This window comes from Cetorhinus maximus, chromosome 3 (genome assembly GCF_964194155.1).
Source record: "Cetorhinus maximus chromosome 3, sCetMax3.hap1.1, whole genome shotgun sequence".
NCBI classification, from domain to species: domain Eukaryota; kingdom Metazoa; phylum Chordata; class Chondrichthyes; order Lamniformes; family Cetorhinidae; genus Cetorhinus; species Cetorhinus maximus.
The window spans coordinates 133213997-133357722 of NC_135881.1; the positions used below are offsets into that span (position 1 = coordinate 133213997).

The 143726-nt window shown below is 39.2% G+C and overlaps 11 protein-coding genes and 4 long non-coding RNA genes across 24 annotated transcripts; 4 read left to right on the forward strand and 11 right to left on the reverse strand.

Moving 5' to 3' along the window:
- Positions 1 to 7898: 7898 nt before the first annotated feature.
- On the reverse strand, positions 7899 to 10197 carry hoxa1a (homeobox A1a). The gene is made up of 2 exons (XM_078535194.1): positions 9468 to 10197; positions 7899 to 9001 (listed from the first exon to the last, which is right to left on the reverse strand). Exons 1-2 carry the CDS (start codon positions 10090 to 10092, stop codon positions 8649 to 8651), a joined length of 978 nt encoding a protein of 325 aa, XP_078391320.1. The 5' UTR covers positions 10093 to 10197; the 3' UTR covers positions 7899 to 8648.
- A 49-nt stretch (positions 10198 to 10246) lies between these two features.
- On the forward strand, positions 10247 to 13868 carry LOC144678910 (uncharacterized). The gene is made up of 2 exons (XR_013576209.1): positions 10247 to 10512; positions 13686 to 13868. It is a non-coding gene; the product is annotated as an uncharacterized LOC144678910 (long non-coding RNA).
- A 110-nt stretch (positions 13869 to 13978) lies between these two features.
- hoxa2b (homeobox A2b) lies at positions 13979 to 16482 on the reverse strand. The gene is made up of 2 exons (XM_078539000.1): positions 15697 to 16482; positions 13979 to 15184 (listed from the first exon to the last, which is right to left on the reverse strand). The coding sequence occupies exons 1-2, from the start codon at positions 16046 to 16048 to the stop codon at positions 14445 to 14447; spliced, it is 1092 nt and encodes a 363-aa protein (XP_078395126.1). The 5' UTR covers positions 16049 to 16482; the 3' UTR covers positions 13979 to 14444.
- Positions 16396 to 19524, forward strand: LOC144678911 (uncharacterized). 2 transcript variants are annotated; one of them, XR_013576211.1, is made up of 4 exons: positions 16396 to 16861; positions 17527 to 17562; positions 17887 to 18011; positions 18522 to 19524. It is a non-coding gene; the product is annotated as an uncharacterized LOC144678911 (long non-coding RNA). The 2 variants fall into 2 exon arrangements; XR_013576210.1 differs by lacking the exon at positions 18522 to 19524 and having other exon boundaries at positions 16402 to 16861; positions 17887 to 18511.
- Positions 19525 to 19813: 289 nt separating this feature from the next.
- Positions 19814 to 52719, reverse strand: LOC144678912 (homeobox protein Hox-A3). 6 transcript variants are annotated; one of them, XM_078539005.1, is made up of 5 exons: positions 36100 to 36187; positions 31163 to 31288; positions 29164 to 29225; positions 23420 to 24001; positions 19814 to 21463 (listed from the first exon to the last, which is right to left on the reverse strand). In XM_078539005.1, exons 4-5 carry the CDS (start codon positions 23883 to 23885, stop codon positions 20691 to 20693), a joined length of 1239 nt encoding a protein of 412 aa, XP_078395131.1. In that variant the 5' UTR covers positions 23886 to 24001; positions 29164 to 29225; positions 31163 to 31288; positions 36100 to 36187; the 3' UTR covers positions 19814 to 20690. The 6 variants fall into 6 exon arrangements, with proteins under 6 accessions (XP_078395131.1, XP_078395129.1, XP_078395128.1 ...); XM_078539003.1 differs by lacking the exon at positions 36100 to 36187 and adding an exon at positions 31878 to 32016; XM_078539002.1 differs by lacking the exon at positions 36100 to 36187 and having other exon boundaries at positions 31163 to 31766.
- Positions 27455 to 36745, forward strand: LOC144678915 (uncharacterized). Of its 2 annotated transcripts, XR_013576214.1 has the most exons (3): positions 27455 to 27582; positions 28040 to 28359; positions 36280 to 36745. It is a non-coding gene; the product is annotated as an uncharacterized LOC144678915 (long non-coding RNA). The 2 variants fall into 2 exon arrangements; XR_013576213.1 differs by lacking the exon at positions 27455 to 27582 and having other exon boundaries at positions 27888 to 28359.
- LOC144673285 (homeobox protein Hox-A4) lies at positions 40633 to 42607 on the reverse strand. Its single transcript, XM_078535202.1, has 2 exons — positions 42101 to 42607; positions 40633 to 41751 (listed from the first exon to the last, which is right to left on the reverse strand). The coding sequence occupies exons 1-2, from the start codon at positions 42516 to 42518 to the stop codon at positions 41426 to 41428; spliced, it is 744 nt and encodes a 247-aa protein (XP_078391328.1). The 5' UTR covers positions 42519 to 42607; the 3' UTR covers positions 40633 to 41425.
- A 988-nt stretch (positions 52720 to 53707) lies between the features above and the next one.
- Positions 53708 to 57013, reverse strand: LOC144678913 (homeobox protein Hox-A5). Its single transcript, XM_078539008.1, has 2 exons — positions 55151 to 57013; positions 53708 to 54683 (listed from the first exon to the last, which is right to left on the reverse strand). Exons 1-2 carry the CDS (start codon positions 55725 to 55727, stop codon positions 54433 to 54435), a joined length of 828 nt encoding a protein of 275 aa, XP_078395134.1. The 5' UTR covers positions 55728 to 57013; the 3' UTR covers positions 53708 to 54432.
- A 171-nt stretch (positions 57014 to 57184) lies between these two features.
- Positions 57185 to 63902, reverse strand: LOC144678914 (homeobox protein Hox-A6). 3 transcript variants are annotated; one of them, XM_078539009.1, is made up of 3 exons: positions 63679 to 63902; positions 58215 to 58597; positions 57191 to 58018 (listed from the first exon to the last, which is right to left on the reverse strand). In XM_078539009.1, exons 1-3 carry the CDS (start codon positions 63828 to 63830, stop codon positions 57759 to 57761), a joined length of 795 nt encoding a protein of 264 aa, XP_078395135.1. In that variant the 5' UTR covers positions 63831 to 63902; the 3' UTR covers positions 57191 to 57758. The 3 variants fall into 3 exon arrangements, 2 of the variants coding, with proteins under 2 accessions (XP_078395136.1, XP_078395135.1); XM_078539010.1 differs by lacking the exon at positions 63679 to 63902 and having other exon boundaries at positions 57185 to 58018; positions 58215 to 58644; XR_013576212.1 differs by lacking the exon at positions 58215 to 58597 and having other exon boundaries at positions 57914 to 58018; positions 63679 to 63807.
- A 1312-nt stretch (positions 63903 to 65214) lies between these two features.
- LOC144678916 (homeobox protein Hox-A7) lies at positions 65215 to 68552 on the reverse strand. Its single transcript, XM_078539012.1, has 2 exons — positions 68038 to 68552; positions 65215 to 67061 (listed from the first exon to the last, which is right to left on the reverse strand). The coding sequence occupies exons 1-2, from the start codon at positions 68429 to 68431 to the stop codon at positions 66829 to 66831; spliced, it is 627 nt and encodes a 208-aa protein (XP_078395138.1). The 5' UTR covers positions 68432 to 68552; the 3' UTR covers positions 65215 to 66828.
- Positions 68553 to 74793: 6241 nt separating this feature from the next.
- On the reverse strand, positions 74794 to 79515 carry LOC144678918 (homeobox protein Hox-A9). Its single transcript, XM_078539014.1, has 4 exons — positions 78847 to 79515; positions 78145 to 78363; positions 76886 to 77452; positions 74794 to 76207 (listed from the first exon to the last, which is right to left on the reverse strand). Exons 3-4 carry the CDS (start codon positions 77424 to 77426, stop codon positions 75966 to 75968), a joined length of 783 nt encoding a protein of 260 aa, XP_078395140.1. The 5' UTR covers positions 77427 to 77452; positions 78145 to 78363; positions 78847 to 79515; the 3' UTR covers positions 74794 to 75965.
- On the forward strand, positions 77614 to 88379 carry LOC144678919 (uncharacterized). The gene is made up of 2 exons (XR_013576215.1): positions 77614 to 77908; positions 86879 to 88379. It is a non-coding gene; the product is annotated as an uncharacterized LOC144678919 (long non-coding RNA).
- Positions 84776 to 87671, reverse strand: hoxa10b (homeobox A10b). The gene is given in 2 exon segments (XM_078539013.1): positions 84776 to 85287; positions 86861 to 87671. Coding segments are annotated over 2 exon segments (1086 nt in total). The 3' UTR covers positions 84776 to 85012.
- A 10437-nt stretch (positions 88380 to 98816) lies between the features above and the next one.
- Positions 98817 to 100926, reverse strand: hoxa11b (homeobox A11b). Its single transcript, XM_078535212.1, has 2 exons — positions 100270 to 100926; positions 98817 to 99049 (listed from the first exon to the last, which is right to left on the reverse strand). The coding sequence occupies exons 1-2, from the start codon at positions 100916 to 100918 to the stop codon at positions 98817 to 98819; spliced, it is 882 nt and encodes a 293-aa protein (XP_078391338.1). The 5' UTR covers positions 100919 to 100926.
- A 12107-nt stretch (positions 100927 to 113033) lies between these two features.
- Positions 113034 to 114539, reverse strand: LOC144673304 (homeobox protein Hox-A13-like). Its single transcript, XM_078535215.1, has 2 exons — positions 113891 to 114539; positions 113034 to 113460 (listed from the first exon to the last, which is right to left on the reverse strand). Exons 1-2 carry the CDS (start codon positions 114537 to 114539, stop codon positions 113216 to 113218), a joined length of 894 nt encoding a protein of 297 aa, XP_078391341.1. The 3' UTR covers positions 113034 to 113215.
- Positions 114540 to 143726: the final 29187 nt, after the last annotated feature.

Here is a 143726-nt window from a genome sequence, read left to right on the forward strand (position 1 = left end):
TAAGAATGGAACCAGGCGTGTGCAGTCCCACCCAGCTGGATGACTGTGCAGAGGTGTTTGAGGAGGATGGGGTGTGGTCAGACATGTCAAGGGCTACAGATAGGTCAAGAGGATGAGAATGGATAGTTTACCTTTGTCACACTCACACAGGATGTTATTTCTGATTTTGGTAAGAGTTGCTCCAGCACTGTGGCAGAGTCAGAGTTAGGGGATCTATAAACTACTCCCACATTGTTTTCTATCCCTTGTTGTTTCTTAGCAGCACCTAATCTGATTCTAAATCTTGATTTTTTTTTGAGCTAAGATCCTTCTCTCTACAGTCTTTATCCCATCATTTATTATCAGGACTACCCTCTCCTTTTCCATTCCGAGTATCTCTTCTGAATGTCAAGTATCTTGGAATATTTAATTCCAACACTGGTCACTCTGCAACCATATCTGCACAATGGCTTTTAAATCAAGCCCATTTATTTCTAGCTGTGCTATTAAGTCATATATTTTGTTAGAAATGCTTTATGTATTCAAATGTAGTACTATTAACTTTATTTTTTTCAGTTTCCCTCTTATGCCACCCTAGCCACTAAAACCCTATTACCTTTGGTCAGCTCTCTATCCCTTCCTGACATACTCTGCTGATTTTTACCCAAATAGCTACTTTGCTACTCTACTATACATCTTCAGCAATTCTGAAGATGAGTCAAATGGACTCGAAATGTTAAATCTTTATCTCTTTCCACAGATGCTGCCAAATCTGCTGAGCTTTTCCAGCATTTTCTGTTTTTATTTCAGATTTACAGCATCTGCAGCATTTTGGTTTTACTCAACAATTCTCTCATTGTTTTTGAATTACCCTTTCCTGAACCCTCCCATATCTACCCTTTAATAATTTAAAACCCTATCTACTATAACTATTGTACTTCAATGCTAGGCTTTAATTATGCTGAGAAACTAAGTTAGTAATTTTCCTTTTATAGTTTCATGCCATCTGAGCCCCTACAATGATCATGTGCTTCTCCCTGGCCATTGCCTCAAGTATATGCTGTATACCAGCTTGATAGTTCAGTTTCAATACTAGTTGGCACAAAGTACTAAGAAAGGGTATTCATAGTAACCTTGCACTTGGATTAAAATTATGCGCAGGCAAGAGAAAAGATGATCTTTAGAATTTATGGCCTTTTGCAAACAAAATATACATAATAATGAATACTCTGTTCACCAGAACAGTCACCTTATTTTTAAAGGGCACATTTGGAGTCTGATGATGAAGTTTAAGACCTCACTAAGATTCTAATTTATAAAGCTTGTTTTAATTCCCACCCACTTATCATTGAAGGCAATAATGAACCTTTGCATAAATCTTCCATATCGCACAATATGATTTTAAAATCTGCCGCATAAAATTTTTAATGTACGGTAAATATTAGCATATGGTATATACGGAACGTTACACGTGCTATATCTAAATTGCAGTCAAATTACCTCAAAGTAGTTCTGGGTGGTTACCATTGATATTTCCTTCAATGTACAAAACTACTTTGAAGTTGAAGGGTGGATCTGGGTGGAGGATGACTTTTTTTAATATATATAAACGCTTGGAAATGATTATTTTTTCAAAAAGAACAACAGGCCTGAAACGTTTAAAAAGTGAACAATTTGCAGGCAAACTGCAGTACAATTCAACATGCCATTTAAGTTGGTCACCAGTTAGTATCTCTAAACGGCGTGTGTGAAACCGAATGCTCCTTCCATGTAAATACCATCGATTTCCCTAAGAGCTCAATACAGCACCAATACCTTTTTTCTCTCTCCTGATCTTGTAGATGAACACAATTCTGAGACAGACGAAAGAGGATGAAAGTATGCCTGTTTTTAGAACAATGATTTTACAAAAACGGCACAAAAAATGTTGGTGCTGTAGGTTCTAAAGGATTTAAAGAGTCCAAGTGTGCGCAGTAAAGCTGCAGTACAGGCGCCGAACTAAACCGAGACCAGCAGTTCAGATTGTGAAAAATCATAGATTAAAGAGGTGACATCGTGTCCCTTCCTCCTGCGATCTACCGCAACTCCATGCGAAACTTTTATGTCTTCTTTATAACAGCCAAGACGTGGAGCCGAAGACGGCGGTCAAACCGGATGCTAGCTGGACAACTATATAAGAATGGCCAGACTATTAGTCGCTTATAACGAATTCATAATTTTCAATTGCCCTAAGTGTTGAAGGAGATATTTTAAATTAAACCTACATTCATTGCCTGTGGTTTGATTGGGGTGGAGGGGGGCGGGTGGGAGGTTGTCATTTACCATTCTGTCCCTCGAAGCACAGTGCTGAGACAAACAGAATGCGGACATGAATACAGTCATTCACATTTAGTGTTTTTTTTAAACAAGAGATGTTATAAAAACTTGCACTTGTTATATAATTGTTGGCAGTTAATTGCTGACTAGTGTAATTTTCAGGAACGAAGATAGGGGAAAGCTTCATTTTCGTAGATAATTGGCATCCCATCTTTTGAAATAAATATTGCATTTGCACCGAGGTTTGATTTACTTCATTTTTTTTTTAGAATTTTAGGGGAAGGGGCAACATATATGGGGGAATTGGACACGACTTGTCACGGACAGGTAGATTATAAAGTTTGGAAATTGACTGCAGCCAATATGGTAAATTTACAGCATAAGGCCCAATGGCATCCTTCTATGTTGTGACCATTCCATGATAACGTATTCTGAATGGCAGAGATTGTTACAGAAACTTAATCCCGCTCTAAATTTCTAGTACTGCCACATGACAAGGGTATCTCCAGCCTGAAATTTCTAGCAGATCAGATCATCCACTTTTATTTTTTCGTCTAGTGATTGTTTTAACACCAGCTAAGTACACGATTCTTGCTGAAAGGATGCGAAGAATGAGCCTCTGCGCGCAACAAATATGCATAAAACCCTTAGTAAAAAATCTCTTGCAACTTTATTCTATTGTTTCTACCTCAATATTCGCAAAATTACCTTCAAAAGCTTTAAAGATAGACTTACGTTCGTAAAAGAAAGTTTTGATCATGAGATATTGCTACTCTACAGCTTAACTCACGACGCTGTAATGACAAACACAGATTTAGGGCAAATTGATAACGGGACTATCGAAACGGATCCCAGATGCAGAGTAATGTGTTTCCCTCATTTCACAATGAGCAAAGACTTGCATGTTTCTACTAACATCAACGGAACGAAAAATAATCTAAGTTCTTAATAATTCTGTTATAGCTCTGAGCAACTTGTTTTCATTTTGCAGTGATCGCTTTTGAAAATGTGATTTTATGTAAATAAATGGAAGGGCACTTCTGTGAATGTGTGGTTGTGTGAAATATCGCTGAAAACTGTGCATATGATTTACCATTCTGACTAATATCGATTTCCCCTCTCCATACTTCCTGGTATTAACTGCGAAAATTATGTTTAAACTAACGATCAATATTATTGTATTTGGAAGTTCTATATTAATGCTACAAGACGAGAACCATATGCACGAACATTAACGTTTCATGAAAGAAATTGTACATCTTCTATTAGTAAATAAAAGAAGTTCCGCCGCTCTTCAACAATGCCATCTTCATCAGTATCAATATTTGGAAAGGCGTTGGATACAAGCGATTGTAAAGTGTATTTGAATATTTCTACTTTTCATTAGCAATGTCTATATCTTTGTATGTCGACAGAAGAGACAGGATACGATATGAGTGGGTGTTGATTTGTAATGTGCTTTGGCTTTTTTTTATTTCTGTATCGCGATATTTGATTCGCTGATTATTTTGAATGCAATGTTAAACTCGCTTTTTGTTTCCAAATGTAAAATATGAGATATTACTCGAGAGCAGCTATTGCATTTCTAACTCCATGGCATGGCCTCTTAAAATGATGAATCGGCCCTTACAACCTGAAGTACGTTTGTTTAACCTTATGGGCAAAACTATCAAAAGGTCAAAAACTGGGATTGTCCTGTGAATAGAGTCAGTTAATTATTTCGAAACAAATTGCTGTCTTATGGTGTAGATTAATACTGTACTTGCTGCATAGTTCACGCGTGTTTTTATTAAAGTGAATAAGTAAGTGCAAGAAGCGCTCATTGCTTTCTGTTTTTACAAAAAAGTTCTGGGCAACAGCAGCTACCGCCCAACTAAATCAAACAATGTCAGCCTAAGTTAATAAATATTGAAAATGTTTCAAACGAGACCTACAAAAAATCCCGAATTCCTTTTCCTTATTTCTCACAATGCGCAAAAACAGTTAGACGCCTCTTCATGAGAAGCAAAAATAAACGTAGTTAATCTCCTGATGCCAAGAACATGTGAGACCGCACTTTTGGAAGCACATGCGTTTGAAACAGTTTAAATATAAACTTAAATGAATTTGTGAACTTGGAGATTTTGAAAAGAGAGAAACTGATTTCTTTAAATTCTGTAACTATTTAAGCTGTGCTTTGAATAACCCAAATCTTGTTAGTTCGGTACCCTCTGTGTTCAGTTTAAATCTATCCTGCGCGTTTCCTGATGAGACGCTTTTGGCATACATATTTTATCCACAACTATTTGTATTGTTGGTTAATGAAAGTGCACTTGACCGAAATTTATTCCTCCCCCATCCAATGTCATAAATGTTCCCTCAATATTATCTCCGTTGTCTTATGTGTGCATTTCACTTACATTTTTCTTCATCCTGTCAAATTGCCTTAGCTAGACTATTTGTCCAGTGGCGATTGATGATTGAGAGTTGAAGAGCTGATTTGACTATTTTACATAGAGGTCGTTCACTGGTATTTACAGCATGATTGTAATGCGTTCAGGAAACATTGACTAGTTCACTGTAGTTTACTTTTAAATTAGATCGATTCAATATGAGCTGATTTTCGGATCGCATAGCTAATCGAGCTCTGTCTTATTAGCGGCTTCGAATATTGTTTGACTCCTTACATAAACTTATACTGACTCTCATCACTAGTGTGCACATTGCAAATACGGAAAATTCCTACATGTATTTCAGAATTTTAGTTGGACCGACGCTTAACACAAACCTACAGCTTGGGAAAATTGGCCCCAATATATGTAAACGTTCCTGATAACTTTTTTTTAGCAATCTATTAGGATTGCATTGTAGGCTATAGGCTTTATGAATGCTAAATAACCCAGGACTGCATTGTAATTTGTCATCTTTCAACGAAGTAAATCGTTATATTAAAACAATATCAACTGACAAAAGTCTCGTTTAGTCCTGCAATAGTGGCTGACCATTTCTGTCTCCTTTCTGTCATAAAACTAAACCCTGTATCGATTAGGACGTCAATGTTTATAGAGAAGATTACTCAGAACGTGACCTGTCATTAGAATGGGGCAATAAAGTATAATTAAATATTCATTTATTCAGTGATAGAATGAACTTTGACCTGAAACAAGGATAACAATTTGCTTAATACCCTGCATTTTGGTACGGATTCTGAGAGGGTTTTTGCTTGTAATTATGCGCGGTTTGCTTACACGATGTCGCTGGTGTAAGGAATTTGTCTGGAGTTTGTAGTTGGGCTCACCCCGAGCGAAAACGGGAGGACTAATGTGAAAATGACCCAACACTGAATTAATTTCGGCTTGAACTTTCGGTGAACTGGAAATTAAACAAGGCTGAGCAGTCAGAGTAGAGCAGTTTCTTAGCTATGGGGTTTTCAGTCAGCCTTTCACACTGAGTAAATATTGATCAGTTTTAATCTGATTGCCCCGGAGGAAAATGCAGAGTCTCCACATTGGAAAAGGTAAATTCAAGAGGGTGAACGTTCGAAAGGAATGAACGATCTCTCATTTTATGATGAGATACTCCAACTAAATCGCCGAATTGTTTTGTAAAAAATCAGCTTCGAAGAAGACAACCGTACTCATGATAGATCAATTCTGTATAAAAGTGACATAATGTAAAAATAAAGAGTAATGAAAACTGGGGATCGTACAGGGGGAATAGTTAGCACAGGCCCCAAACAAGATAAAACTCATTCAATATTCAGTGTTAGATATTAGATGATTGAACCAAGTTTAACACAGGACATTACGGCGAATTTCGATCGTCACTGCCAATCTTTCTGAATACAATCCCACCTCAAATTGAAAGCTTTGAAAGTGTAGTAAAGATCTGCCATTCGTAACATATCGCTATGGAAAGTGAGCTCATGGCTACTGTTCTCCATAATTTTTCCTTTAAGCTTTCATCTTCCAAGATATGATATAGTTGTTTTGCTGTATAGAAATGTGCGAGCGATCATTTTTAATGCATCAGTATTTAAATGTCATACGTATTAACTGATCGGTGCATGAATTGATAAGAAGTCCTAAAGTGGAGCAAGAATCTGCTTTCCTTTTTACATAGAATGGTACCGAATGTTTATAATAGCCAGGGTTGAGATGTACAGAGCGAGAAAGCAAACGGATTCCACGGCGATTGGATTTACACCCAATCACTAGCAACAGATGGCGAGCCATTATATTCTATGTAATAGCGGGGAGCTTGAAATTCAATAATAACTGACCCAAAGGCTGTGTAACAGTTTGTCTTGGAGCCCCTAATAATTATAATTGAACTTTTAGAAATGAAGCATTATACAAAATCTAAATTGTTCTACTTCGTGACTTGCGTTTCCAGGCTAGTTAGATTCATTTCATTTTCTACATTACAACAGCGACTACACTTCAAACGTACTTAACTGGGGCCGTCTATGGTTGTGAAAGGCGCTATATAAATGCAAGTCTTTTACCTTTTAGTTGTTTTTTGCACTTTTAAAATATTTTTAAACTCTATGTGTTCTTAATATCTTGCAATTAAGAGATGTGGCGCACTAAATAAACATCCGCTCCAACAGTTGTAAAAGAATTAGACGGATGTGCAAAAAAAAGGGATTGCTTAGTTGTTTCCGAGTTTTGACTTTGCCAAAGCAGTTTCCTTTAGCAAACAGAAAGCGATACTGGAAACGCTGAGTATCAAATAAGACAGAAGTTGGAGGTTTCTTTGAAGTTCTTTTGCATCGACTCCAATCTTCCAAAGGCAGACAGCTCTATAGCAGGCGTCTCCCTTGATATGGCCGACGTGCCCTAAAACACCATCGACTTTTGCTATTGACACCAAACTGCATCTAATCATGTTGATTCTGAAGCAAATGCCAGTGACATTCTGGTCACGCGGCGTCAGCGGTTTGCTCAGTCAAAGCGATATGAGGAGATTAGATAGTTCAGAATGTTGTTTTGATAATCCTGTATTTTTTCATTTCTTTACATTTCGCTGAATCGAATATATTTATGTGAAATCAGTAAATTCTATGTTGCAAAATCTGATGCGAAGCTAGCTGATGACAATGACTGTCGTTGGAGAGCGTGCTGTTTACATATATGTAAATAAGCCATTCAAGGTGAAAAGGTCAGTGTTTAGATCTATGTGTAGCATTTAACATTGCTTTAAAAACTTCTTTAAAGACCCGCAACTCTTTCCTAAGTGCAGCAAACTTGTCCCATTTAACTTTAGGTGCAACTTGCTTGAAGCAACAAACCTGATTATTTTCTCCCTGTCTTCGTGTCTTAACTATTAAAAATCTGAAGTAAATTAAATGCGTATGATGTCAAAAGTGCGCTGCTTCTGAAGGAAGAAAAAGTTTTAAACACAGTCAATGAGTGTGCAAGTTAATGGAGAGGGAAGAGAAACGGCCACCTGCTTGATTATCATAGAGAAGCGCAGCATTTTAATAGAATTTATTGTTTGGACCCGTAAATTCTGTTCTGGACTTCAGTCACAGAAAGTCTCAGAACTGATTCAAATCACGTGCTGATTGTACAATACATCTAGTCACACAGTAGAACTGATAAAACTCAGTAATGGGTAGGTACACACTGACAGCATTGCATCATGCAAAATTCCAGACACAAATCACAAGTTAAACAATCGTTTGGCTATAAATTACATTAACAGGTAGCTCATGACACCAAGTCCAACAGATATCGGAGTAAACGTGATCATTTTGAGGTATTTTATCAAGGTACTACTGCTGGTCTTGAGAAAATCCACGTACTTTTGGGAGGGGGACACATATTTAATATCGTTCAAATTTTACATAGCCCAGTGCAATGAAGTATACGGTAATTTCTGTACATATAACCTTCCACAGTTTAAGGAGAGCTCCCCTACCTGCTCAGCTCACCTTTCTGCAAGTACAAGAAATGTTTCACTTACACTTCGATTCATTGATCACATTTTGCTTATAAAAACTCTACATCTACATCATATAATGGTCGCTTGACCCTGGCTTTCAGTATTATTTTTAGAAAATACTCGTAAAAAGATAAAACTCTTGACAAAATATATACAACCAGCGCAGCTTACAATATATATGCAACACATTAAATTAAAATAGGACAATTATATTATACAGTAGTTGGTTCTCATTGTAAACACTTCTATAATAGTGCATCTCTGGCTCGCTTAGAGATTGGCAGATTTTCTTTTCCCCTCAAAAACAAAATAAGTATCTTTTGGTTTGTTTCCCAGAAATTTCTATCGCATTACAGCTTTCGCTTCTAATTTAAAACAACTAGCAAATGAATTGCTTCCCACTATGGGGTTGTTTTCGGAATGTCTCATCCTGAAGTATTAATTGTGTCTGAGGTAGATGATGATGGGGAGGGAGTTGATGAGGTAGAGTTAGATTTGTCTGAGGTGTCTTCTGTGTTTGCTTCACTCCCAGGTGTGGCCGGGGAAGCTGAGGTAAGACCCTCCTTTTCCCGCTTTTTCTGTTTCATCCGCCGATTCTGGAACCAGATTTTTACCTGGGTTTCGTTGAGCTGAAGGGCAGCAGCGATTTCCACCCGCCTGGCTCGGGTCAAGTACTTGTTGAAGTGGAACTCTTTCTCCAGCTCCGTAAGTTGCTTGGTGGTGAAGTTGGTTCTCACTGTATTTGGCTGACCGGCAAAACCAAACTCCCCAGCCTTTCCTAAATCAGAGGGGGGAGGGGGAGGGGGGAGGCGGGGGGGAAAGAAAAATCATCAGAAAGCAGGCAAGTCAAGGGGATTTGAAAGATAGAATGTGACAACTGCTTGGGACTGCTGGGTTAGTTTTACTGCATTGATAATCAATCATTACCGTTTCAGTAGTTTGGAAATGTCTTGTCAGAAAAGCCTAAAAGGATTACTCTACAACTGTTACATGTCATCAGCTAGCTGATGTTTAAATTATGCTTCACATAATGCTGATAAGACTGGAAGAAATAGATCAAAAAAAGACAACACAGACGAAAGGTGCGGTCATCAGATCAGTTTGAACAACATGCAACAGATTAAGGTTTTTTTAACCCGAGTCTGACACGCTTTATAATCACTTCTCCCAGCGCATTTGCTACTATCGGTTTTTCACCTTGCAGTTACCTGTAGAGAGGAATGTACCTGGAAAGTCGAATTTACCTGTTTTAGGAGGATTCCTCTTCACTTTCATCCAGTCAAAGGTCTGTGCTGGGGGAGGGGTCTCAGCAGACGGGGAGCAGCAGGCTTCCTGATGACTGCCATGAACGGGTGACAGAGGGTGACAACCCGCAGCGAGGGCTAAGCTCTGCTGCTCTTGCCCGAAAGGGTGATGGGAATATTGGCCTGGTCCCACCATCCCGCCATAGCCGTGGTGATGAGGGCTGATAGCTGAGGCAATGTTTCCAGGGTAGACAGCAGGAGCACACTGAGGGTACCCTCCGTTGCCATCCGTCTCTTGGTTCAATGAGTAATGATGACTGTAGCCTGTGTTAAAGCTCTGGGCTGGGTATCCTGCCCCACAGTTGGGGTGGGCACTGTAGGAGATGCCCAGGTTGTTGTGATGTGTGTAGCTAGTCTGGTGATGGTGATGAGGAGGAGGAACACCCATTTGGACACTTCTGCTCACGATATAGCGGTCATCAGCGCTGCAGTTATTATTACTAACGGCACAAGACTGATAAGTTGTAATTCCTGGATCTACATGGTAACTTCTGGAAGAACAGGTCCCAGTTTCTCCGTTAATGATGGAATAGTCTAGAAAGGAGTTCATCCTTGCATTGTCCATCTGTCACTGGGTTAACCAGCATATAAAGTGACTGTCCACCAACCTGGATGAACCGTGCCAACTTGCCCACTTCCTCAATGGGGCTGAAAGAAAATGATATCAATATACAGTGAAGTGTCGCCACGTGACCAAATTCGTCCAATCGCGGGCTTCTCTGCGAAGTTTGCATGCTTTTGCTGGTGATCGATCACTGTTTTAGTGGCATTTAAATTACAAACGCTCTTCCATCAAGGTTACGCGCATTATTAGCCCACAAATGCATTATACTTCAAAGCATGCCCGGCAGAATGCAGCAGGAATTTATTCAAGATGCACGTACTGTTCCTTTCGGATCTGCAATGCCATTAGAGTTACGGCGGATCGCGCGTCTACAAGGGGGAGAATACCCCGTCTTCTTCCGCACAGCAGCTTCTCTGTCAGGTAAGAACAACCGCTGGATTAAATGCCTAACAGCCGGATCCTTAAAAGAGTTATAGGAAAGGCGTTACTGCCTGTGTCGCCCCACTGTGAAAAGGGAATCGATGTTCCTCTGTAGTGTCTCTGCTGTAGCATTGTGTGTGTGAGCGGCGTTTTTTTTCAAGCATGATACTTCAAGGGTGATACTTAGACTGGGAAAAGCTATGCGAAGCGAATCTGTTATGTGTCAGACCATTTCGTGCACTTTAATGAAAGACAGGTAACTGTGGCACAGCTATATTTTGTTCAGGGAGAGGATAGCCTGTGCTTGTTATGAGCTGATTATACCCCAATCAGTGCAACATAGCTCTCAAGACGACCCTCAAAACAAAAGCGTAAAATGATTGACTGGGCTAAGGGGTTTATGATGTGAAGATTTGTATTTAAGCAGTATGTGATATGGTGTGCGCTTGTGAAAGGAGGCGCCATGCCTTCACTGTGCAATAATGTCACAAGGAAGCATGCAACAGCCTATCAAGGCCTGGCCTTTGCCTGTCCTCAGGTTTCTCGCTATTGGCATGGAAATGAGCAGCCTCTTCAATCGAACACAGGCTGGCGGGAGCATCCCCTCACTATAGGGCTACAGGCAGCCAAAGAGTCTTCTATATTATATTGGCTGCCTGCCTATTTATTCTGGTTGCAGCGGGAATCAGAGGGGTTTTTTTCCATGCAGATATGAATAATAACTCCCCTTGGCTGAGGCATAATGTAACCAAACGTGGTCGATTGGAAGACGCTGCCGCCCATCTGTCAGCTTCCTGTAGAGCCCTCTCCGAGCAGTTCGGGGTTGGTGGTGATTTAAGATCAATCTTTTGCACATTACAGAGTGACGTGGATCAGAGTTAGATACAGTCATTTACTCGGATTAGTTAATTATGACAAACAGTGGATTCTAGCCCTACTGTAAGAAAGCATTGTGGAATGGCGACCAAAGGTGGAACATAGGGATCATTTCTGTGTAGATTTAGTCTTTAGTGAGATTCGACAACTTATTCATGAAAGTAAATGCCCAATTTAGATTTGTGAAATATTTTTGAGTGCAAATGACCTAACTGTAGCAATCATGAAACTGGCAGCGAAAAAAAAATTGCCTCAAAGAAAATGTCACAGGAATTATTTTCCAACATATGCTGACCGCTGGAAATTCTGTCGCTGTGTAAAATATGAAGATTTTTACTCCCCGAACAACCGACTGAAGTTCAGTAAAGCTCCAGTTTTAACACCAAGTGAGCAATGATCTACTTACCTATTGTCCTTAAGTAGGCAAAGTGAGCACAGAAGGGAACTGCAATGCACTAAGAAAAAAACAGGAAACATTTTGGCAGAGTATAATTAAAAAAATTCTCGTTTCTGTTCACAATGATAATTTTATTGATATACCATGAAAATTGTTTTTTCGCTATATATCAGACGGCAATTGGAAATCACACTTTCTGTATTGCCCCTCTTTCCATATGCTGGTGAGTTAGAACAAATGAACAGCTTTACTGTAACAATCAGTTCCGCCATCTTTATTTACTGGGTCTGAACATTCAATGTAGCGGAAACTGCTGAAGAAATCTGGATTGCATCGTTTTCAATACACAAAAAATGCCTTTTGTGCTTTTCAGTTTTCAGCCTGCAAAGATACCTCTCCCGCTTCCCTAGAGGAAGAATTTTATTGAGGCAGTTTTCCTAAATATTCCCTGAGATGTCCGTACCATCCCCCCACTCCAATCCCGCATCCCGTAAACCAAGGGCTGGCCTCTAGTATTTTAGGGCAATCGCCGCCGCCATGCGCCACCGAGGGCTGCCTGAAAGCTTGTGGTTCTGAGGAACCGGGTGAGCTTTACTCATTGTGCTTTGGGGGTAAGGACACCTCTCCTAGTAAGCTGCCTATTATGTCGTGTAAAGACTTGTTTTAAAGCGACAAGTTATCGACAATGTGTCACCATTTGCCCGTGCGGTTTATTTTTAATAAGGAAATATCGCCTTCTCTATACACAGAATACAGGAGCAGCCTGATAAAGGAAGTAATAAAAACGCCTCCACACAAAGCCAGTGATACAGTGTGCAGTAAAAGTCCTTTCCATTATTTCCTTGCTTAATGATGAAACAATTGGAACTCCAGTCCAGCAGTAACATCGTTGTAAATGCTGATATAGAGAGTCTAAATTCGAAGTGTCGGCAGCTGCAGTAGAAAGCGCTGTGCTCTTTATAAGAAACAGTGAAAATGAATTACGACTCAACGCCTACAAGTTAGAAACTGACAGGGGTTCCCCGGTCCAGGCAAATACGTAAGATGTTTTTTTTTGTATGTACTGCTGCGATTGATCCATTTGATGACATTCTCATTCATAAAAGGGCTTTGATTTATGAGTTTGGAAAGAATTACCTCCAGAGCCGTTCCTGTCACTGCTTACGCAAAAGCCCAACGTGCTTTCAGATGGCAACACAAACACATAGTGCACCGCGGCTAATATTGAAAGTTTCTGTCGAACCGATATAAGTGTTACAACAAGTTGTTCGGGGAAAGAGCAGAGACGATGTTACAGCAGGATTAAAACAAAAAAAAAGAATTGCCGTCTAAAATGTCTGGTGCACAATAAGGCTGCATTCCTACAGCTGTTATTTCATTTACACAAATGCAAATGCAATTAAAAAAAAAGCAGAATACGCCTTGTATTTATAAAACGTGGGCCAAGATTTAAGATCATGTTTTCTGAAGGCTTTTTCAAAAAAGAAGATTGTAACAAATGAAACATTTGTGCTGAATTGATTTTTATAAGCGCCGCGCCAGGCGCTCGCTCAGGGCTTTTATTCTTTAAATAAACACTTTAAATAATTCACTTGAATCAAATTGGTTTTCGATGTTAAATCTCTAATGTACGATTTATTAGCAAAATAATAAACTATTTGGCAATGCCAGAATTCCTTAAGGCCGGTTGATTTTCTTTTAAAAAACTGGGTTTAACCGTGCTTGATGCAGTGAAATATATGGAAACCTATATTGCTGATGATGACTGGCAGCAAGAGAGATAAGGAATAAAGTTATCAGCTTTAAAGATTAGATACTGGCATCAGGAAATAGAGAGGTTTGTTTAATAACAAGTACACATGGACATGAACACTCCTAAACTTTTCCCCTTCTTTCCTAGATTTTCTGAGTGACGGCAGATGTATCCTTGGGGTGTGAACTTAAGAAGATATTTCGACGAAATATTATTCATTCCTATAAATAGCAATCGTTTTGCCTTTGTTCAGATCTTTCTACGGAATTGTTAATATTAAAATGTAGCGCCATATATTTTGTGCAATTCAATAAAGGCAATATTAGTACATTTTGCTGCTGTCTGGCTCTTTGCCACGAACAGTTTTGATCAAAGTTTTTAAACCCCAGCTTTATTGTTGTTTCTGTGAAGTCATACAATAAAGATCCGGAATGTTATATTCTTCTCCTTCGTCTTCAATAAATACTGTTATGAAAAAAGTAAAGAACGAGACTGACCAGACTGCTCAATTTTATTAATGCATTTATGTCAAAAAATGAAAGGTATTTATTAAGTGAAAATAGTCCTGAGAGAGGAAATGCTTCAGGATGGCTACCTGTAGCGTATAATATTTTGCTCTATCAAATTATTTATGACAGTGTACCTTAAAATAATACAAAAGTAAAAGTAGAGATCGGACGATTCCTATGCAATAATTTTCATGAGGGACCCACATATTTCTGGATGACGGGTTAAGAACACGAGGCATTAGTCCAAAGACAATAACTAACTTTTTGCAATTATAGATGGTCCTCGAACACATTCAAGTTAATTAAAAGAAAACAAAAATACTGACCATTTGAAATGAACTGAAGGAAAGAAAACGAATTTAAAAGAAGGCATATTCTGCTCACACCGACTTTTCAGTTAGTAGTTCAAATGCTGCAAATCGATTGTGGTTAAAGTATCCGTAAAAAAGTCAAAACTGTCAGCAGAAAGATCCACAGGGCTGTCGAGGGACCCTGGCAAACTGGGCGATACTCCATCTGAAAGCTGTAAGCAGGATTCTGTGGAAAATACGTTAAAATCCTGTAAAGAAGGGACATCAAGGGCCTCTGGACTGTTATTGTTCAAGCCAGCTGCACAGTTCTGGGCCATTGTTGACAGGCAGTTTTGAACAGTGGGTGACTGCTGATGAAAATGTTTTAGATTTTTCTCATTGCTGGGCAAAGGCGAAACTGGGAAACTTTGGGATTCTCCATTGTGTAAATTCTGCGCCTGCTGTTGAGTCAGTGCATTCGTTTGATAACTATAGCCGTCCCTGTCCAAGAGAGCGCCTGTAACATTATTGATGCCTTGCTCAAAGAGTGACTTCTCTTCGTCATCTTCAGGCTGCCCACTATCCTCCAAATTCTTAAGTTTGCCATCGCCGTTTTGATTTTCTTTGCACTGAGTCTGTCTTTTGTGCTTCATTCGTCTGTTTTGAAACCATACTTTCACTTGTCTTTCAGTCAAATCAAGCAAAGCTGCAATCTCCACCCGCCTGGGTCGACACAGATACTTGTTGAAGTGAAATTCTTTTTCCAGCTCCAAAAGCTGTGTGTTTGTATAAGCTGTCCTTAACCTCCGCGATCCCCCACCTGTATTATCCGGAATTTCATGAGTTTCTACAAATAAATCGAAGTGAAAAGCAACAATAAAAGAGTTTGTAGTCACTTGAACCAAAATTATATAAAATATAGACCATCCACTGCAACAAAATGGCCGCCTGAATGCAGTAAACCCATTGTTTCAATGTCTGCGGCTGTGGCGCCTGCCACTTGCTAAAATGTTAAAGATATTGTAACATACACATGCACCAAAGCCCGATCTTGCAGTAAAGTTTACAACAGCCTTTCCACATTTGGTGATCTCTGCATCAGCTGCTTTACCATGAAAGTGCACTCATCTATCACTCTTCATTACTGTCAAATATCAAAACTCTAGGATGGGGAGAGCACAGAAGGTCATTTTCTGACTAGCTCGGCAAATAAATCATCCTCCATTAAATAAGTTGGCAAAAGTGCTTCGATCTCTCAATTATTAACTAGCAACCAAAATAAAACTGATTAAACGATTCATGCAAATAAGCGAGACTAAGTTAAGACAATAGTTAGAAGCGAAACGTCTTTGAGCTGACCTTTCTGGGAAAGGCAGGATGCTGCGGGTCCAGAAGAAGCAGGCAGGTGATTCTTCTTGGAGTTTTTTTTCTCTTTCATCCAGGGGTATTCCGGAGGTAGAGTCGCGGCTGGTAAAGGGCTTGTGCCATTTGGGCTCTGTTTTGGCCGGCTTTGGCGAGGGTGACTGCTGGGATTCAGGCTGGGGATGGTTTGCTCAAAAGGAGGAGGAATCACTGTCGAGTGTGAAAGCGTCGAGTTCTTGATTGATGAACTTTGAAATGTATCACCGACAGGGGGAAAAGATGTCAGGCACTCAGCAAGCGACGGCTGACTATTGATAAAACCAATTTCTCGTTCAAATTCGTAATTCATTGCCGTCTCCACAGAACGTAGGGGAGAAAGTTAGGTGTTAGTTATTTTTTGGCCCGTTAAAAAAAATAAATATCGCTGCTGGTTTTTTTTTTCTAATTCACTGATTACAGCCGTATGGGGACCGTGCTACTATTAAACTATTGAATTCATGGAGACAAGGTTGAAATTGGACCGAATTCGCTGTCACATGATTGCGTCTGCCCAATGACAATTTGGGGTTTAATCAAAAGAAGGCACTGTCTATGTGATTGATCCAAAAAGTCGGAGAGAAACGCCTCATTCAAGGCCAGCAGTGTTTTGATTTCCACTTTTTGATCCATCTTCCCATAATAAATGTGAAAAAGATTTTTATTTTGAAGCTCGTGGAAATCAGTTCATTCAGCCTTGCCTCTTTCTTTCTCTCTCCCTCTCTTGTCTCCTGCACACTTGCTGGCTCCTCTTTCTCTGTGTGTTACCGACTGTCACGAAGACGACTTGCACCTCACAAATCATCTTGCACCTAAATCTGACGCCTAGAGTCATTAACAAAGTAATCCATTAATCTTCAAAGTTTTGACACTGGACCCCAGAACCCAGCCACATAAGAAGTTACACAGACGAAGCTACAGCCATTTGCTTCATGTTTTCGTTGGGAGTTCAGTCCCCCTATTATTATATTTGTACAGTACCGGACACTCTTTGATTATTGTGCTGTATGAAGGCAATAATTCAAGCAGGAGGTCGAATATGGCGGTGATTCTGGATACTACATTATATTATTTTTATAGTCGTTTGTTTAAACCAACGAAAAACGTAAAAGGCGTTTCATTGAAGGTATTGTATTCTCTTGTGTTTTGTGAAATTTGTAACATCTAAAGATTAAATGCGGGTAATAATAGATTACTGTGTTAAACACACATGTACGCACATGCATAAACATGTAAATATGCACACATTACATAAACAGTGAACATAAAACGAAACAGTTTTAACAAAACGAGGGTTTGCGTGGCGTGGAATGAGAAATAAGCTGTGCGTTTGCTTTCACAACTTGAATTTCAAATTCATTTTAAAACATTATTAGTACTTCTGTCTAAATGGTGAAGTGGTGGCGGGGTGGGGGGGGGAGGAGGGGTTTTGTATAAAACAAACTTACGGTGCACTTACATTCGTTATGGCCATGCAACATTTACTAAATATAACCGTACTTTGAAAAGAATCCTTCACCATCACGGAATTGTAAAGTGCTGGGATTTTGTTGAACGGCTAAGATGGAAATAGTAGTGGTTTTCTGGGCCTCCGTTTTGCTTATACCGCAAACAAAGCTGTAAGGAAGTATGTGTCCTATCAATCTTGTTCGGCAAAGGGTCTGACAGCTTCTGGCCCCCAAGAACACATTTAAAGCTTCTCTCTGCAATGTTGAATACCATCAGCAAGAGTGTGAGAATTCTGCTTGATACTTTAAATAGTTACCGAAAATATTTTGTTTTTCGTCATAGCATATTTGACGCTACTGAGCTATAACGCAGCATAAGGTGAGTTCATAGAAAATGTTATAGAAACATTTAACCATTTATACCAGCTTTCCCTCTGTTCAGTTTGAACTGTAGGTTTTCACGCTAAGCTACTAATGGAACGACCTTTTGCAATTAAATGGAGCTTTTGTATGTGAAATGTGTGTAGGTGTTGGCGTTCTGCAGATCTTCACAGTCTTTCTGTTGCATGGGCATGTGGGCGAAAGCAAACCGCATTGGATTCAGTTTGTTAGCAACACAGAACGGAATGAGACAGAAAATAATGTATATTAACATATAAAAAATATTGATTTTATTAATGCCTTTGCTGCTTGGAATATTTAGGAAAAAGACACCGACCCCGCTGAGAATGCTTCAGTTCTGCGACATATACGGCTTGAAGAAAACATATAATCGCATTCTGGGATGTATATATACATACAAAACCGTAGTTAGATTGTTACTATTTTGTGAGTAAATTATTCTTGTGTTCTAAGAGTAATTACGTGGATTTATATTGCATTTGAAAACAAAGATTTAAAGCTGATTCGAAATTAAAAACGTCATTCCGATATGTCAGTTAAGGAAAGTAATAAATTATTGAGTAAATATGACACTTCTGTGGGATGTTTCGTTACCAGTTAATCTTTGGAAATATGGTAAACTTGTCAAATAACTTTGTAATATTTTATGATGCATCCTTTCAGATCACAACTAAGCCAGATTATTTAAAACGTTCTGTAGTTAAAAGGGATTCGTTTGTGTGCACTGTACAGAAAGAAAGTTGTCCCGACTGATACCACTCACAAAATAATTTCGTTCAATCTGAATTTGTAAAACTTGTGTTTTATGCTAGTTGATTAGTGTAAGTAGCCCATGTTCTGCTTAGGTAGCATCATTCCGTTCGTCAATATGCACTTTAATTGCATCACTTTTAAAACATTGCTCCCTGAATAAAGTCTCCTATGTATTTTGGATAGGAAGATAAATTAGACAGCATGTCCTTTGGGAAGCACTGACAGCGAGGATGCCGACAACATGGCGTCTCCTTCCTCGGCGCTCAGGCTCTGCCACATTGAAATTAATTTTATTTTTTAAATTGAGCACTAAGTGTAAGTTTTCTTCTTCCTGTTGTTTGAATGGATACTATTTGCCATGTGGTAATGGATTCTCTAAGGCTGTGTACATATTTATATATTTGATATTTTATATGATACATTAATTACCATCCATGCCATCTAGTCTCAAAATATTATTTTTGAAATCAACAACCTGGATAAAGGATATTGTCTTACAAATGGAATGGTACATCATCACCATAAGTTCACTTTGGAGTTTTATTCGTTGATGCGGTAAATATGCATTGGAACTTCATTGAAAAGGATTTGCTCATTGGAATGAAAAGGAATATTTATAAATGCTGAATTGCTGAACGTTTTATATATCGTGTCTTATACTTTCAACAGAACTGTTAATTAGTGAAAGCAAATGTGGAGGTGTACATTTTATATGGAATGGGGCATTTTAAAATAAATAAGGGACACGCTATCAAAAATTTTAAAAATACGTTTCTTTCATACCTTATTTCACATGGTTAACTGTTAAGCGGTAAGTATGCCCAATGATGTTGCATTTTAGAAAATTCAGCCCAAGTAGTCCTTATTTTTTAGAATCATGGTACATTTGGAATTAGTATATTCAACAACTAGAATTTTAAAAATGTTTTCCAGCAGTATTTCTTAATCAGATATTAACCTAAAATTAATAATATCAAGCACTTCTGAATCCTGACGCTTTCTCCTCTTCTCTCTCTGAATGCACAGGATTTTTTGGAAAACGGACCGGGAAACGGCGACAAATAGTAATGTTCCTCGGCTGGCGAAATATTGTTTACCCAATGCAATATCTGTATATTTTATGTGTACCTTATATGCCTCTTGATCAAACAAAGCATTATTAATAATTAAAAAATTAAGCTCGTAATGCCTTCTTGTAAATCCTTTCATTCCTTGCGTGGGGGAGAATCTGAATCCTTTTCTCGTCGGCCTCAACAAATGCAGCATTGGAGACAGATGCAAGCCACATGATAATGGATGATGTTACAGTGTGGGGGTTGAAGCACTTGGTTGTAGCCACACAACACAAAGGAAATCTGATTACTGGGCTGGGTGCTTTACTGTGCATTACTGAACGAGTTTACATTTTCGCACACATTTTAGAAGAAAAACAATGTATATAATTCATCGAAATTAACATTACAAGCAACACAGTATTGCTGACAAAAAAAATTTATTCGTCTGAACTAGCTGTTCAACGGATTTCTCATTTGCAGCATGGAATGCATATCTAAAACAAAACTGTGGCAATTTTGTGTTCCATTTTAAGAATACTACAGTTACAGACTAAGTCCCTTTTCTTGGCGTTATTCCCACGATTGACCAAATTGCGTTTTTCATGAATACATTACTAACAGAAAACTACTTTTCTGTGTATTTTACAGGAATTTAAAAAAAACATATATTTACCATGACTTAAAACACAAGGCTGAACAGAACCAAGTAAATAGTCAATGTACAGTTCTCTTTATAAATATGCGTCGATGGGGATAAATAATATTTAAACACTTAGAATATTCTCCTTTGCAAGAGCAAATAAATAAATTTGAATGTTCACCAGCATACACACATACTGAAAGATGGACAAGAACTCTTATTTGCCCAGGGAGACCCTGTACAAGCGCTTTGATCTTGTTTAACCATTCAATGTAAAGAAGTGCAATATAAACCATTTTACTGTTCCTCGCAAGGAAAAATAAAGCACGAACAAATTCACGTTTAAGTATTTTTTTTTAGAAAATTTGTCCATATACCCTGTTCCATAGAGTAGAAGATTATATATGCAAAGTTCTGTAAGCCTTAGTACTTCACTTCTACTACTGAATGTTAAGGCTGGAGTCCATGAAAAGAACAACCACTAACCAGAGACAGAGCAATGCAAGCAATGATTGGTTGTCAATAGGTACATTACATGTAAACTATAAGGGTTGATAATAAATCAAAAAAGGCAAGGGGGAAAGAGGGAGTGTAATCATAGATAACATGACGTAAAAGCATGAGAAAGTGATAGTCCACCAGGAGCTAACTGGCCCATTACAGATGGGTCAGTTTGGGTGCTTCCTGAATTCTTCCCTGAGACGGATGGTGCGAAGAAAGGTCTGTGTACGTGGGATGTGGGTCGCAAGGTCCATGGTGATGGTTGCTTGTCATTGGCCCTGCGCTGTTGTAGTCCATGTTTCCAGAGGGAGGATGACCGAGGTGGGTTAGGCTGAAAAGGGAAGGCCCAGAGCTCGGCATGGATTCCACAAAGTTTCCTCCAACATAGACTGGGCTACCCTGTAAATGAGGAGTCCCATAGCCGCCATTGCCTTGAAGAGGGTGCGTGTCATACTCAGGCGTCACAGCTGCCGTCCCAGCATACCTTTTCTGTGGAGGTGGGCAACTGTTGAGGGGCCCGGGATAAGACGTAGGGATAGCATAGGCGTTTTGATGAGGTTTGCTGAAGGACGTAGGCGAGTGGGGGTCGTATGGAGCACTGGTTGTCAAGGAATGCATGGAGTTTACATATCCTCCTGCAGCTGATGGTGGAATGGGGCTCCTGCATGGAGACTGTCCGCCAGAGGAAGTTAGCATGCCTTTCGCTTTCTGATCCTTTTTGTATTTCATTCTACGATTTTGGAACCAGATTTTAATCTGTCTTTCAGTGAGGTTTAAGAGGTTGGCCATTTCGACCCTCCGGGGCCTGCAAAGGTAGCGGTTAAAGTGAAACTCCTTCTCCAGTTCCACCAGCTGAGCACTGGTGTATGCTGTGCGTGCCCTCTTGGAGGCTGGGCCCGGCGGACTCTTCTCACCAGCAGAACTTTCAACTGCAAAGAAAGAAAACAATGATTACATCCAGTCATGGGGCATTATGGATGTTGAAAATACGGCAAATATAATATCTCTACATATAAAATGTCACATATTTTAATATATTCTTAGTAAGTTCCGTCAACATCTAACCCCCATATTAAAATCTTAATGGCTCATTCTCGACCTTCAAGAACATGCACAATCTTTACTCATAGTAGAAGTGATATAATCATGCGCAAAACATCACCAATTCCAATCAAGGTGTTATGTTTTGAACAGGTAATGCCAAAACACTGCGCTAATTTGACCCATGATGCAATCAGTAAAGCTCCCTTCTAAAAAGCCCGCTGTGCGCCAAACCCATCGAATTACCAATTTATATACATATCGAATTATAATCTTAGGTAGTACATCGAAATTAAAACAGGCTTTATGTTACCTGACTCACTTTACATGCCAATACAAACAACTACGTAGTGTCCTTCCCCCATTCCAAAGAATACACTTGTTTATGCCACAATATTATCAAACATGATAAGAAAGATCATTTGAAAGCGATGGAGTGATAGCTAAGAAAACATTTGACTAGTGATATTTTATTACATGTTAAATACAAGTAATTATGAATCAAACCCACTCATTGTAAGTCTGAAATAAACATAGAAAATGTTGGAAACATTCATCAAGCATCTGTGGAGAGAAAAACAGGACTAACATTTCAGGTCGATGACCTTTTATCAGAGCTGGGAAACGGTAGAGATGTAAAAGTTTTTCAGCAAGTGAGGGAAGGGGAATGTTGGGGAAATAACTTGTTTAAAGCCAATTCATCGCTAGCTTTTCCAAGTTCTGATGAAAGGTCACCGATCTGACACGTTGACTCTGGTCCTCTCTCCATAGGTGCTGGTAGGCCTGCTGAGCACGTCCAGCATTTTCGCTTTCATTTCAGATTTTCGGCACCCTCAACAATTTGCTTTTACTTCATGATTTTGAGTCACGTCACCATTTGCACTTGTGATCTACATAAAATATATTATTTATATCAAATTTATGGAAATTACTTATATACATATTCTGTCAATACAAGTCCACTTGTATTGTCTAATTACACTTGTAGCCCATAGATGCAAATCTGATATCTAAATATCCAATCATTTAGACTAGTGCAAGCAGTACACTTGTCTGTAAATTTAATTATCACTAGTTAATAATTTATTTATATCAATTTGAGTTTTGTGTATGCATATGTTTCCATATTTGCAGATGAGAAATAGACATTGCAAATCCAATTATGTATGCATCGCTTATTAAAACTGAAAATTTGGTCAAGAATATCAATTCAGTCCAAAACCTGGGCCTTTTAATGTATGTTTAATATCCGTATGTAAATTACATGCACATTGCTGAATATTTAAATATTTATGTTATACGAATATGTATCATCTCTTTAGGTCCCTATAATTATGCACGTATACAAAAACGTTTTGAATATATAGCTGGAATAATTAACGCGAATTTGGAGTTTAGACTGGAGGGAAGTGTGTACGTGTATGGAAGAGTGACGGCAGAAGGAAAGAGCGAGGAAAGGAGAGAGGGGAGAGGTGAGGCAGAGGGGAGGAGAGAGATGGGGAAGCTGGGGTGAGAAGGTGGGGGGTGGTGATGTGGAGAGGAATAGAGAGGCTGAAATGCACTTTCCCAACTGCTTCCAGGTAATATATGCTTTAAATTGTCTAAATTTAATTCAGCAAATAGTAATGCTTTTGTTTATCAACTAATGGCCTCATCACAGTTTAATAATGAGCCATACTTTATTTTTAGGCCCTGGTTCCACAACTATTGAAATTGTTGTTGTTTAAATGTTATGGAGATGAGGGCAATGCCTATGCAACTCCAGTAGCCCCATGAGCAACTTTACCCGCTGTACAAATGACATGTCGATTGATAATCAAAAGGTAAGACAGGACACTTTATACCTGAACTGGAACTGCTGGTTTTTTGCTTGGCGTTTTGGCGCGACTCTTTCATCCAGGGGAATATTTGTTTACTAATGGTGGTTTGTGAGGTAAGTGTAGGATTTTTGTTAGTGCTGGGCTGGGTCGAGTTGCTGCTGGTATTTTGGGGTGGTGAGACAGATGGTGGTGGTGGCGGAGGCGGTGGAGGGGGTGGCTGCTTCTGTTGCTGTTGCTCTGCAATAACTGGGTGATGGCTCGGTTGGCTGGCACTGGTTCGCATGCAACTTTCATTGATATCGTTGGGTTTGTGATGGGGAACAGTGCTAGCCGGTGACTGCAGAGAGCAGGCGGGCCGATGATAGTCGTTTTCCACGTGGGACGAAGGCGGATATTGCTGCTGACTGGCATTGTAGTTAAAACCATTTGCTCCTTGGTATGTGTAACCACCGAAAATTGCAGAGCTGTCGTAGTATGTCGCTTTTTGCATCTCGTTGTTTCCCAATATTTATTTCGCAAACTGACAGGGTCTTGACACCCTTATAGAATAACATTGGCACCCCGTGTCACGTGACTCTCTTCTTCCAATGGCCTCTTCGGGTAGACCTGGGGTTACAAGAAACAAAACCATAATGGCGAAATGGTACAAATCCATCTTACTCTCAATAGCAACTGACATGAAAAGCCTTAAAAAGTGTGCAGCAATATTTGGTCACACAGCTTAGCCCTGGGCAACCTGAGTATAACAGCGTTTTATAACTGATTCTCAGCAGTAAATGCTCAGTGTGGTTGCGCAGCAAACGACCGGTAGCTGCAGATTCCAGCTTTTTTTATTATTTTGTCTCATCGGGGAAATCCAATGCTACATATGGGTTCATGTGAAAGATGGATTTCGGTAGGTTAAACTAGGAGCAACCTTCTTCTTAGGTAGTTGGAAAGAAGGACCACTTTAGTTGTACATAAAGGCATTTTTCAAGTCAATGGTTACGGAACGTTATGGCTTTGCGTTATGTGTATCTGTGTGAACTGGGCTCAATTCTAATTATTTGATTCGTTCCATCTCGGCCAGGTCGAATAAGATGACATTTAAACGATGCAGCTACAGTGATGAGTTAATGATTTGTTAATAAGTGAAACCGAAAGAAACCAACTTTAGCAGCAAAACTTTCCGCAAAGAGGCACAAAAATATATGTAAGCTCTAAGTTGCGTATGGGTTTGTTTTATCTCAAATCACAACTAGCAGGGTAATTGCGGCGCTGTGTGTTTAGGTATCATTTTAAAATATTTGCAGATTTTCCCGCTGGCTGGATCGTGGTGATAGCTGCATTTGTACATTCCTTTCGTGTAATAGACACCACTGGTATTGCAATGAAGCTGTCTCTCTAGAACAAGGTCTCGTTTTAAAATACTGTTCTCGCCATTCTCTAGCCCGGGACGTGGAACAAGCACTACATTAAGTGCACTGTGACTGATATCATTGCATTGAAACTAGTGTTTGTTTTGGCTCCCCAGATTTTTCCACACTGGCGGGCAGAAATGTCTTGTTTTTTTGTTGGTTCCACTTTTAACAGGTCACCATTTGGTCTGGCGGAAATTTCCAAGGGTTCCTTTTACTGTTTGAATTCTACCTGCTAAAAGCATGATGGATCGGGAAAGACCAAAAACCTGAAGAACTGGCGTTCTTCTTCATGACCACGGTGTGAACTTTTCTTCCAACCAAACGATAATAGGCTCTGTCTCTGAAACTACTCTTAATTTGATGTATGGGGGTCACTGGGCCGGGGGAAGAGTTGGGAGCCCAGCCCACAGAAAGCGTCTGCATCATGAGAAACCGGCAGCAAACGTAGCACTACTCTATTCAAGTGGTTCCGTTAATTATCATCTTCTTAAAAATTCTGCAATCCTTATATCTCATTTAAAGAGTCATTTTAATCTGCTTCTCCCGTGGAATAAATGTCAATTAAAACGACAAAATGGAATTGTTTTCGTATCGCATGTACAAAGCTCACTCTGGGCCTGCAGATCTTTGTTTAACACACACAAAAAATAATCCGGTTATTTTGTCACGGTTGTACAATTTCAGTAGGTTAAGGTATCTATAGATCTGTTGTCATGACGAGATTTTTCTTTATTTTGAGTAAGAAACATGGCCCAGGCGGGCAAACCATTGTTTGCTAGGCCTTTCTTTGCTGCAGTCACACTAATACAAAGGAAAATACACTAGTAAAGCGAGCCCATCCATTTTGTGATGCTGCTAGGGAAATAGATCAAGCTCCCGGTGAACAGGGCTTCCCTGCACATTTTAAATCCGAAAATTTAAAAAAAGCTTTCCTCGCGTTTTGTACATTTTTGTTGACCAATCAAATGTCCATTTCTAATCTGGTGCATTCCTCTGCTTCTGCAGAACACATTTCGCAACATCCCATTGAATATGACCTGAACTTGGGAGCTGTCTTCAAAGCTACTGTATTTTTATTAGAGCTGTAAGCGAAAGCGAAGCTGCTCAGATCAGTAAGGGAGGACGGAGTTGTGCTAAGTATAGGTTTCAAATAACATTTCTGTGTGTTTTTGAAACTGAATGCTTGAAGCAATAAAAATGCTTTTGAAAAATAATTGTAACGTCCTGCGCTTTGAATGAATCACCTCCATTGTTGTTATTCGCAGCACTGAATGTTCCCGAAGCATTTTGTAAAGTGGAAACCATTATGTAATGAGTGGTGCGTCGCAAACTGTCCAGTGTTGCGCCTGAAACCACAGGCCTCTGGGTAGGTCTAACGAGCTGATAACCACCATTGGGGACAATAGTATACAAATTATTGAATTATTGGGTTTTGCTGCTAAGGAGTTGTCAATAATTTGTTTTGTTTCGAGATATTCTTGCCATATTATCAGACCTCGCTCTCAAGCATGCAGGTATAAGCTATTAGGAAAAAACTGTGGTTTACTCTTAGTATTGTGAAAAAAACAATTACTGGTAATCCTTAATAAACGGAGCTCACACTTCAATTTTTTCCTTTGGTTTCTCAGACTTGCGTGCTATCCGCCATTTTTCTTTCAACAGCAACCACAAGCTTAACTCACCTGTGTAAACGCTTTGCATCTAATTCTACGCGATTGCACCTCAGTATTTTGTCAACCAATTTCCTCATTGTTCTAATCTTTTAAAAAAACATATTACCCTTGAGTACTATTCTTTCTCATTCTCTTTATATGTTCCAATACAGAAATGGTCTGTGACTGTAAACTGACACCTTGCATTGATAACACACAAGCTCTTCTACTCTCACAGAAATACATTTCCCTCTGCCAATCAGATAACACGTTAGAAGAAAATCTTTCTCTAGTGGAGTAAAATATGGAGTCATGACAAACAAACTTTCCACCACGTTAGATATTTGTTAAATTAATCTAAACCTTTTCCATCTACTTACACAGCTAAACCCAAGCCGAAATATATGTTTGTAAATAAAATTGCCCCCATCCCCCTCCCCAATAAACAGGTTTCCGCATTCTCTACAGCACTACCAAGGGTAAGCAAGGTAAAAGAAAAAGTTGAAAAGGAAGCTCTGGCAGATTCTACCAAGAGCAATAATAAATGCTTTTGAGTTCACGTGTATAGTTGTGCCTCAGGCGGCAGTGTGGGCAGTAATAGATTTGCAAAACTTGGAAAATTTAGAGGAAAATACCAACAGTGCAGGAGAAACAGAAAATAGAAATAAAAGACTTGAATTCGAAGCCTACGGGTATCAGTCACGTTGTGAAAGGAAGCTATAGCATGTGAACTCTTCTTGAACCGAGATTTAAGTCATATGGTCATAAATCACTGGGACATAAACTCCGCCATTCACGAGTGATAGCCTATTTGTGTCCAGCTTACCTTAGCCTCTGACGATAGACGCAGACCACGGCACAATATTTTCAGATTCACCGGGGAAATCGATAAGCAGGAGTTTCAAAACTTCCAAATTAAGTAGAATACAGGCAAACAGTTACCCTTACACGCTGTAAGTCACTCGTTGGCGACAACGGCAAATGGGGAAAGGAAAATGGTAGAGCGGCAAAGAACTGGCGAGAAGGCTTTAGCTTTTGGATGGACAGCCCTGTGATTATGGTAGCGCGCCCTGGTCAGGGAGATAAGACTACTATCAGCTTTACTGGCTGCTCTTATCTAATACCAAAGAAATGGGTATGTTTCTTATGAATATTGAATGCTAAAAGCGCGGATTTTAAGATTGCTGTCAGAGAGTACTGAACAGACAGGCTGGGTAAACTCCCCCGAAACATAGCGTCACAAGTGAAAATTATGCAAATTAACCAACGCGGAGGACACAAGCGCCCTGGTTTGGCAATCATTAAATCTTTACAATCATAACTTGAATCGAACTCGCCCCATTTCAAACAACTCACATGTTAATAATTATATTGTGAAACAATAATAAGAACTAAATATGCGTTTAAACTTCCGCGTTGAAAGTGCTGCATTAACTTTTATTAACACCTTGTTGCAAAGAAAGGCCTTTGTTTGAAGTACAGCATGAGAATAGTGCAGAGGAAATATGACACAAGGGTGAAAATGCAGCCGGTTTCAAACAGGTTCAATTGGTTCTAAAGCAGAGCCAATGTGTTTTTTTTCCCCTATTCAGAGAACTATAGGCGTTAACGATGCCGAAATAAAAGTGTTTCAGACACAGGAGCGAAAAGTTACACTTCAGAAGTAAAACCGAGGCAGAGGAGGCGAGAACTGAAAGACTATACGGTATAGTCACCACTAATGCATACCAATGCTTCTGTCGTTTATGGCTACGTAAGATTTATGACTTCATGCACTAAGGCTGTAAACAGAGCACTAAAGTGAAAACACTTGCTCCTATCGCTTTATTGCGGTGCAACTGCTTGAAAGGGGAAGCCAAACAGCGTAGGAGGGAAGATAGGGACAAAAATTCACTCGTTTGCAACTTTTCAAGTAAGCCGCTCAATGTTCTATCTGTACTGAAGTACTTTATTGTCAATGAACAGTTCTTCCACTTTTCTTAAAGTGCTGACTCCAACTTTTTCTCTTTCTCTTGAGATCGTAGGAAGATGGCAAAAAAAAGTAACGCCACGGATGCTGGATTTTTTTTTTTAAAAACTTTATATAACTTAGTTTGACTCCGTGAGTTTCAGTTAAAAAGCGTCTGGATAGAAATTGAAAGCGCCTGGTTTATGTGAGCGTATCTCCTAAAATCATCGCGAGCTCGTTGGGTGCAGTGAACTAAAATACTGGATAAGAAATGTTTTACGCCATTCATGATTGACGACTCTCCCTGCAGCTAGTTGCTAAGTTCTACAAAGAGAAAGTAAACGGAGAGGGGAGAGACGTTTGGTTTGATCTAAGGTGCCGATAATTTATTACAGCAGTCATAACTTCCATTTCTAAAATATCTTGCTCGAAATTCGAATACCATAACCAAAAGTTTACATTTCCGCCAGCCATCTTTAATACTTAAATATGCTGTCTGCTATGAATTAGCATCCATTTTACGGCCTAGAATGCATGCTGTATGTAATTTCTTCAGTAATTGATACATTTATGTTCATTTATTCAACTATCATAAAAACCCACATGTAAGTTAAATTGTTATAGCATACTGTGGTCCTTTTAGCTGATGTTCAGCATCACCGGCCGCCTGCACTGGGGCTAATAAATATGACATCTTGCAATGTTCGCATTTGGTGTTTTTAACGATCATATGTCTTTTTAAAAATCATAATAGCACACAAAACTCACCGAAAGTTTGTTCAGTCTCACTGAAAAGTCTCTGATTGTAGAATTGTTATTTAATATATAGTCTGGAACGGAAACGAGAAACCATTAATTTCCACGGAATGAAAGAAAAGGCGTCGGAGAACTGAAAAATCTTGGTTTAAGTAAATCGACTAATTCTGCATGGATTATTAACGGGCAAAAAAAAATCTAGCTCCTTAAATCAGTTGTACACACATGATAACATTCCAATAAGTGAGAAAATAATCTCTGAACTATGTTAAGGTTTTTGTGGAATATTGAACGAAATATTTCAAGCCGAGGATGTATCATAAAAAAACCTTATAGATTTTCTGTGCATCTTCGCTAATAAGGCAGTTTATGTATGTATCGTTTTCAAATATATCTGTACGAATCCCATTTGCTCTCAAACACTGTAAAAATTGTATTATTTGTGTGTCGTTTAGCCTTGTCAAATTTACGCCAAGACTGGATAATAAATCAGCAAGAAACAGTGACGTGTAATCCGAACTGCAATTAAATTTTTAATGTGTTTATTAAAAAAAAATCTTTGCCCAGTGTTTGCATTTAACTTTGAGTCGGCCAGATGGGGCGGGGGACAGTAAAAACCGCAGATATATTGCAATAATCTAAATAGAGAAGCCAAATCGAGAGTTCAAAGTCCAATGGGGACAAAAATATCAACTACAACAATGCTTATTCTACGGACATGGTACATTTGAGAAATGATAGTTCGCAAAGTAATGGTATCTTGCAGTAAATGTATTGCATTCATACCCATGTAGCGTAGGACCCAATACATCGCAGAAAATAACTTTGCTATTCACAATGATTTTTATCCCCCCAGCACCCCCTCCCCCCAGCCGATTTAGTTTTAGTTTACGCGATTGGTAGAATTACGGTAGGGTACTGATCTGGCTATCAATAATTGCCAATGTGATTTGTCATATATAAAAAGAAGTAAAGCATTCGTTAAAGCAGATTGCATTGGCACCGCTGTCCCAGCACACCGAAAACATAAATCAAATCGCAACACCCTGACCTTTCCTGAGCAGGACTCACTGGTGGGTGCAATTTTATATAACATTTGCACCCCCAGCATAACATAACGAGTCTTTTTCCAGTCTTTTATTCATCGAGCATGTATTCTTTTTTTTAAATGGCAGCATTGGTTTAGGTTGTATCGCCTTTTAATTCATTTCGTTAAATTCTCCAGGCAATCGGTATTCCAACGCAATGACGGCCTGCTAGTAAATAATCCCCCCACCCCCCACCCCCCACCCCCGATTCAGCCTGCTTTATGCCTTACATTAATCAAATACTACCACTGTGAAGATGAACAAATAGGGGCAATTTTTAAGCAACAATGATTTTTTAAAATTTCAACCTTTGATGGGCTGCCTTTCTCTTCACAAAATCACTGCATGTCTAATATAGGAACATAACATTCAATGCCCATCCATTAAGCAATGTGATTTTCAATGAAATTTCAACAGCCACACACTTAGCAACGCAAAACCTAAATCATCTCATTCTGGAGATACCACAATTCACAAACTAGCTGAGTAGATTTCTAAAATGGACGAAGAGCCATTCATTGGAGCACATTACATAATGAATAAAATGCCAAAATAAGTAAATGTATATTCATCCCCATGTGATACAATAATCGTTCCTATTTACAGCTATTAGAGCCAGAAATATTGGCGCTAAATTTTATGTAATAAAAATACGATGTTTTGTTTGTACATATTCGGACAGAGAGCGGCCATTGACAGGATTTCAATATTCAATTGTTCGTGTTTAAGGACAACACACGCATGTGATCCGAGCAGTATTCTACAAAATAACTTCTTTTGTATTTACCATATGGGGAGAAAATATTATTGAAAATGGATTATGTGCCGAAGCAAACAGAAAAGGGGAATCTAAGCGTGTTCTGGCACAATCTGACACCCGTAAGCCTTTCCACTGACCTTTGCCTTGAACAGCAATAACTCACCATATTAATGAACAATCAACGGAAGCATTTGGAGTACCTCAAAATAAAATCCATTCCGCTAAATGCAGCATCTCCCCTGCTCGCATATATTCCTTCATGTGAAATCCAGTGCCCAGAGTGCAATCCCTTTAGAAGAAAATAGCTGGCTCTTAACAGAAAGTGGAAAAGCGTAATCACAGCCGAAGCCAGCATAGGTCTCCGATCCAAATGCCACAATAATGCGCTGTATTATGTGCTCACGTGGTCATACGTCAACTTAAATCCTTTTATTTGAATTTGGGAGATAATTAAAGGAGCACCTTTTTCAGGCAAAACCTAACTTTTTACCCAACAAAACCTAAGAAGTTTCTTAAGCAGAGTTTTGTTGGTGTTGCAGAAGGTTGCTCCGCGATAATTCTTTGCAGGAAATCCACGATACGGTAAGTTGTGTCGTCTGTATCTCATAGTGTAAAAGACCTCTATCCGGAGCCTGTAGACACAACTACTTGGAACGGAGGAATAGCTGTTTGTAGCGCAAACGGGAGTTTAAATCGACCTATGAAGAAGGGAGCACTTCACATTTTCGACAAAAACAGCCAAATAAGCAGGGAAGTCCCACAGTGGTTAAGCTTCCACGCGAATTTCCCTTTTCAGAACGTGCTATTGTACTGGACTTGCTTAACACCCACACGTTACACCATGCTAGTTATTGAGACTAGAAAAGGTTTATAATTACCTGACAAAGACAAAGCAGTGTCCCAGAAAGCCTAGGTGATTTTAGTGAGGGTAGCACAGAGTGAGGAGTGGACTTGACAGCGATGTGTAATGATTCTGATTTCTTTTCCAGTAGAATCGTAAATCGTGTCTGTAGGGACCTTCATGCAAAATGTGTGCTTACACGTTTTGTGCCAATTGAGTGATACATGGAATTTATTGCGGAAGAAAGTACAAAATAGATTCAAATGCAATATATGTTAATAGTGATGCGGAACCATTGATGAAAAAAATGGCCATTATGTATCTTTATGGGATAGAATTGAAATCTCTGGTTCTTTCTCTATCAGATGTACCTTACTTTAGTGCAACACGTATGGAAAGTTTGGGGGCAAGCAGTAAGTATTTAGGAGAAAATATCAAGGCACCTGCAATTTCCATATGGCTTAAGTTGTTAAAAATCACAGTTCATGTAAGAGATTCATAATTAAAATGTCTCTATTCTAAGCACGTAGGTTCTTCAATTTAAATTTAATTATAAAATGTGCCTTCTCCATGTAAGTTCCGTCTTGAGCAGGGTCCCTTCATTCTGTTGCTTATACTTTATTTTGCCCCTTCCACTTCCCCCTTTGCTTCCTTCTGTTTATTGCCATTTTGAACACCTTGCCCTGAAAGTTGTTCTATAAATATTCACCTCAATCTGTTTTACATGATATAGACACGTTTCCTTTAAGCACTATTCTTACATGTAAACATTGTTTAGTGTCACAAATGATCGAAAGTTGCTTTAAGCGTCCAATTCTACAGTTTTAGGGAAACCTCTATATGTAGAAAAAAGTTTGAGCTGGACAGTTAAGAATAGCTGGCAGTGAATTGAGTTAAATTATAATCATTACAGTAACTTCAAGTGTCAGGGTACAAAAGGAAGGCGTGTTTATTGGTCTCCCAACCTCAGCAAATTTGAGAAAGGTTAAACATTCTTCATTTTCGCTCCGAACAAAATCCGTGCAATCGTCTTACAAAGGCCGCAGTTAAACTTTCAACACCCAGAGTAAAACATTAATGAATAATTGATGAACGCCACGAAGCGAAGTTCGACATTTTAACGCTGAAATCATTTAATGTGCACATATACATACGTAAATATATGCACATATGAATAAACATGTACATATCTAAACATAGATAGATGGATAGATAGATAGATAGATAGATAGATAGATAGATAGACAGACAGACAAACAGACAGACAGAGGCAAAAACTTACGCCAGGTTTTTTTGAAATATACAAGAAATCTGAAAATGAGACATAGACGAGATCGGCTATTCGGAATCTAGAGTTAGAAGATATCTTTAGGAAACTGCTATTGGACAAGTGGAACCCATCAAAGCAAGAAAACAGCTCTCACAGCTCACAGTTGTATCTTGAGGCTAAAATTTCCAAAGTTAAACAATCTTTCTGTTCTAGCAACTGATTGCCATTTTTAATTTAGAGATGTTTCCGCAATGCCAGCACAAACTTTAAAAAGTATAAAGTTGAGCTTCAAAATATTGCAGGACATAACTATAACCGACGTGTGCATTATAAAGATAGGAGAATCCGAAAAAAAGGGTAATCGGGCTTGGCGATAAGCAATAACTTCTCTTAGGGCAAGTTTTGTGTCATTAATTACGGACTGGGCCGGAATTTATCCTGTGTGCAAATAGATAGAGCTGCAAAGAAGTCTTATGGCTTACCTGATAATTCAGCCAAATCCAAACCAGCCTCAAAGGACAAATAAAGCCTGCTGCGAAATTGGTAATGTGCTTTACAGGGGGAAACTTTCAATGCATAATGAAGATTCTACATTTTCCAGGTTATCCGGCTCTTTTAAATATATTGCTGTCTGCTTACTGGGGATAGTCTCTCTTTATGCAGAGTAAGCTTTTCAGACCAAAAAGGCAGGAGAAGGAAATTTCACTGCTTCATACTGATTCGGCGCTCTGTAAATACTGAACTGCTTGCCTTATAGGTTTCTGCAGACGTCTGGGGTACTGGTTTTCTGTGAGACCTATGCATTAAAGAGAGAGAGAGAAAAGCAGCCCGGCAAACAAGCTGGGCCAAATCGAGGGGGAAAAAAAACCTTATGGAATCCGTTCACGTGACTTAAAAATAATTGTTAGCAGAATCTGGATCAAATCTGGTTATTAGGCACATGCAATAAAGTTTCTGTGGTTCATTGTTAGTCTAGTATGCTTGCAAACCAGCATTGCATTTAAGCGGTGTTGATTTAGGAAACAGCTGCTCCAGTCTTGCGGAGAGCTAAGTCCCATTGCATTGCGAAGGTAAGAATGAAGCCGTGCAGCATGGCAGAGCAAATAGGGTTCGCACGTTAAGCACTAACCACTGCTACATGTTTCATTTTACTCTTCATTTTTTTAATGTCTATTTAGACATTAGTATGTAACAAACGTAAAACTAAAGATAAGCGAATAATACGTTTTTTTTCGCTGTTTAAACACGGTCAAATATTATTTCGTTTTCTTTGTTCTTTAGGTCAAATAAACTCTTTAGGTGGAAATATTAGACTCTGGGGCTTGGAAATAAAGTTAAGAAACAGGACCTGGTGCAAGATTTAGGCTGACACTGACCTGAATAAAATTAGAGTGATAGCTCGGAGCATGAGAAAATGTTCCCAACAAACGAATGGCCGCAGTGAAACAATTGCTTTCTTTTAATCTAAATGATATAAACTTATACAGAAACTACCTGAGAAACAAGCCAGCCAAGTATCAGTAAATTTTGTTTGTTTTCATTTTAAGAGTGGCCTTGTAAGAAACTCAGTTTTGTATGCGGGTGCAATTGTCAAACCCATCACAACAAAGCATTAAGACTGAGTAATTTATTGCACTCCTCATTCCATGCAATAAAACTACTCTAGTTATCAACGGCACTTTAAACTAGCCAGAAAATTTGAGCATCCTTACCAATCCGGAACTTCATAAAGTCTAACAACACTATTTACTCGGATTGACTGCGGGCAAAGTGTTACCTTTAACCAACATATGTGCAATATACTGTTTATGGAGTGGTGGGAAGATGAAAGATTTGTTTGCCGTTTTACCCTGCAGGCCTATCGTTAGTCGATTCTTACCCGTGGATTATTTTTCTTTATTAAAATGCTATATTTTTTGGAATATTTAGATGTGATTTCTATTTTCACGTACTATTAACCATATCACACCCAAAACTTGTATTTGCACTAGATTTCTAATGTCGTAACTCGAAAATAAGTATTTATTTTGCAACATTGCTTTTTGCCTTTTAATAAAATTGCAAATCATATCGGAAAGTCCATCCATTTAGACATTTACACCAAGCAAAAAGGTGGAGTAAACGGAACAGGCGAGAAGCTCTTATTTCGATGTTCGTTGTTCGCCTGGCAGTAATAAAACAAAGAAACCTGATATGTATTACGTTCACTTCTAACCAAGGGTTTTCAGATCTCTTCACTGTATTTTATTGATTACAGCTATAGATTCGGGTGTTAGCTTCCTATGTAAACGCAAATAGGATAAAAATTGTATGCTATCGTTATAAATACGGACATTGAAAAATATTGCATTGAGGTGACATTTGGTTCCTATGAAAAATAAATAGGTGGTTGTACAAAGCACACCAGCCTTCAAATATGGTTACAAGCACTTTTATTTTGGCAATATGAATGATAACAAATTAACGTGCCCTACACAATTACAGTAAGTCTTTTTATGATCTTTTCCTCTGTCTATTTTTTTGTTCAAATTCATACAGGAGTTGAAAATGAGTATATATATTATTTGATAGTGTCACAGAAAAAGTTGCATTTCCTTTAAAAATGATAATTATGATATTCTGTTTTAAATAAATCAAGCTTTATGTTTCTAGCTCCAGTGAATTCTTTGAGGTTGCTGTGAACCCGAAACAAAGGAATTACCCTAGGCTTTTGTTCCTTTAAATAACCACCGACCTGACACTCTCAAATGGCTCCATGACTACCTTTTGCAGCCGGGTGATACATTTCAACGTGGAAGGAATCAGCTCTGCGGAGTGCACGCAACCTCTCATCTTATAACAGAGTTGAAAAAATAAATTACGTTTTCATTTAGTGTTCACTGATTCCGATGAACTGCAGCACCAAACCACCTGTTACACTAAAATAAGACGGGTCCACCTGAAATCAGACGTTCGATTTCAGTAATGCAATCAAAGCAAAATATTTTACCTTTTAAATTCGGGCCCTTAAACCATCTCAATGCCCAATTAGACTACCCTGGAACGAGTCTTGATTCTGGATAGAGACAGTCTAGACCTAAAAGGAGTACATTTATTGTCGTTAAAGAAAAACATTGTGAATCAGTTGCCAAATAGTAATCATAATGTATTTGTGCTGTTCTTATTTCAGGAGGTGGATCCAATTACAGACGTGTTTTATTGGAATGCCGGCCCGGAAACTGAAGACATTGTATCAGCCGTTATACTATTGCAATTATCTTGTTTTGATTGATCATAGCCAATAGTAAGAATAATAAAATGTACTTGACTGGAGTGATGAGACATTTAATTAAGCGGTATGTACTTTTACTAATGATCTTTTATTGTAAATATTAGGAGTGCTACTTAATTATGAGTGCAAACAATGCACGTTTCTGGATCTACTTTCGTCAGGTACTAACATCCAATGCATCTATTAAATAAGAGTAAGACCTTTGCGAAGAACAAATATATTCTTTCACGAGGGCAAACTCCGTCCAAATGAGTTCAGAGTTTTTATCTGCAACATGATGGAAATAAATAAACAGGGTATTTTGAAAATAAGCAGGGTCCTTAATTTGTCCTAAAAACACAACAATAAAGACAGGTGTTTCTGTACACTCTTTGGTCTTATATGTTTTGTCCGGTTCGTGGTTGCACATTATTTCCATGCCTAAGACAAACAGTAGACAGCCAGAATAAGTGCTTCACTTTGCTCAGAATTACATATGTTAGTGCATTTGCTGGAGCACCATAACTCTGCCACTTATTGTAAATCGCTCAAATTAATGAATCATAGAGGAATTTAGCTTATGCCTCTTCATTTCCAAACGCTGCTGCCTACAGTTGCCTCTCAGCCCTGCGCATGTAAGAGATGGTGATTTATTAACGACAGGAAAATTGAACAAAGCAGCACAGCTACACCGTGGTATCCAGGCATACATACTGTGAACTAGAACATCATCATATGTGTTTGTATTTGTTGCAATTAATCATGAAAAAAATCTAAAATATTACTGACACGCGAGAGACTGACTAAACACCATCACAGACATGCCGTGATTTAAATCTGAATACTAAAGGGCGCTATTCATCACATTTATGACAGTATTAAGAAATAAAAAAATGTAAAAACATAAACAGAATAAAACACAGGTCACAAAGACACTACTCACCACAATTCTTGCCTGAGTTGTGCCTCTTCCTTTTCTGAGACAGGTCTTCCAATTATAGACTTATTTTTAAGGAAAGTTCATTTTCACATCAGACTGAAACAGATCTAGTGCGAATACTGACGACTACATATCTATTCCGGACCGGCTGCATTAATTATTTAATGAGTCACGTGACTGGGGAGATTAAAATTTCAATACATACACAGAGGAGACGCGTGACCCTTTATCTTGGAGTGTGGATTTTTTTTTCTCTTTGCGCCCCTTCTTAGTTGAATCTTTATTGTTCTGGCTTTCTTTTAGTCTTTGGATGCTTACTGGTAAGTGATAATGCAAAAATGACTGGCCTGTGCTGATCCTAGATTTGACAGGTCTGCCATTTGTGTCACCTATAGTTCGAACTGCCTCAGTCCAATATTCTTGGGCATTTCTTCAAGCTGTCTTTATTGTCCGCCTGACAGTTTGATATTGAAGCTCACTGTTACATTACCCCGCATATATAACAGTCACATGTAAGACTAACTCTTTCATATATGACTTTACATCCCCCCAAGGCTGCTAAATTTGACACCAAATCGACCCTCACTAGCCACAGTCGATATTTTATTATACTTCTCAAATGTGTATTAGTTTTTGCTTTGTGTCTGGTATATGGGAGCCCACAATTACCGTAGTGCATTGACTAGTTGTTTTAAGGGTAGCAACGAACATTGTGGTGTACAGTTGATTTAAAATACACACAATGAATTTTATGATTTGTGACAATCTCGTTCACTGTTTTAGATGCGCTTTAAACTCAAATTGTCGTGTTTTGAGTTTAATTAAATCATACATTTTCACATGCGTGTAGATAATTTTAATGAACAAAAGAAACGTTGCATCATTTTATTAAATCAATTACCTATACATTTCCGAAAATGCTAGCTACAGGGAGCTACCGCCGCAGATATAGTTTCTAGAAAGCAAGCTTGTATTTGATAGAAAACATACTAGTTACTTCTCCATTCAATAATCAGAACAATAGAGGCCCCTTAATAGGAGAATTGCCTCACTGTAACAAGTGAAGGATTGGATCCATCCTTTTAAACCATGACAACAATTAACTACAAAAATGTTATTAACTAAACCATTTAAAATAAGCATTGTTTCTCACCACGCACAAGGGTTGTGTTTTTCAGCTTACGTATAATTTATCGCCAAGTACTCTTTACACAAGCACGTCCCACACAGTAAAATGTACTGCATATGCACACACACATACATATATATGTTATACACACGCACACACACACAAAAACTTTTCTCTTAGTGTCGCCGTATTCTTAAATATGAGTTTCTAAAAGATGTTATTTGGACTCCTTATAAGACCTTTTTTGATAACAAGGTACATTTTTAACCTCTATCTGCAGGCATAGGAAATAGTGGAAAGAGCACTGTCCATCTTTTTAAAGGTCAAGGGTTTGAGGGGTCAGTCTGCACCGCTAAAAGCGGCTAATCGGTCAGAAAATCTGTCCTCTTGGTGAACTCGCTCTGGTTGCCCAGCCGTTGACAAACAATGCAACTTTTTATTACAAAAGACCGTTCGAGTTACAATAAACCAAAAACATCAAAGAGAAAGAAAATAAAGATGCAATCGGGTTTTCATTTGCTAAAGGCGCCCAAAGTTTGGGCATATAAAGGATAAGTTTTAATAAACTTGTCCTTTCCAAAATGGACTTGGAATAAAATAAATTACCTTTTGCCTTTGACAATATGTGCTTATAATTTTCTGTGGTGATAAAAATTGTCCGGCAAGCAACTCCAGGACTGTTCCAAGGGGAAAGAAACATGGTGCTCGTCGAGATGGCCACATTTTATTCAAGAGAATCCAATGTGTCCACACACTTTTCCAAAAGAACGCCCTTCAGACTTGCTGTTGAAGTATACAAAGAAGTATTTATTGAATGAGGTGATTAATGATTCCGAGCAAAATCTGGTATTTTCAATCTGTTTAAAATTCCTTATAAAGATAAGCAAGCACGACTGACTAATGGGAGCGAATTTTCTCATCGCACGATTCTTTGTCTTTCTATATACTTTTGGAGTCGTCTTAAACTATTATACAAAGCATATTTAAGAATGTTTATGCCTGATGATGCTAGCAGTTGTTGTTCGCCATTTATAAAAGCAAAATATTTCTATAGCTGGCAGCAGGGTATATTTCGCTCTACAAATGTGGAAATTGAGTCTATTTTCGTATAATCCCTATCGAAAGTCATGGCTGTATTATTTGTGTGTAATTTTATATAATTATAGGTAATTTCAGTTTTAAACAAGTTTTAGGAGGAAATGCACCCAATAGTATAAGTGTATTTTCCCCACCGCTAACGTGATGCATTCTGTGCATTGATATTGTTTGTGCCTACTATCTGTACAATTTGAAGAGGAAAACAAAAACCATGAACGAATTTTTATGCTGCGAGCTTTAAATTGTTGCTAGGACATACAGATGTATCAAAATCGATAAGATGGTTAAAAAGAAGTGCGTTGTTATACAATTAAACCTCCGATGTACACTATTTTTTCAGGAAGCCTGGTGCTTGTACTGCCTTCAAGCAATCAATAATATAGAACTTATTAGAATTATCATCGTTCATAATGCTAGAAGTTACAAGCTACAATTTTATGTTTACTGAAGTAACTCTTGCTTAATTGTTTAGCGCCCTTTCCCCAAGATCGACAAAATGAAGTCACAGTATATATTCGAATATTTAGTCCTGCAGTTCATGTTTTATTAGCCATATATTACAAGTAATAAAATAAACAATGATTGTATTTTTATATTTGGAATGTCGTTGCCACGTTAAATTATGTAATGTATAAGAAAGCACAACAGGATGCAAAGTCAAATTAAAAGTAATCCCCACATGGTTACACTTTATTCCAGGATCAGAAAAATAGCGTCTAGGGCCATAAAAGGCCATGTTCGCAACCTTAAAGATGACTTATTATTTGATCGCCTCACATTTTACTGCATTATTTACGACTCGGTGACGTAGAACTTGATGTGGAAAGGCTGTAGAAAGATGAATTGTAGATCCATGCAGTAATTTAACCTCTTTCGCCCAGTTATTCTTCAGAACCACGAGATATTTTGCAGTGTGGGAGGTGAGGGGAGGGGCGAGGCGGGAGGTTAAATTATTTTATTTTGAAAATAAGAATGTGAAGAAAAATATATTGAAAACAAATCAGTTAAATGCATAGCCACGTTTTGGTGTCGAAAAAGTAATTCTCTGTGTGTTCGCTAAATCCTGACTGGAAGTAAATTGTACACATAAGAACTGAGATGGTCCACGAATTAACATTTTATTTAAAGCCCGAGGCTTCATTTTTACACTGTAATTTATGTCTTTCGTTTTAGCAACATTTGGCACTGCACATAGCACACTGAAATATCCACAGAAAAATACACAAATCTTACCAATGATTTGTACGGTTTCGTCACAGTTTGGACTGTACCAAAATTGTTAAATATACAACCACTCGTTTGAAATCTCTGGATAAGATCCTTGCACATTCGTTATACTGATATCAGTAACACGACTATATAGAGGATAGAGGTTTAAAATAAAAACACCTTAAATAACGCTGGCGACATAATTTATTTCCTATATATGTAGCATCTGGACAGTTTATTTGCTCTAAAACCATTTCCACATCCACACATATTGCTGCCTTTCTCATTTTCTAAAACAGATTTATTCTTAAATTCTCACAAATATTCCAACAGACTACACTAGTTGTGATTATGACGCTTACAGTTCCTCACAATATCTATTATTCAGTGTCCTTTTATTCTTTTTGCTTTGAATAACATGGAAGAAGCCACTTTGACAGGACCTAGCATCGGTTCATGTGGAGGTAATGAAGGATACAGAATGTACCCAATCAAAAACAGAAAACACTTTGAAAGTCTGCAGAGAATGGGTTAACACAACATAAATGCCTTGTCCCTTTTGGGGTTAACAGCATCTACCCTGGAAAAAAAACTCACTGCAAGAAATCCCTCCACATTCAAGTCAGTTATGTGGCAGACACATTTTGGTCCAAACTATGTTGTGGGAGAGGGGTTGGAGAGTCGAACAGCTATAGGCTTGATGAATTTGGTGCTGAACCATCTGGCTGTGGGCCCTGGGAGGATACTTGTGTTTGCTGGCTTGTAGAAGATGATGAGCTAGCAGAACGCATCTTAGTGTTAGGCAGTTTATGGTCTTTCTTCCATTTCATCCTTCTGTTCTGAAACCAGATCTTCACCTGGCGTTCAGACAGGCAAAGAGTGTGTGCAATCTCAATGCGTCGACGCCTGGTTAGGTAACGGTTAAAATGGAACTCCTTCTCCAGCTCTAAGACTTGTTGTCTCGTGTAAGCAGTTCGAGACCGTTTGGGCTCTCCTCCAGTGTAATTTGGGTTCACTGAACAAAACAAGAAGTAACCAAACATAAATACAGATACAGCCACGAATCTGACAATGGGATTAGATGCACGTGAATGAAGGTTCTAAAAGACAAGACTTTTTTCAAAGTGTTCTGACAACGGCGAACAATCTACTGCAATAAAATGGCTCTGGGTATTTAGGTTAGAAAAGCATCAAAGACACATGGCCAGGAGCAAGATCCAGGGCAATGAAATTTATGGGCGCTGTAATTACCGACCTAACAGTTAGGTGATCGTAAATCTCATGAAAGGGCTAGTTACAGAAAGAGTTCCGCACATCCGATTTCAATTGAATTTTAATTGTTTCAGTTAGCTTTAGTTACTTACCGGTAGTAACGTGAATTTTCTTCATCCACGGGTAAACTATGGGCTCTTTGCTGAGAGTACCTTTCTGGGCAGTGGGATTTTTCGCATTCTGGCTACACAAAGCTGGTGTGGCTACTGGGACCACTTCACAAAGCTGATTCTGTCTCGGTATGTGATTTTGGAGGCTAGCCTGCGACTGCACATGACCCCTTTGCGACATGTCTTGGTTGCCAGTGCCTTGGACATTGTTGAAGCTGTAGGTCGGCTCTGGGTAGTTTGATTGTGGGTATAGTGCCTCATGATGGAATCCAGGGTCCCGCGGCCGCTCGTAGTATTCAGGAGATTGGCTTGGTATGTAGTTATTTTGAGAATATTCCTCACAAGGTGGAAATTTTGGCTCAACGTAGTTGGAGTTTATCAAAAACGAACTCATGGTCATTAATTTCTGAAGTGCAAAATACTAATTTTTCTCGCGTTGTCGTTTTTCTGTTCCATAAAACCCTCCTACTTGCTGTCAAGTGTATAAAGTTAGCTGTTCATGTGATGCAAGCAGCCAATGGGGTGAGTGGCTGTGAGCCCCGGATAAGGAAATACACCAATGATGAATGCATGGACTCCAGTCAAAAATTCCATATTATCATTCAAAATCTCGTTTCCCCTGAAATTATGTTGTCGCATAGAAAGAGAAAATTGGGACAATCAGGAAAACGCTAATTTTAAAATCATCTAAAATGGGTAATGATGTTATGATGTTTTATCGAATGCAAATATTTGCAAATGTATGTTGACGGAGAAAACATGACAAGATAGTATTAAATAGAGATCTGCTATTGTCCGAAATAGTTTACTCTGTTCTAGGAACGCTTCTGTACAACACAACATGGTTCAGCGCTTTCTCGGGGGGTGGGGTGGGGGGGGTGGGGGGGGGGGGGTGGATTAAGACAATTGGGAAAATAATTACCAGAGTTCAACGCACTCGCTTCTCCTTCCGAATGCAGAGATGCTGTCAAAGGCATTCTAAGATTCATCGCTTACAAGGGAAGAATTTCCACAAAATTGCGAAAATACTTGGTTTATTTTAATAAAACACGAGTATTTTCAAGTCCTAGATAAGGCAGAATAGCTTTTCGTAGAACTTAATACACATTCAAAGTACATGCCGAAGTGTTAAATAGCTAAGGCAACAGTGGAGGATTTTGCCCATATACTGCATATGTATATAAACGTTATGTAATCAATTGAGATTCTTGGCGTAATAAATCTTGTTTAAAATATACTAGCATTTAATTGTTCGATTGTAATGTGGCTTAACTAATGAAATACTCTTCTGTTAGTATTTTTTCAGGCCTGCTTTAATTGATCTTCATAAAGTAAAATGATGGAAACGAACATTTTGTTAGTCGAGATACCCAATAAAAGTAGATACTAATTGTATTACTTTTTAAAAATGTACAAATCATAACTATTCAGTAAAACGATTAATTTGCATGGAACTCTATTCTAAAGCATTTAGCAAACGTTTTCATTGTACATTTGAATTTTTGAACAAAACCGCTCCTTTCAACCACCCTGAATAACTAAACGTTAAATGCATCAATTATATTTCAGGTGTTTCTACTGTATCCACACGATTAAGTCTGCATATGGCATGATTTGTTATATCAAGAAATGTAACAAGGAACACAAAACACACCAGCAATAATTGATAAAGCCTTCAAATGTTGTCTTCCTTTTACAATAAGTAAAAATAACCTGCCGTAAAAATTTGCAAGCTAATTAGCTTGTCATAGAATTTAATGTGATTAAAATTGTATAACGTTTTATGTTTGAATTAATATCTACCACAAACGGTGCGCAATATGAAATTGACCAAATAGAAAAGTGACAATTTAGGTGCACTGCACGTTATTTTTTCAAAGTAGCCATATGCAATATGCCTTCTTCCCTGAAATATAATCGATTCACAACATGAGTTCCTGTCAATCAAGAATGCATCATAATGTTTTAATGCTTGGACGATATACTGTATCCGGACACACGAACTAACATTTCAATAAAATGAACCTTCTTCAACCATTACAACAGATCTTTTGTGGGGTACATTTACTAGCCTACCCTGCTTTGCTGCGCAGTATAATCGCCCATTAGAATGCTTTCAACTAAGTATCTAACAGCAAAATTAATTGACTCTCAGTGTAATTAACAGATGCTTATTTTCACTACTCACTATACAAAGGGGTTATGTAGGGAAGATCTGCATGGAATCAGTCTTAATAATTTGTACGATTTTATTGTATTCACCAAGAACACCTTGTATAAATGTTTATATTTAGATCATTCATAATATAGTTTAAAAAGCTACGAAACAGTCTTATAATGTAAACGGATCCAAATGATTTTGCTAAAAACTTTCCTTTCGCTAAAAAAAACTCCCATAACATTTAACTCCCAAAAAATTGCTGTTTTTTCCTCCTTGACAGACATGGTGTGCATCGTTTTCCACTGGCCACGTAACTTCCCTCTAAATAGCGCAGTCCTGTAATTCGCTGGGCCAATGTGTGTATTTAAGCGCTTTGTAGAAAAAAAAATGAAAATAAAGGGCCTAATCGCACAAACATAAGGCATTACTTGGGACCAGCAAATGCAGGTCATTCGCCTCTGCAGTTTTTTTTTCATAATAAACAGCGATGGAGCCAGGACCCCCAAGTGTTACCTCGCCTGCGTGTACATTTGACATTTTTACTGCAAGGGTAGATTTACAGCCATTTTAAAGCGAAAGGCAAAGTTAACGCGTTTTACGACATTTCCAAAACCTGCATGTTTTAAGAGCTTATATCAAATTTATACTTTAGAAAGTGTCGAGATTAGGAAATCGGTTTTACATAAAAAGATTAGCCAAGTTATGAAGCATGGAGGGAAGATTTGTTTCGCGGTTTAATAAATCAGAAATTAGACGTTACCAGTTTAAATTCTCCTCCGAACAGCAAATCAGTAGTTTAGATGATAAGGAGTGTCATAATTTCTTCATTTACCGACTGAACCCATCAGCACTGCTCAGGATTTATCAAATAGATTGTAACATGATGAAAATGTGATTGTTTCCAATTCTATCTGGGGCATATGGTTAAAACAGCCGGTGTCCAACTCACAAACAAAATAAAACAAATAAAATGGCACATTTCGAAGATACATCTTCGAGCAGGCTTGCACCACATCCCACAGAGCTGCACAACTGTGCGTTTATTGGACTTCAACACGGGAAACGAAACAAAAGATTTTATTCAATGAAATGAGATTTCGTAAGGGATACGCTAAGCTAAGTTTGGAAGTGACCGAAAAGTGACACCGTGTGCATTTTATTTCTTATTAATCTTATACATTGACAGTCTTTGTTAAGTAACAAGGCGTGCCATTCGTGAGGCGACATTTTCATATTTGTTAGACGCGGTGACCTGAATTTCACCTCGGCCTTGGACTTAGCCATTTCTAAAAGGCCTATAGTGCTCTTTCAAATACCAGGGTGTTTTGCCCAGGTCATTACCTTTGTGGAGGGGGAAACTAAGCAAAATGCGTGGATGCTATGCAGTCCTGAGTGTTTTAATAACCCACTCGGTGACCGTCTTTAAATGTTTGTAAATAAAATGCTCACGGCTCCTGGTAAAAATCAATAGGTTTGTAACGTTTTGTTTGATAAGTCGCATAAAGCAATTGAAGTGGAGACGTATTGAACAATATTTAACGGCTTCCGTGATTAGACAATTTGCTTTTGGAATTTAAAATTAATTTAACTTGCAAAAAAGTTACACAAAGGGCTGCCTTGTTTTACCAATACATCTGCACTTCATTTCAAATTCTTCTCACTGGTGCCTCCATCCGTGTGCTCAGAGTTTCCAAACTTAAACAGGCTGCTGGTTCCTTTTTTAAAAAAACATCGAATCCGAAAAGAATTGTATTTTAATGGGGAACATAGTTTTAATATGCAATTTTCTGTTTTAAAACTGTGACAACTTTTTAAAAAATCATCAATCTAGCAACCCTAATCAATTATTTTACCGCTTAGGAATACGTTTTAATGCCTTACAAACTATTCTAGTAACAAGTGTCAAATTAATAAAACGAAATTATTCGTTTGGAGTAGGCTTCCCATCTTTCTCAGGAGAAAAAGAAGTCAGGTCATTTGCAATGGATGGATTTTCCCTCTTCATTCTTATCTCCGGTACTACAAATGTCTTTCATCTAAATCCAGGACCTTTCTACCCGTCCGTCTATTTCTCCATCATCTTCTCTCTCCCTCCCTATCTATTCGTACATACACAGATGCTGAAGTCGGTATTTTAAAGCAATATTGTACATTTCAAGTGGAGTGCGATTTTTTGGAAAATGCTGTATGGACTCAGAATAAAGATGGCTTCTTCATCTATTGAATGATGCATTTAATGCCGTCTTAGATATTAAAGAATTTGCCTTTTGTTAACTTTTAGTATATGATGTGTTTTATAAGAGCTCGTAACAAACAACATTTTCGTTCATCTTTGCATATATTTTATTTATTGTTCTATTATCTGTGTGCTAATTATTATGTTTTCGAAGGCACATATTCTCCACTTCTACAAAGTGGAGGAACTATGCTATTGCCCTATGGAATAGATATATAAGAGATTTGTATCTTGTTGCTCGCAATGTGTCTAATAGAGAATAAAGGGATATAACATTTAAACTCCATAGGCTTATATGCTTTTATACTTTTTTGTAGAATCCTTAAGTGGATTCGACGTTTATCTTGATTGCAGCTAAACGGAAAAGGTGCAGCAAAATGATTACGTTTGGCATCAACTGTTACATCTGGGTTGCAAAAATCTGTGAAGAGTTTAATACCACAAACAAGAGCTGTCCTTGTTATTGCATGCTAAAATCCCATAGACCATGCTGCATAGGCTTCAGTCGTTCAGTTTAGACATCAGGGGACGCGGCTAATGTTAAATTGTAACCCTGCATTTGCATTAGGAATGAAGTTATCACCATTGTCATGCTGACGGATTTTTATATTATTGTTGAAGTGTATTTTAGCAGTCAGGAAAAAGAGAGTGAAAGGCGCAATCAGAGTTATTACCATGGATAAGTGGAGGACCTGAAGTAAATGTTATTTCTGCATTTTAAACAAGGAACTTTCTTCTCAAATGCTAACCCCTCTATCGTTGAGTCTCAGAGTATCCTTGTGGCATTTCGACGGAACTGAGAGGAATACAAAATCGCCCCTACATACTGTATTTCAAATTAGATGATTTAAAATAGATGTCAATTCAAACATAAGCACTGCTGAGATGTTCTTTAATTCTAAATTAGTACCAGTGCGTCTATATTGTTAAAACCGATTCAGAATGTGGGGGGATGTCTGTGAATTTAAGTATAACTGATGTCGATCTAGTCCTTGAGTCAGTGTACACTGTTGGGTGATGTACTTCGACAGGCGGGCTGCTGCTGTATTCTAATCTCTTTTTTTTAAAAAAAACGTCATTCGGCGCGAAAAAAGGCAAACCGAAATAAAACAATTCGATTTGTTTTTGTGGGAAAAGCCTCTTAATTTTTTTGTACAGTTGTTGAAAGTTTACCTGCTGCATATACACAACAGATAGAAAAATGACCGTGGTCGATTTTTCAAGATGAAATACAACGTGTCTCGATCATGAAAAGAATATTTTTTTCTTTCCTTTCGTCAGTAATTGAGGTCGTTCAGTCGCTCGGGTTCACCTGGAGTCCATAGTATGATACACGAGTAACTCAAAGCTATTTTATCTTTTGTGCTGATAGTCAAGATCGCGCTATAACATTGACATCAAACTCTGTCTGAGCAGATGATTACAAGTCGTGCAAAACGTAAACTTTTGACCCTCAACTTTTTGACCTACAGTTGTACCGCCCTACCAACCACGGTACAGGGAGCCCTTTTTCAAAGCATTGCTGAGGACTGAAATAATATCCCCTTTCGTTCACTATTTTCATGATGTACTGCTAATTTCAGGTCTGGGAATGCTGAAGGCACTGTCCCCATCCCCCTCCTTGTCCACCTCCACCCCATTCCCGTCCCCCCCATAAATGAAACCTTTCTTTAATCTCAAAAATGGCATGAACCTCAACTGTCTGCAGGCTGTTTATTCAAGTGCTCTTTTATTTAGTTGGATATGCCAAAGTGGGTAAGTTTTTACTGCATCGGCCAGCCGATGTAATTATAGATAATATAGAAAAAAGAAACAAACGGATTAAGCTTTTGAGTCTATTTTAGTATTTCAGTCTTTTTCTGTTGCACTGATAGAACAATGGATGCGTGAGCTCCCAGTCCATGCTCATACAAAATGACTGTGAACTTGGTCTAAAGCGAGCTCTGCTGGTGAGTCGCAGAGTGTGCAGATGCATTTTCTTATAATTCTCTCCCTGTCTCTTTCTCTTTCCTGAATGCATTCCTTCTTAGATTTAAGCAACGAAAAGCCTTACTAGAATAATGAAATAACTCACGATTCAAGCTCTATATTTTGGCAAAAATTGGAAGGGCGCGTGCATATTTAGTTGTATTTTTGTGCGAAAGACAAGCTTTTAATGACGCACCTCTTAGAAAAAAACGTGCAAAATTAATAAGCTTATCTTTTAACTGCAAGTATTAGATGAAGCAATAAAAAAAACAAATGAAGACAGAGGAAATAATACTTTAAATAGAATTACTTTCGTGCATTGATTCTATGTGCACATCCCTCAAAAGATTAGCTTGTCCATCACTTCCTCGAGAGAACTAAATATTGCCATTATTATTGTTATGTAATAATATGTCAATTGGAAAAGTTGTGTGCTGGTGATAATTACTTTTGTTTTTTTTAGGAAACGATTTGTCTCTGGCAATAAAATAAAAAAATAATCAGCTTATTTAGTGGGTTCATGTGTTTTTCTCCCCATGCCATGTATGATGCAGTGATATCAACGCAATCCTTCAACTGTGTATTGCAATATCTTGCATTCAAGTAAATACAGCAGTTATTAATGAATCCATCCCCGGAAAACTTAAGAGTCCTCAATTTCTACAAGGTCATGCTGCAACAAAAGCTTCAGTGCTGAGAAATTCACAGCAGACTATCTAGTAACAATTTGCTTCCTTACATTGTAATGTTAGCCTGCTCACGATCAGTTAATTTTGTAAATGGTGAGTACCAAATGACATTATGCAAAACAAGCGCAAGAAATAAAATGTGAATATGATGCAATCCCTGACACCCATATAAGTATATTCATTTCCATTCTATTACTTTCTATTAAAAGCCTTCATAACAATGTTTAGAATGCAGAGGATTCCATACGAAACTCCATAATAGCTAACTAGATCGCTAAAAGTCAGATACAGTAAACATAACTGAAAAAGAAAACCAGCCTATAAAAGCCATATCCAGCTTGATTATTGGGCAATCTGAAAATATATTAGATTACCACATGCATGACGATATTGCTATGCATGCATTTCTATTTATTTACCCTTATAGTGAATGTACTGTAACATGTTATGTTCATTTACAAATGAAGGAGCATTAGTGCTTCCTCTTTCAAGTTATTTTACTACGCTAATGAACGCCAAAACAATTATCGGTTACTTTGCTCATAAATAGGAAATCACAATGCTGCGGGGCCCCCTAAATTCGCTGAAAGGGGGCCCAAGAAGATTCATCACGTTCCCACATAATATGCAGCTGCACAGGTTTGCAAATGGAAACTGTGTTAAGCCAACAGTACACCCTGCTCTGGATTTCTTGAAGAAACTCATTTGCAAAGCTTAGGCAAAATTCTATTGTGTCCAAAAGACAAACTAGCATAGATTGCTATTGAAAAATGTGCTGTCCTTTCGGTGCCCTTAACACAGACGTAAGCACGTCACATTCCAGATTTTATGGCGACCACCTCTTGATTTTACTACTCGCAACTTTTATTTGTTTTGCCCTTGTATTTTTTCTGCGTTACGCTTCAGAGAATTGTTGGTAAGATTGCACAGTAGCTGTTCTTTATATTTTAAACACTGATTAATGAGATGGAGTGGTAAAGGGTAGGTACAGATATGATATCTGATAGCTCTGGATTAAATACCTCAACCAAAACTTTGGCAATAGCTTCATTTCTAAAGGGCAAAGACCTTAGATTTATATTTAGACGGCCAATAAGATTTATATATTGTAAAAGAGACTGTTGACGGGAAACTGAATCACTGCAATTTCAGATTAAACCCTCTGTTGTGACAGAAATTAAACAAATTGTTGAAAATGTATGTTTCACCTATGGAATAATTGGGTTTTATGTTGCAAGTTTTTCTTTAGTATAGAGGCTACGTACGGAAGCATCTGTAAAATGAACCCTTATAAAACACCATCACTCCCCCCCCCACCCCCCACCCCACCTCAAACTGCATCAGTTGACATACACGTAAGATGGCAGCCCCAACCACAGAAAAACTGTCTTCTGAAAGGCAATTCCACGCAGTTGTCTTCAGAAATAATTCAACTCCTCGGACACACATGCACTGAGTTTACTTAATAAATGTTTACTAAATATAGAAACAAGATAATCTGTACGTTTGGAGAATACATAGCTGCCTCCTCGGTGAAAGAAAGGTCGGCAATTCAATACTTCTAGAGAAGGACATAACCATACTTTATCTTTACATCGGTTGCCACAGAATATCTACACTGTGTAACGTATACGATTACGCAGTGAAGATAAATATTTACATGCTTAATCCTTTGAATATACATTTTGTCCCCCCTCTAGCACCAGCACCAAAATCCACCCACTAACCCAGCACCGCCCCCCCTCCAAACAACAATCTCCCCCACCCTGCAGCCCCCCCCCCCCCCCCCCCACACACACACACACACACACACTTTGGAGTCTCGGTTTTTAGACTGAAAAGTTTTAGAGTCTTCGGCAAGGTAATGAATACATCAAAAGCGCAGACTTGTGTGCAAAGTGAAACGAAATAACGTTATCAGTAATGATTAGGAAAAGAATTACAAGTAAATCAATTTCAAATTTAATAACTGACATATAACGTTAGACTGGATGCCACTGTAGCACTGAGTGAAACTTAAACTTATTTTGGCTTGTTATAAAAAGGATTTAAGTGATTTGGACAGATGACATATTAAACTGTCATATTTAAATGTAAACTAATACAAAGGAAATTACAACAGATTGACGCGATTGACATGGCCGATCCGGAACTACAATACTGATATTGGGGCTGATTTCCTCTATTTACTGTTGGATCTTTATAGCACATCGTAAAACAGGCCTAATTGCAGTGGAATGTTTTGAGTAGAATTTCTGCAGGGTAATTGCTTTCAACCGTATTATCTATGTTAAACGTGTGGCCGCCTGCCATTTGCACTCCTTATGCTATAAGTTGGACTTGTCCATATAGAAAAAAATTGAATAACCAAATCTTCCAAGTGCATCACGTTTTGCATTCTTGTTTTGAAACACCAGATCTCAAGCAGTAAATTATACATGTATGTCTCCATATACACACTAGACTAGCGGAAGCTTCAAAGAATGAAAAGCCGGTCATAAAGTTTATGGTTCGTCAGTCACAACTGTGGGAAAGCTGCAATTCACCAAAAACTATGTTGGTGTTACAACAGTCAGATTTAAAGTTGCAGTAACTCTTCCGCTGGCTATATTTCAAAGGGTTTTTTGTAACCCTCAGAGTGTTTATTTCGCACATATACTTCATTTCAGGCTATTTAGATTAGGATGTTTATGTTCTTCCGCATTAACATATTTATTTATAACACGTGTACTTTCAGATCTCGGGAGAATGATTTTTGTCGCCATAAAAGCTAAATTTAAAATAAGGAGGGGATTGGTTGGATGCATAAATTAGTGCATATAATATATTGCATGGTACCTTAATCAGCTCGTGCGTGACGACAGAGGTTATACTGTAACACTGAGAGTAAGAGTGAGTTGCTAATGCATACACAATACGCACTAAAGTATCAGTGCCCTACAACTTCCCAAAATGCATGACGATTAAGACGACTGAAAATATATACTTCGCAACAGTATCAACTGGAGGCAGGAACATAACACTCCCCTCAAGAAAACACAAATAAACAAAATGACACAACAGAGCCTGCGGGTAAAGAAACCGTGAAAAGGAATAAGAATGTTCTGCCCCACATTTAAAGGCACTGAAGAACAATGCCAGTAACATTTCATGAAAATTAATTGTATAGCCCCCCAAAAACTTTTAACCCATAAAATATTTCAAAATTGGAACCCACTAGTCTCTCCAAAAGTTATTTCTTTCCTAATCATACCCATTCTTTTTTTAACCTGCTTTCTAATATTAAAGCTCCATACGTACACAGAAATAATCTAGCCAGTACTTTGCCCAGACACATTTCTGCCTCAGTGCACTCTGGGTGTTGCTTAAGGCCCATTTTACTGGGCCAAAACTCCTCGTGAAAAGTAATTAACGTTAATATTTCAACAAAATTTACCTTGTCTTGCAAGAAAACACAACTTTCCTGTACACTGGAGCTGTGGAGCTGTGGATAGTCCTCTGAACATGAAAATTAGCCATTTGAGTGGCCTGTCTGCACACGCAATCTGCAAAGGAACCAAATGAAGTCCAGCGTCAGTGAGATTATATGTTATGTAGAATATACTGTTGGTTGTCAACTCCCCAAAACCATAAAACTTACTTTAATGACACCACGTGATTTTTTATAGCCAGTGAGGCTATCAGTCTGTGCTATGGATGATTTTACGATCTAATTCATAGACAAAACCCTATTCATTTGGCACCCAAATGTCATATAGCCGGAACTGAGGTGTATAAAAGTTTATTGATTATAACTTTAAAGGACAAGCACTCACTAAGCAGAAAGGGTAAAAGTGCTGATCCCCCTTGCTGTCAGGAACTGAGAGGCGAATTTTCTGTCCTGTCTTCGCGCGGTAAGTAAACTTAACTCTATAAAGTGAAAAATACCTGTTGGGAAACGTTTACGCTACACTTTGGTCGATGAGTTGAGAGAACGTGACTAACGCCTACCTGCGGAACAAAGTGGTTGAAGTGCTTCAGGGTTCACTTATCCTCAGACCAAGATTACAGAGTTTCAGAGTAACCATGTCTATAAAGTAGGTTGGAGTAAATGCAAGAACAGCAACAACAAAGAAATTGGGCATTAGCGGAAAATGTGTAGTTTAGTAAACGGTGTTGAAGTGTGTAACAGACAGAGCGCATGGAATCATACTGCAAAAGGCGAACACATTTAATACGAATTGCTTAAATATGCCAAATTACAACATAGCAAAACGATTAACTACTGTATTTGCTAATTCTTACTAAATTCCAACATTTGCAATAATCAAGAGTTGAGAAAATCTATTTGTTGAACGCACGGCTTTATAAATTTGCGCAACTTGATTGCTTGTCGTAAACCCAAACTATAAGATTCCCATCTGGAGGAGTGGTGTAAAGTTGTACAGATTAGGACAGACTTAATGCTTTTAGTGAGTGTTTTGCACTCAAAACTCGAAGCAATTTAATTCACAGGACAGCAGACACAACAGAAATACCTATCTGGGAGGCCAATGTCCAGGAAAGTTACTATAGAAACTTTATTTTAACTTCCAGTCAGTTTTAAAAACAAATACAAAAGCTCATCACGAATTTCTTAAACTGCCAGTCTTTTAGGCTTTATATTTATCCTTTGTCACAAAAAAACATACACTGACGCTGCGCTAAGAGCCACTTATTGGAGTTCGTGCAAAGTCATACAAAGGCACAGCATAGACATACAGTTCAAAGTTGCAATATCCTTCACAAAATTCACTGCTCACTAATAACACAGAATAGGTAGCATCTCAGTGATTTAACACTACGATATCAATTACAGAGGACGATGGCCTGAAATTAAATACGTATTGCAAGCTTGGAGCTATTTTGACATTTAGCAACACTAACACTTACATACACTTTTTTTGCAGAGTGCAACACATAATTACATTTTTTACTGGACGATTTTATACAGTTACTTCAAGTAACACCGCTTGTATTAATATAAATAAGTTAAACAGCTATAATTCACAAGGCTATCCTACTCCTACAACATTGTTGTTACTCCTAGACAATATACTGTAAGCAGATTACTTGTACAGGCAACGGTACGACCAGAAAACAGACTAACGATTCAAAGGTTGGGATACGGCAACATGGAAATTATTTTCTTCATAGAAGTAACACGGGAAAAGAGTTTTGGAAGTCAGTACTGTATTGACATTATGCTAATTGGTCAGCTACTGCCCAGTACTTCTATTGATCATGGACGATATCCGCCTCCTGCAGCGGCCATGCTCATGCTTTTTAACTTGTTATCTTTTTTCCATTTCATCCTCCTGTTTTGAAACCAGATCTTAATCTGTCTCTCTGTGAGGCAAAGAGCATGTGCAATTTCTATCCGTCGTCTCCGGGTCAGGTATCTATTGAAGTGGAATTCTTTTTCCAGCTCCAGGGTCTGGTATCGGGTGTAAGCCGTCCTGGCTCTTTTACCTTCTGGTCCTCCCATACTGTCTGTAACCCACAAAAAATGAATCCTTTGTTTAGTGCTATCAGTACATTGTCGAATATGAAATACATTTATAAAATGCAAAAAGACCAACTGAAAGAAGAAGACCGAATTCTAGCCCAGGCATGTCCACGCTAACTACTACGTTCTTTCCATACCTTAATAACAAAATGACTTTAGAAACTTAGCTAGAAGTAAATGTTAAAGTGCCCACTTGGACAAAGCTGTCCCATAATAAACCACACCTTTTTCTATCTATCAATCCCTCTTTACTCTTGCATTACTGATACGTAACTAGACAGCTTATTAATAAATATCCCACCACCCAAAGGGTTCCAAATATAATAGCAACTTTAAAAAAGATGATCCTTACAAAGATATTAAGAAACATTAAAGTGTATATTTAGCGTTTTGATTTGCCAGAATAATTCAGGACTCCACTAATGCAAAGATAAGAGAGGAGGGATTTTACCGTGACTTATGTGCAGTTTTCGCATCCAGGGGTAAATCTGAGGCTGTTGTTGTGCTGTGCTTTGCCCGTTCTGTGAACTTGGAGGGTCGCTGCTTGCCGGGGTGTCATCCTCAGCACCAGGCGACGTGCCAACCCCATCTCTACTGATATGACTGCTGCTGGAATTTGAGGAGGTAGTTGGGCTTGCTATGGAGTTTTTGATTCCGTGGTGATTGTCGCTAGCAGGCGGACTGACCACGGCGGAACAGGGCAGAGGGTCAGGTGAAGGAGACTGAGTGGATGTGGCAGGTTGGTTGTACCTGGTGTCTGCTCCTGCTTCTGGTCCTGCTGCTGCTGTTGCTGCTGTTGCTGCTGCAGAGTAGCTTCGGGATCTTTCACTGGCATTAAAGTGGTTAGATGCTGGACGACTAATGCTGAGATCCATCCCATTGTAGCCGTAGCCGTACCTGCTGGAATGCATCGTTGCAGAATCCCTGTATTGCTCGCTCACCGAGCTATGATCTCCATAATTATGTAACTGGTAGTCCGGGCCATTTGGATAGCGACCGCAGAATGAGTTTACAAAGTAAGAGCTCATTTGATTTTTTTTATTTATTTATTTTTACTTGATTTGTGGCTCTTGGTCGCTTGTGCGTCTAGCACCCTGCACAATTTATGATGAATTATGGAAATGACTGGGACATGTACTTCGTTCCCTCCTACGTAGGCGCCCAAATATGGGGCACGACTTAGAATCACGTGCTTTTGTTGTCCAGTCGTAAATTCTCGCTGATGACCTCTAGAGGTAAATCCGTGCACTGTGGTTACAAACTGGAAGGTTGCGTGGAAGGAAGAGCGTAGGGCACGCGCACGGGGGCGCGCCGCCGGCTCCCAGCAGCAGCTTTGGGTTGTCCTTGCGCGCCACCCTCTGGAGACTGAGGCTAGGGATCCTGTGGTTCTGATGAACGGGGCAATCGGCCTCGGGTCGAATTAAGGCTACCACACATTTCAAACGTGACCGTTACATTTCGTAGAATAAATCACATAAAACAATGTGGAGGGCATCTTTCAAAAAAAAGGTCCACGCCAGACAACGGTACATTTGTTCAATCCCCAACCGCAGATTTTTTTATGTGCTACAGCTGACACTGTTATTAATAGGACTTGATGTTTTCTTATAACTGATTTGGTTTGACTTTTTTTTAAATCAAATTTAATTTTAATTATTATGTGCTTAGTGTTTTTCTACGCCTTGGCTGTCATCGCTGAATTGTTCAGGGGGAATCGGCACCCTACAACATCAAAATGCCCATTCTTTCATATGCTACTCTTTTTAAAAATTATGCTTTGTCCGGATAGCTCATGGTGTTGAAGATTTATTCACGTGTTTGTGGAAATTTCGAAGCCACCGCAAACCTAAACTATTAAACCAATCTTGGCATTCTTAAAAATCATGTCACGTAAATTGAAAATGAGTTTAAATCGTTCCATTTACTTTCGTACACTGCCCATGTAAAACCAGAATCCCCTTTTCATTAGTAAATAAACATTGCCTTGTGCCTAAATTTACGTGGGAACAATTTCTTTATGCACAGCTTTGGTGTTGGTTCGATTAGGATGAAAGGCTATACAGTATCTAACAAAGGAGAGCTCACTTCCCAAATAGTCACTCACCTAATCAAAACAAGAGCTTTTTGTCCGATGCTGTTTCTCGGTTTGCTGGGGTAAACACTATGGAAGATGTTTCATAATTTAACCGCGGGTTCAGCTATGTCTTTAGTTGTGCGTTTAGTGAAAATTGCTGTATTTAATGGACCCAGAAGCTAAATAGTCATTCCTACCACGTATACTGTCTTTTTATCTCTCTGAAACATGGACATCTACCGATCAATTTCACAGTGCTAAGTTTCCTTTCACAGCTTATTTAATACAAAAAGTTTTCGGCAGCTTTAGTTGAAGGCTAATCTCTTAGAAATCGGATAGCTAGCTTATTTATATATATATTACTGTATATATTTAATATATATTTAAGAAAATCTTTTTCGCGAAATTTCAATTTAAGAACGATAGCGTGGCTAGGCTGACTTTATTTATCCTACAACTGTCAAGTCAGAAGCAAATATAAATGTTTCTCTTGGTAGAGAAAACATGGCACAAGCTGACTGAGCACTGCGTCCTCTCAATTAGACAAAAACAAATCAAAAAGAAATATTACGGTTAAAAGTATTGACATATACAATACAATATTTATCAATAGCAAATGGTCATATCTACTAAGCTCATTATTTGAAGACTGTCAAATAATATCTAAAACTAGCCATTGAAACAATTAGAATACTATTTGTGGAGTAAATCATCACATAGTAACGACTCTAGAAGCAGAAACATTCACACTTCGCACTTATAAAACAATTAATCCTAAATACCGTATAATTATAGTATCCTGTGGAATGCGGAGTTATTTGAACACTTCCCCTACCACTTATACATTGACACAAACTCAAAGAGAGGGGCAACGAAAGCAAACAGAAATACGAATATTTTTTTCTGCACTGTTTAGCAGGATGAGCACATAATAACTCACTACCAAACAGAAAGGCCCAGACTAACTTCTTTCAAATTCGCGCTCTTACTCCCCTGTTTTATCCTCTGCATCTTCGCTGTTGGATTCTGTTGTATTTAGAAGTTTGGTTTCCTTTTTCCATTTCATTCTCCTATTCTGAAACCAGATCTTGATCTGACGTTCTGTGAGGCAGAGGGCGTTCGCAATCTCTATCCGGCGGCGTCTAGTTAAATATCTGTTAAAGTGAAATTCTTTCTCCAACTCAAGAGTTTGGAATCGTGTATAGGTCTGTCGTCCTCGACGCCCATGTGGCCCAAATACAGAACCTGTATGGTGGAAGCAAAAATGCAAAATAAATTGAAAGAAACACCTAATAATATCAAATTAAGGGTATTGTTCAATTTTCCGACTCTAGTAAGTGTGCTGCATTTAACATAACAATTAACTTATGCATGCACTCTTTACGTTAAGTTGGAGCTAAGTGTCAAGTTTAATTTATTATTTTTTGCTATAAATACTCACTAGAACTTGAATTCATTCGTTGCATCCAAGGATAAATTGGAGTACTGTACTTCCGGTCGTTTCCTTCTTCACTTAAAATTTTGTTTTGCGCACAATCTGTTTTGTAATGTTGGTCTGAGGAAAAGAATTCATCCTGGGCTCTATGCTTTCCACTACCGGATGGCGAAACACTGGTTATATCCTTTTCAGGATAGAAACACGAAGCTCCATACTCATACGATGCACGATTGCAAGCTATTACTGAGTTGGATTGTTGATAATAACAAGGTGACGAGTAACTCTTGTCCTGGAGCGTCGCTGCCCCATAGGAAGCTGGAAAGTGCCTTAGAGCATCATACCCCGTTGTATAGAGTGGGATCTGTCCGAGGAAGGAGTCCTGGCCACTGGGCAGTGAAACAGGGAAAGTGGGGTTCACAAAATACGAACTCATTTGCTCCACACTCTGTAGTAATATGATTTGTTATGTATTAGTACACAATGTGGTTTAGCTATTAGTAGTCATCGAGGTGGTTTGTTTCAGGATGGCCGAGCGCCAAAGCGACAGCAGCAAATATAACCAGCTGATCAGTCTCTGGCCAATAGAAACCGACTTTGGTTCAAAAAACTCCCTGGAGATCCGGCGACTGAGCTAGCAAAGTTACAAACAACCAAATCAGTTCTGAACTATAATAGAGGTGGTTTTAATGGAATATTAGTGACCCAATAAGAACACTATTAGGTTACAGGATATAGTTGTGCGTACTATTTTATATAACCTCACATATAGAAATATGGCTCTGCATTACGCATCCAACAATAGCTGGATCAACAATGATTAGAAGATAGATGATAGAAAATAGAGAGTGCAAAGAAATAAATCAACAAATCTCGAGTTCTGTAGCTGTGCGTTCTAGGTAGACTCACAGGGTAGTTTAGATAGGTAAGCAACCGTTGTAAGAATCGATTATTCCTATTTACTTCTCTTTCCACTTGTATTTGTTATTTTAGAAGCACAACATTCCCTTTGCTAGCTTGTGAAGACTAGTTGAGAAACATCAGACATCAGCCCCTCCATAATATGTATCTCTGCCCATTTTCAACTCGGTAAAGAACAATAGCGTCTACAACTACTGAGACCCACAACATCAAGTATCCCTAAATGTTGTATTCAGTAAATTCATACTGAAATAAATAGAAATAGCCTGATGGTAAGGGTGTATATTCAGGGAAATGATTTATAGATTTAATTTTGATATTCTTATAAAGAAAATCCCAACAGTGGAGCGCAACGCGGCATCTCAGCTTTAAGAGATCTCACAGTAATTGTGTGTAGGAGTAATTGTTATTGCACAAGCGCTCTTCATTAAAACATGCATATACATGTGCATTTAGCACACAAACGCCACAGTACTTCTACAATAAAAGTGTTTAACCAACGTTCACCGGGTTTGTTTAAACGGCCAAGCGACCTGCAAACACACAGAGGCTCGATTTTATACTTGATAAGCCTGTATATGGCTCCCTTCCATCAAAATGTTGTTTTAATTGCATGCGATTGAAATTCTCTAATACTCCCCAAATCCCAACTTCGATTTTCCATAATTGCACACTGTTACGGTTTTATCGACCATAAAATAGTGGAATGTTTCTTTTGGAATAATTAGGCATTTTTGAACACCTCAATGGAGACATTTGTGTATTGGAATAACAGAGCATTTACTGCGCCCTGAGCGCGGCATCAGATCGCAGTGAAAGGACGGAAGCCCAGGGCTCCTTGCTAAAGATCTCATTATCTCGTTAGGTTTCCTTTCCTGTCAACAATGGTTACATCACATACTGAAATATCAAGGGCACTGCAAACAATACATATATATTTATATATGTGTATATATATGTATATATATATATATATGAGTATGCTTATATTTTGTAGGGAAAATATTTCAGTAATCTAGTAAATATTGCTACAGCACCTATAACCGAACTCGAAACGTGCTAATTATAGGCAATGATTAGAAATTAAGGTGAAATGATGAACGCGGTTATTTTAGAAGTCGGACACGTTTACATTTTCGAACGTTACAAATGCGTCTTTGGGATGGATGCTAACTCATTGATTACAAGTTGTTAAAAGGCCACAAGTAGGTTAATTTTCAGTCCTGAAAGCTTATACCTGTCTTTCTTTCCTGATTGTAGACTGACTAAAAAAACAAACCGAAAGCTGGCCGAGGTCAAAAGCTATGTCTGTTCGAATTGTGAGTATAAATGCAGCACAATTATGGAGGAAAACGTGCAAGAACACGCCAGTTTCCAACCCTCTTATTAAGGCCGACGCTTGCCGCTTTCCTCAGTTTCTACCCTAAAGCCTCTAACCATGTACTGCAATTTGTGCATTTTCTCCCAATTGTATCTTGCATTTTAATAAATTCGAAGTTTTCTCATCAATGTTGAATCTTTTCTGTTTATGGTTTGCTTTACGTATTGTTTTCGGTTTTCGTTTATTCGTCATGTTGAGAACACAAACGCAAAGGTTTGATAATGAAGTCCCCACAATTGCTCCACACTTATAATGGAGAATCTTCGCATAAGTTGGTTTGGTGCAAATGACCGAAATACAGATGAGTAAAAGGTGATATTGAAAGATGAACAATAGGGCAATGTGTAACACACAGCCATTATTTTCCAATTAGGTGGAACAACTAATAACCACTTCACAACTGCTGCTGCATCGTGTCTTGTGAAAACTGGAGAAAATAGGGCAATATAATTAGAGTATGAACACACAGAGTGGGGTAAATGGCTACTAGAGAGCTAATAGAAGGTATTAAACTATAACTCGATCTGTATTTCTCATTGGGACGGAAACCAACGCAAAGCAGTTTGAACCTTTGCATCTCCAACCTACACTTTGAAAATATATTTTGGAATTCATTTTTGAAAATAACGCTTCTGCTTCAGAAAATGCAGTACCAATTAATTTTCCATCCACACTAGGTTACAATTAATTAGGAAATGGACTGCTAAAGATTACAATACAGCCGTTGCCATGTATTCTTTCCAGTGACGTATTTGCATTTCCTTGCAGACAGCAAAAACTTCCGAAGGATAATACGAAATAATATATTGTGAACAGACAGAATCTGAAATTTAATGCATTGAATTTTAGCACCGTTGAACTAAGAGAATGTCAATCATTATTTTAAAAAAAGAAAGTTGGAATATTGTAAAATCCACAAGTGTGTAAATTAGATTTTATTATGTCGTTAATAAGGGAATTTTCTGGCCAAGTCTTACTTGTTCCTGTGATGATCAGGACTGGTGCAGCCTAATTAGTAACAGCATATGTGATTTCCCTTGGTTTAGGAGATATAACTGGGGCCTAGTTTGCAGCGATTAGTGTATTTGACCAATTAAGAAAGATATTACAAAACAGCGGCACTTAAACAAGCACAAAGCCCACTTACCTCATTCTTCTGAAATGAAATAGCATTTCCTCTTTCAAATTGTGAACTGCGAGGCCTTGTTTCAAGTTACCTTGACCCAACTGGCTCGTTATATTACTTATTGCTATGCTCATATCTCGTTAACAAGTTACCGCTATTTAAACCAACTATTGCAAGGAAGCAGTATAAATCTTCCAATTACTTTGTGGTAACTGTAACACCTTCTAGAGTCGCAATTCTTAACGTATTTAAATGATCAATGTTATTTTCAATTTCTGGTTAATCGTAGTTGTATTTTAAGAGATTAAAATAAATTTGCAATAGTTAACCACTACAGAACGGGCCTATCAATTAATCTCTCGATTAATTGACGACAGTGTTTCTTGTTATGCATTCTAAACTCCGGGGTTAATTCAAACACTTCGTTAAATTCGAAATCACGTTTCTTTCGCTCTTACACCAGAAAACAATATCTATAAAAACTCTCCTTGATATCATGACTATGGGCTATTATTACAGTTAAAGCATACCATTAAGGAGGCTTCGTCGATTCACAGCGAACGGATTTAATATTTCTTTCAGTATCTCCAATCATAAACTGACTTTTAAATGTCATTGTCGATTTCTAACCATAAACACGCGTATTTTAGCTTCTAACTTTCTTCGTAAATATTAACTATTTACTGACGATCGATGAAGGCAAAATGACTAATCGCGGGCATGTATTGCAGATATATAAATATTCCACTCAAAGACCTGATATACTCTGGGTGAAATACCAAGCGTACAGGGGGTTATCTTTCGTTTCTAAGCGCAAAGCCCATAGTTACGACATTTTACATCTAAACAATTAACTTCATGTAAAAGCGCTCCAAATGCCACTTTAATCGAATTCAAGACATCCCGATATTATGTAAGCAAATTGTTGACTACTGGACAAGTCCACAAAGCAACACATAGAACGGTTAATTTAAGAATGCAAGTCAACCATTTCATCAGTAACACATGACCAGGAGCGACGCTCTGCAGCAGCAACGCAAGTTTACCCACACTCCAAACACACGGTGGCAGCAATGAGTTCAAAAAGGAAAGCAAACATCAATATCCACGCGAACGCACATTCTCAGTCAGACGGGGCTAAGTGTCTCAGTGTCAGAAAGACAACCTACGCGTTAAGTAAAAACAACAACAGACAAATTTGCATGCTCACATCCGAAATACGATGTCTTTGATCATTTCTCATTCTTCAACAACATCAGCACAGAAGTAAACAACAAATAATTAGGGACGACGACTCCCAGACAACGCTAGTAAATTGTCTTTAACGTATGACATGCATTAGCTTGCTATAATTTTCGTAGAAAGCAATCAAAATATATTATTAAAACACATCGTATCTTAAACGAAATTTACGCCATGCAAGAACGGCGATTCAAAAGAAATAAATCACTTTTTCAGTGAAAGACGGGGCATCGCCATCGCTGGAGCCGGCAGATTATTTAATTTATTTGCAACTGAAATAAGTGTTTTTTTTCACCCCCTTCCCCCACCGCCATACAATCTGCAAAAGCTTGCATTAAAACGAGAACGCATCCTCAGGATTCTCACTCTACGACATTTTAAAACGTGATCAGGGGTTGTGTTTTACTTATGCGATTTTTGTCCTTTATGCAAAGAGCAAGAGGACTGTCGGTCAAATCAACCAGAACGTACCACGTCAGAAACATTATTCACATTCTTTTGAAAACAAATATATACACACACATATATATATATATGAAAAACATTGTGAAAAACACAAACACATTAAAGCTGCCCTAAAACGGTCAGATTACTTTAAATACATGCTCAACCAATGCTACATTTCCAGTTAATAGATTCCGAAGGTGATCGGCACTTTTTGCATCATATCCTTCAACTTTGACAAATTAAAGATCTGTAAAGGGGGCGGGGTGGGGTACTTCTACAATAACTCTGCTAAAGGGCATTTTCAAGATTATTTTTGCAGAACAGGGAAGCTGAGGAGAGCGAGTGGGCCTTACCTTGTTGTCGAGTCTATTCCTGGGCCTGTCAATCCCGGGCTCTGTACAGACCGGGTATCCTCTTTGCTAAGCCCCAGTGTCAGTGTTTGCAGAGCCCGTGCGAGTTTGACAGCTGTCCGTTCAGCTACATCCCAGGCCAATGGCTCTCGCATTCTGCCAGCGGCGTTTGGTGACGATTTGCAGGAAACTGCCCTGCGGATCCGAGCCGGCTCTTTTTAATCCAATGCTCCACCTTCCGTGGAGGAATTCGTAGCTGCCAGCCATGAGATCTGTGCTGAAAGCTTCGATGCATTGAAGCTCCATGGGCAATAATCACTGCGCTAGGAGAGAGGGGGGGTGGGAGGGGGGGAGGTGGGGGGCGGTGGTAAGGAACTAAATATGCGTTGGAGAAAGCCCGCAAGCTCTCACATCCGAACCAACACGCGCTTAGCAAAAGAATGCAGCTCTATAGTCGCAAGGGAAATTATAAAAAGTTCATGTTCACGGTTAGTCTCCACATGACTTTCAGTGGCCAATGGAAAAACCGAACAACTCGTAAAGTTCTATTGCAAAGTTGTAAATTTTCATAAAACAACAAGGGATTTATGACATTTCTCCATGACTATTAGGAGGCAGGTCTTAGACGCCATTTTTAACAAAGAGACAAGTTAAAATTGTGAAATTATTAAAGATTTTTTCCACGCTTTTGAAAAATAATTTTCCCGTTTCGGAAGTCACGTTATCATGATGTTAACACCAGGTTGCAATTTGTGTTTTTTTTAAACAAAGAATCATTACTGTTTCTGCACCCAGGCTCTTGTTGTAACGGATCTATCCTGTTTGAAGTGTAACCGCATCAGATCTATCGATATTTTATCTAGTTTACTCGTTTTTTTTTTTGAAAATGCTACAGTTTAAAAATGGCCATGAGTTCGCCCATATTGTGTGATCTAACTACAAGTTACAGTGCCGCACTGCATGAGCATATAAGATCTGCGCTTACCCGAAGATTCGTTCAAAGCTCGACAAGAGCGACACGGCTCTTTTTCTCTTCATTTCAAATCTATTTTTTTTAATGAAACCAAATATTGCACAGGGCTGTGCTCTCTATGTCCTCATCCTATCCATTTTTCTCAGCCTGCTCTCAAATGGAAATGAGCCCGATCAGGCGTCGGATCCAGATTATTCAGTGGGAACTTTTGCCCATCACCGTCCCAATTGGAATGTTTCGCTTTTGAATATTGCCTTGTTTTTTTTAAAAAAAAAGCTTCTAGCCAATGGTAATCAAAATTGCACAATTTTAACATCGACGTTCTCATGTTCGCTTTTAATCAGTATAAAAATTACCAGTTTCGTGTAGAAAAATTATATATCAATGTGTTTATTGAAATCAAATTAGAAGGCACTGGATGGGCTGCGGTGTATAAATACTTCTGTACCACTTTTGAAATAATTTACATTTAATTGATGTTAGTAATGATGCTACTTCTGTCCTAATAACACATCTTCTAACCACTCATTTGGTGCTAACCGCTCAGGCAAGAAAGCGAGACCGTATTTTCCAAGCACCGTTTAATGTTTCTCATTTTTGTTTGCCTACAGAGACTCCATTCAAAGTATACATGGCTGGAACGAATACATGTATTTTAAATAGATTGCACCTTAAATCTTTAACATTGGTTATTATTTAACAACACATACACAGATTACAAAGCAAAACTTCCGATTGACAGATACCACACCGAATATGGAACCACAATATATCCAGTCGACAATGCAGTTCATAGTTTCTTTATTACTTTTGGTTATTGGATATTTTAATTTTATAATTTAAATAGTACACATGTATAAGACAACTGGTACAACATACTTAAAGAAACACAATTACATCATTCAGTAATACATGGTTTCTTTGAAATCTTTAGCAAGTATATATTTTAATGCCATTGATCGAAGGGAAAGAACGCAAATCCCCCCCTTCCATTTCCACTGTTTCTTTGCTTTTTACAGTATAGCATTTAAGCACAGTACGAAACGATTTCATTCGCGTCAAATGTAAACCGGTATCTAGGTAGTTATCACTATTTTGTGTTATAAAGTGGCTTTATACACGCACCTCATAAAAAAAACATACATCAGAATATATTTCACATTTTTACTCTCATATTATGGGTACTGTTTGAAGAAGTGCGAAAAGTCAAGACTCCCAGAACAACACTATGTGTTCAGAAACGAATGTTAAATTAAAACATTTAGGTAGTTTCCATAGACGTGCAAGGTATCCACAATTGTGGTGTAGGTAGTTACATTCCATTGCTATGTGAAAGAGGAATATTCTTCCTCCTGTTAATTACAATTAAGAAATGATGTAGGAAATAATAAAAACTAAGAATTTAACGGAAATGAACTATTTCACTCGACAAGTTAGCTTTCGGTCAGTTCTTGCTACATGTGGGTAGAATGGCTCAAGTACCTGATCTCTGACTGAATTGAAAATGAGGACCTCCTATTACGGTATTTTTTTTTTTTATTTTGTGGATAGTAAGCAGAAACACTTTAAAATATATGAAGAAGGCATGTTAGCGGAGGAAAAGTAAGTTTGAGAAATAGCTCAGTGCATGAGATATATTTTGTAACAGATAGTGATTGAATTTGACAGTACATTGACTAGAACGATAGTGACATTCTGTTCTATCGGCTAACATTGTCCCATTGGTTGTACTTTTGGAGATTCAGAGCCCGAACCCTATCCCCTTCGTTTTAATGACGAAGAATAAAGGTTTCGAATTTCATTCACTTTCATTTTATTGTTGTGGAGGGGGGTTCTCAATTAAACTTGAGAAAACAAGCATTCCAAATTTTATTGATTTTCTTGTAACATCTGCTCCCGCTTTCCCTTCATTACCGAAAGCACGGATTCTGAACTCAATTCCTATCTTTCTGCCTAACGCCGATAAACATTCTGATTCCCATGATTTTGACTGCAAACAAAACCAGAGAACTTTAAATTGTACAGGCATGATTTCGAAAGAGGTTATTAAAAGATATAGGTAGTATTATGAGTGCTAATGCACAGCATCTCTGAAATAGTCCAATGTTGTGGTTTACTAGTCAAAAGTCATGGCTAGCGGCTAAAGAACAGCTTTATTGGCAGTTCATTCATTGGGAGCTTCACTCCTGTTTTTCCTCGATTGTGGGGTTCGAGCTCCCAGCTTTGGTTTCTTTTTTCCATTTCATCCTCCTGTTCTGGAACCAGATTTTGATCTGCCTTTCCGTGAGACACAGAGCGTGGGCAATTTCGATCCGCCGCCTGCGAGTCAGGTATCGGTTAAAGTGAAATTCTTTCTCCAGTTCCAAGGTTTGGTAACGCGTGTAGGTCTGCCGCCCTCTCTTTCTATCCGGACCTGAGAAAGAGAGAAAGAAAGGACACCGACCATTAAACGTGGTTTCTTTTTAAAATAAGGCTTAAGAATACAAAATGCAAGGAATCCACTCAACCCATTAATGCCCTTTCTAACTCCCCTTCGCCTCTTTCGTAACTCATTAAAATATCTGCGACTGAACAAGACATTCAGATGTCAATGGTCTGGCTTAAGGTGCAAATGAACACTTTGGAATCTCGACGGGATCTTCTGGCAACGCATTTAAAAATTAAGGATATATCCCAAGTTTCAGTGAAAGTCACTATGTACTCTTAACTCTTTACTTGCATCCAAGCGGGTACCCCAAGTGTTATTTTACCCAAGATAAAGAACACCAATGTTAACATTTCAGGCACAGAAATGACAGGTAACTAAAACCTTACGCCTGCATGCGTGTTTTTTTTTAATGTGTTAGATTCTAACGCCAACAATTGCAACCGCCAGGTTCACTCTGATAGTTAGAGCTCGTATATCAGAGCACTAAAGTGGTGCGTTTTAAATACGAACTTACATCTACAAGGGGAAAAGCTTTACGAGGGCCCAAAGATCTTTCAAGAGATGCAAAAAAAATCTTCAATTCCACGGGCCTGCCTAATCTGTAAACATATTTTCAAGCTGGAATATATCATTCGACATTGGCTCATGAATATACGGTTTTCCCGCGTATCAGTTAAAAAATAGTTCTCTTATTTGATGTTGATAAAAGTGGGTAAACAAGCAATATGTGAGTTGCTGTTAACTATAAAGGAGCGGAAGTCGAGTGCTTTTACGAGGATTGTACTGATTAATTGTGCAATAAAAGTTTTATGATTGCTATCTGCATACAATACTACATGCGTTTGAGGAACTGTTCCTCAGATATCATTAAAACTCTTAACTACCTTCAGGATGTAGTGGCGCTCATTTTAACTGGTCATTTGCACGTTTCTCATAGCTATGTTACATTTATGTCCCATACCTGCATTCCTCATCCAGGGGTAAATCCGGAAATTGCTCTCTGCTTGAGGGTGCACGTTAGGCTGATCCAATTTTTCGCAACCCTGTTTGCTCAGATCGCTGCAAAGAACTGGAATGTTCTGGTCTAAGGCAGAGCAGCGCAGGTTGTAGGAATCTGAGTTTAGATTATAACCTGTGTTGTACATGGAAGGGCCGTGATAGATTGCACTGTTAACATTGTACAGCCCGGCCATCGGGGCTGGGAAGGCGCTGGCGCCCGCTCCATAGCTGGATCTTTGTGAGTTGGTAGCAAAAGCGCAAGAAGTTGCTTCTGTAAAGCCATTCGCATTCTGGAAAACGGATGTCCCCGCCGTATATTTGGGAAAAAGAGCATTCACATAATACGACGAACTCATAATTTTGTCTGGTGATTTGTTGGCCAAGACTCTTCAGTGTCGGTTTTACGAGATAGCGTGATATATGGCAGCATTACACCCCCGATTTACACCAAACACCCATTTTCCTTCGGCCCGACTTATTTCTATTCACGTGACCTGACCATGTGATCCCGTCACCCAATAGCATCCCACATCACAGGTGGTAAATAGCATGTTATCCGACTATTTTCAAAAATATATTGTGCAAAAGTCATAGATAATCTTTTGCAGTATTATTAATGTAGATAGATTGTGTAACTTTAAAAGCGCAGTATCTTCTCACCATTACTTTGCAAGCCATTGTCCCACATGCATGTGAAGGTTTTAGCAACGCAGGTATGTATCCAGCATTTTTAAAAATAGGATGATGAATTTGGAAGTGGAATGAAACGTTTGCTTGGACATAATAAACGAAACGTCTTGCTTTGATTTAGAAAAGAGCATATTTCATGAATAGTTACATGGCCACATTGGACTAATATTAAGGATCAGTTTACATTTCGGGAGAAAAGGTTAAACGTTTCATTTAAAAGAAATGAGCTCTTCCCCATTGTCTCTCCCCTTGTCTGTATAGTTGTTTGCTGTCTTGCAGTGGAATGAAACCACTGTACAACACCAGAGAAGCTGGAGCCCTATTGAATTAATGCTCAGTGCACACGTAATCTCTAGATTAGAAAATAATCTGTGCGTTTTTACTGAGGACTGCAGATGCAAGATACACACTGCTGCAGCGCCGCTCAGGGTAGCTGTGAAGCGTCTGTTGTCAACTCCCGTTTTTTCTTTTGCTAACATTCAAACGTGTTTTCGATATTGATTTACTGAAATGCATGATTTCACACTGGAGATTACCACATTTCCTCAGACGGGTTTCAGTGCAACAACTATGCGATGGAAACCTTTTGGAGTTGCTAGGTAATCTGATTAAAACCCCGCAGGGGATTTACCCCGGTATCATTTCCTCCTTCTGTTTTACAACTTTTTCTCTCTCTCTCTCTGCCGGTCCTTTCGTTAGATCACAGAACTTGCCTTCGAAGCTGTTGTCCACAATTTCCTTGCACATTGTCCAGTTGCTCCACTTAGGTTTTTGGTTCCTTCCCAGCGGAAGCGTTGCTTTTAAAGTGCAACATTAATAGGCATATTTGTCGGTGTTAAACGGAGGAATGCAATCCCACTGTTTACAACAGATCCACAGTCTCACCAACCATGCACCTGGTACGTCGAAAGTAAAGGGTTATTGCAATAAAACATGTATGTGCATTTCCGCCCGGGAAATTATTTTCTCTAATATTAGGAAATGTTATTTTCTTTTGATCTCTGTCATGTCATAATCCTTGTGCTAAGCAGGCAGATTTAACACCAGCGGGGATGGTTATCAGGAGGTTATTACACTACACTCGTCCCTGGCTCGTTTAAGAACAGTCCTTGTTAGATACAAAACTGCCAAACTGCCCGCAATATCCATGTTTCCCGCCAGTGCCTTGGACGAACGATACGCTAATGTGAATGTTCCGGGAAGCGCTTAAGTTGAATTCCAAACTTTTCCAACATCAAGTTATATCCGGAAAGCCGAGGTATCAAAGATTTTGCCAGGCCGAACAGACATAAAAATGTTAAGAGCCTAAATAAGTTCAAATCATTACAATCAACAGCGAGTAGCTGTGTCCAGGAGATGGAACGAGTATATACATAATAAATATATCTGAACATGTTTTTAAAACAGATTTTCCAGGTCTGAGGATTCCTCGCTAAAGATGGGTTACCACTCCAGGCTGCTCCTTGATTGCAAAGGAATGAAAACTTGAGCAATAAAAATCGAAGGAAAGGAAGAGTGGATGAAAATACAACATAATTGAACAGGATATCAGTAATGTCAGCATTTCATTCATATATTTCCAATTCAATAATAACAAAAGAACGCTGTTAACAGAAGTCAAATTTCTGTTAAAAACACCAAAGTTGGGCCAAACATGTAAAATCTCATCCCGCAATAATTTGAAATACATGCCTGGGCAAATGGATTTTTTTCCCCACTTTTATTTTGTCCTTTATTTCCCTATTTCTCCGGACCCTGGGATTCCTCGCACAGTTAACCGGCGAACATTCCGCCTGCACGGCCCCACTTACATCTGTTTAGAAGTAAAATAGATATTCTAACCTTCCATTGAACATTTTAATTACTCGTGTGTTCCATTATCACATTAAATATAAATTTACCGACAAAGCACCTACAAGGAACGGGCAAGATTTATTTAGTAACAATCCCAACTGCTTATTTAATTCTATTACATGGATGTCAGGATGTATTGGCCAGGACACAAGTGTTACTAATTCGAGCTGGAGAGAGTGCAAAAACAAAATGAACGGAACACATTTTCGCATTAATTAGTAAATTGCTATGGATGCAACTTCAAATGTAACCGCATATTTTTGGAACAAAATACAATTGAATCATATGGCTGGACAGCACATTACGCTGTCTCTATAAACCGAGCCGTTTCAAACTATGCCTGCGCGTCCACGAGTGGAGACAACGTATAGTACCAAAAGGAAGGAAATTAATCTGGTAAATATGCAATTACAAAAAAATCAATAGATAGATAGATAGATAGATAGATAGATAGATAGATAGATAGATAGATAGATAGATAGATAGATAGATAGATAGATAGATAGATAGATAGATAGATAGATAGATAGATAGATAGATAGATAGATAGATAGATGGATGGATGATAGAAAGCAAAACACACTCAGTTGCCTCGGCGTTATGTTTTGCAGAAATTTAAATCATAACGGCAGTTTCTTTAATCTGAGTCTCTCCTGTATTTCCGGATACGGCTGTATGTCTGATGGTGTTTTTTTTTATGTATCTCGAACTGATTGTTACAATTTTATTTTAAACTGCTTACAAACACATGTGGACCATTAAGATTATGTTGCACGGTAACAGATAATCCTGATTTGCAACCGGCTCACTCACATTTCAATAGACAAAATCGCATAGTGATCACCGAGCGTATATTTGAATTGCTATTACATAACAATGTACATCATTCCTGTCAGCATAGTTTGAAATGCATATATCTCGATTTCGTTACACGCCATTTGCTATGATTTCGAATCTATTATCTGGCTGTTAAAGTCCCCCATTCCTTCTGTGCAGTTTATTAAAGGAAATGGAAGTGTGTGCCTGCTGGAGTTAAATTCCGGTTTGGTACTGTGCTGCGACAGGAAATGTACCCATATTATATATGTATATCTTAATTGAAAATAAAATTGTATACATTGCACTGAAGTTTGGTTAAAAATACTAATGAATCCGAGTATCATTGCTTTGTACCATATATCACGAAATGTATTGGTATCATTCACATGATGGCAAGTGTGTAAATGACCCAAGAATTGTTGACTCCAATTCACCAGGTTTTAATAACGTGAAGAATCTACCTGATTTAATTTCAAAAGGTATAAACTATTATGCCACTTAGAAAAAAACTGCTTCGCGATTTCGAATTCCTGATGTATGTGAAAGCTCAGGTGTCGTTATTGGAGTAAACCAGTCGGCAGATAAACAAGATGAACATCCTTTGGGTTCGCCCGACGCTTCCCATTGAGAAGATCTGTACAGTTCAGTGTATACGCCGTAACTTGAATCAATGAGAAAATATAATGTGGGCATGGTTAAAAAAATTAAACAAGTATCCTCCTAACTGACTTTCTTTGGTGCCATTATAGCACTTAGCCAAGTTATTAACGATTTATTGACATTTCTGAAAGTTACTATTCAGTACTTTACATCAAACGGGCATTTCACAACATGCTATTAATAACGCCACTTACTTCGTCGATAGATGTAGTTTTATAAATTACAACAATATGAAGCCTAGTCATAAAATATTCAGAAAATTTAACTATATTAAGTTATTTTTTTTCGACCCCAAGGATATACCACATTTAACAATTAATTCTTACTGGTCTCCAACGAGAATTTCAGGATAAACAAGAGTGAGTGCATATAGGTATGTGATTGCACACATGTATGCCTGTATATATGTATGTTTGGCTGGATGTGTGTTCACGAATGTGCGTACGCGTTCATGTACTTCGTTGTATGTGTATATTAACGCTGATATATGTACGAATGAACATATAATAGCTCACGTCATTTCTATTTCACATACTCAACTTCTAACCGCCATCCCCTGTTACAAGCAGCTGAGCAGACTGAGGAACGAAGTGGGAGATAATCAATTTAAATCGTGTTATTGTACATTAAAAATAAAACACTGAAGTACAAATGGATTTCTAAACCCCGTGTCAAGCGGAATTAATCTGTCCGCAAATGAGTTGATGGATTCAAAATGAATATACTCCATCGACCTCAGTCCATTTTTACAAGTGTCATTTGTGGTAGATGTTTTCATCCTATTTACAACCTACTGTATAAATAAATCCCAGTTTATAGCAGTTATTGCACTCTTTGGCAGCTTGGCGGCACTCTTTTTAAATTCTTCTGTGGATTAACACTGCCATCTCCTGGCCATGAAAGAAAACTGCAACCAAGAAATCGCTATCAGAAATGCACAGAAACCTTTTTTTAAAACTGTCAAGAAACTAATACCTATGTCCATTTGACAATGATTTTTTTTCTTATAACTATCAAGCTAATTGCAAATCGCGTTAAACCACGTTTCAAAATACCTAAAGATCTGTTATCTTTCCACTAGACGCAATAAATTAGTAAAGAGAAATTTGAGGGGCCCACGTTAAAGACGAGACTAATAAAGGTCGTTATTTCCGCAGACCCTTTTGTCTAGGCAGCCAGACAAAACAAATGGATCGCCTTCTCAGGAAAAATACTGATTGTAGCTGGACAGTTGTAAACTCATTAAAACCCGAATTCCAGACGGCTTGCCAGACCCTTCATTTTATTGCGAGTCTCCCTGTTTAGTCTTTGAAGTTCCATCTGCAACAACAGAGGGCGTCACAACATTATAACCTTTCAGACTGAACACTAAATAATTAAAAATAGAAGTTCAATTATCAACTGCTTAATAAAATAATATTAAAAAATAATGATTGCAATCCTATGCGAGTGTTTGCTGCCAGATACTGAAGAATACTCCAAATAAAGATCGTCAGTGTCGTGTTTATACACTTCGCCCCTTAACCTCCAGCGTTTTACACCCCATAAACGCTTACAGCAGTCATTTTCTTTTATTGCGGTACACCACTCTGGATTTTACTAACGACAGCCACTGCCAAGACTTCTAACTATGTGGGCCTCTCTGCCCAGTTTCCAAATCATTTGAATCCCACTAAATCTATCCAAACTGTCTTCGGGGCCTTAAAAAAAAGTTACTGGGGATCTTACAGTTGGAAAGGAAGTTGCATAAATAGCCAAGCCGTACACAACTTTTTTTTTGTTAGCGCTAAGACGCCTTAGACCAATATACCTTCTTCCTAAGGATCCGTCCTCTTTGTGTTGACTGGTTAAAGAAATGGCGGCAGGGATTTGTGCCATTGCGAATGTTTACAATTATTTACCTCTTTACAATGCGATGAAATCCCAACAATTTTGGAGCTCTTCACACGGACAAGCAACTCAAGATTATTCATTTCCACTTCCAACAGAAGTGCTGCATTACTTGGATAAGTAGCACACAACAAATCATATAAATAACCAGGGGCCTTGGCGCATGGCCAGGCGACAGATAGAAGTTGTTAATACACAGTTTTGCACGTTCTCGGGTTAATTGGTGATAACTGGGCGTTAAGCTCAAACGGATTCGGAATCGTTGTCATCAGATCCGCTTCCAAGCCAACGTTGTTAGATCACATTAATTATTTTCTTCCCTTTTTCAGAAATCCCAATCTCATTCTAATTTTAGTTACCCCTGTAAGTCATGTCATGTCAGCTGCGGTGATAACATTCGTTGCAGCATTTATTAAAGAAAATCTAAACTTTAAATTACGTCTTCAATGTCAGGACTTGGGGTAAAACCCCAAAGAGAATGTTAAGCAAATCGTTAAATGTTGCAAAATTGGAAGGACTGATATTAACGACATACTGTTTAATATGAGTAAAGAAATTGGATTATTTTCCTGAACATGGCCAACTTTATTCCTTTAACTCGCCCGCTGTTCGCCTGAAAGTTTACATTTGAATTCGTGTACAGTATTTAAAATGCTGCATATCTGTGAAAGGAGTTGTTTATATTTAGAGTATGTTTCCGCTCGGTGTGAGGAGCTTGAAAATCTTGCAGTAATGGTGGAATGAGAATGTAACGGCGGAGTTCCATGCGAGACCTTAGCATACATTGAACTTCAGAAGCAGAAAGCATATTTTATATGTAGTCAAACATATATTTTATTCGACAACAAATAAAATGACATTTCATTACAAACAGTATAGTTTGGTCAATATGACACGAGGTAATCATTTCAAACGTGTACACAAGTGTAAATGTGTTAGCTCTACAGGTCTAAAGAAAACCCCCATTTAAAACACATCAGTGGTATATGTTCTTTCTATTGCACCCAGGTTTTTTCCTTGTACACATTACATTTATTGACAATATTGTTTGTTTATTTATTCCATCGCATAAATGCGTCAAAACAATTTTAAGGGTGACATTTACACACAAAACATAGGTAGTTACTAGTTATACATATAGGTAGTTTTAAACCAAATCTCACACTTTTCTTTGCACCACAACACCGATAAATACAAAGTGTCTGAGAACTTTATTCGTGCTTTTATCACAACAGACAAGAGTATCGTGTAGCATTATGCTCAGCGCTGCTCTTTGAAATACAACTTATATTAGCATTCTATGCAAATCAGTTTCATATAATTTCTGAAGAACAACACAATCGTCATGCACCCCGGGCAAGGCCGTTACTCAGTCTCACAAAGACAGCATAAAGCCTGGAGTTTCTACAGGTTCATTCACAGTGAAAATAATACAATATATGTTCCAAGTTCACCACGAAAATAACATTTCATATGCACTACACAGCCTGTTATCTTTATATTAAACATCCTGAGTTAAATTGAGATTTTTCTTTTGTTTGTTTACACGATCTTTACTCGGACACCGCCCAAGCACAAAGGCCCAGTCACAGAGATAATCACGACAATAGACACAAGGATTCAAGTATATAAGCAGCCTCGTTTGCTGCATGTAAAACAAGTAAATATTAAATTAGTACATTATTACTGAATTACTGTCCACACTGAATTGCGGTGGATTAAGAAAAGGTAGTTTTCATGTGAAGTAAGGTAGATTCCGTAGCCACATACTTAACCTTGCCGTAAATGTCTCCCTCTTTGGTTCCCAACTAACAAGTGTATCAGTCGTTTTACCCACCATATGTAGTCCAGAACTGGCAAAGGAATAATTTGTGCTAATGGCATGACAAAATGTACATATAGTCTTTCTGAAGTGGGGCCTATTTCGATTGTAATTGTGAATGAGTTTTTTTTCTCTCAAAAATATTCGAATTCGTGTCACCGGTCGTCTTTGGGTCGTTCCTTGTTGATTTTTTTCATCTTCATCCTCCTGTTCTGAAACCAGATTTTAACTTGCCGTTCGGTAAGGTTAAGGACCCTGGCGACCTCGTATCTGCGGTCTCTTGTGAGATACATATTAAACAAGAATTCCTTCTCCAGCTCCAGGGTCTGATGTTTGGTGTAAGGGCAGCGTTTTTTTCTGGTAGATCTTGCATGCAGCCAATTGGCGGATGGGTTATCTGGAAATGTGAAGGAAACGCATTTAATATATCTTCCCTCTCCAAGTTAGTCAAAATGTTGTACCATTCTCAGAATCAAAACACCGTTACAGATAAAAGAGGATGTGGCAGCACTGGATTAATGGAGCAGGCTGCTACACTTTTACGTGTGTTTTCACTAAAAATTAAACTCTCGTACCAATCCCCTTGTTCAATGAACAAACTCTATGAATAGAGCGATGAAACTGAGTTAGAGAAAAAAATTAATATTGTGGCGACCTGAAAATCGGACACTAATAATCCAAAGCAATGTGTTGTCTGCTTGTGTTGCACACTGTGTGCAATATTTGTATATCCACTAGTCTTTACTGCATCACGTTTATTTGCAACAAATGCACTTGAATTAGAGTCAGCAATTACACAATATCTACCCCTTTCTCTTTTATAATGAGTAGAAATTAGTTCAGTATATACCCGACTGGTATTCAAAGCAGTGCCGAAAATGTACAGCATAAGCCTTAACCGTATATCTCAAAACTATTTGTAGCTATGTAATTTAAAAGTAACGCAAAACTGGACACAGATCTCGGCATTTGTATTTCGCTATGTAATTAAGTAAATAGAAGGAATATAAAATAGTTTCAATTTATAACCCTTGTCTCGAAAAGTAATACAAAAATGTGGGGTTTCCATACTTACTTGGATCCATGTGTAGTTTATCTGCGTTTGACTCAATCTCTCCGTTATTTTCAGAAAAGGAAACCTCGCTCACACGTTTGTCGCCGGGAGAACTTCCACAAGTATATTCTGATAGTGCCAGAGTGTGTGTTTCAAACGTGGTGCAGTCACTCCTGCGGGCAGCTACAGGCTCGGGTTTGATGCCGTAGTGTCTACTGGAAGGCAGCCCGGTGAAAGACAGGGCTCCCGGCATGGGATCTAGCCAGGAGCGCATGTACCTACCATCGGGCGCGGCGGCAATGGGAGCCTGGTGCATGTATGGGTGATAGACAGTGGGCATATTGGCAGAGCTCTGCGCATGGACCGGGCTCCAGGAGGTGCTGAAAACTGTGGCTTTGGACTGGAAGTTGCATGGGGTGAAGTCGGGGTGCTCTGCAAGGGCTGCCTGCCTAGAAGACTGTGCCAGTGGACCCGAGGCATATCTGGACGACAGCAGATCCTCGTTCTCATGCATTATAAGGGAGTCGACATAATAATTGCTGATAGTCCCTGATGTCGACATTCTCGGCAATGACACAGCAAGCGCCTCTGAAAATATGAAAGAGCAGATTTCACTGAAACAACTTACCGCCGCGACAAGTACAGTCTGCTAATATGGTGCAGACGCACTTCCTCGCCATTGGATAAGTTACTCACGTGATTCAAAAAACAACAATAAAATATAAATCAATCCGCAGCTTGTAACAAGGTCAATCTTTTATAGGGATAATTTTATATAGCAACTCCGTATGTTTTTTTTATGCAAAGGGATATAATCACCTCTATATATGGAGGTTGATTTCTTTGTTGCCAGCTGAGATGTAAAAAAGTATTCCGTTCCAGTTCTTTTTCAGGGGGACTATTTTATATCATAATCAATCTTCCCATCAGATGCTCGTTTTTTTTAACGAACACCTTATAATCGTTAACCTTCACATAAAAGATTATGGAAAGAGTGAAACTATAAACTGCGGGGGAAAAACAACGAAGAAAGAGATTGGACAGGTATTTATTATTCGTGCTTAGTAAAATTAAAAACGCATTCTTAACAAATGAAAATCATTAACGAACTTTTCAATGGCACCGCTGAAAAGTGGCGCGTGTACCTGCAGCTGCTAAAGATCTTTCATTTCAAAAATGAGGCCACATAAAACACACGGTGACAATCTCCGTTTTATAACAGTTTCAGCAATAAAACTACATGTTAGCAAACTATAGCCGTTCCAAAAAAGATTCTTTACCTCCAATAAACCATAACAAACTACAACTTCCGCATTCAATGCGCTATTTAAGTTGACAGATGCAGATGTGCGGACAAAATACATTTCTTGGGAAATAAGACATTTCTGCCGTCCTTCTCTTCAGATTCGTGTACTTTGTTGCTTCGGTCACTCACTGGCGCGTTCTGTGGAGAGTAAATGGAAAAGCTTCCCCGCACAGACGGTATTCGGAAACCTAGTCTGTTATATGGTTAAGATACATTCCTTTCAATAGCAAATAAAAGCAAACAGTTAGATACATAAACAGATGTAAAGCATAAGAGTCGTATTTCAATGGAGTTAGAAGGATTCCATATTACAGTGTTATCGGCCTATTAAACATTATATGTGCAACCAATTACTGTGCTTTAAAAACTTAGTAGGCCTCTTTCACACACGCACTCTGGGTATAAATATGTATAGCGATGGATGATTTTACTTAGTTACAATAAAATTAACAAATGGGATGTGAGTTGGAAGTCCAGCATCATGGCTTATCATGATATAGTTTTAAAGTAAATTAATCTCCATTTTTTTTAATAAAATGATTTTTTTAAAATCCTGAAACAATCCATAACATCCGCCAATGATTTATCTTGTTGTCATTTTTCGCTTAGCATAATCTATCAATACTATTTTAATATGTAATGTTTCATTTGACATGTAAGATTTAGACGTTAGTACCTTTGTTTATAGAACTCCAGTACAGGGGTTTCTCGGAGCACCATGACCATGTTATATTGTGTTGTGTTTCATTGGGAACGCTTTCTGAACATTATTTGATGTGCGCAGTAACTCAGAACCTGAAGGAAAATTGACAATCGTCATTCTAATCAAATGCAACTTGCCCCAATTTTTGAAACGCTTGGATCTTTGATGACAACCATTAATGTGATTCGCTATCTGGACAATGTAGGTTTTCAAACGAGGCTTGTTTTAATGTCGATTTTATATTTCTTTGTTGTTATTTTACAATCTACGCATGCATGTACTTTGTTTATTCCTGCTTCAACAGGCTTAATTTAAAAATACCTTCGGCGCATCTCGACGCTAGCAACAGGGTAATATAAAAACGCCTATCTCCAAAATTATCCTGGAGTATAAGCTGTTGCGTGATCAGATAACATAGAAATACCCATTAAACAAAGACAATTATCAGATCCCACATTAAAACAAATTGCTGTCGTCGTCGTGAATCGCTTGCGTTCCCCCCACCCACCACCCGCTGCCTGCATAAACCCTCAGTTTAAAATCTGCACAGCTAGCTGAAATGCAACTTCCCTTTCTCGATGTTCGGGTTCTCTGTATCCCAATCTTTCTTTAGATTCCTGTGCATTCCTTATGGGGAAGGGAAGATTCAGCCTCTCGCCCTGTGAGCCAGCATTGACTATCTGGTCAGCGGAGTATTACAGCGACGCAGACGGAGTGCTGAGGTCTAGAGCAAAATCGAGAACCATTCAAGTCCAGTGTTGAGCCTCAGAAAGAAAACGTTTTGTGTTTCCTGTGCAGATGGCCTGAAATTAGGATTCAAATGTTGATTCTATATTTGCAAAGTGAAGCTAAGGCGCTCTGAAACTGCACCTCGCTTTAAAGAGCGCTTCCTCTAATTGAAATTTAGTTTTATTTATGCTAAGAAAATTTATAAAAACAACCCACCGTTTAAACGCCTGAAATAATTTGCCCACAACCTTGGAATGTGTCGCGCGTCTTGCTGCTGTACCTAAGATTTATAGTTATGTACGAAATGTATGATTTTAAATGATGTGGTTGAATTGGTTACAATTAGCACAGTGAATTCTGCTCTCAAATGGATCACTGTTTCCCACCCAAAAAAAAAATGTAGTTACGAATTATGGTGAGTTGTCCGGTTTAGATGTTCAGTTCACACTTTTGTTTGAGTATTCAGTACAGGAAGCTCGCATGTTTCTTGCAAATTACAGCTCTCGGGTTAGGCAATGTAAAAACAAAACAGAGGAAGAAGATCCTTTACGTGCGTGGATACAACTCACCAAAGGTCGCAAATGAAACGAGTATTATCACACAAAGTCGGTACCGATTATTCGACAATAGACAAAAATACAATAATTCACCCATTCTAATTTGAAGACGCATACTGGGGTAGCAGAATCTATCCTATTTTCACTCCATAGCAAGGCGAGTGGAAGAAGAATAAAGCGAGACGTTTTTTTTTTATCTGTTGTTATGAGTTGGTCCTTTTTCCTTGAGAATTATGCTTGTAACACATAAATATCAAATGTTGTATTAATTCCTGCAACTGATACAGCAGTTAAGAATTCCTTCAAAATATGGTGCTCGCATTCACTCCCAAACTTTGTTTAATACTCAGCGGAATTATCCAGCCATTTACGGTATTCATTGCATACACCTTGTCGTCAGAAAGACTGGGCAAAATATATCAAAGTTTTCAAAATATTACAAGCCTGAGGCAAAACCGGACGATAAAAGTTTCAAAGTGGAAACCACATTCGATGTGTGATTTTCTTTTTGCGATTCTCATTGTATTATTTAAAATAAACCATAAAGGCTGACGCCTTTATTTCCGTTCAGATAACATCAGTGTGAAGTTGCACAGCCAATTTGTGGGCATGCAGTGTGCAATGACGACAACGTGTTCAAAGTGCTTTCATCATTTTCGAGTGTAATTGCCGTATAGCGTATAATTTGGCAAAGATTTACAAGATATATATAAAACATAAAATAAGACTAACCAAATCCTGGAGACATCTGCACGAGAACTATCAAAACTGTTCGAGCCGGTCCCGTGACCACCCTCAAGTGTTTAGTTTCAGGAAAGTCGGGACTGCAGACAATCTCAAATACCAAATGTTATGTTGGGTGTTGATTGTTTACGAGAGATTGAAGCGCTTTTTAGTTCATCCACATCAATTCGAAATTAAATCCTCCATTTAAAACTGTGCAAAAGGACCGCGTGCACCGCCTTTTAGAAGCCAAACTCTAATTTAACATTAAAGAAGGAAAGTGCAAAATTACTGTGGCTGCTGTTTTATTTTAAGCCTACAAACCATATCAGCCTCGATAGGAGTTTGCGAGCAACGAGTAAACAAAAAAAATATTCGAGGTGAAAGCAGAATGATTTTGAAGTTAAAAAAAATTAAGATTTTGCTACTAGATTAGTGAAAACAATGAGGGAATGCATGTACCTCACATAGTTGAAGTACATCTGAATTGAGAAAGATTATTATAAAATAGTGTCTAAATGAAACGCAATATGCAACTACACAGAAATGTAATACTTAAAGAAATATTTCCGATTCCTTGCCAAAATAATCCTATATCAATACTCAGCAAATCAAAAGAAAGAGGTTTAGCTATAATGTTGAGCTGAGCTGCATTTTAAGAGGGTCTGGATGTTACGGGGAGTGATGCTTTGAACAGCACAAACTTGACTGTGCTTTTGATTTGTGAATCTTTAAATCCTACTGGAGATAGTTTTCAGGTGGTGCAATCATATTCGGATAGTATCACGACTCGGGTGTACAAGAGCGCATGTTCTTCAGAAGATATTATTTTGCATTGCACTGAAGAAAAAAATCAAGTTAAATGTTTCTAACTCGCGTATCGTTTCTTTTACAATAGGCCGTACATTGATATAGCTAATAAAGGGGATTATATAATTTAATATTGTAATTGAGATTTCATGCATTTTATTTGAATCAAGTATTTCTTGGTTACTTCATTTTTAAAAACGGTTATATGGGGATGTGGATAATTGTATTTAAATACATTTCCTATTATAAAGTATTTGCATTCTCTTAGTTAATGTTGTGTTCATTTTACCATGGTAAGGTTGTCATGTATATGTATTTATGTCGGGTGAAATGAATTTAATGCTGCATTCATAAGATTGCACTGTATCTATCTTGTGGCAATGACTATGTTGTACAATCATTTGGATTTTTAAGATTTTAAAAGTGTAATTCTAATCGGCCGCGCAACACGAATAAATAGAGCAACAGAATAAAGTGCCATGGTGTTTGTTTACTTGCTTTGCTTAGATTAAAGCTTCTGTTTGTCTCCCCTAAACAGCCAATATAATGGGACAAGTCTGCGTTCTGTGTTTAGTCTAGTTTCCTGCAGAGGCAGGAGCCGCCGACCGAGAAGCGGTTCCACTACATTCCGCCGAGGTCGCTGTTTCGAGGAGCAACACAAATTTACGCGCCCAGGCGCCATGTAATGATCATAACCGAGGCCTTGTGCTTTCAAGTAATTTCTTTGTCTTGCACATGGTAGAATGCATAGGTTTAAAACGCGTATCCTAAATCACTTGGCGCCGGTCCTTTTTATTTTCGATTTTCATCAGGAATTATAAGATCAACTATGCAAAAAATGCACCAAGAAAAATGTTCCGTTTAGACGATGTTAACATAACGATGACATATTTATCACTAACAAAGACGAAATCTGCAATGCATGGATTACGCCGCTGTGCAGATGAAATTGCAGTTATTTTCAGTAGAACTGTGCCGACCTACATCGATGTTTTCAAATAATAATTCAGCAGCACATATATACTGCAAGGAAATCTAAAATTGATCATATTTAATTTAAACGTGAACTTGATCGTTCTTAGAGAAAAAATGAACAAATCTAATGTAAAACATTACATTTATAAAATCCCAGCTGACAACAACGTTAAGGAAGCATGGCCCACCGTTTGCTCGCAAAGTATGGGAGGCACGCTGCCCTTCAAAAATTAATTTACAAAGTTGTATTAATCTTTTTTTTAAAAAAAGTCTTGTCTAATAAACAATTGTTATATCTTTTTATAAAACATTGCTATTCCTGTCACAAAACATGACAATTTACTGTTGGAGATATGAAACCAAAACATTTGACTTATTCGTGGTTATTTAGTAACTGCGGTTTCTTTCCAAACCAGCGACAGAACTCACTGGCGAAGACGATAACTGCAGTAATTCAGGCAGTTTCGTGTTGTAGAGATAGACTTGAGCCCCAACAACATGAAACTACCTAAATCACACATCAGTTCTATCTCAGCTCTTTAGATTCCTATCATTGTACACACATAGGGATGACCTAGATGCACATTCAACAAGCTTACTCAAATAGAAAAAAGTCACATTATGATGCTTCTCCTCACAACCTCGCATGCAGTTCACCAAATACGAAAGACACCCCTCAAACAAGCAATATTGTGAGTCCCTGAAATAATCTCCCAAGAAATTCCGATATTTTTTTTTGTTGCGTTGCAGGCCAGATTTGTGTTTAAATGAATAGATTTAATTGCAAATTCAGCACGAGAATAATTGTTAGTTCCCCACTAAATATGGTGGGTTCCTTATTATCTCTGTGCAGGATTTCACGCGATCTGAATGCATGTCATTCACTCTAGTGATGATAAGCCATAGCAACTTGCCTGTACTGCAATAATCACGGAGTTCAAGGTTTGTCCGAAGAAAAGAACTAGTCAGATGACATAGCCTACAGAGATATATTTTCCTTTTCTCTTCTACCCCGCCACAAGAAAAAGACGAAACAGTAACTTTAACTTTTATTTGTGAACAGCAGTATTGGCATTTTAAAATATACTAGATGCAAGGTTGTTAGAAAGAAAGTCTTACCTATAGGTCTCAAATATAGGATAATAGGCCTTAGCATTCGTTCCTCTTACAGACCTTACCTTCATCGTAAATGTCTCCAAAGGTCTTATCTGCTGCTTTTTTCGATTCCTCACACTCTTCTGATTTTAGCCGATTAAAGGATCTGGAGTGTTTTGTGTTCAAAGAAAATCAATTTCCTACATCCGAGCCGTGCTCTGCTTCCTCTGTCTTCGTGGCTGTTCGCTCAACTGAAACCACTCGTCCAAGACAGCAACAACCCAGATATACTAGCAAGTCATAAAACTCAACAAAAGCCGACAAACGTTACAGCACCATTGCTATATAGCCCAGACAAATTACGACCGTCTAGGTAATATTTAAATAGATTGCAACGGTAATTGCCAGTCTTTAAACCCACCATTCCTGCTGAAAGCTTCCTCAACAGATAAGGTAAGGGGAAAAAAAATGAACACAAAATGAAGTAAAAACAATATACATATACCTATCTCAAAGGACTCCGACCAAATACGTTTTATTCATCTTTCATGAAAACACAAATTTTGTTTACGTACACAGTGCAGCAGCAATAGGATTGAGCATAATTTGAGTCCTCATTCAGAGTATTTCATCTTAACAAACTCAAATGAATCAATTCTATTTGTTTTTCTTTACTTCTAAAAGTGAATCGACGGCAGTGAATAAAAGGTCCGACATTCTACTCTTTCGTCTTTGCAACAGTGTTTCACATATACATGTGTCCTGATGCTTCTGTTCATGGTATGTGATATCTTTATGCAACAACACACTTTACAGCATATTCACATTTAACTTCTATTAACATGTCAGTATACGGTAGTTACTTATTTTGGAAATATTTTAACAGCATGGGTCATCTGTATTTAGACATTACAAAGTTTGATTTACTTAGCTGATAATTGGTAATTAGCACAATTAAAAGATTGTTGTCAGGTTCCCCCTCCCCCCCCCCCCCCCCACAGTTGTTTGAAAAATCATCATACAGGGCGATAACTTGTGTGCATGCCTTGCTTATCAATGGCAACACTTATTATTATAGTTACAGAAACAGACACCCGCCACAAATAAAAACAAAACACGTAAAACGTAAATATCTACAACCAGCACACGGCTGAGAAGTCAGAGGTAAGTGGAGAAGTTTTAGTCTTTTAGCAACACGAGCACAGCTTCTCGAAGTCCCGTTAAAATCCGTAAACCAGTGTTTGTGTTTATCATGAAAAGCTGAAGTTAGCTGTGAGCTCCCGAATCCTGTTCTCACGATTCATTTTCTTGAGTTTCATCCTGCGATTTTGAAACCAGATTTTGACCTGTCTGTCAGTCAGGTGGACACTGCGGCTAATCTCTAGGCGACGCTCTCGAGTCAGGTACATGTTGAAGAGAAACTCCTTCTCCAGCTCCAGGGTCTGATGTTTGGTGTAAGGGCAGCGTTTTTTTCTGCCACTCTTTGCAGTCAGCCAGTTGGCCCCGTTTTCAGCTTTCACCTCCCCTAATAAGCAAAGGGGTGAGAATGAGAGAGAGAGAGAGAGAGGGAGAACGAGAAAGAAAATAGAAAGATAAATAGAGTGAACCAGATAGAAGGTGAAGAGAGAGAAAGAGAAGAAAGTTTATCTTGTTTCGAAGTATAATTTTCAATAGAAGTCTACGTGTGATGGCTATTTACTTTTAACTGTACTCTTCACGCTAAAGTGTCACTAAATCTAAACATATTAAGATGCGCTGTGAAATACTTAAAATGCTGCATCTTCCAATTTTCAATGTTCCGTTTTGACTCTATGGCATTACATTTTAATTAGCATTGTACAATTCACGTTTTGTCAGCACGTTATGTGCATATCCACATGGAACACAAAACATAACATTTTCAATTACTTTATGGCTCAAACGGGCGTGTGAAATGAAGTACTACGTGGGGTAAAAGTGAGTTTTAGGTACATTTACACTGAAGACGAAATTAGTTTGAAAACTCTGTTTTGATGCTGTTAGTTTTTTTAATGATTGCTAAGCTTGTTATATACAGGAGTGATGTTGCCTGGTTTCACTTTATCGTACAAGGATCTCGTTCATTCTCCTTTTTAGAATAGTTGAATACTGGCTTAATAACTAGTTATCCACTGAAAGAGCGGTTTAACTCCAATTATCAGTAAAATTCAACATTTCGCTGAGCACCAGTAGGCGTGTCTTCCCCTGTGGTATAATTTCCAACTTTTTACAGCCCCGTTTCTCGCCATGTTAAAAACGCATGTTTATCTATTGCTTTAGTCTGAGAAAATTAAGCAAAGTTTTTCGTTTACGTAAACAAATCCAATGAGTCAGATTGGAGTGTTTTAATTGGGGCCAACTGGCTTGAATGTTTTAAGCCTTTTTAAGACCTAATTGTTTCACGTTATTTGGAATAACTTTATAAAACGATTCTTTCGGAAGTTCGTTAAAGTTAAGACTAAAATTGCCCACAGAACGTCAACTAATTTGTTGCGATGCCCCCATTTAGTTGACCACTGGATCTCAGACACATTAAAAACTAACTAACGACTAAAATATATTTGTAAGTTCAAATTTGATTTTTTTTTTATATAAGATGAATAATAACTGCACTGGGCAAATGGTGTCAAACATCTTAAAGTAAAAGATGAGAGGATCAGCGTTTCGTACTTTGAAAACTTTTCTATATATTTCACGTTTTTTTCCCCGAAAAGAGCGCTGGAACATGAAACATCACTGGATTCCTTAGAGTATTATTTATTGGCTGTGCTGTGTTTACTTTGGACCCTGTGTGCAAATATGTCCTTCTATGCGGTCCGCTTAAATAACTGCAGAAAGCATTCGTGGTTTGTAACTTATCTGACAAGTTTAGAATGTGGCTACAATTGACTCCGGAGCGTGGGCCCGTGCTATAAACTATAGTAGGCATTAATTTTTACAGCATAGCTCACGCCCAAAAATAAAAAGTTCACAAGGTCAGAATAAAACCCCCTTTGTTACGCTTGTTGGCTGTACCTGCCACGTCTACCCGTTTCTGAGTGCTGGCTGTATAAACTCCCCTCTGCCTCTTATTTACCTACCTTTTGTTTCTTTCTCAGGAGAGTTTTTACTGCTTTCTGAAGGGACTGGAGATGACTCTTCGTTCGCTGAAGAAGCCGGAGCTTCTGCCTCTTCTCTTTCCGAACTGCAGGTTAAATGGCCGGGGGATGTCCCTTCACTTCCTTTTCTCCCCAACTCAGTCGGGGTCGAAGCTGAAGAAGGGGGTGTTCCAAAACGGATCTGGGACTGGGGTACGAATGGAGAGGCCCCAACCTGCCCCGTGTTGTTATAAAGTGTCTGTTTGGATGTCGGATAGGCTTGGGACAGACGGAAATAGCCAGGGACAGGAACCCCGCCGCTAGTAGTCGTGTCACTATTGGAGCACGAATCTGATGTTAGCCTTGGGAACGTGGAAAGATCTGTTGCTGCTGCGCTTTTGGGACATTTCTCCGAATCATATAAACAATATGCATTCTCTTCTTTGATATTCTGGGGGAAGGAACATGCTGCTACTTGCTGGGTTGCAGGTTGTTCCATGCGACAGGACCTTGGGGGATCTGACCAGACCTCCATCCCGCTCATGTAAGGATGAGAAGTCAGGACCATATTCTGAGAGTTGCTCTCGCTGCGTTTGCTCAGAGAAGGGAAAAGTCCACAGTTCTGGGTGCCGTAAGACAGCTCAGAGGCAGGCGGCAGGTACACGCTGCTGTTGGGGTAATAGGTTCCTTCCCCGCCACGGCCCACGCTGATCAGAGAATCTACTAAAAAGGAGTTTGCAGACGGGCTGTCTGAGCATGACATTGTTGTGGGGTAATTTGGCGAAAGCAGAAGATATCCAGTTCAGGCTGACATTTCTTGTGCAAACACGCTGAATATGATTAGAGATACCTCCGCAGCACGACAGGCGGAATGAGCCAATCGAATGGCACAGTTGGACATAAGCCCCTCCTCCACGGAGGGCTGCGTCACGAGAACTGCAATAAGGTCACCATATGTATTCGGTAAACTGCAAAAGCCTCTAAATGCATCTTTATTTACTCGGTTCTACTTTATTGGAATCACGTCCTTCAAATAAAATAAAAGCGGGGCTCCAATGTGTAACGGGGTATCACCAGAAGGTTCAGCAATGCATAACGCGGCGTTACTGAGTCATAGGGGCAATCCGTTTATTATTTTAAATTGTTCACATATGAAGTTGACAAAGGAGAAAGTTTTAGCCCTGTTATTATGCAGTTTTAATCACACGCTAAGATTCCCTGGCGGCTACAGGCGAGAAAACATGAGTAATCTTGACTTTCACGGGTCTGACTGGGATTAACTCGCCGGTTGCTGCTACATTTTCACAGTCCTCACTATAATTCTGATCCACACTGGGGCTCTGCTGATTGTTACTTCCAGTACTATCCTGTGACGCGTGGTCTGAACATACAGCCGCTAGATTGCATTTCTAGTTTGATGTTTGTAGTCTAAAGTTTAGTAGGTTAATGCAACGTGCTGTAGCTCTGTAGGTTAAGTGTAGAAGGTCAGTGACAACAAACTAATAAAGTAACATAACCCATTTATTTCCTTTCCTCTTCTATTTCACCAGTATTACATATTAGAAGTTAATTGAGCCTTGACCATTTCTGATATTTTATACTTACCATCTCAATAAATCGAAACATTTTCAAAATGTTTTAACCATGTGTTCTTCGGCTGTCTGGGCTACAGTAGAGAGCATTTACCACATCTATAAAATCGATCTCATCATTTCGTCTTAAAAAGAGAAAACAAGGCTGTTAAACAGAAATTTACAAGACTCTCAGCTACAAACCGGTCAAGTTTAAGACAAGGCGCTCAACAGAAGCTTCATCCAGAGTTCCTCTCGCCACCCTATCCGAAAGGTAACTGTTGAAAACAAAGTCAGACAGGAAAACTGCAACTACCCTGCCTCTGTTTCAGGAGGGAAGCGGGAGCTTCGGTTTGTGAACTTTTCTTTGGAATTGGGGTGGCGTTCAAGGACAAATATAGACCAAGTGACGATATTATCCTTATTATTAGTGCCAGCAGAAGTTAAGTGATATAGGAATTAAGGAGTAAGCCATCATCCCATTATCCCCGCTCCCCAACCCCCACAAATAAAAACATCTTGGCCAAAGGAAACGTGCGTGTTTACTAATGCGTGCGGACAGTTTCTCTTCGAATTGATGATTTTGTGGCATATCTGTACAATGTGACATGTATCAATGCGGCTCCAAATAGGAGACCTGCTATCTCTACTTTGTTCGGCCACCTCTGTAATCAAGTGCAGCCAACAATGACGCTCTCAAATGTAGTCCTTAGCTTGGGATCGGGAGTAAACAGTGTGATTTCACAGTGACAAAGGACTTAATCTTCAGTCTCTGGCATTGCTGCGTTTTACTGAGAGTTCATTTTAAACCGCCCGCGAACTTGTCCCCACCACCAGCAAACCCCATCTCTGCACTATTATTCCAATTGTTGTTATTTTAACTTCTGGCGCTGGAATAAAGCTCAGAAAATGTTGCTAATCCAAAGCAGGTTATTCAAAATATCGTTTGTGGTAAAAGCCAGCGGGATGTGAGGGTCGGTCTTGCACGCATCGTGTTTGCTAAGGGGCCGTCTCAGAGGATCCCTTATTCTTGCTTGTTTTTTTTAAACACAAACAACTGCTTAGAATTATCACGGTCGTCCAGAATACCTATAAAAACTTAAATGTGCTTTATTAAAAAAAAAGAAAATTTTCCTTTTGCGGTCCCACTGTGCCCATGACACGTATGATCACGGGAGCATACAAAGATTTAATGGGAGGGAAATAACAATTGTCATCTATAACAGAGTCTCATATATAAAGGCTCAAGCTCCTGTACACCAAATGCTAACTAGCAGCGCGTTTATGTGTTGAAGGGAGGGTATTTATCTGGTTCTCGTGGTAAATATATCATTGCTTAATACATTGATTCCATATTTGGATAATTTTATTCGTGCATTTTTGGATGGGTAATGGGCTTAAACGTTTATAATCCAGTATCCCAGTAAAACTGTAACGGGGATAGGAGATTGGCTGCTGCAGTTTCTAAGGCCACTGCAGTCATTTCTGGACTTTATTGGTAGTAACGGGACGAGGGCCGTGTGACTCCCTGTATACATTAAAAACACACGCACCGGGAAGTCATTGAAACATGAAGGACTTGCGGGGGGAAAAAGTTTCTTCCCTAGTTTCTAAGGTGTCGTAACTCCTCATTACGGCATCGTTAACAGTAAAGAAATATGATTAACTCTGCCGAGAAGGAGCTAGGGCAGATGAAATGGCTTCCCCGTGTAACATGACAAAAAAATATAAGAAATAGTTTTAGGAGCCGCCTAAATCCGCCTGTTGTGCACCATTTCTTGTGGCGTTTAACACATCCCCCTTGACATAAGAAAGAATAACGAAGACAATTTTCTCTTCGCCAAGCTGTATCGATCGTGGCTATTGCAAGATTTCTCCATTTCTCCTTCAACGCTCCAGCAATAAACAAACGTCTTGAAACATTGCATCGAATGAGGTAAACGATATGTTGTCCAGCCAGTGGTGAAAGAGCGAACGTAGAAAGCAGTGGAGTCAGTGGTGGTTCCCTGGTAAATAAGTGATTTCAAAGCCTGAACAGAGCAGGCTGACCGCACTCATAGCTCGGACTCGTTCTTAGCCTAGATCGTGAACTTAAGACTGAAAGACAGACAGAACGGGTCTTTCACTGGGTTTTCCTAAATAAAGATTCGAAGAGAAGTCTCATGTATCCACCTCTTGCCGCCCTGAGTGAGATTACTTGCAATTATTTACCTCTGATTTCATGGACAAAATGTATGTAACACTTTGTGAAGTCTTAAAGAAATCGCCTCACTCTTCAAGTGTACGCGCCATTGTATGTGCGCAGTAAATTCTTTTCAGTCTACCAACTAGAGCAAGTACTTGCCATCCGTGAACTCTGTTTTAACGTAAATCCCCTTTTTCTTACAAAAATATAATTCTCTATGATTCGCTAAGGTTGCTGGAGAGGTCAAAGAAAGATAATTGTTTTGTGCCTCAAAAATAAATCTGAAAACAATGGCGTCCTTTAACTTGCTGCGTATTAAAACTGTTTTACAGTCAGACATCTGAGATAACTATAGTTTGCCCATCAGAATATTTTTTGCAAATAGATGTTTTAAAGTAAACTTTATGGAAATGTGTAGGTTATTGTGGATAAAAAAACACTGAAGACTGACAACCCCACGGTATCAGTGTCTCGCTTTTTTACATTTGATGTTTTAAACATAAAGTACATTAAAACAGAAAAACACTATCCTGGAATGATTTTTTAGAAGTTTCCCAACGGGAACTTTATACAGAGTTTTCTCTTAAACCACAAACTAAAGGACTCAGGCCGTAGTCAAAAAAGTTGAAACAAAGAAGTCAAAAACGTGTCCTTGTTGAAATCACTTAAAGCTTGCGTTTCATTAAATCTAGAATTCTAAATAATTTGTTGAATTGCCGCCGAATGCAGGAAAAGCGATGTGTTTTGGGGTAACTTATTGCTCAGAATAAACAAAAGCAAATATTGCTAAAACAGAGAGAAGCAAATCGCTGTTTAAACAATCTTTTTGCCAAATACATTCCAACATAAAGAAACGGGAAATAGAGTCTGAAAACAGAGGGGGGGGGGGGACTTCTATCGTTGCACAGCAAATTTGATTAAAATATAGAATAACAACAGAAATGGGAGCATGACTGTTTAACGCGTCGGTATAATAACAACATTAATCCCAGTAAATAATAAAGCCTATTTGCTCAAATAGATCAGGAAAGATGCCTCGAATAAAATATAAATATAATTCATTTGTTTTATCTTAACCTATTTCAGTTCAGCAATTTTACTTTGTCGTAATTATCTGCTCGGGATCCCCTTAAGAAATGAAAACAAAGGAATAGCGATGGAAATTTGTGATTTGAAATGAATCGTCCGAGTTTGAATATGAGCAATGTATAACATTTCACAAGGTGAACGTTCTAAATGTGAAATGGAAGGCTCATGTTCCTGGTGAAAATTATCATCACTTACGCATCATTTTATATATCAGCAACAGTTTCTGTCAATCAAGGTTGTTCAATTAAAAACTCTTCTAAGAACTCAAAGACAACGTTCCGATGGAAAGAGGGTGGGAGACGGTGTTGTCAGGATTTAAAATCTATTATCTAGATTGAATAGAGTGGATTGTTTCCTGTGCAGCATTATGAATGACACGTTGATGCTGGCTCCATTTTTTAAAAAAAAGAACGAGAAGTCTTACAATGATTCAGATGTTAATTTCTCTTCAAAGATTACAGGTGAAAAACGTTCAAATTTGCAGAAACCACGCATACAAAACACATGAACATAAACATAGAAAAGCGCCGACACGCTCAGATATCCACTCCCATGTCGCTTTATAATTAAAGAGATTTTGATTGGATTTTGTTAAAATGCGGAGCGGCTTTCACTTACTTGAAAACGTAGCTTGATGTTAATTTGTATAATTTACAATCAGATTCAGGAATTCTGATTTTATTTGGCATCATTCTATGTAGATGAGTGCGCAGCTTTTTTTTATTCGCTGACAGAATTGCTCACTGGCTTTATTCCCCCCAAAAAGCGGCGATTCAGTCGCTTAGGCCACGGTGAAGGTGACGCAGCGGGGGTCAGGTCACAAACCAAAAGAATGTCCGTGTTATGTACCACGTCGAAAATAAAGTCGCGGTGTAAAATATACAATTACAACAAATTTCCCACATTAGTCTCCTGTGTAGAACTGCACTGATTGAAACGCTATCATTCAATAGTTTGATACCTCCGAACAAAGAAGGATTTGTGGTATCAACGCTCAATTTAAAGTCGTTCAATAACATAACGGAATGACAAATGTCTTAGAGCAAAATGCAGTGTAACTTCTTCAAATATGAAGTGTGCACACGCTATTTCTGTTTAATATATAGCCTCAATGATCCAGAATAAAGTAAACGTTAGCTTTTCACTATTGCATCTCCCTCTTGCAAACAAAGAACCTACTGTAACCAGTGCTATCATCTTTTGCAATTCATAGCTGTAGAAACAAGGCTGTCCTTCAGCAAAATATTTTTAACGTACATTATTATTTGGCTTGCGGAGTTCAGTAGTTGCACTGCGGAAGTTTGTATGCAAAGTAATGTGTGCGAGGAGTTAACTGGAAAATGCCTTTGAATGTGAATAATTTAAAAATGTAGCTAGCTGCACAAAATGAAGAACTGTTACAGTGCGTTTTCCCTGAAATAACGAAAGAAGTGAGCTAATCTTAAAAAAACCATGAACGTGCAACCAACTTTGGGATGTCTAGACGGTTCTATTTTCCGAACAGTTAAGTTAAAGCTCACAGCGGCAGGTCGGGGCGAATGTTTGTTCTTTAGTTCCTCTTTCTGTTTCTTATTCATCCCTCACTGTTGCAAAGTGTTGGCAATCACACGTGCAAAATCTTCACTGTTTCTATGTCTTATTTGGGGATTTATCCAGTTTTACATTGACGAAACCCTAAACTATTTAACGGACTGTTTAATACTTGCATTGACTTTAAAAGTTGCTATTTTGGCAATTGCAAAACATGAAATGTTTTTTGTAAGGCCAAATCTCATGTTCCTAGCAAAAGTAAAGGGGGATTGCTGAAGGCGTTTCTTTTTAAATATATAGTTTTTTACAAATAGGCTACTACTGACATTGTGCGTCTATTGTGGGAGTAAACGCGAAGATAATAATTGCCCGAAGACACAGAGCCCTATTATTAGTTGTTTTTATTAACTTCTGATCATCAAAATCATTTAGTTCTGTAATACCAAATTGCACTTTTTACAGCGAGGAAAACCAGAATGAATCACTGGCGTGCTGTTGTGCAAGTGCTGATCCTAGACCCAGAGGGCGCTGTGGCCTAAAGTTGCCTCAGCTTCTAACTCGGATGCATTAAATATTGGAGTTGCACTGATTCTTGATGGGAATATGCTGCGTGACATGCATCGAACACTAGATAACGTTTTATTAAAATAACAAGCACGTAAGAATTGGAAGTTGTTTTTGTCCTATCGTCTAAAATAAAGGGATAAACTGAGAGGGAAAAATAGTATTGCAAATATACACTTGAAACATTACCCGGGCTTAGAAACTAAGCAACTTGCAATTTAACCAAAGCAAAAAATTGGATTAAAACCAGACGGCAATTCATGTATAGCTTTTTTTTAACCAAACCTTTTACTAGATAAGTACGCTCACGTAAAATGACACATGTATATACGCAAGCACACAGTGAACAAAAATACATGATATGCACATTTTACTTCCAATGCATATACTACAAGAATTCAACGCATGTAGCTTGTGTAATTTTAGCTAGGCCATTTATTGGAGGGAAGCGTTGCCGAAAGAAATGTTGAACTGGACAAGTTTGATCTGTTTCCCTGCACCTACAATTTAAGACCAACACGCATAATGTTCACAACAAACTTGCTTCAAAATGCCACGCAAATTGTGTTCAGTTAATAATTTCGGAGCTAAAGTTAAGTCTTATTAAATGTTCTGCATCCAATTGCTTTACTGGAAGCTATTTTATTTAATTCTTACTGCCTTTGTTAATTAGTTATTTATACTAAAAACCATAAAATATTCGAATGGAAAAATATGCAGAAAAATACTCTGTAAATATAGATTGCATTCACTTCTGATTTAACCGTTTAACACTGTATGGTGCATGAAATAGAAATAAGCTGTTGTCTTTTCAATTTTAAAAAACCCTAAAATTGCAACAAGTGCAATGTTTCTTTAAATTTAAAAAGTTAACTTTTAACTGAAGAGAAATATCATTGCCCGCCATGGCATATAAACGGCAAAACTCAAATTAGTGCATCAGGCAAGCTTCACGATTCAGTCGGAGATTTAACTTTCAATCAATATTTAAGAAACAGATAAAACCGCCAGAATGGACTATTTCTTTAAATAAACGGTTGAAGTGTTTTTTGTGTAAACGGAGGATGCACAAGAAAAGGTAATACGCAAACTACAGAAATGTGTTGGATATTGAACCCAAAACCTAAGATCGATGGTTAATTTGAATTTTATCTGAGGTTTTAAACAACGCATATGATTATTTAGGGATTCGAATCCTAAAAATACAAATGCCTCGGTCGTTGAGAAAAAAATTAATTTCACATTGCAAATTAAATTGTAAGAACAAATCTGCCGGTGTTTTATGATACCGTTTAGTTGATACTTTCTAAAAGAGAAATTTTGCAACATCATACAAAGACAGAAAATGTAGAATAAAAAAATGTAAAAGCTTAATTCCTGAATCAAACCTTAACCCCGTAACCCGCAAATCTGACAATAAACATTTTATGCCGTTACTGTTATAAAATGGCTCACCGTAGGTGTTTTACTTAAACGATAAGCTTATAGTATTGTCTACCCTACTTGCTAAATTCCATTCCAGTCTGCTGTGAAATGAAACCGCGCAGTTCTCCTTTCCCCGAGCTTTTTCCGATGAAATAAAAGAAATTTCAAAAGGGACTTTCAGCCCTCCAATCCCTAATTGCTACATTAACTGAAACATAAAACCTGTGATATTTATTTCGTTCACACCAGTGTAGTAACACTTATCAAGCGGGTTGAAAAATCTTTAAACTATTATATGGATTTTGGTCGAATAAAACGTCCATGTTGTGTCTACATGGGAGTCTACTCACCTACCTTTGTTAGCAAAAAACGATTATTTTGGAGCTCTTTTGGGACATTCCGACCCTATTGGATTTAATGTGTCTTGCGAAGTTCTTCAGCGTTCAATTCGGATTAAAGAAGCGAACATATGTCTTTTGGAACTCGTGCTTTGGAAAAACGATGGACCAAGTATTTCTGCTTAGAGGTTTTTGCTGCCCAAAGCGGCTTTGACATTGATCTAAATGGCGCCACCATGTGGACCAAGCGTCCTTTGAATTAATTCATTGTCACAGTTCTCTGGTGTGGCAGCACAAAAACCGAGAACGAACGCAAAAAGATATCCAGAATGTCAGAACAGCTAAAACCGAATTATTTGATTACGTTCACTGCATTTGCAATTCTAGATTGCGGCGTTCTTAGAAATATGCAAAGAGCCACATTAAACAGGCTTTATGACTTGTCCTGCTGTTAGTAACCACAGCAACAGAGACGTTTCCTTGTCATTTGCTTTGAATGCCACAGCCCCTTAATCCGGTGCAACGCTGATCTCAACTCCCTCTTCTGTAGAGCTAAAAGCTACACTCAAAGCTTTAATCACAGCCAGTATTGTCCATTATTAAAACAACCTCGCGTGCAATATCAAGCTTCCATGATGCCAGATCATAACTCGCTAGGAAGTCTTGATCAGTCTCTTACAATTTGTGTCGGGTCCCGGCTATCTCCGGCGGGAGTCTAACCACTGTGCAGAAGCTTCAGGCCTGATTATCCCTTCACCCCCCAAGGTTAGAGGTGACGTCCATGGCGCAACAGAAGTTCAAAGCCAGGAAACAAGGAGGAAAAGAGAATGCAAACTGGCTTTAAAAATATTGTAATACAAATGAAAGGTGTTGCAACCATTGCTAAACCAGGACCCTTACAAACCCAGTCAAACGCAGTGGAATGTTTGCCAGTCGGGGAGCTTAAATCCGCGATATTATCCAAATTACAGAGTCAATTCTTTTTTTCAAAATAAACTAAATTTAAATTAACACGAGTTCTGGCAATTCAACCGATTTCTGTCAAGTTGTTTTCAATTATACCACGAAGCAGCGAACGGGAGTTACATTGCCCAAAATCTGATTTGAATGTCTAGGTTTCCAGGAAATAAACCAAAGAAAATCATACCCATGTATGTAGAATGATGTGGAATGTTATCCAGCTTTAATGATTGTTTGTTACGTACATGAAATGCACAATAATACAGCTCTTTGCAGGTGTTTTAGGTTCCGCCTTGAATACCCGGCAAAGTTGAAGAAGCCTACATTGATCGTCCTTAAGAAAAAGCAATTGTTTCCACCTTGTATCCCACTGTGCGCTCGCTGAACGTATACATGCAAATCTTACACCCTTTTAGTCAAACCGATAAATATAAATTATCTACAAATGTTAAGCAAATGTCGGCATCACATTGAATTAAACAGCATTTGATTAAGACTTTCCTTTCAAGGAATTTGCATTTCTTTTCAAAATCTAAATGTTTAATGTAAAAAAAAGCACCGCGATGTGCGGTGCATGTTCCAGCCTCCTTAATAAATTTCAGTGTTTTCCATATTGATCTAAAATTACCCCAAAAAAGGCAAAGGCAGACACTCGGCCACTGTCATCTATCGTTTTTATGTGAGAGTACAAGGAAATCACCTACTTTAATGTAATGACGGAGACCACAATGAAACATTTAAATTAAATTGGTATAATAAACAAAACTATTTTTAAAGGCTGGTATATATTATCAGGTAACGGGTAGGCGATATTTGTACAATGCGGCCTATAGGTATATCGGCCTATAAAAAGATTATACGGTGAAGTACAGGAAGTGTTACCATTGTGCAATAAAACACGTATGTGTTCAAGGAAAATAAGTTTCTGTCTTTGGTTCACACGGATAAAGATGGCTTCAATATTGTAAGTACTGCAGACTTGTCATCTCTTGAAGGAATCCGTGAAAATAATAAATGCATGAGCAGCAGTTTTTAAACCCTATTCCTATTTAAAACTGTCAATACACATTCATATTGTACCAAAAGAGCGATATATTTACAATACTTTGTGCTCAAGTGTGCCATCATGGGTAGCATCTCTTCTCTTTGAAAAGTTAAAAGTAAAAACTGCAGTTGCAAGTTACGACGCACATTATGTCAAGTACAAGTAAACACTCACGGATTGCTTCTACAAGCACAAAATAGCCTGTTTTCAAAAATCGTATTATTCCAAGCTATGTTTTTAACGGTAAAGTGTTTATATAGAGAGTACCACGGCAAAAAGGTACAACTTTACATTCTGAACAGAATTTAATTACACTTGCTTATTTTGGTGGCGATTATGAATTTAACACAAAAACGCCTTTGAGTCCCATCAGCAGCCATCTTATGAGAATGAATTCCAGGTTGGATATTTACATGCATGCTCTCCGTTTGGGATAGTGAAGGATAGGGTGGGAACTATTCATCGGTAATTATGGGGGGAAAACCCGGATTTATTGTAGAGATGTAGGTTTTAATCTGCCTTTCATACAGAGAAGTTTCAGTGTCCTAAGGGCTGATGAGCAGGCATTGTTTAGAGAATTGTCGCGCTAATTTCTCCCACTGACGGAAGGTTCAGTTACAAAAGAACGAGGCTGGTTGCTACTCATTGCAACTGAAGATTAAAAATATATATACCCAATAGTTGTGATTGATAGTGAGCGCCACTGAAAGCTTCCTAATCTAAAGCATGCGCACGTTTTATTACTTTGTTTTTATATTGCAGCTGGTCCACAACAGTCAACTCGTTCTCCTAGGGCTCCCATACACAGGTCCGTTTTCATATAGAAGCTGCGTTCTTCTTCGAATTAAGACAAATCTGTTTCTCTGAACTAAATCCAAGCATTCACCTTGGCATCTCAACAATAATCTCTCGAGACGCCCTTTGTACAAAGCATGTAGATCCCACAAGTGAGAATATAATAGTATGTGTATATGTGTGTATGTGTATATGTGCATGTGTGTATATGTGTGTATGTGTATGTGTGTGTGTGTGAAACAAACGATGAACATTAATTCCAGTTAGTTTTTAAAGTTGAAACTAGACGTCCCAATTAGTTTTGCAAAGTTGTCCGGCCTGTCAAAACTGTACCAAAGTGTCTGCTCCCAAACTCGAACTTGAGTTTTATTTTACCTCTGCATTCTGCCCTGGTCGCTTTCTTCGTTGAAGGCGAAGTTAGGAAGGAGAAATGCCTCTTTGGAATCTAAGTCTAATCTCAAAGCAATGGATTCGTGGTGTAATATTGAAGGCGGTCCCTGTTTAACTTCTTTTCCTTCATCCTCCTGTTTTGAAACCAAATTTTAACTTGCCGGTCGGTTAAGTTGAGCATCCGGGAAAGTTGCAGCCGCTTCTCTTTGTTGATATAAACACTGAAAAAAAATTCTCTCTCCAGCTCCCTGATCTGGTACTTGGTGTAGGGGCACCTCTTTTTGCGTGTACGCTGGCCACCTGTAACAGGTAAACAGTGCGTTAAACTTTGATTGTGAGTGAGAGGAACATAATCTTTTCATGCGTTAATACACGCTTTGCTGTGAACGCATTCACAGGGGTGGGGAGAGGGGTGGTGGGGGGGGTAATTCTCCATAGCTCCTGATTTTCACGCAACAGTTTTTTTCCAGGGGGTGCCCGGAGTACAGAATTGTTCGCTAAAGCATTTTCTTTTCTTTCATATTTTGCCTAGCCTTTGGAATAAAAGATGGCTGCCTCGATCGGGCACTGACTCTAATGTTAAATTGAAGCTGGAGTACTCTCATTTCAACGATATACTTCAAAGTTACAGATGAGCTTCCCGTAGCCAGGGGCTAGCTACATATTTTTTTTTTTAAAAAGAGAAATGATTTTGAAAGGTGAACAGTTCCACCATGTGTGCATTAAAGGCAGAAAATGGATGAAACGAAAGAGGGTTAAAAAATAAGTTTTATTTTACCTGAGGAGTTCAAAGTAAAAAAGGGCTGGGGAATGGGAAACTTGAAGTGTCTTTTTAAAAAATGCTGGGGAGCACAGATCAGTTCCTTAAGGGAGGGGACTTAATTCTATAGTCATTCCGCGTTGCAAAACTCAACATGGAGCAGTCTTCAGAAGTAATATTACAGCATTAAGGCTGCGTCGATCAGACGTCCAGCTATAAAATGTGATTATTAAATAAAATACGGTCACCCGGCCCTGAAATAAGTTTTTATGATGGAAAGCTCTATGCTGGAGGTATTGCAGCATTTATACAGCTGTTAAAAATGTCATTTTGCCACATTATGTTTTAAAGCGGTTACTTATGGAACTGAATACAACCTATAAATAGAGTTTTTGTGTCAACACGTGTGTTTTATAGAAATGTTGAGCTGTATTAATACACGCAAAGATCGCAAGCCGCCAAAAGCCAATTTTCAAAATTTTGCACCTAAGCACATAAGTGATCAGATTTTTAACCCCAATCTCACTTTTTGAGGTGCTGGTGGAAGTATTTTAATGCAGCGATTGGCTGGAGTTATTTCACGGCCAATTTCAGAGCTGAACACGTGATCCTGTCATTTATATAAAAAAGTTTTGTTGGGAAATTACAGGCCATCCATAAACCCCCTTATATGCTTATAAAACAGCACATAAAAATTTTAACAGCAGCGCGCGAGATCGCAAAACTTTCTCTCACAAGAGTGGGCACTGACTCTACCTACTGGAGTTGCTGCTTTTCTCTTCATTGTTGCCGGAAGAGGACTCCGGGCTGCTGCTCCCGGGGCTCGTCTCTTTCTCCGCGGACACCCTGGAAGTCTCCGAACTTGAGGTTGCCGCAGACGGCACTTTATCTGGGCTCTTCTCCCCGCAGTACTCCGACTGCTGATTCTCACTGGAACCGTAGGCAGTCTCGAAAAACTGATCAAATCCTTGCGGCAGGACCCCGTTCCTGCCCACCGGGTTGTAGAAGCTGGAAGACGCGTTGGAGCTGGGGTGGTAAACGCTAGCGCTATTTTTCATTAACATCTCGCCCATGGTGCTGGCAGGCAGGCATTCTCTGTGCATCAGCTCCTCTGCGGAATAGCAGTGGGGCAGATTGCCCCTGTGATGCCACTTATTGGAAGGATCGATGGCATAGTCTCTGAAGGTAACTTCTCGCACAGGTTGAACCTGGGGGATATTGGACGAGTAGGAGTATGTCATGGGGCGAGAAGCCGGTGTTTGGGGTAAAAAAGAAGGCAGGCTGGAGAAATCCGGACCCGAGACATAATAGGTGCAGCTAGGCAAATAAAGATTAGAGCCACAAGAAACCCGCTCATCAAAATCCATCATCGCTTGCTTGGGGTCCCCTAGCGCAAGAATAGCTTGCATTCGCACAGCTAAACATGGTCCTTAGATGCTGCTGCCTCTTTGAAGCTGATCCGCGGAGTAAAAATTTGGAAACGTAAGCTGACGTGGAAATGTATCTCCATACATCGCAGGGACAAGCTAGTCATGTGACCAGATGCCTGGAGAAATTGACATGCATCACTTTGGATTCCCCCCTCGCACCAGGAGCGCAAAGCTCTTTACATCTAAGCTCTGCACATTTCTAAAGAGGGAAATGAAAGCTCGAATAATACTGTGAAGGTGTTCAGCCTTCACACCAGAGACGCATTTGGCACATTTACTTCACGTCGCTCCAATAAGCTGATTAGAAGCGAGGGTGGACGTGGAAAAAACACGTAACGATTTCCGCAGGGGAAATGTAGCAAAAACTGTCTATTTCCCAGAAAGAGCGGTTGTTGACCTATTTCACATATATTGGTTCTGCCGGAATATCGTTCGGCGTTTTTTTAATGTGCAAATAATTCCCTCTTGTTTTCTCGTCCTTGCCATTTTAATGAAAGAAATATCCACAGTTCGCCTGCACAGAATTTGAGAAATCACTCATGAATAAAGACTAAGGCTCTATTAGAAATCTTACCGAAGTGTATAACGGTGAGCGTGCAACCTTTAAATGGCTAAATCATGCTTTATGCAAAATACTCTCCCTATCTTCTGTGAAAGAAGATGAGAGCAGACAATGATCCATAGACCACACAGAGGCATGGGGAAGCAAAGTTTGACCGTCTACAAGTTCGACATCAACCTACGCTTGTGTTTTTGTGAGTGTATCCAAATCAATATTAGATCATTTCCCCTCTGCAAAATTGAAGCCGTGCAAATCTGCCAAAATATTTGAGGTGAGCAGGATTTTTTTCCTCCCTAAGAATGTTATTCTGCTTCTTGCTTGTCACAAGCGGGCATGGTCACGTTCAACTCCACCACATACAAACACTTCGCCCTCAGCCAAATTATATAAACCAGTTATCCGCTTAGGTGGATATCGAGGAATGTTAGCGTTAAAAAATCCAATGCGCAGCCCAATTTCACGTTTCAGACAGAATTGTTGTGAACACGTTGCTCCAAATCGAACACTTGCCCTCATTGAAAACAAGTTTGGGATGAAGCAGCTAGACGTGAACAAAAGCGGATAAAAGGAATGCTGCTTTATTTGACATTGGCCTTTGGTGCAATTTTCCATATTTCTATAAAGTGTCACCATGGACAAATATGCACCAGGCTCAGCTTTAGTGCATGTTGAGATGTTTTTTAATAGTTTTGGTTTAGCGAGTGTTATATTCATTGAAGAACAGCCAATAAATTGCATTTTATTTCGGTATACTATCTCCGTGCAACAATTTTTATGATTTAAATACACGCTACGAGCCTGAAAGCTATGCGATGAATCCTGATGTGTTGAAAAGAATGGGACTGTGGAAGAGAGCTGAAGTTAAACTTTGCCTTAGAATTTGTCACAAATTAGCTTTTTGCTGTTCCAAAAACAACTGCGCAGTGCCAAAACAAACAGGTTTCCTGGGAAAAAGGACCTTTGCCATAAACATTTGCCAGAAAGACCTTCTATTTAAATTAAATTCCATGCAGTAAAAAAAACTCTGCACTTAGGGACCATATCACTAACAAGTTGACAATTTCATTTTGTTTTCCTAACTGTTTCGTTATGATAAATAGAGACCAACGAGATGCAGTCTTCGAAATGCCTGCATCGAATATCTTATCCATTTTTCTAACCTGTTGTAACCGAATTCAAACGCTATAAAATAAGGCCAGCATACAATACAACAATTTTAGATACTGAAATCACTAAGAATATTAATATAATTATATATAAGCACCATATTCGACAGTAAGGCTTTGGAATATCCATTATAAAGGTTATTCATGCAGTTCAACTATTCTTCATTACACTTACCTATAGAATTTACATTACATCACTAAATGGTTATTTAAACTCTCGTTAGAAAACAAATTTATTTGTACTAAACAGACTGGTACAGGAAAGCCATAATATGCGAATCGCTGCAAATTTAAATGTTTAGGAATAAATCAAATAGTCTATTAGATTTTAAAACTCAACAGGATTGACTCGTAATCAGCAATTTCGCAATCTCCGTGTTCAAAATTATTTAAGTGCGATGTGGAATATGTTTAAAGGTTTAGGGTTTTTGAGTAGGAAGAAAATCCGAAAGTCGGTGGCACCATCTGTCGCTGTATGGATGGCCAAATTCCGACACATGTACAGTTGTCTTCATAATATAATGAAATACAGGACGCCTATGAGAACCGAAAGCGGGGGGTTTAGTTTGACCTGCGGTTTGAACAGCAGCTTTGACAAGCCGCTTCAGCAAGAACCCCGGAATAGGCATCATAGCTGACCAGGGGTGAGCTGGAGACGCCACCTACATGGAATCCCTGACATTCCCAGCTAACATGAGCAATCAGGCGTCCTCAAAAAGAGACAAGGACTCGGCTTTGTCTGATAAAATCAGACTCAGTTTTAGAAGAGTAAGTTTTGAACTGTACACTGCGCCTCTTTGCAAGGCGCTGGACAAAATGCTCGTTTCTTGTCTCCTTCCCTCTCTCCGAGAAGGGAGGATTCTCCGTAACTGTATTGCTGTGTGTGTTTTAAAGCAGCTTGCCGATGATGTTTCAAAGGCAATAACAGAAGGGACGTTGCTGCTATTTAATAACCATCCAAACGAAAAGGGAAGCTGGCGATTGCGCTCCCGACTAAATAAAAGCCGATAAATGAGCCAGGGTCTGTCCACTACCTTATTCGCTTCGCCATTTTCCATCCATCTGCATTTCCCAATTATCACCCCTCTATTCAAGGATCGCTTTTTTTTTGTAGTGACTTTCAAATACAGATTCTGGGTCAGATTGACTCATGTCGTCATTTTCAGCCTTTACTCGTATAGTTATTTCCAAGAATGTATTCATGTAAGACTAAAGAGATGGTTCCAGAAATGAAATAGACTTACCTTGTTGATGTAATATCAGGCATGCAGTGCGGGACATTCGGTTGATATTCGATGTGAATGAAATGTAATGTAAATACAGGAGTTTAAGGAGATCAGTGAATTATTGCGGCGCAAGCTATTTTCCTGCAGGAGTCCAACTCAACGGGAGGGCTGAGACCCGGATGAAGCTGAATTTCTGCACACTGATGTGTACTTCGAAGCTTTGCCGCAGTTATTGTCAGAAACGGAATCGGATTTAAAACTCTATTGTTAAAGTTTGAAAATAAAAACAAGCACCAAAATAAGATTGTGGTAAGAGAAAGTCTTCACTTGAGTTATTTGACAGCTTTGCGGTTTAAGGGCGCACAGCCCCTGCTTAACATTGAACTTCAACTCTGAAAAAATGCTGCACAAGTCTAAGAAATTTGCTTTTTAAAGGTGAGAGCTATATCGTGCGAAATGAAATTGAAGTCATAATGAGGATGGCTTAAATCAAATGTTCATCTGGAAAAAAAAGATAAACATTTCGACGAGCCCTGTCGACATTTGCAAAGTCGATCGTGTCATTAATTGTAATGTAATGAAGCAGTGAATTAAAATATAATTCGCCGTGCATGGATTCATTCATTTTAAACTATCACTATCCACCGGCTAAAAGTTAATAACTATATTTGTAGCCAATAGATTTTTACTGTTACCCTAAAGGCAATCAATACGGCATGAAAACGGCCAGCCATATTGTCCTTTACAGATTTTTTGCAGGAAAATGTATTCGCATTAGTTCTTCAGTTCTTCCCACGAATTACATTGCACGTTACTTACCACCGTGCAAGTTAAGTCACATATGTCTTAATTGCCTGCAACCTCAAACGCCCTTAACTATCCTACACCCCAAGCCAATTTTCTAACATGGAACTCATTACTGCACTATCACTTTTGGTAAAACGTTGCAAAGGAGAAAGGTATCTTCATGGACAAGAGAAAGTGGACTTTTCCTGACCAGGCTTCCACATATAACATGAAAAATTCAACTGAAGTTATTGTTAGATAGTAGTTGCTGCCTGTTAACGGAACTCTTCCACATGGTTGTAATACTTCATCACAATTATTATTTCACAACATTCGCTGACTTTGAAATTGGCACAGCCCACTGCGAGCATTGAAACCTTCATGCATTTTCGGGGCAACATCATTCCACATTTGAAGTTAATGGTGTGAAATGGAATAAACTGAAAACTAAAATCCTTTCTTGGCGGCGGTGATTGTGGGGGTGGGGGTGGGGAGGGGAGTGCTGTTGTAGGAGTTCTGCAATGATTTTATTTTTCCCCGATTGCCAAAAAAAAAAGTCATGAATCTCAGGCTCTGCAGATATTGGCCTCAGAAAAGTGCGTTTCTTTTAACGAAAATCCATCTGATTTTCTGTGGGTGGTTGTTTTGTGCCTTGTTCAGTGACAAGGACAAGACAACGGTCCCTGTCGGCCATTTTCATGCCCTAGTGTCTCGGAAATTCCTCAGAAAGTTCATTCAAGAGAAACAACTTCAAGAAATGAGCACTATATTAATTTTTTTTTAAAAAACCGCCTTGAATTGATAAAGAACATTTATGTAAGGTTGAAAGAACATCCCAAGTAATAATAGGTACAGCCTCCAAGTGGGTCACACTTGAAGATAGAAACTGAGGCTGAATTGCATGGTTTTCTTCCATTGTTATTTCAGCTGAAGCACGGCAGATTTATTAAAATGATCCTGAAATAAGAGATTGTGCATAAAACACCGTGACCTACAGCTGGGCAAAATTAATATTTTAAACTTGTTTTTCTAATATTCTTTTTGTGTCCAATCAAAACCAGGATAGCACAGTAATAGTCTCGCAGGGGCACGCGCATTTAGTAAGGATTTGCAATGAAGGTAACACGGTTTGTAAATAATAAGCGAGCATTTTACACCTTTGAGTAATTTGAGAGGATGTATCTGCCTGTATCTATCTATGTACCTATATTTATTTGTGCGTGCATTCATGTGCGATTCGGAATGTATCACGTTTGTTATGGTAAATGTGTACTTCAATTCCGGATTCTTTTAAACTCCTGTATATTTCCCCAATAAAATTGTTGAAACTCTTTCGGGTATTTTATTATAAAGCTTGTTGCAATTATTTAAATCATTTCCGTAACCTGGAGCCCAAAATGTTAAGCTGCCCAATACGTCACGAAGAAAACTCTGAGCCGGCACCTTTTTAACACACTGTATGACAAAATAAATGAGACATTAATTAATACTGAGCCTTCCCCTCTGAATAATTTAGGCACAGTCTTCCGAATATCTGTCCTTTACTTTCAAATACACCCGAACAATGTTTCACTTCCCAGCATTTTTTGAGCCTATGGCGTGAGATTGTATTTTGAGCTAAACGTCCATTATCACTTTAATACGAAATGCTAATTTGAAGATAAATAGGGGGTTCATGTCGTGCTTTTGAACTTGGTGTGCAAGATAATCAGAAAAATGGAGCTGCCGCAGCCACTTTGCAGCTATGAGTTCAGCACTTTAATAGCGGGGTTCAAAACAACAGTTTGAACAAACCCAATCATAGGCCAATGGCAATTTTCAGCAGAATTTCCTTTCATGAAAACAAATAATAAAATAAGATTTTATGTTAGCAGGAGCCTCTCCTCTATTGCAATATGAGAGGCAGGCCAAGCAGTCGTGAACATTGAAATAGCGAGAAGGGAAGCAGAGTTTCACTTGAACTGACCGGTTTTGAACTTGAAAGATCTTTACTTTGAACTTGGCTAGAGGAACTCAGCTTGGAATTTCAGAACTATCTTCGTTAAAAAGCGCTGTACTCACCTCCAAATGTAGCAAAAGCTGAGACACGAGTGTACGAACTATTTTCCTGCACATTTCGAATAGATTCTTCCAGCTTTCTAATCTTTAATCTTTCAAAACTGGTCGGTACTGAAAAATGCACAGGTGCTGGGGTTCCTAAAGCCTTTTTTTATCTTTCCAGTACCCAGTTGCCGTACCCATATGAACACAGAAGCGACAGTCTTCTAATTGCACCTAATCTTTGGCAGCTTAGCATATTCCAAACCGTGGTGTGATGCAGTTGTCTCCCAGATGAACATTCAGGACCCACACACGTAGCATACTAAACTTGCAAAGTGACAAAATGACTGAATCCCTTTCAATTGAAAGAACACATGGAATAACAATGAAATACTGAATTCGTGTTCAATGTCAACACGAAAACTGACCGCGACTGTGTGTACCAGAGGGGACAGGGTGAACCGTGTTTTAATGAAAGCTACAATTAATGAATTGCATACGCCCTCTTTCTGATGCTTTATTAATGAATTATGTAAATGACTTTGGATGACAGTGGTTCAGAATGCAGTTATATATTTTTCTGGTTGTGGGGCTCAACAAATGTTTTGAGGTCAATGGGCAAAGTTCAGATCACGATATGCTGCGTCGTTTTTTAAGAGTGTGTTTTCATACAACTGTGAACGAATTTACCATTGGAACTTGTATTTAATCTGTTTACATCTGCCCAAGTAGAGACGCAGAGCTTAAGTTTTACTGCTAATTCAGTAACTATTTGAAACAAATCACATTAACAAAGAAATGAAAACCATTCTCTGATATTGCATTCTGTATGCAGCTAAATAAATAAGATGTAGTAGTACAAATCTTCGAACGTGATTATACAAAACATTTTGGCCTGTACTATTACGGCAAACCATTAAACAACAACGCTACACCACTGGAAAACTGAGTTATAACCATGCAAAAATATAGTTTAAGGTGATTGAAAATATTACACTTGGTCACAGAAATTAAATGTACTCCATTAAAGAACGAAAATATTTTTTTTTTGCTTTTGCGACATATAATCTTTAGTGCAAACACAGACTTGGAGGTGCAAAACAGTACTGTTAAATGTAATGTTTTATTTTATGTCCAGCATAGAACGTCCGGTGAGTGGAACGGATGGACTTATAATTTTATGAAAATCTCGAGTTGTAGACCGTACACAATATGTTACGTTACATTAAAGGATATTTTTGGATGTGCGATATTATGGTATGTTATTATGCCCACATATTTACACATCTGCATAGTCATCTAGAATATACTTAACAGTGTTTGCAAATGCTCAAACTTTAGTTTTTTTTAAATCATTATCAGCATTAATAAAAGATTTCCACGAATTGAAATATATTTCCCCGCGAAATGCAACAAAATCTATTAGACAATATTTTAATTATCCCTCGTGCTAGTTTGTAAACTTAGCACTAATTACTCAGATAAAAGTGAAACATTACATACCTAAAATGCCCTGCAGCATAACCTGCCCTAAATATTAGTTCAATTGTTATTAGCTTAATACCTTATATATGTGTGTTTATGTGAATATACAGAAATATACGTATATATAGCAATATAAAATAAAACCGCTTATTATATGTAACATATAAACATAGAATTTGCCCGTTTACTTTATATATAAACACATATATTAAATAATATTCATATGCATCTATTAATATACACGTATAATATTAATATTCGTAAATATGCGTTGGCAGGTCGTCTGTGAATTCGATGTTTGAGGCTGCATTAATGGCCTTGCTTGTGTGCTACATATTTTCATGTTTTTTTAAAACAAAGCTCCATATCTGTGCTTTATTTTGGACACGTAAACGGTTCAGTAGGTCATGGATGCTATACGTGTTCCTATATCCCTAATTTCTGAAGGATTCCATTTTTCCGATCTATGTTGCCACCAATGTTTCGTCTAGTATATTCTATTATTGTATTATAGGTATGTTCTATTCTACATGGGAAGAAAGCAAGGGTGCGTCCAAGCAGATTTGATTTAACTAGAATCAGGTATGTTACAAAAATATCACTGCATTTATACAAGCAGGTCCGCCGCGGCGCAGGAGCGTTTGGTTACAAATTTTATAGTAAATTCAACAATTGCATAAGCTGCCTGGCGAAATTTTATTTTAAAAATATAAACAGCCTTTTCAAAAAAGTATATGTACCCTTCTTTGGGGGCGGGGCCGGGGTAGTGGGTATAGTATTAAACATTCTCTTCAAGCTGTCTGTGGTTCATCGTTGAATTCAGGGCAGGCATTTTAGATAAATATTGTTTTGTAATGATTCATACTAATCATTAAATGCGCACTTCTTTGGTACTTATTATTAAGAATATTACGTTTTGGGTACACTTATTGTATAATACGAAGTTAACACAAATACATAAACCGTGCTTTGTGGTGTTTATATACAGTTTCCTACACTGAATGATGTACGACCTCAGAATTGATAGCGTGGCTGCAGCCGCGTGAAAAAAAAGCAAAATAAATCAAATAAACTATTTTTTTTTAAGATGAATGAACCCAACAACTGCAAATTGAACAATCACTCCAACTTAATGTAATAAAAACAAAGGCACATGGATGTGAATATTTGCATATTTTAAAGAAGTGGAGTTAAAACTAGCAAAATGAAATTCAAAACTACATTGAAGACATGTCCAGGTTTTCATCCGCCTTCGATTCTTGACAATGGCTTCTTTGTTTCTTTTTCTAATGTTCGCTAATACATCAACAACTAATAGGCAATGCTATAATTATAGGCGATTCAGCGAATAAAGCCCTTAAAAGTTCGTTTAATAATGTTTTGTTTCATGTATTTCTCTCGCAATGTTATGCCTTGTGTGACATTCTAAAGTGACATGTGTGAGCTTCTCCGTGAGGACTACACAGGAGACCATTACCAAGGCTAATTGCGGCACAAATTCAATGATCCAAATGCATTATTGTTTTTACAATAAACTAGTTTAATCGCTCGTGTTCGCCACTGTACTCATAAAAGGTACATTTATTTACTGTAAATAGAAGTTCACAGTTCAGGATGAATGCATTGGCACAGAACGATCGACAGAATTGAAAGCTAAATGATTATGTTCTAGAGTGTCTGTTCCAATTGATTGCATTTCCTGCTTTGCTATGCTTATAAAGGTAACATTGGCAATATGATTCATTTTACTTGAACGGTTATCTTGCAATAAATTAATAGCAAGAAATGACTCGGATAATGTGAATGTGCCATTGACTGCTCGTTCTCATCTTTTTGCCTCTAGTTTATTTTACTTAAAGCCCAGGAACGGCAAAAGAAAACATGCTGAAAGAAGGCTCAGCACTTGATTAATTTCTTTGGAAAGCACTGATAATTTTCAATTCCATCTATAAAACCAATCAACAATGGATACTCTTAACTAATAAACACTGGCTAACTATTTATTCTTCTACTTCCGTGTAAATAGAAATCTTACGATATACTTCAACTCGGTGCATCTAGAAAACAACGATATTGGATCATTAGACCTGCCTTGATCAGAGAGAATGTGGGTGGTTCTCTGCAAGTACTTTCCAACAAATATTTCAACGGATTTTACAAGAGGGTGGCGTGATTGGTTCGAACACGTCATGTGATGAATGAGAATTTTTTAATCCCACAACATTTTGACAAATCAGCTTTTATTTTTGCCACAGACATCTCTTGGTTTGCGGCTTGGGCTGCGTTAAGAAAGGACACAAGCGAAAATAAATGAATTGTTTTGGTCTGGGCATTACACATTTAACATTGATTAGAAAATAAGTGTGACAAAAACTCATTGTTTACATGAGCGACCCTGCTTAGGTTGGTCACAACTAGTAAGTGCAAGGAATACATTTCTACAATATCCACGTTAAAAACAGTACGATTCGCATGCCTATGAAATTTCTCTGTAATTATGTATTTTTAAATGAACATTTAAATAGCCACAATGTTTGGTTGGTGCAAAGATACAAATGCAGATAGACGTATGTTTCTGCTCTCCGCTGAAAATATATGGAATTTCACTTTCAGTTATTCACAGGTTATATCTGAAATGATGTAGACTGCATACTTTAGAAATATCTAGGTACAATTCTTAAAATCTCGGGCTATTTCTAGCCAAATTCCATAATACCATTGACACGAAAAAAAGCTAAGCGACTGCTTTAGTTTTGTGAAATTCCATGTTAAAATATGCAACTATTTAATCGGGGGCTGTATAGGAGTATGAACGTGAATTGATGAACCTGACCACCAGATTAGCAGAAGCAGATAGACGAGATGCAGATAAAGACAGAGAGATAGAGTGATGCTAGAGCGAATGTGGACAGACACGGCTGATCAAATATATATTTTAAACGCCATTAAAGTAAAACTATGCATTTCACAAATGTGACAGTAATCAACTTTATCCGATCAGTTTGGTTACTCTTTTGTTAGCTGTCTTACTGAGGCTGAGATTTAAACCCATCACGAAAATTAATTTACAAACCACGTTATCACTGCCCTTTATTTATATTGATTGTACACCTTCGCGCTTGTCATCCAATACCAGAAGTTGGTGATTGTTTTTGATGATTTTATTATTTATATTAAGCGAATAATTCCCGACGAACCATTGAAACAGGAACATTTTAAATAATTTCTCTGAGCGTTTCCACAATTTGGATAATGCGTAATTAATTGTAAGTATTACTGACCTACATCTGACGGTCCCAGTTCACCCTTTGCTCTTTTATTGTTGAAACAATTATGTTTGGTTGCTCGCTTGCTCAAAGCCCGTATAAAGGAATATCCGCAGATTTAACAGTAGATGGCGCACTTGCTCTACCAATGCACTTCATGACTATTCATGAGCTGTTAATAGTCAAGGTCAAAGACTATCTGTTTTCGTCAAGGTCAAGGTTTAAGCCCCCCTCCTAACGCCCTGCCTCCATATTAAAACCAAAGGGTTTCCAATATTTCCAATCAGAATATGGAGACTAATCCATTGCCTTTAAACTTTCAGCATATCCTAATACAAACTTAGGGATCCACTTCCAAAAAGCGGTTCTATCATAATTGTCGTGATACGTTTACTGGTTTCGATTAAAAGCAGCAGGGAATATTCTCGGATGCCTTTAGCTCTTAGCAATTTTTTGATTATTTCTAAAACTTTAGTACAAAAGCATGATTTCAAAGTATTTTAAACGTCTAAACCAATGGCCTGGTTAACATTAAGAATAAATCTAGCTGGCCCATACTTATTCCTTTACATTTTGTTTCAAAAACTGTTAGCTGGCGTCATGTTCCTTAACAAAAAATTCGACGCTGTTGTTTATGAACATCTTTTATTCGTGAAATAATTTGTTGTAATGCAAGTAATTCACTAGATGTAAAAAGACAATAGGGTATACAAATTAAACAGCTGCATAATAATAATGCAAGACATTTTAATTTCATGATTATCATTCGTGATTTATTTTGTTAACTATTATTGGTATATATTAACTAAGCAGGAGGTTGCATGCAGATATAATAATGCAGTATTTAAAAAAAAATACAATTGCACGCAGATGTTATCACCTTTAGGAAGAAAGCTGTGCGCCTTAAGTCTGCGTGGAGGCTAATGCTATGTGAAGTGGATAATATAACAAGCAGACAGAAAATACTTAATATTTAGTTCATTTACACGGGAGAGGGTGGTTCCATGTTTGCAGACAGATCTTTCTTCCACTCTGTAGAAAATGGCAATCTACTCTGCTATTTAATTACGAAAGCGTGGATGCTCCTAAATATATACATAAGACGAAATGTAGAATGCTAGAATAGTACGTATTTACTTTCCCATATACATTGCTATTTAGAATATACTCTTCTTTCTACCTGTACATTAATATCTTTAAAGACAGCGCATCCCATCCAAAGAAAATGTAGTGCGTAAACATACATTTTATTATACATTTCACGATATATCCCATAGTTTACCTGAGGAAAAAAATTATCATGCACTCGAGCTTTGTGTTAACCAGAACCTTTTCCAGCAATACACATTTTCTTTAGGTGCTTAGATTACGTTAATGTGAAGGGACTACTTAAATCAAATGGGTACATTTATTCTTTTGGAGTGATCTATTTTGTATGCAGTAAACAATTAACCCCGCATGGTTTCTATTTCAAAACAGCAACCCTTTAGATTCTGGATTAACGGGTTTCATTTGCTTTTGGTGAACATTAGTTGTTTTGACAAAATCTTTATACAATGTCTCTCCGAGATATTTACTTGTGTGTTTCTGCCTTTTTTTTGTAAAAGAAAAAGCAACGAGCAGGCAGAAGGGGAAAAAAATCTAGCATCAAGAAAATGAGCTGTGGTGGGTTTTTTTCTTCAGGCTGAAGTCAGTTGTTCTTAATTTTTTTCAGATGAAGTCCGAACGTATCTGGAATTGTCGCACTAGCTGTTACTTTTCAGTTTAGTAAGAACTTTCTTTTCTTTGACTCGTCTGTTTTGAAACCAAATAGTGACTTGTCTCTCAGAAAGGTTAGTTGATGCCGATATCCTCCTTCGTTTGTCCTTGGTGATGAATTTATTGGTGGCATATTCCCGCTCAAGTTCTTTCAACTGAACTTTGGTGTAAGGCACTCTTTTCTTTCTCCCACGCCGAAAAGAGCTCGCATCGGAAGGATGCGAAACGACGTCTGTGAAGAGGAAACACACCTTATTATCCAAGGCATTTAGCACTCGCCACCGAATAAAAACTGGAAAAACGGGAACTGACGCCGGAGTCAAGTTGAAGATTGCGCCTTGGGGATGTTATACCGACTGTGATTTTTTTTTTGCAATACATTTTTTACAGCAGAAAACATCATTTTGAAAGCGCGTGAGAAATTGAGGGGTAATTCTGAAAAATCGTGCAAAATAATATTTAGGCAGTGCACTAAACATGAAAGTTTATGATAACATATTAGTACCGGTATTGGGGAATTACGCATATAATTTCTTAATTATAATCTCTGCTACACATTACCCCAGTTACCCGTATGTATTTACACACCAGAATGCTTTGTTCCCTTCATTGTGCTAGTTCCTCGTGATAATTGAAAGACTCCTGTGTTTATCTATACTTACCTGGCAGGCTTGATTTCCAGAGGTGAGTAGCTTGGGGTTGTTCTTTCGAACAGCAGACTTGCCCGTTCCACCCATTGGTAATTGCCCAGGGCTGATAGCTCTCCATGGGTAATAATGTCTCATGTCTCGGTTCCCCCGGAGCGCTGATGGTGGGAACCACAGGTACGTCCAAATAGCTGGGCATCGGTTGGTATGGCCCTGCGTAACCTTGGTAGAAAGCGAACTCCTTAGCTCTGGAGGTGAATTCCTCGCCGGCGGACGTGTCCATATATTTGTCGGCAGGATAGCCGGACAAGGTGGAGGGCTGAGCACAGGACTTGATGCTGCTATGGTGGCTCATTCGGCAGGGATAGTAACTGCTCCCAAAGTATCCATAAGGAAGGGCAGCACTGGACGAAGTTTGAGCAGCAGGACAAGGACTACACTGTTTGACAGGTTCAGCAATGCCAGAGGCTGGCACTTCACTCGACGAGTAGGCAGAGCTGGGGGCTAGGGATGCTGGATGAGCCATCAAATTCCTGCATTGATTCGCTGTGAAGTTCCCTCCTGAAAATCCATCCATGTTTTTATTAATTTCATCCAAGCTATTGTCGTAGACGAACATCACCGTGTCGATCCAGCGGGGATGAAGTATCACGGACGCTGTCATATCACGTCCACCATTGAGACTAGTGGCCGTTTTAAAAGCCCCTAAGACTGAAAAGAGATACTGAATCTCTCAGACTTAGCAGCATTGACGCGCCAGTGTCGCTGGAACTTGCCTCCTCATTGGCTGCGAGATGACCACATGATATGCAAAGTAGATGATAAATACATGAAGAATAAAAAGGTAGATACTCCATTAGTTTAATAAAGCAACGTTTGGGTATTTACGTGAATGAGTGACTGGAATAAAATACATTTCCTAAAATAACAAAATGCTAACGGTGCACAAAATAAACCAGTTCTTTGTGGGCGTCAGATTGGTGGCGGTAAATGAAAACGCGTGGCCAGGCTCGAAAAGGCATTATTTTGCATGTATACAAAACAAGACAAAGCAAAATCTGCTGGCGTTTGAATGTATCAAAATGAATAACTCACATAATTGTGAGGCTATACCACATCAAATACTTGAAATGCTGGTGGCTATATATTTGTGTATTTGATCATTGTGCCCGCGTTTGAGGTTACTTCTGCATAGATGTTTATACAATTCATCCTTTTTATAATCTATATCTCTGATCAATGAAAATGCACTTTCTTCTGAAAAAGATTGCCGTTTAAGCAAAACTTGACATTAGGATGGGCTAAAACGACACCTTTCCGGCTTTTTTGCATTTCGCTTCATGAATAAAATCTCAAGGTGCTTTAAACCAATAAGAAAATAACATTTAAAGAAATAGGTAGCAGCAGAATTTTATAGTGAGAAGGAAACATCTGCATGACCTTTGTATTGCTTCTTGACATAACTCGTTAAAGCAAATAGCAATAATGCCGAAGAACAGCCCGAAATTATTCCAGAGCCTAGATTTCTTAATCCGTAATAAACATTTGAAAGAATACATCTTTTCGCTCTGCGTATAATATTTGTCATTAAACTAAACACCAGAACAAAGTTTATCAAAGCAAATCACTCTACATTTCCGAATCCATCTTATATAGCAATGAAATTAGTTTGAATTTCCATTCGCACTGACCAATCAATATGTTTACTTACAATTATAACAGCAACATTTTTCGCCAGCCACAAGTATAGGAATATTCAGATCTAAGGACATTTATAAGACAGATAAGGGTATCCACTAATTCCTTGTTTGCCGTTTGCCAGCCGCGATACAAAAGTATTTAAATAAATGTCAGCCTTCTTACTTCCCCCGCTAATGCAGCCGCTTCGGGTTAACTTGCTTGCTACAAAATGTGTATTCATTCACCAGGACCATAATTCACACAACTGGATTTCACATTGAAATATCAGTGCACGTGTTTTATGAGTACCTGGCACAATTAAATTCATGGAAAAGGGATAAAATGTGAATTATTTAACAATATCTAGCACATGGTTAAGTGGGCTAAAATCCATAAATATGATTTGTTTTATAATATGTAGCACATTGTTAAAGGTGTTATTTGATAGATAAATATCAACCATGTTCTAAATGTAGTTGAAATTAATTTGCTGCGATTTGGCGAAAAGCGAGGTTATAAACCCCCTTGCTACAGCCATCTATTACATGGTGAGGAAGGGTAGCTGGTGAAAATGCATTAAAAAAAAGCAGAGATGTAGCCGGTATTATTCGGGTGGCATGGGTCGTCACAAAAGGTGATTTTTAATGCAATTTCAGTCAGATAATTGTATATCAGGTAGTGTAATGAGTGGAATGAAAACCATCTCGGATCAGGCGAACTCGTCAAGCTTGTTTCACTAAAGTTGTTTGTCCTTTTTCTTCTGCAACATGATCCAATGCCTGTAGTGATGCAGCTGTTTAGAGCAATCATTTTACAATTAAAATGCCGATTTTCTTATTCTTTGCAATTCCCCTCTCTCCCTCTCTCTTTAACTCTGTTTCATGTTTATCTCTTACTTTCTCTTCCCTTCTCTTCTTGCACCTTTTCCATATTTCTTACAGGATTCTAATACTGGGATCATACAATCGCTCGAGAAACAGCTGCCCGGCGTTCCTTTAAACTTATTTTAGATATTGGAAGTGATACGAACCTTGATGAATTAGGAGCACTGGCTCTATGCTGCTCCCGACCAGCGTTATTGAAGCCGGGACGCTGAATTCCAATTATGTGGAATATAAACATCCTCCGCCGACTAACGTGCCATGAAATAGCGAGATTAAAAACGTCTCTCCACCGCATCTAGAGATTCTCTACATTATCCCCCCTTTCGGAAATCCACCGAAAGTGTCCACCGTTCTCTGGATTATAATTCTGTTAAGATATCGAGGTATTGTCACAACATTAAACGCTGCAGCGAAATCATGACAAGCCAGAACAGGGATGTTGTTACTTTTATTTTCTCAGTGTACCTTTAATGGTTACTCTTTCATTTCCATGACCGATGAGTATCCTTGCAGTTTATACTTGAGTGATAATTATGTGATAACATCATTTGTGTTCGAGTGTATCTGTCACTGAATGACAATGCTTCGCCTTCCTCACATGATTATGAGCTGGTGGAATTCCTGAGTGTGAATCTAATATAGTTGGTGCAGCATGATTTTCCCCTTGTAATATAAACATATAGTTTTATTAGAACTTGTTCTGGCGATTCAATATGTTGAAGGCGAACATTTTTTTCACGTATTTCTTCCTTGTTAATCGTTAAAACCGCATCCGCAATGTTAATCTCAGAATCTATACCGAAGAGGTTATTCAAAAATTCTACGTTTTCTTCCCCAATGACCTGTCTAGAAACGAAAAAAATGACCACCGGCTGTGTCGTTTTGGACTGCGTTTTAACTTGAAATACATTTGAACCTCAGCCTGACTCGGCATCGTATTTAATTCCCCATTCTTGAATTAAGAAAACATTGCCCCTCCCCCAACAAAGTACATATTAAATTGAAACAAACATTCGGCTGCATACTTAAGTAATAGGTAGAACCTCTAGTGTCTTCCACTTCCAAAAAGTCTTGTGCTATTGTATGTGTGCTTTACAAATGCAAACTGTTACATATTTAAGCGGCCACATTGCGGATTATACTACAAAATGGCAGCAACCAAATGGGCAGCTCTTTTACATACGGGTTAGACACGGCTAAAGGCCAAGGTCAAGTTGAAAGTTGCAGTCTAGCCAATGTGAGTGCTGTCATTCACGCGTTGACGACCCTGTCTGAATTCTTATAAAGGCAAGCCGTGAGAATTGACTTTTTCATTGCCGTTTTGTTTGTTTTCTTTTGTTTTCCACTCACAGCCCTCCAAATGAAAAAAAAAGGTTCCACTGACCATACCGTCTTCATTTCCAGGCTGTTTCTGCATGGCTGGCAAAAGGATGTGAAATGGATGCAGTCGTTTTAAGATACATTGCAAATTATATAGCATTGCATCCGGTTTAAATGCACTGTTTACAAAACCTCTTGTTTTGAGCTATTTGCACTGGAGGCCCGTCACTATTATTGGAAAAGGTAGGGGTATTCTGTAGAAGATCATGTTACGCTAAAGTACTGAGGGTCGTGATGTGCTGTAAAGTGTTATCTCCAAGAATTGGCTACAAACTATCTACAGATCAGGACATCACCAGTAAGAACTATTTGTCCAGAGAGGTACTGTATGCTGCTATTCCGGATATGCTCATGCACTGTAGGACGATAATAGAAATAAATCTTCTTTATCTAATTATTGTCTGCTATTTCGTTCAATAAGATCCTTATATATGCTTTAACTGAATCACAGAAAATCCATGCTAAAGCACTCGACGTCCTAATCTGTTCAGTGTTTTCAGTCTAGTTGTGCTTGTTTTGTCAGGCTAGAATTGCGGATAAATATCGCATAGGTGCGCTGTATGTGTGTCTCGAATCAGGACGGTGGCTGGGGTAAAACGGCAAGCACGCTGAGTGGGACATATACACATTGGTTCATAATTTGATGCGGCCTAAAGCATGTCCAAGAGTTATTCTTCAGTAAGAATTCGTATTTTGATTCGGCGTTTTTTTTTTGTATCAACATAGAGTACAGGCATTTGGGATCACCGAGACCTTGATTTGCCATTTTCACCTAATGTAAGTATTTACGAGACCCAAGAAGCTTGTGTATTTAAATCCCCCAAATTCTTTATTATGAATAAAGATTTCCATATTATTCCAGTAAAATGTCTCCGAATATGTATTCAATCGTGATTCATTGGAGCAATAGAATTTTTTTAATTGTTCAACATAAATTTGTCATTAAATAATATAAAAATAATATATTAACCATATTACTGTTAAAACCTGAACCCTTCCTACATTAAGCTTTCGTCCAAGGGCACCATAGAATGAAATATCCTCTGTTTCTTTTACTGTGGGCGTTACATAATAGGTTTAGACTATAGCGTGGATTCCATTTATCATACCAAAGAACTAAACTGCCTTACGTGTATTTGTTATTGTTACATCAGAACATTTCTAGAACTCTTTGTGGCAATGTTTTCTGTTTTATGTTGCATTTGTTTTCAGATTTGATAATTAGTTTTGCATGATTTCCAGCTAAATATACCTGAAGATGAAATAACATGCACACACAGGTGCTCTGGGAAATGTATTTAAATATATCATTTTATCATGCATTTTATATTTTCGTTATTTGTTCCCTTCATTTGCCAGTTAACAGTTACAGATAATATGTAATAATTTAACGACTAATTTAAATAAATAATTTAATGGGTGTCGTTTTGATTTCTTATTTTCTACCACATGGGCCATATGGTAAATCCCACCACTTATACTCCAATATCAGCTGTCCTCCACCCACTGCTGCTACCAGTGTCTCAAACTTTAGATTCTACAGGTTAAACTGTAAAGCAACATCTTAAATAAAACCAACAAAGAAGCTATTTATCCTTGTGTTGCTCTACTGCAGATGTATTTCTTAGGTTAGAATTATTTCTATGGCCAAATTAATCGCAATAAAGTATCGTGTTATTGCAATGATCATTTTCCTCAAACAATTAAATTGCAACATGCTTACCATGAGTTTTGCTAGTTGTATTTGAAATAATTATACCGTTATTAGATTAACACGGGCACCTCCACAAGCTAACATACCCTGCCAAGCATTCCATATTACTTCCCTGAAATATTTCGAAATTCTATCCGGAAGCCCGACTGAGAGCTATCAAAATGATCAATCAGCCTCGCTTTGCATGAGCTGCTAAATCTACAATATCATAAAATACATATCTACAAATATATTTACACTACAGCTCGGATATGGTTTTCTTTTATCTCTTAATTCTGGCACAGTTCGAATACATTCAGTCATCATTCTGAACGCTGCCTCCTGCCCCGTACCATTGAGCAACTGCGTAAGACAGACTCTGTAGGTGTATCATTTATCCTTGGAGAACAACTTGTTACTTATAAGAATTGGGTTTGGCATAGCTGGCCATACCAATATTCCTAACGTATTTATATCACTTCAATTATCAAACCGTTTCAGAACACAGCGATATTACAAATGTTTCGCATATTTATTGTGCTGGCTTCTTTGGTCAATGGCACACATTCACAGACAATATATTAAAAAGTGAACAAACTTCGATTTTCATATTTCCTGATGTCAGTCCATCATTCGAATAAAATGCTGTATATTCTTACCAACAAATATATGTAAAGAACAAGATAGGCACTTGAATTATAGTAAGTGACAGCATTGAATTGTTGGTACGCATCTGACTAGGTTCTTCATATTGGTTTGAGCAGTTTACGCTTTCCATTCTATCACCTTTATTATGCACAGTAGGTGTGTATACTCATTATGCTATTATTGCAAAGTAAAATTGTATGCCAGTTAAAAAAGTCAAGTGCATTGCAACAATTGTTCATGGAACTGTTGCAATATACTTATCACCAACAGTCTAAAAAGATTATCAGATCATTAGCGAGACCTTTGTAAAAGATTGGAAAAATCAATCACTTTTTATCGAAACTATTCTAACATATTCAAACAAACGTCAACTGAAACTATAGTTCAGACTATAAGAAAACTTGAATTATACAAGATGAACTTAGAGTCTTGCTAATTGACGACTGAATTCAAAATTCGCCTCTCATTTAAAATGTTTAGAACCAATCGATATCATTACAGATAACATTGTTTTGCTTCAAAAAATATTACGTAGTTCTGGCTTCAAACCGAATTACATGGTCACTTCCGCGTTTTTGGCACCATTTGCAAACATTTACCAAAGGTATTTACATATAAAGATTTGTAATTGTAAAGGTCGGGTCTTAGCGCTGCATCCCACAACTAAATCATTAATTTCAGTTTGCTGGCGACGGATGAGCCTTTATTGTTCTTGATACTGATCTTGTAGCCAGATCTTTTGCCCATCAAGAGAAAATGTTACCGGCGTGGACGCCCGTTACATAACTGAGCCCGCCTGGAACATTTTTGACTTTGAACCTCCTAGCCCTTACCTGTTGTTCTGCTAGCCCCAGTTTTGCAACAGTTATTTTTGCTGCTGTATTTCAAGAGTCAGTAAGCAGGTTTCCTCGAAAGCTCTCGAAAGAGTTGTGCAGTCTGGGGTTTGCTATGATGGATTCTTTTCTTCCCCTGTGTGTACTGAGCTGTGTGGGTGGGCAGACCAGGGTGAATGAGCTCTCGGGGCTGTAAACTAATAATATCGCATTATTCGATTCAACTATTTTCATTATTATGTTTATTATTTATTATAAACGGCCGTACAATATACGAAGAAAACGTTCATTGTTTTAACTGAATATATATATATATATCCATAGTGATGTTCCTATAGTATAAAAGCCTCTAGGCGTTATGTATGCACAATGAATGCAAATAAAATTTTCCAGTACACATATGAATGCGCAGATGTCAGCTTTGTGGTAACTTGAATTTACGATCTCAAACCACGAACATTCCGTAAACAACTGCCACCTAAAACCCTATATATGGTTTTAAATTCATGCGAGACAAGTGTCTCTTCAACCCTATTGCAATAAGCGTACGCAAATAGATACAATCAAATTATACGAATTATATATGCGTTCCCTTCTAAGCGACGGACACCAACGTTCATGGTTTGTGTATAAAGTATCATTAGACATGAAGATATGTGAATCAATACCAACCAGAAAACAAGAAAAACGATATTGTTGCTCTGCGATATAACTGGTGCCCACACTATATGAAAACAACCTTTCTCACATTTAATAAGTAAAATGTCAAAACTAAACACCAAGGTTAGTTTACTGTGACACATTATACATGTTAGTAATTGCGGGACGGTGAATTTAATTTCACAGTCTTTAACAAGAGATATCATTTATTTGTTTTCCTTTAACGACGCAACGTTTGCATTGGCATTATTATTATTTTCTGCTACATTTTGTAACTCTGTTACATATCCCTGCTATGTGCCAAATAATAAGTAATATGTTTAATATTAGATGACTATATACTTAACAAAGATTGCTTTCTGTGGGTCTTGTTTACACAGTATGATGACAAGCTGGATGTGAGAACTCCAATTCAAGGTGTCTTGATGCTATTTATTGTTTAGTGTTTTGAATTTTCAACCATAATATTTGATTCCTTGTAGTTGCTATATATATATAAATATATATATAAACCTATATATAGCAACTACAAGGAATCAAATATTATGGATGAAAATTCAAAACACTAAACAATAAATAGCATCAAGACACCTTGAATTGGAGTTCTTACATATATATATATGCGAAAACAATTAACTAAAAGGTATTATGATAAATACAGGTGCACAGGTTTCCTCAACATTTTTCTATTTTGTATCGTTGAATGTACTTAAATTAAACTATACATTCCACCTTAATAAATCATTAATCCTTGGGGCAAGAACATATTGTGTATGTTCAATGAATGGGCGCTCATATTACTTAAGGTGCACTTCAACACTCAACTGCAAAATATATTTATACTCGAATATTAATCCTTTCAAATCAATTCATCGGGTGCTTAAGAACAATTTACATTATGACACGGGATATTTAAACAAACTATCTTCTCAGCGACTGGTTTCGGTTTTCTGTATAAACATATCGAAACAAACATCTGCACATTTTCGTTCACAACTGCCTCTGAAAGTCTTCAATGACTTTTATACGTTTTAGTGATAGAGGTAGCATAAAAGATGATCGCTTTATTTTCTCTTTTTCAAACCTGTAGGTAAAATGTTGCCCGCACAGTAACAAACATCTCGTCACCCACCCAGTGAACTGTTTAAAAATTATGTCATACATTAAGTCGTAAAATGATAATCTGTTAATATTGTTTTGGGCACTTGAGTGGGGGATAGTATCAACATAAAGTTTTACTATCGCTTTTAGACTGAAACGTTTCTTTTTGTCAATTTATGATGTCTAAATGCAACACTCTGTCAACATTATACCACACACGATCTTAATCGTGAGCTGGGCTCTCGGTTGCTTCACGGAGGTAGATTGAAACTGCAATATTCAGCAGATATTTGAAATGAAGTGCTCCACGCCGAAAATTAACTTAATATATCCGCGAGATAACTTGCATCAGGCAATGCAGGACATAAAAATAATCAATGTATATGCAAAGGAGAAATAAGGCGGTGAGAAGGCGCAAAATTATTGTATCGTTTTTCTTCTGGTCACTTCATGGATGTGGAATTATTTTCGGAATCATTTAGTAATAATAAACTGGCCTGTATATATTTCTGCAAAATTTCACATCAGCTGTTTTATTTTGTCATTTTAGTTCATTATCTCTTTATCGAGTCTTTCTAAGTCAATCTTAGCATAATAATGTTATGACTGCAACTGTTATAAATTGATCAGAAATTAACCCCAGTCATAGTAACTCGTTCTGTTAGCAACCCCCCAACAGACCTAAGGAACGAGGGTTATTAATTACTCCTTCTCTCCAAGTGAAGAGTGAGTAATGGTAACGGGTTATCCTCAGGTCTGGTTCATTAGTATCAGTCTTAGTTTGACCAGTGAGATTAGAGGGCCGTGGGAACCTATAGCTTCCTGATAAGCACGGATGACCCCTGCATGTTCAGCCCAGGCTCGGGTCGGGAAAAGAGCTTTCGGAAATAACTGCAACTCACAACCACTTAGATACTGCGAGTAGCAGGGACTCCACTGTAGAAAACTGATCATAACCGAAGGGAATCCGTGCTAAACTTGAAACGCACATGGGAAAGGATAATATCCAGCACTCTGTGCAGAAGGAGCAAAAGTAATGTGCCTATAGTTCACATTACCAAGCGAGATCATTTCTATATTTACCCTTGTAATGGCACAGCTTTCCCACTAGATGTCTGCAGAGTTGCTTGAAGCTGTTCAAGAATCTTTCCTGAATTTTAAGTTTTGTCTCCAAAGTTTGCAGTCACTATACTTGGTATACTGCGTTTGGATGTGTCTAGGTAAACAGCCTCTATGTACAGAACGCCATCTTTTACCATGCTACCAAAAGCAACCATTCTTGTCACTGGATATATATCCTGCACCTACGCAAATGTATCATTGTATTACAATGTGTATGTTTAAATAGCAGGGTAAAACCGTCTCTGGTTAATCTTTAATCTGTTCGAGTCAAGGACACTGAGGCGGCAACCGCATTTACATTGCCAGATGCAAAGTGTGATCCGGGATCAGACATGTTAACTTGCATCGAAGTCCAGACGCACGTTTACCTTTGAACAGAATTGTGCAGTTTACATAACATGGGTAAAACCGTCTATGTTAGAGCTGAGTATATGAAATATGGCTGGACAAATGGATCTGATCCAGCTAATTTAGCACAGAGACATGGGAGGTTTGAGGTTTATTGGTCGTTACAATGGGCAATGCACCTAGGCTTTCTTCAAAGACACCTACATTAGACTTTTGAACAAATATTTAGTCTCTAAGTAATAAAATGCTTAGTGCCGAATAAATGCAGTATCTTTGCTATCCCGGCCCGGACTAGTTTAAACTTGCTAAAGCAGTTATTTTCTGCCCTTCCTGTACTTTTTATTAACATTGCCTGTTCTGTTGCCCAATGTCCAACTGCTCAAATAACCTTTAAGTAACAGTATGCTATCGTGGACCTCGCATTATTTTCGACCGAATTGTTAGTAACGCGGCTTTCAGATTTATTTCCGTTTGACTGCAGTCGGAAAACGCAACCGCCGCCCACTGTATGTGACTACAGCATGGTTTAATTCAGGTTTTAGACTTCGTTTTAATTAATTTTAGTAAATTATTGCGGAATTCGTAAAAAAAAAGCATCAAATTAATCAATAATTTACTTAACCAATAAGCAGGGCTTTACTACGTTTTTGTAGAAATAATTCATGATTCGTATTTCGCGTTTTGGAAATTTTAAGACAAATTAAAATCCTCTTTTGTCGAAACTAATTCGCTGACTTTTTTTTAGCGCCTACAATTTTTCTGGACCCAGTGAATCCATGATAGGTTTTGGCCTTATATAACGATGTGTACGGAGGGGAGAAGTGAGAGGACAACCTTCAGTGAAGTGTAACATGGATCAACATCAACTGGACAGATTTGAGATTCTGCTTCTGTTTGTTTCTGATTGCATTTGACCACGTGCTGCCAAATGCCCATTTCGTCACTTTTTGGTACGCGGAATGTGTTGCTTCTGAGAAATTCGAAGCATATCGGTTAAAACATGGGAGCAGGGGCAAACATACCCGCAGCTAATCGGCTGTAAAGTATTCGGCTATGTCAGGAAGGTGTTTTATTATCACTAAGAGTGTTAGGCGCAGTCAAGAGAAAAGAGCAAGATGCTGAGATTATTGATCCTTTCATCATCGGTGATATTTCTTACAGTCAACAGTGGGGCAGGAAACTCTCACAATCTAACAATATTTGACGGCTTTCGCTATTCCACATCCAATTCGCCAGAGTTTTCCAGTGCTCACAAATTAATTGCAACAATATATGCGCTGGTTACAGAATGATTATCTCAAAATATTCATTTTAATGGCCTATATGTTGCGTTCACATTTCCGAGGACTTACTAATCCCATCATTTCATGTTACGCTCGTAAAATCTTTAAACGAATGGAATTTGTAGTTCAAACGTGTGGTTACTTCCACATTGCCATGCACCCCAGGAAGTCAAAAATCTCTTGAGTGACTGTGTTACCATTACAGACTATAAAAACGCACTAAAAGCTATGAATCATTGTTGAGATTAATGTCAACATATAGCGTAAATGAAAGAGGACCATTTCAGCTTTGTATTTGATCATTGTGGATAAGTTAATGTTACATTCTATATATTCAATAGCAACAAATCGCAGTATTCTTCAGATTTCCTTTTGTGTCCCGCGGAGACCTTGTATAAATTACATTTGTATCAAGCAGAAAAATATATTCCACTGGTTAGAAATCTCACTTATGTTACAAACATAATGCCTTTGTGAAAAATGCTACTATGTGAAGCACAAGACCCGCCAATAACAAGTACAGCGTTTTCTGATGGGTAAGTTATGGGTTGTTCTTAAACGTTTATTTTTTACAATGCAACTCGTTAACTTGTAGAGTTTGCGAAGCAGACGAATTTGGATAAATCCGTGTGCCTTAATTACTTTAGACGGAGATGAAAACCAATTTTAAAAACCTGGCTTGTTTCTTAACTATAGAGAACTTTTTGCACTTAAATAATTCACTCGCGCATCGTGTCAGGCAATTATAATAAGTTTAGTTTTTAGGAGAAACACGTATTTTTGCCTCGGCCACCTCTTAACTTGCACCGCGGCTCAAAATGGTCGACGATCGACTCAGATCCCACCATCCGATTGCTCGCAGTCTCCTGAAATTCTAATCGATTTTCTTAAGTTAATTTAAACGGAATCTATGCTATTCCAGTTGGTTCCTAAAGAAACCACCTGAAAGCTGCTTTGTACGCTGTACTCTCCGTTTGCCTAATAAGTTACCTGAATTGTTTTAATGGTGTTTCACTTTTGAAAAAGAAACGAATGGGATTGTGTCAATTTCATGTACATTCCCATTGCTCTTGCGGTCTTTAAAGGCGCTTTAACAACACTAGTGCAAAAAGTCGACAAGCTTAAATTGTTCGTTTCAATCATAAGCGCGACAACTTCAATATATCATTTTTAGCGACGAAGGAAGTACTGTAAACGCCTCTGATTAGAGCAGTTTAATTGGCACGAGGAAAATATGTAATATGGGACATGTGGGTTTTGCCAACTGGGGTTTATTTCCATTATTGTTCAGTAATGCGGATCAACAGTAGGGGGAGCACGAAGACAGCGAGTGATACCGGGGCTCCAAGGCAGCATGAAGCACAAAGTGGAGGGAGCTTTGGTAGTCTTTCTAAAACGATACTGACAAGCAAAGGCTAATGTGTGCTTGCCTCGTACTTAATTCAACCGTAGCATAAGCAGAGGTCTTATTTAGCCTTGAAACTCTTTGAACAATTGTATTAATATTATCTTTTAAGTCTCCCTTTCAGGATTATTTCAAGGGGAATTCAATGCTCCAGGGCCATTTGTAATTCAATACGGAGGATATAAAAATAGAAGCATTTGTTATGGTCACATTTATTTTTATAATTCCTGTGTTTACGCGCTATGCGCTTTTATTGTAGCGCAGAACGTGCAAATTGATATATGAATAATATATAAACAACCATGTAGAATGTAATTGACGATATATTGTCATATCTTTTTTCAACTGTTGGGAACTGATCTTTGGTAACAGATATACACAGTGCAATTTGGAATCTCAAAAAGACACCAAACATGTTTTAATCGCGCCCGTTTCACTGTTTATCTGTCAGCAGCTGTTACAACAGGGAACTAATTAAGCGTGTACAATTAGTATCGACCCAGAGGGAAGACAGCTAATACCAAACCAATCTTATACGTTAGATACTGAAAGGCTATCAGGGGACTGGAAAACTGGTTCGCAGCCAATCCCATAAGCAGCTATTGTAAAAGGACTAGATAAGGGGTACTCAGCCAATCTCAAACATGGAGATTGTAACAACTTACTTTTATAGAGCACTTTTAACCTAGGAAAAGGTCCCAAGTTGCTTCACGGGAGAGCAGGTCAAGATTAACACAGAACCACAGAAAGGCATGTCATCAAAGGCTTGGTGAATGAGGGAGTTTTAAACTCGCGTCTTAAAGAGGAGGGGGAGGTGGAAAGGTGGAGAGGTTTAGGAAGGGAATTTCTGAACTTGGGGCCTGGACAGTTGGAGGCACAGCCGTCAATAGCGAGGCAAGGAAAGATGGGGATGTACAAGAAGACAGAATTGGAGGAACGCAGAGTTCTCAAATGGTGTAGAGTTGGAGAAGGTTACAGGGATAAGGACAGGTGAGGCCATGGGTAATTATGAACACAAGGATGAGAATGTAAAATTTGATTCATTGCTGGGCCAATGTAGACCAGCAAGCAGAGGGGCGATGAATGAACGGGACTCGTTAAGGTACGGGCAGCAGAATTTTGGATGAACTCAATGTTTTTCGGGGTGGAAGAACATTGGACTACCTCAGGGGATCAAATGGCAGATACATTTTAAAGTTGCTGCAACAGTATTTTTAAGACTGCAGTTACAATGTAGCTGGATACTCCAACCGATAGTTGCGGGAGTGTGATGCCCTGAATTATGCTGCCATCTGCACAACACCATAAATTACACTGGTGTCAGCGGCAATGCTTTGATGCAGGGGAGAGCTTTGTTTCTGTAGCCATTAATTATCTGGACATCTTTAAAATGTAGCTTCACGGAGTTTAGTGCACTCAGTTGTAAGATCAGCACCTGACCACTGAACTCTACTGACATTTTTTACCTCACTGCGCACCCTAAAATTTCTTCACATCCATGCAAAGTGACAATATCAGTTCACCCCTTAGAATATGAAAATCACTTAACTAATGCTCAGCCAACCCTATACACTGGACCCTGGAACAGTACCATTGCACCAGATGGAGGTATACTCAAACAATCTCATACACAAAGCATTGGAAGAATACTGGGGAGCCCTCTATCTTGATGTCCAAGCAATCTCACACACTAGGCTGCGAAAGAATATTAGGGGACTGGCTAATGACCCACCAGTATCATATATCATACACCAGATATCAGGAAGAGTATAGACGCTCCAATTCTAATCCTTGGCTAATCATATCTACAAGATTCTGAAACTGAAGCTAGATAACTAATATTCAGCTATCCTCAGACCCTAGACATTGACAGATTATATAAAACAACAGAGCTAATTGACATCTAATGTCACAAAGTACATTATGATAAAGTATTAAGGGATAATAGACCTGATACTCATTTGCCAGCAACCAGCAAGGAATCATATACTTAAGTTAAAACAGAAAATTCTGGAAAAACTCAGCAGGTCTGGCAGCATCTGTGGAGAGAGAAACAGAGTTAACGTTTCGAGTCTGTATGACCTTTCTTCAGAGCTCTACTGGTAGAATATCAAAGGATCAAATAGCTAATATTTAACAAATCAAATACATTATACCAATGGGAAAAGTATCAGGCTCTAATAGTTCCAATACCTAGTCAATTTCATAACAGGACACCAGAAGAGTTTTAGCAATTCAAGACCCATCCAATCTGACAAAAGTAAGCAGAAACAAACTATCATAGGTTCAGAAGTAAACTACTGAGCTTGGCGACCACCTGACTACATGCTATACATAAGTGACATAAGGTAAAGTTACTGGCAAGCACCTTCCGGATGATAGAGAATGACACAAAGCAAATTAGGAGAAATAGGTGACCAGCCAGAATGGGAGTCATGGGTGTACAGGGATCACAAGGGTTACAGTTTTTAATACATTTAGTGGTTTAGTTGAGGGGGAGGGGTGATGGTGGGGTTGTTGGCTAGGACTCCAAGAGAAATCCCTTCTCTTCATCAAATTGTGTCATGGGATCTTTGATGTCCACCTCAGCAGACCTGGGTTTAATGTCTTATTCAAAAGATACATGTGACAATGCGGAACATACTCTGAATATACTGAAGTGATTACTTGCTCAAATCCACAGCAGATATTGAATCCACAACCTTCTGCCTCAAAGGAGAAAATGCGAAAAAAGGACAGCTGATTTGATACTTGGTAAATGAACAAAGGGATTTAAGAGCCGATCCCATGTTTGCACACTCTTGGCAAGGAACAACATCCACAGGGAGTGCAATGCATGAAATTTTGTGCACAAAGCCTGTGGTTTTTCATTCATTCATTTTAATAGATGAAAAATCACAGGCTGTGCACCTACAATTTCCTGCATTGTGCTTCCTGTGACTGCTGCTTCCTGCTGGGACTGCAGAATCAGCCCTTTAGGGTCCAGGTACAGAAGTCATTAAAAATTAGCTCGCAGGTGTAAAGAGAGCCATTTAAATGTTCAAAGAATGCTGGACCTCACAACAAAAGGTATCACGTTTAAATGCAAGAAAGTTGTAAAGCACTGTTGGGATCTGATTTGAAACATTCTGCTCAATTTTGTGTACATTTTATAAATTAGGAACACTTTGTACATGCTTTGTTGTTTCTGCTGTTGTTCATCCTGCACTAGCTACTATTTTTGTTATTGTTGTAACTGCTGCCACTTTCATCTTGTGCTTTTTGGCCAGGATCTCCCTTGGATCTCACAAGGGAAAAGATGGCCTATTCAGCTTCAGAATGTGAGACTTGCCTTGCTTGAGGTGAGGAATTTCCCTTTCTGTTACATCATCTCATGAATATTTTGCACCTTCATGAATATTCAACTGTTCAAAACTGGATTTAATCAAATTAAAAGTGAACGATGTATATTGTTTCATTAAAAAAATCTTAAGTAAGATTGTTGCTTCCCAAGAATGGCAGATATGGTCAGGATGAGGATGAGATATTCCCAACTGAAGTGTTAACTTTGAACAATAGGTGGGATTAAATCAATCTATGGCCCACAATTATTTTTATAATTATCTGCTTAGAAGTAGGCTGTGCAATACTTACGAGTCCAGATTCACAAATTACATTTATGAAGGGGAATCGTTAATGCCATGAAAATCTACAGTAGATATAAATGAAGAACAAGCACAGTACACAATGTTAATGGGTACTGCATATGAATGTGAATTATACATTCCACATTAATGGGGATCAGGTGTGAATGAGAATCAAACATAATACTAAATGACAGTGCTTCATGCAGTTAGCTTGTGTTTTTATGTTTTGATCTGTAAAGCCCAGTAAAGTGCACTCTATGGGCAGAATTTAACGCCTCGCGCGCCCAACCCAATCCGGCATAAAATAGTGTGAGATATGTTGGTTGGTGGAGGATTGAAGCGTGTCTACCGACAATTAAGATGGCAATTAAGCCCATTAATGGTGCAATTGACTTCAATATTTCATTGCCTGTCCAACCTCATGGTTGGCAAATGGGCGAATTGGCCAGGCGGCCTTTGCATTTTTCACCAAACCTCATCCATGGGTGGGATGAGATTTCCATGATGTAATAAGATAAAATTAATTTCCTGTGGGCAGCATTTTCATTAGTTAAATTTTCAGGTGATTGATTATGATGCATGGACACTTTATTTTCAGCTTTTGTAACCATTTTTGCTTTTTCAGGTCTTCAGCTCCCTGATGCAGTTCTCTGCCTTCAGGGAGCTTTCTGTCAGCGCTGGCTGCACCTGCGTTGACATCATCGCCTGCCCTCTTCCTGTCCCCATCCCGGCAGTGCTGAGCTTTTCAGCGTGTGTTTCACGCTGGCTGACTGTTAATTGGCCAGCCAGCATGAAATCGCAGTCAGGGGCCAATCACGGCCAGCGGTCCATATCCCAACCACTCCTGCTGATTGCGCCTGCCCACTGAGCTGAAAATTCAAGCCTATGTGTAATTATGGTCGGCCAGCTTATTTGAAGTTTTGGCATGAGCCTCACGTACAATGTGAAACAGGTTGCCTGGCAATACTTTGTGGCTTTGATTGGGTTACATTGAGTCTACAGCACAGAAACAGGCTATTCATCCCACTGGTCCAAGCCAGTGTTCATGCTCCATATAGCTTCCTCCCACCCTTCTTCATCTAACCCTATTAGTATACACTTTTATTCTTTATTCCTTCATTTGTTTATCTAGACTTACCTTTAAATGCATCTAGGTTATTAGCCTCAATGATTTCTTCTGGTAGCACATTCCATGTTCTTACTATTCTTTGGGTGAAGAATTTCTCCTAAATTCCCAGCTGGAAACACATGGGCCATTAGTTGGTAAATTTGAGTTGGTGTACCTTGGCAGCTTCCTTAATTTTCTCCCACACCTGTTTCCACACCCTGTGGGCATTTAATGGAGTTTTGAACCTGGTCATCACTGTCCGCCAGACTCTGTTGCAGCATTGCCTTTTGAAGAAGCTGCCCTGGAATGCCAAATGCAAGAAACCCTTTCATGCCCTCTTCATGCAGCCGCAGTTATTAAAGGGCTGAAGACCCTTGCTGCTCCATCACTAAGCTAATGACTACGTTTCCTGATATTACATTAATTGTGTCAGATATTGTAATATTGTCAGACATGTTTATTCCTCAATAATATTTGGAAATGTGAAAGTGTGTATTGAGAATTCTTGCAGCCTTTATATAAACTTACATAAGCGTTGTTCCCATACTGGGTCTCCTATTGTTATGTAGCTTCATCCTTTCAATTTCTCCATCATCCTTTTTCAGCAAGCCTTGTAATGGCTGATGAGACACATAACTACCCTCCAGTGAGTTCCCAGCAGCAGGCCCAATATGAACCAAGAGGCCCCTTAAACTCTTAAAATTCAACAGGCCTCTAACTTTCAGTGGGGTTAGTCCTCAACATTCAGGCAGATGTAAATCTCACAGCATATGGCTCCTGCTGGGTCCACACATAGATCTGAAAATCTATCCTGGTACATATATGGGTATGGAAGGTATATGAATAAGGAAAAAAATATAATGCATTACAACCCCAATTTTGCCAGTCGCAACACCACTGGCAGCAAGTGTGACTAGGAAATATCAGGCATGCAGTTTTGTGTGAGATTCTCAATCTGCCCCATTTTCTGATGGGTGATTATGGGGAGCTAGAGCGAGGCACACTGCTGAAATCCATAAGTCTCACTTAAATGTCTAAAATATTTAATTAGGATGTTTTGTCATATTATATGAGTTTAGGCAAGACTCCACCCACAGAATTATCCTCCAAACTGAGCAGAGTGAGTGCTGAGCAGATGAAGCATGTTCAGTACTTCTTCTTAATGACTTCTTTTATTATTTATTTTTAACTTTTTAAGTACAAATGCTTTTTTGACTGGAGTGCCTTTCCTTTCCTGCATTAACCATTTGGTAAAGTTATTTTGGTGCCCTTGCTGCTACTCCTTTGCAGTCTTTCAATTTTCTATGCTTGTAGTTACAAATCCAATTTTCTGCAGTAATACAAATAGGCCCTAAGAAGTTAGGGAGGATGGGACTGACTATATCAATGACTATTATTTTGCATGATTGAATTAAAGAACTTAAGGAGAACTGCTGCATTTATATTCCTGCCATAGCTTTAGGCCCCATGTTTATTAACCACATCATTTGTTCCTGGACACGCCGGGAAAGATTTGACTTCATTCCAGACTCTGTGGCTGAACAATACCAATTTCTGCAGCCTAACATATAGATGACTCCATAGGCTAGGACAGCTCTTCCAGTTGCTGTAAAGATCACCATAGAATTAAGTTTACAGGATACCAAATGAGACATCTACCATATAAACCAGTCTGCAATGCATTCCTCTATAAATGGGTACAATAACATAATGGCTATGTTACTGGACTAGTAATTCAGAGGCTTGGCAAATAATGAAGAGTTATGAGTTCAAATCCTGCAGGAACTAGGGAATTCAGTTAATCAAATACATCTGAAATGAAAAGCTGGTATTAGTATTGGGACCAAAGAATTATCAATTTATTGTAAAAACCCACATGGTTCACCAATGTTCTTTAGGGAAGGAAATCTACTGTCCCTATTCGGTTGGGCCTATATATGACTCCAGGGGCAGAATTTTTCGCTGAGTTGGCGGGCACGCACCCGACCCACTCAAGCGTAAAATAGCGCGTGATGACGCCAAGTGAGCATCCCGACATCATCGCATACTTGCGCGATATTTTGGTCGGCGGGCACAAGCAGGAGTCGGAACTGTGCCCGCCATTAAGATGGCTAGTTCAGGCCATTAAAAAGGCAACTGATGCCAATTTTACATTGCCTGTGCGATTTTGCACTCATCGCATGGGCAAAGCGGGCAGGCGGCAAGCTCTCAATTTACAAAACCTCATCTACGGGTGGGATAATAAGGGTCAGCAGCATTGACAGCTTGAGTAGTGAGGAGTTTGGTAGATAGTTTGCAGCTGGTTACTTATTGGTACTTGGCACTTCATCTCTGTTTGGGGCTTCATTCTTAGCATTTCCAGGCTTCATTTCTGGACTTATTGGTGTCTCCAAGGACCCCGGAGGATTCAGACCATGTGGACTTTTCCAGCTATCAGGCAGCCTTCTGTAACCCTGGTAATGGGGATTGTGGTCTCCGCTGGATGCACCTCCTCCGAGGAGGAAGAGAGGGGCAGAAGGGAGAGGAGGCCAGGTGTCCCAATGCAGCTTCCAGAGGAGTGACCTGGGGGAGGAGAGGCACAGGCACAAAGGGCGCAGGGCCAGCAGGAAGTCCAAGGCATCAGAGGCCGCAGAAGTCGCCACTACCCTGCTGCCAGGGTTTACAGGCGGCGATGCAGCTACCTCAATTTGTCCGAGGTGCAACGCCGAAGTAGGCTCCATGTCTCATTTGTCAGACGATTGGGCCTGAGATCACCTCCAACTGTGCCTCCACAAGGACAGTGATAGAGAGAACCATAGGTCTTCTGATGATTCACTTCTGATGCGTGGACCGTTCAGGGGGAATGCTACAAAACTCCCCAGAGCAGGGGTCACCGACCGTGGTCACATGCAGTGCTCAGCACAGTCTGGCACTGGCAAGGGGGGCCCCACTGGAGGAGGGAGATCTTGGCACGGCTGCACAGGCCACAGATCATGAATCCGGTTGTGAGTCTGCAGAAGGGCACAGCGAGGAGAATGCTGAGGGCGTGGAGGCAGACCTCAGTAACCTCCAGGGAGGCAGGGACACCACGGATGCCTTGATCTAATGCTCCTTCGGCTGGGCTGCCAAATATATGCTACCATCTCATGCCAGGGCTGCCGCCTCCATCCCAGGTGTCTGAAATTACTCTTTCATTTGAACCCAAAGTCCACTCAGTGCCTGTGCAATAAACTTTAGAGCCACCCAAGTCCAGCATTACATACTGGCGTACCCTGCACCACATTAAATAAAAAAGGTGAAGCACACTCAGGCCATTATGGCAGAAGAAAATTTATCTCATTTTGACATCCCAAACAAATTAACAAAAACCTCTCTGGTCTTCAACCCCAGATCAGTAAACATAAACAAAACATTGCACAACAGAAGATTGCCCATGACGAGTCTCTCTTGTGCTCACGGTGCCTTAAACTTATGTTTGCGAGTGTTGCGTCTTGATGCTCCCCACTCGTTGGCAGCGGCATTGGAGGCAGCCGGCTGACTCTGCTGTCCTGTTGGCCTTGATGACCTTGGCAGTCACCTTCTGGCCAGTGGAGCCTGTGCTGGCACCTCCTGGGAGGGAACAGCCAGTGCTATGACTGGCATCTCCCCAATCACCACAGCACCATCAGATGCCATGGCCACTGGCAGAAGGGCGGAGGAGCTGCTGCCCTCATTCAGAGCACCCTGAGAGGAGACCACAGAGACAACAGGCAGCTCGTGCGCCAACGTGAGGTCGCTCTGGACCTCCCTGCTCACTGTTGATGGACAGGCACCTAGCTGGGATACTGAGTGCCTCATCCATCTCCCACACTGGCACTGACCACCTGAAGTCATTGCCTGTGTGAGGGGTTGCAGGTCTAAGCGCATCCCAGGAACCCCTGATTCTGTACCTGGAGCTGCCTCTCCATGAGAGTTACCACTCTCTCAATGGAGGAGGCAATGCGCTCGGCAATGAGGGTCAATGCAGTGCTCACGCTCTGCATGGACTCCTCCGTAACGGAGACTATGGCATGCCTACCCTCACGGATCTCTGCCAGATCCTCCTGCACATCTTGCTGGACATCCAGCATCTGTCGCCTAATGGGTGGCTCCAGAGGCTCAACATCTGCCTTCGGCTCAGCATCGTCCTGGTCTCCAGCAGTCCTCTGACTGCTGGCGCCCTGGGCACTCTCTGCCTCTGCCTGCACCTCAAGTGCGTGTGAAGTGCCCTCACCGCTGCACACCAACATTCTAGCCAAAGACCTAATGTCCACGGAGGTGCTGATATCTGCGCTGGTGCCTGGTTCAGAGAGCGGGTATGACGCTTGTGCATCTGGAGCCTGGCAATCCTCTGGCATCAGGGGTGGCTCTTTGGGGTCATACAATTGAGTGCATGCTGGCAAATCTAAAGGAGAACAATGACAAGTCATTAGTTTAAGTCATCACACTGTCAATGCGCATGCCAGGCCCCCTGGTGAGACACTGGAGATCTGCATTGTCTTTTAATGATCAATGGGGAATCCAGTTTTGAGGCTCCCATCAATAAAGAGATTACACAAGAATGTTTGCACCATCCAAAACTCTCACCTCTGTGCACTGCAGTCTTACCTTCACCTGACACCTCAGCCTCTCCGCGGCCAGTTGACCAAGCTGCGTGCTGCTTCTCCATCTCCAAGGCAGCCTGCTCTTACCTTGTGAGGAACTGGGAGATTTTGGGGGCCTCTGCATGTCCGGGACCTCTCAATATTGTTATGGGATGTCTTCTGCTGAAAGGACAGAGGAGCATTGATTAGTTCACTCTCATTGCAGCCTGGCCAACCCCACCTGAGGAGCACCTTGCAGGGCATATCCAAGTCGTGGTCCTAGAGCTGCAAGGCTCACCCCTTTGGCCAGGTCCGGCAGTTGACACTCAGGCTCTAACACCCCTGAGCTCCACGGGGGGTGGGGAGATGGCCAGATGTTAACACTGTAACACATTGACGCATGCCAACACAGTACCCACCCTTCCTGTAGTAGGTCATTAAACTTCTTGCGGTACTGCACCCAGGTGCACCACACCACATCATGGCTGCTGAGCAGTACTGCCACCTCCTCCCAAGCTCTTTCTGTTAGGTGCGGTGGCCTCCCCTTTCCATCCCTGAGGACAGGGATGTCCCTCCTGGCAGCCACCTTCTCCAGCAGGACCGCGAGGCACTCATCAGAAAACTGGGGTGGCTGAGTGCCCACCTGACCTGCCCTCCCGCCTGGCACCTGCAGCCACACTGGAAGCCATAATTTCCTGTTGACAACACCAAAGATGTCTTCTCCACTGGCAGCCTTCCAGGAGCTTCCTGGGCCATTTTTAAACCGGCTACTGGGTCACCATTGGACCCGGTGGCCAACAGGCCCCCGCCCCTGCTCGGCCCTTCCCAACCGGTGAGGAGCCACATTTCATGCTGGGTGGGCCTTAATTAGCCCGCCAGCATGAAATTGCGGTTGTGGACCGATCGTGGGTAGTGGCCCATTTCCCGGCCACTCCAGGGCCCGCCGACTGCACCTGCCCACCAAACTGCAAATTCTGCCTCAGATCCACAGAAATTTGATTGACTCTTAACGGCCCCCTGAAACAGCCTAGCAAACCAATCAGCTGTCTCAATGACAAATAGGGATGATCAATAAGTAATGGTCTTGCCAATGATGCTTTCAACCTGTGTATGAATCTATAAAAGAAACAAATGAATGATCACTTTTCCAGTGTAAAAGAAAGTAGAAGACAACGAGCTTTTAAAAGAAAGAACCTTAATTTATATGACACCTTTCATGACTGCAGGTCATGCCAAAGCACTTTACAGCAAATGAAATACTTCTGAAGTGTACTCAGTGCTATAATGTAGGACACATGTCATTTAATTCGTACACAGCATGGCCCACAAACAGCCATGAGATAATAAGCAGATCATCTATTTCAGGTTTGGCCGAGGGATAACTATTGGCCAGGACACTGGGAATAAGTCTCCAGCTCTTCTTTGAAAAATGTCATGTGACTTCCATTATTCATCTGAGAGGGTGGACAGGGTCTAGGTTTTCATCTTATCTTCGACAGGCTTCCCAAGTGTTCAAGGCATTAAAACCTACATAAGCATCACGGCTCCTCATAGCCACCCCATCTTCTACATGAACACAAAGGATTTGCACACAGTTGCTGTTCTGATGATATTTGACCGCATTAAATGCACATCACTGACCATTATGCAGGAAGCAATATGACACTTGCAATACATGGCAGACCACAGATCTAGCATTTTTGGAAGGAAAAGATACACTTAGGGGATGGCTGTTAGGAGACTAGGGTTAACCTCTAAATCCATGGTGACTGCTTCACTGAGAAGCTCCTGAAGAGGAAGAGCACTTTCGGCTAGAAATCATTTTTCTTATTCATTCACGGGCTTCACTGGCTAGGCCAGCATTTATTGCCCATCCCTAGTTGCCCTTGAGAAGGTGATGGTGAGCTGCTTTCATGAACCGCTGCAGTCCATATGGTGTAGGTGCATCCACAGTGCTGCTAGGAAGGGAGTTGCAGGATTTTGACTCAGCGACAGTGAAGGAACGGCGATATATTTCCAATTCAGATTGGTGAGTGGCTTGGAGGGAAAATTCCAGGTGGTGGTGTTCCCATCTATCTGCTGCCCTTGTCCTTCTAGATGGCAGTGGTTGCGGGTTTGGAAGGTGCTGTCTGAGGAGCCTTGGTGAATTCCTGCAGCGCATCTTGTAGATGGTACACACTGCTGCCACTGTGCGTCCTTAGTTGAGGGAGTAAATGTTTGTGGATGTGGTGCCAATCAAGCGGGCTGCTTTGTCCTGGATGGTGTCAAGCTTCTTGAGTGTTGTGGGAGCTGCACTCATCCAGGCAAGTGGGGAGTATTCCATCACACTCCTCACTTGTGCCTTGTAGATGGTGGACAGGCTTTGGGGAGTCAGGAGGTGAGTTACTCATTGCACGATTCCTAGCCTCTGACCTGCTCTTGTAGCCACAGTATTTATATGGCTAGCCCAGTTCAGTTTCTGGTCAATGGTAACCCCCAGGATGTTGATAGTGGGGGATTCAGTGATGGTAATGCCATTGAACATCAAGGGGGGATGGTTAGATTCACTCTTGTTGGAGATGGTCATTGCCTGACACTTGTGTGGCGCGAGTGTTATTTGCCACTTGTAAGCTCAAGCCTGCATATTGCCCAGATCTTGTTGCATTTGGACATGGACTGCTTCAGTATCTGAGGAGTTGCAAATGGTGCTGAACATTGTGCAATCATCAGCAAACATCCCCACTTCTGACCTTATGATGGAAAGAAGGTCATTGATGAAGCAGCTAAAGATGGTTGGGTCGAGGACACTACCCTGAGGAACTCCTGCTGAGATGTACTGGATGTGAGATGACTGACCTCCAACAATCACAACCATCTTCCTTTGTGCTAGGTATGACACCAACCAGCGGAGAGTTTTCCCCTTGACCCCATTGCCTCCAGTTTTGCTAGGGCTCCTTGATGCCACACTCGGTCAAATGCTGCATTGATGTCAAGGGCAGTCACTCTCACCTCACCTTGGGTGTCCAGCTCTTTTGTCCATGTTTGGACCAAGGCTGTAATGAGGTCAGGATCTGAGTGGCCCTGGTGGAACCCAAACTGGGCATCAGTGAGCAGGTTATTGTTAAGCAAGTGCCGCTTGATAGCACTGTTGATGATCCCTTCCATTACTTAACTGATGGTCAATAGTGGACTAACGGGGCGGTAAATGGTCGGGTTGGATTTGTCCTGCTTTTTATGAACAGGACATACCTGGGCAATTTTCCATATTTCCAGATAAATACCAGTGTTGTAGCTGTACTGGAACAGCTTGGCTAGGGGCGTATCAAGTTCTGGAGCACAAGTCTTCAGTACTATTGCTGGAATATTGTCAGGGCCCACAGCCTTTGCAGCATCCAGTACCTTCAACTGCTTCCTGATATCACGTGGAGTGAATCGACTTAGCTGAAGACTGGCATCTGTGATGCTGGGGACATCCGGAGGAGGCCGAGATGGGTCATCCACTCGGCACTTTAGCTGAAGATTTTAGTTATCTTTTGCACTGATGTGCTGGGCTCCTCCATCGTTGAGGATGGAGATATTTATGGAACCCCCCTCTCCAGTGGGTTGTTTAATTGTCCACAACCATTCACGAATGGATGTGGCAGGACTGCAGAGCTTAGATCTGATCTGTTGGTTCTGGGATCGCTTAGCTCTGTTTATCACTTGCTACTAATGCTGTTAGGCTCGCAATTAGTCCTGTGTTATAGCTTCACCAGGTTGACACCTCATTTTTAGTTATGCCTGGTACTGCTCCTGACATGCCCTCCTGCGCTTTTCATTGAACCAGGGCTGATCCCCTACTTGATGGTAGTGGTAGAGTGGGGGATATGCCAGGCCATGAGGTTACAGATTGTGTTCAAGTACAATTCTGCTGCTGCTGATGGCCCACAGCATCTCATGAATGCCCAGTCTTGAGTTACTAGATCTGTTCAAAATCAATCCCATTTAGCATGGTGGTAGTGCCACACAACACGATGGTGGGTATCCTCGAAGTGAAGGTGGGACTTCATCTCCACAATGACTGTGCGGTGGTTACTCCTTTCAATATGGTCATGGACAGATGCATCTGCGGCAGGCAGGTTGGTGAGGATGAGGTCAAGCATGTTTTTCCCTCTTGTTTGTTCCCTCACCACCTGCTGCAGACCCAGTCTAGCAGTTATGTCCTTTAGGACTTGGCCAGTTCGGTCAGTATTGGTGCTACCAAGCTACCCTTGGTGATAGACATTGAAGTCCCCCGCCAAGAGTACACTCTGCACCCTTGCCACCCTCAGTGCTTCCTCCAAGTGGTGTTCAACATGGAGGAGCACTGATTCATCAGCTGAGTGGGGGGATAGGTGGGGGGCGGTACTTAGTAATCAGCAGGAGGTTTCCTTGCCCATGTTTGGGCTGATGCCATGAGACTTCATGGGGTCCAAAGTGGATGTTGAGGACTCCCAGGGCAACTTCCTCAAAAATGTATACCACCTGTGGTATACTGTGCCGCCACTTCTGCTGGGTCTGTCCTGCCAGTGGGACAGGACATACCCAGGGATGGTGCTGTTGGTGTTTGGGACATTATCTGTAAGATATGATTCCATGAGAATGACCATGTCAGGCTGTTGCTTGACTAGCCTGTGAGACAGTTCTCCCAATTTTGGCATTAGCCCCCAGATATTAGTAAGGAGGACTTTGCAGGGTCGACAGGGCTGCGATTTCCGTTGTCATTTCCAATGCCTAGCTCGATGCTGGTGGTCCATCGGGCTTTGTTTCTTTTTTGTGACTTTGTAGCCATCTAATACAACTAAGTGGCTTGCTAGGCCATTTCAGAGGGCAGTTAAGAGTCAACCACATTGCTGTGGGTCTGGAGTCACATGCAGGCCTGACTAGGTAAGGACGACAGATTTCCTTCCCTAAAGGACATTAGTGAACCAGATGGGTTTTTACAACAATCGACAATGGTTTCATGGTCATCATTAATTCCAGGTTTTTATTGAATTCAAATTCTACCATCTGCCTTGGCAGGATTCAAACCTGGGTCCCCAGAACACATACTAGTCCAGTGACAATACCACTATGCCATTGCCTCCTAAGCATCTGTAAGCATCTGTAGCTTTTCTTCAGCTGCCAGTTTTACCTACTAGAAAAGTATTCAGAACTGTGTGTAAAAGAGCTTCGCAGGAAATAATGCCTTCCAGAAAGGGTGGGTATTTCCAACTCAGTTTTATGCCATGCTAGATGGATCTTGCAAAATAATGTGTGCAGCAGTGAAGAGTATACTTATTGTCACCCTCCCCTGATATCAGCAAGCCTATTTCTAATTTTCAGCCAGGTATGAAGGACCTGGATTACTGCCTTGACTCAGTCAGTGATTTCTCACCATGTAGCTTTCACTTTTGCTTTTACTGGAGCAGGGCTTTTAATTCTAAATATGAATCCTTTGATGCATTTTCAACAGAGCAAACTCCAACCCTGCCACATCAAAGGAAACAATCTTGTCCAGATGTCTCCACTTTGCAGTGTGTGCAATTAGCTCACATTTCTGCCATTACTGCAAGTTACCTTTTAATGGTAAATTGGAATCCTTCAAGAGCTGCTGCCTAGGTAGATTTTACACTCTCAAGCCAAGTCTGCTAGCAGACAAACTCTCTTAACGTCTCTTTGCCCATTCAAATTAGGAGAAGGGAATCCCATCATAAAACTCTGCAAACGTGGGGCAGCATAATTCTATTTTTCTTTGAAAAATCAGGGCTCATGTTTAAAGTTAATGTATTACCATTACCTCCAAAAAGTAAAAGTAGGTGCACTCAGCACACTCAAGTGTTCTCTACAAATAGTTAAGCATTGTGTTTTCACATGCCTACAAAAATATAATGACCCAGATCTTCTGTTCTCCAGAGGATCGTATCCCAGGGGTACTCCAGAGATGCACTGGGGGACCCCTCAGAGGTCTCCATGCAAAGACTGCACAGGAATTGCCGGGGAAGTTTTAACTTCCGTTGGGCAATTACCCTCCACGTGGAACCCTTCGAAACTCCGATTTAAAGTCAGAGACATCGGATGATTCCAATTTTCTTACCAGAATAGTTACCCAGGAAAAGTTAGAAGGATTAAAACCAGTTCTAAGTTCTGGGTAACTATACTATTGAGCACCCTACCCACCCCTCACCTGCCCCACTGGACCCCCCAACCCTCCTGATGTCCCTGATTGCCCCCCCAGCCCTGACCACACGACTAACCCCCACCCCCGACTAACCCCTGACCCTCCAACTAATCATCACCCAATCATCCCATTCCTGATTACCCCCCAGCCCCTTGATTTCCCCCAAACCCCCGACACCCCAACCCACCCTAACCCCTTATTCACTTACCTTACACACTTACCTCCCCTCTTAGCGTGTCAAAGTGGCACTTAAACAAAGGGACATTTAAACACACCGAAACATGGCAGTCAATACCGTATAAAGGGGGCATATCTTCGTTTCCCCTGATGCTTCTACACTGCACTGATATCCTCCAGGAGCAGCTATGCTCCACATTTCTCAGCAGGCCCAAGTCAGAAGCCCAGACAAGAAATGTGGAGTTCCAGTCCAAGGTAAGAAAATAGGAACGGAGTGGCAATCCGATGGTGATTGCCACTCCATGGAAGATTTGGCCCAATGTGGGTTTGCTCAGTATATCTTAATACGCCCATACATTACACCCTTGCAGTCAGTTACATAGGGGGAATTTTAACTTTTTGGTATTAGTGTATGGCTTCTCTTTCCTGCTTCCTCCACTCTCACTCAACAAGTGCAAGGAGCACGTTGACTTCTTTGAACCAAAGATTAAGACCATCTATTCAGCTGCCTCTGCTACTTCCTTCCCTTCCCCAGCTACCAAGCTAAATTCACATAAGATCCCCCCTCTCCCTCAATCCTGACCTCACATGTTCTCTAATTTGTCTCATATCTCCCCTCATGCCCTCTCTGAGCCCATCTTGTGCATGGGACCATGCCCTCCTCAACCCCCACCCCCATCTTGCTCTCTCAAACCTATTCCCACCAAACTGCTGATCATTGAACTTCCTTTCCTGACACCCATTAACCAATGCTATCAATGGTTCCCTCTCCTCAGGTACTGCCACCCACTCCATCAATTCCTCCATCAACATCTCCTTCTCAAAAAAGCCATCCTGTTCTTGTAAATTTTTGTCCCATCTCCAACCTCCCTTCCCTTTTCTTTGGTCATGCTGTCGCCTTTCTAATCCATGACCATTTTTCCCACAACTTGAATCCTTCAGTCAGGTTTCCACCCCAACACTCCAATGACCCTTGTCAAAATTACAAATGGCATTCTACGTGACTGCGACTAGATCCCTTTTCATCCTTCCCAACCTGTCTATGGCCTTTGATATGGTTGACCATACCATCCTCCTTCAATATCTCTCCTCCATTGTCCTACTGGATGGGGCTGTCCTTGCCTGTTACATTTTTATCTATCTAATTGTTGCTAGAGAATTACCTG

Bases quoted from the DNA above. Each gene is read 5' to 3' on its own strand.
- hoxa1a (XM_078535194.1), bottom strand. From the start codon at position 10,092: ATGGACAATGCAAGGATGAACTCCTTTCTAGACTATTCCATCATTAAC. The intron at 9,002-9,467 runs GTAAATTCGACT...CCTCTGATTTAG, and splicing joins GAGGAATCCTCCTAAAACAG to GAAAGGCTGGGGAGTTTGGT.
- hoxa2b (XM_078539000.1), bottom strand. From the start codon at position 16,048: ATGAATTACGAATTTGAACGAGAAATTGGTTTTATCAATAGTCAGCCG. The intron at 15,185-15,696 runs GTCAGCTCAAAG...ATTTATTTGTAG, and splicing joins ATCCTGCCTTTCCCAGAAAG to AAACTCATGAAATTCCGGAT.
- LOC144678912 (XM_078539006.1), bottom strand. From the start codon at position 23,885: ATGCAAAAAGCGACATACTACGACAGCTCTGCAATTTTCGGTGGTTAC. The intron at 21,464-23,419 runs GTATAAAGTGTC...CTTTCTTTGCAG, and splicing joins AACCAGCAGTTCCAGTTCAG to TTGAAAGTTCTGCTGGTGAG.
- LOC144673285 (XM_078535202.1), bottom strand. From the start codon at position 42,518: ATGACCATGAGTTCGTTTTTGATAAACTCCAACTACGTTGAGCCAAAA. The intron at 41,752-42,100 runs GTAAGTAACTAA...TGTTTTGTTCAG, and splicing joins GAAAATTCACGTTACTACCG to TGAACCCAAATTACACTGGA.
- LOC144678913 (XM_078539008.1), bottom strand. From the start codon at position 55,727: ATGAGCTCTTACTTTGTAAACTCATTCTGCGGTCGCTATCCAAATGGC. The intron at 54,684-55,150 runs GTAAAATCCCTC...TGTGGGTTACAG, and splicing joins AAAACTGCACATAAGTCACG to ACAGTATGGGAGGACCAGAA.
- LOC144678914 (XM_078539009.1), bottom strand. From the start codon at position 63,830: ATGCGAGAGCCATTGGCCTGGGATGTAGCTGAACGGACAGCTGTCAAA. The intron at 58,598-63,678 runs GTAAGGCCCACT...TTCACTGCCCAG, and splicing joins GGAATAGACTCGACAACAAG to TGGCCAGGACTCCTTCCTCG. The intron at 58,019-58,214 runs GTGAGTATTTAT...TCCACCATACAG, and splicing joins ACGAATGAATTCAAGTTCTA to GTTCTGTATTTGGGCCACAT.
- LOC144678916 (XM_078539012.1), bottom strand. From the start codon at position 68,431: ATGAGTTCGTCGTATTATGTGAATGCTCTTTTTCCCAAATATACGGCG. The intron at 67,062-68,037 runs GTATGGGACATA...TCTCTTTCTCAG, and splicing joins CCCCTGGATGAGGAATGCAG to GTCCGGATAGAAAGAGAGGG.
- LOC144678918 (XM_078539014.1), bottom strand. From the start codon at position 77,426: ATGTCGACATCAGGGACTATCAGCAATTATTATGTCGACTCCCTTATA. The intron at 76,208-76,885 runs GTAAGTATGGAA...TCACATTTCCAG, and splicing joins TAAACTACACATGGATCCAA to ATAACCCATCCGCCAATTGG.
- hoxa11b (XM_078535212.1), bottom strand. From the start codon at position 100,918: ATGCAAGCTATTCTTGCGCTAGGGGACCCCAAGCAAGCGATGATGGAT. The intron at 99,050-100,269 runs GTAGGTAGAGTC...TACCTGTTACAG, and splicing joins AGAGAAAAGCAGCAACTCCA to GTGGCCAGCGTACACGCAAA.
- LOC144673304 (XM_078535215.1), bottom strand. From the start codon at position 114,539: ATGACAGCGTCCGTGATACTTCATCCCCGCTGGATCGACACGGTGATG. The intron at 113,461-113,890 runs GTAAGTATAGAT...TCCTCTTCACAG, and splicing joins CTGGAAATCAAGCCTGCCAG to ACGTCGTTTCGCATCCTTCC.